The sequence below is a fragment of the Salmo salar genome, chromosome ssa15, assembly GCF_905237065.1.
Source record: "Salmo salar chromosome ssa15, Ssal_v3.1, whole genome shotgun sequence".
Taxonomy (NCBI): Eukaryota; Metazoa; Chordata; class Actinopteri; order Salmoniformes; family Salmonidae; genus Salmo; species Salmo salar.
In genome coordinates this window covers 20,363,230-20,507,408 of record NC_059456.1, presented here as the reverse complement: position 1 = coordinate 20,507,408, position 144,179 = coordinate 20,363,230, and the positions used below count along the sequence as shown (strand labels likewise).

The following is a 144,179-nucleotide window of genomic DNA, read 5'->3' as shown; positions in this document are numbered from 1 at the left end:
GTAGTTGGTGTAGTTGGTGGTTGGTGGTTGTTGGTTGGTATAGTTGGTGGTTGGTGTAGTTGGTGGTTGGTGTAGTTGGTGGTTGGTGTAGTTGGTGGTTGGTATAGTTGGTGGTTGGTGTAGTTGGTGGTTGGTGTAGTTGGTGGTTGGTGGTTGGTGGTTGTTGGTTGGTATAGTTGGTGGTTGGTGTAGTTGGTGGTTGGTATAGTTGGTGGTTGGTATAGTTGGTGGTTGGTGGTTGGTGGTTGGTATAGTTGGTGGTTGGTGTAGTTGGTGGTTGGTGTAATTGGTGGTTGGTGTAGTTGGTGGTTGGTGTTTGGTATAGTTGGTGGTTGGTGTAGTTGGTGGTTGGTGTAGTTGGTGGTTGGTGTAGTTGGTGGTTGGTGTAGTTGGTGGTTGGTATAGTTGGTGGTTGGTATAGTTGGTGGTTGGTGGTTGGTATAGTTGGTGGTTGGTATAGTTGGTGGTTGGTGTAGTTGGTGGTTGGTGTAGTTGGTGGTTGGTGTAGTTGGTGGTTGGTATAGTTGGTGGTTGGTATAGTTGGTGGTTGGTGGTTGGTATAGTTGGTGGTTGGTGTAGTTGGTGGTGGTTATAGTTATAGTTATAGTTGGCAGTGTTCCGGAACTCCAATTTGAGCAGCAGCAGCTGAAAAATGAGCTCCTACAAATATTGAAATTTACATGGTTTTTAGAGTGAAGTACATCGGAAAAAAGCAAAAGAAAACTGCAAGACTGAATAGGAGAAAAAACAAGCAACAAACAAAGAAGATAGGCTTTTGAAAAATAACTATTTTTCATAAAATTGTAGTTATCTTAGCTAGCTGAATTGTTTACCAGTTGCTAAGCAGTTGCTAGGGACTCTTTTGGAAGAAGCTAGCTAGCTAACGAAGAACAACAAAGAATATCTTGTTAACAGAAGAAAAGAAAGAGAAAATCAGGACAGAAGAAAAAGGATATCAAAGTGAAACAGTTCTCTAAAGACACAAGAGACAATAATACAAGAAACAACACTTCTGTAGCTTGTCAACTATGTGTCTGTCTATCCCTGTTCTCTCCCCTCTGCACAGGCCATACAAACGCTTCACACCGCGTGGCCGCTGCCACTCTAACCTGGTGGTCCCAGCGCGCACGACCCACGTGGAGTTCCAGGTCTCCGGCAGCCTCTGGAACTGCCGGTCTGCAGCCAACAAGGCTGAGTTCATCTCAGCCTATGCTACCCTCCAGTCCCTAGACTTCCTGGCGCTGACGGAAACATGGATTAACACAGATAACACTGCTACTCCTACTGCTCTCTCTTCGTCTGCCCATGTGTTCTCGCATACCCCTAGAGCATCGAGCCAGCGGGGTGGTGGCACTGGAATCCTCATCTCTCCCAAGTGGACATTCTCTCTTTCTCCCCTGACCCATCTGTCTATCTCCTCATTTGAATTCCATGCTGTCACAGTTACCAGCCCTTTCAAGCTTAACATCCTTATCATTTATCGCCCTCCAGGTTCTCTTGGAGAGTTCATCAATGAGCTTGACGCCTTGATAAGTTCCTTTCCTGAGGATGGCTCACCTCTCACAGTTCTGGGTGACTTTAACCTCCCCACGTCTACCTTTGACTCATTCCTCTCTGCCTCCTTCTTTCCACTCCTCTCCTCTTTTGACCTCAACCTCTCACCTCCCCCCCTACTCACAAGGCAGGCAATACGCTTGACCTCATCTTTACTAGATGCTGTTCTTCCACTAATCTCATTGCAACTCCCCTCCAAATCTCCGACCACTACCTTGTATCCTTTTCCCTCTTGCTCTCATCCAACACCTCTCACTCTGCCCCTACTCGGATGGTATTGCGCCGTCCCAACCTTCGCTCTCTCTCTCCCGCTACTCTCTCCTCTTCCATCCTATCATCTCTTCCCTCTGCTCAAACCTTCTCCAACCTATCTCCTGATTCTGCCTCCTCAACCCTCCTCTCCTCCCTTTCTGCATCCTTTGATTTTCTCTGTCCCCTATCCTCCAGGCCGGCTCGGTCCTCCCCTCCTGCTCCATGGCTCGACGACTCACTACGAGCTCACAGAACAGGGCTCCGGGCAGCCGAGCGGAAATGGAGGAAAACTCGCCTCCCTGCGGACCTGGCATCCTTTCACTCCCTCCTCTCTACATTCTCCTCTTCTGTCTCTGCTGCTAAAGCCACTTTCTACCACTCTAAATTCCAAGCATCTGCCTCTAACCCTAGGAAGCTCTTTGCTACATTCTCCTCCCTCCTGAATCCTCCTCCCCCTCCCCCCTCCTCCCTCTCTGCGGATGACTTCGTCAACCATTTTGAAAAGAAGGTTGACGATATCCGATCCTCGTTTGCTAAGTCAAACAACACCGCTGGTCCTGCTCACACTGCCCCACCCTGTGCTTTGACCTCTTTCTCCCCTCTCTCTCCAGATGAAATCTCGCGTCTTGTGACGGCCGGCCGCCCAACAACCTGCCCAATTGACCCTATCCCCTCCTCTCTTCTCCAGACCATTTCCGGAGACCTTCTCCCCTACCTCACCTCGCTCATCAACTCATCCTTGACCGCTGGCTACGTCCCTTCCGTCTTCAAGAGAGCGAGAGTTGCACCCCTTCTGAAAAAACCTACACTCGATCCCTCCGATGTCAACAACTACAGACCAGTATCCCTTCTTTCTTTTCTCTCCAAAACTCTTGAACGTGCCGTCCTTGGCCAGCTCTCCTGCTATCTCTCTCAGAATGACCTTCTTGATCCTAATCAGTCAGGTTTCAAGACTGGGCATTCAACTGAGACTGCTCTTCTCTGTGTCACGGAGGCTCTCCGCACTGCTAAAGCTAACTCTCTCTCCTCTGCTCTCATCCTTCTAGACCTATCTGCTGCCTTTGATACTGTGAACCATCAGATCCTCCTCTCCACCCTCTCTGAGTTGGGCATCTCCGGCGCGGCCCACGCTTGGATTGCGTCCTACCTGACAGGTCGCTCCTACTAGGTGGCGTGGCGAGAATCTGTCTCCGCACCATGCGCTCTCACCACTGGTGTCCGCCAGGGCTCTGTTCTAGGCCCTCTCCTATTCTCGCTATACACCAAGTCACTTGGCTCTGTCATATCCTCACATGGTCTCTCCTATCATTGCTACGCAGACGACACACAATTCATCTTCTCCTTTCCCCCTTCTGATAACCAGGCGGCGAATCACATCTCTGCATGTCTGTCAGACATATCAGTGTGGATGACGGATCACCACCTCAAGCTGAACCTCGGCAAGACGGAGCTGCTCTTCCTCCCGGGGAAGGACTGCCCGTTCCATGATCTCGCCATCACGGTTGACAACTCCCTTGTGTCCTCCTCCCAGAGTGCTAAGAACCTTGGCGTGATCCTGGACAACACCCTGTCGTTCTCCACTAACATCAAGGCGGTGACCCGATCCTGTAGGTTCATGCTCTACAACATTCGCAGAGTACGACCCTGCCTCACACAGGAATCGGCGCAGGTCCTAATCCAGGCACTTGTCATCTCCCGTCTAGATTACTGCAACTCGCTGTTGGCTGGGCTCCCTGCCTGTGCCATTAAACCCCTACAACTCATCCAGAACGCCGCAGCCCGTCTGGTGTTCAACCTTCCCAAGTTCTCTCACGTCACCCCGCTCCTCCGCTCTCTCCACTGGCTTCCAGTTGAAGCTCGCATCCGCTACAAGACCATGGTGATTGCCTACAGAGCTGTGAAGGGAACGGCACCTCCATACCTTCAGGCTCTGATCAGGCCCTACACCCAAACAAGGGCACTGCGTTCATCCACCTCTGGCCTGCTGGCCCCCCTACCTCTGAGGAAGCACAGTTCCCGCTCAGCCCAGTCAAAACTGTTCGCTGCTCTGGCACCCCAATGGTGGAACAAGCTCCCTCACGACGCCAGGACAGCGGAGTCAATCACCACCTTCCGGAGACACCTGAAACCCCACCTCTTTAAGGAATACCTAGGATAGGATAAAGTAATCCTTCTAACCCCCCCCTAAAAGATTTAGATGCACTATTGTAAAGTGGTTGTTCCACTGGATATCATAAGGTGAATGCACCAATTTGTAAGTCGCTCTGGATAAGAGCGTCTGCTAAATGACTTAAATGTAATGTAATGTAATGTAATGGTTGGTGTAGTTGGTGGTTGGTGTAGTTGGTGGTTGGTATAGTTGGTGGTTGGTGGTTGGTATAGTTGGTGGTTGGTGGTTGGTATAGTTGGTGGTTGGTGTAGTTGGTGGTTGGTATAGTTGGTGGTTGGTATAGTTGGTGGTTGGTATAGTTGGTGGTTGGTGTAGTTGGTGGTTGGTATAGTTGGTGGTTGGTATAGTTGGTGAAGTTGGTGGTTGGTGTAGTTGGTGGTTGGTATAGTTGGTGGTTGGTGTAGTTGGTGGTTGGTGTAGTTGGTGGTTGGTGGTTGGTATAGTTGGTGGTTGGTGTAGTTGGTGGTTGGTGTAGTTGGTCGTTGGTATAGTTGGTCGTTGGTGAAGTTGGTGGTTGGTGGTTTTTGGTTGGTGGTTGGTATAGTTGGTGGTTGGTATAGTTGGTGGTTGGTGTAGTTGGTGGTTGGCATAGTTGGTGGTTGGTGGTTGGTGGATGGTGGTTGGTATAGTTGGTGGTTGGTGTAGTTGGTGGTTGGTATGGTTGCTGGTTGGTGGTTGTTGGTTGGTATAGTTGGTGGATGGTGTAGTTGGTGGTTGGTGTAGTTGGTGGTTGGTGTAGTTGGTGGTTGGTGTAGTTGGTGGTTGGTATAGTTGGTGGTTGGTATGGTTGGTGGTTGGTGGTTGGTATAGTTGGTGGATGGTGTAGTTGGTGGTTGGTGTAGTTGGTAGTTGGTGGTTTGTGGTTGGTAGTTGTTGGTTGGTGGTTGGTGTAGTTGGTGGTTGGTATAGTTGGTGGTTGGTGGTTGGTGGTTGGTATAGTTGGTGGTTGGTGGATGGTGGTTGTTGGTTGGTGGTTGGTGTAGTTGGTAGTTGGTGTAGTTGGTGGTTGGTATAGTTGGTGGTTGGTGGTTGGTGTAGTTGGTGGTTGGTATAGTTGGTGGTTGGTGGTTGGTATAGTTGGTGGTTGGTGGATGGTGCTTGGTGTAGTTGGTGGTTGGTGTAGTTGGTGGTTGGTGTAGTTGGTGGTTGGTATAGTTGGTGGTTGGTGTAGTTGGTGGTTGGTGTAGTTGGTGGTTGGTATAGTTGGTGGTTGGTGGTTGGTGGTTGTTGGTTGGTGGTTGGTGTAGTTGGTGGTTGGTGTAGTTGGTGGTTGGTATAGTTGGTGGTTGGTGGTTGTTATTTGGTGGTTGGTATAGTTGGTGGTTGGTGTAGTTGGTGGTTGGTGTAGTTGGTGTAGTTGGTGGTTGGTGGTTGTTGGTTGGTGGTTGGTGTAGTTGGTGGTTGGTGTAGTTGGTGGTTGGTATAGTTGGTGGTTGGTGGTTGGAATAGTTGGTGGTTGGTGCATGGTGGTTGGTATAGTTGGTGGTTGGTGTAGTTGGTGGTTGGTGGTTAGTGGTTGGTGGTTGGTGGTTGTTGGTTGGTATAGTTGGTGGTTGGTGGTTGGTGGTTGTTGGTTGGTGGTTGGTATAGTTGGTGGTTGGTGTAGGTGGTTGGTGTAGGTGGTGGTTGGTATAGGTTGGTGGTTGGTATAGTTGGTGGTTGGTGGATGGTGGATGGTGGTTGGTATAGTTGGTGGTTGGTGTAGTTGGTGGTTGGTATAGTTGGTGGTTGGTGTAGTTGGTATAGTTGGTGGTTGGTGTTGTTGGTGGTTGTTGGTTGGTGGTTGGTGTAGTTGGTGGTTGGTATAGTTGGTGGTTGGTGGTTGGTGGTTGTTGGTTGGTGGTTGGTGTAGTTGGTGGTTGGTATAGTTGGTGGTTGGTGTAGTTGGTGGTTGGTGTAGTTGGTGGTTGGTGTAGTTGGTGGTTGGTTGGTAGTTGGTGGTTGGTTGGTATAGTTGGTGGTTGGTGGTTGGTATAGTTGGTGGTTGGTGTAGTTGGTGGTTGGTGTAGTTTGTGGTTGGTATAGTTGGTGTTTGGTGTAGTTGGTGGTTGGTATAGTTGGTGGTTGGTGGTTGGTAGTTGGTGGTTGGTAGTTGGTGGTTGGTTGGTGGTTGGTATAGTTGCTGTTTGGTGCAGTTTGTGGTTGGTGGTTGGTGTAGTTGGTGGTTGGTGTAGTTTGTAGTTGGTGGTTGGTGTAGTTGGTGGTTGGTGTAGTGGTGGTTGGTGTAGTTGGTGGTTGGTGCAGTTTGTGGTTGGTGGTTGGTGTAGTTGGTGGTTGGTGTAGTTGGTGGTTGGTATAGTTGGTGTTGGTGTAGTTGGTGTTGGTGTAGTTGGTGGTTGGTGTAGTTGGTGGTTGGTGCCGTTTGTGGTTGGTGTAGTTGGTGGTTGGTGTAGTTGGTGGTTGGTGCAGTTGGTGGTTGGTGTAGTTGGTGGTTTGTGGTTGGTGTAGTTGGTGTAGTTGGTGGTTGGTGCAGTTTGTAGTTTGTGGTTGGTGTAGTTGGTGTAGTTGGTGGTTGGTGGTTGGTTTAGATGGTGGTTGGTGCAGTTGGTGGTTGGTGTAGTTGGTGATTGGTGTAGTTGGTGGTTGGTGCAGTTTGTGGTTGGTGTAGTTGGTGGTTGGTGTAGTTGGTGGTTGGTATAGTTGGTGGTTGGTGTAGTTGGTGGTTGGTGTAGTTGGTGGTTGGTATAGTTGGTGTTGGTGTAGTTGGTGGTTGGTGCAGTTGGTGGTTGGTGTAGTTGGTGGTTGGTGTGGTTGGTGTAGTTGGTGGTTGGTAAAGTTTGTGTTGGTGTAGTTGGTTTTTGTGTAGTTGGTGGTTGGTGTGGTTGGTGGTTGGTGTAGTTGGTGGTTGGTGTAGTTGGTGAGAACTAATAATAGTCTCTGAGAACAAAGGAAAGTGTCACCGTCAGTCTCGAGTCTGAGGCGACTGCCGAGGAAGCAACATCCCCCTGCCCCATATTGTTATGTTTGATCATAAGTTGAGTTTGCTCTGTTTTCTGTCAAGTACAGTTGTCCTGGTTTCACTCACTGGTTGTCCTGGCTTCACTCACTGGTTGTCCGGGAATCACTCACTCGACAACCGTAGAGACCTTCACCACGTTAATTACAACAATAGAGACCTTCACCATGTTAACAACAACAGTAGAGACCTTCACCATGTTAACAACAACAGTAGAGAGCTTCACCCTGTTAACAACAACAGTAGAGACCTTCACCATGTTAACAACAACAGTAGAGACCTTCACCATGTTAATAACAACAGTAGAGACCTTCACCATGTTAACAACAACAGTAGAGACCTTCACCCTGTGAATAATAACAGTAGATAACTTCACCATGTTAATAACAACAGTAGAGACTTTCACCATGTTAATAACAACAGTAGAGACCTTCACCATGTTAATAACAACAATAGAGACCTTCACCATGTGAATAACAACAGTAGAGACCTTCACCATGTTAATAACAACAGTAGAGAACAACAGTAGAGACCTTCACCATGTTAATAACAACAGTAGAGACCTTCACCATGTTAACAACAACAGTAGAGACCTTCACCATGTTAATAACAACAGTAGAGACCTTCACCATGTTAACAACAACAGTAGAGACCTTCACCCTGTGAATAACAACAGTAGAGACCATCACCATGTTAACAACAGTAGAGACCTTCACCATGTTAATAACAACAGTAGAGACTTTTACCCTGTTAACAACAACAGTAGAGACCTTCACCGTGTTAATAACAACAGTAGAGACTTTCACCCTGTTAACAACAACAGTAGAGACCTTCACCCTGTGAATAACAACAGTAGAGACCTTCACCATGTTAACAACAACAGTAGAGACCTTCACCATGTGAATAACAACAGTAGAGACCTTCACCCTGTGAATAACAACAGTAGAGACCATCACCATGTTAACAACAGTAGAGACCTTCACCATGTTAATAACAACAGTAGAGACTTTTACCCTGTTAACAACAACAGTAGAGACCTTCACCATGTTAATAACAACAGTAGAGACTTTTACCCTGTTAACAACAACAGTAGAGACCTTCACCCTGTGAATAACAACAGTAGAGACTTTCACCCTGTTAACAACAACATTAGAGACCTTCACCCTGTGAATAACAACAGTAGAGATCTTCACCATGTTAATAACAGCAATAGAGACCTTCACCATGTTAATAACAACAGTAGAGACCTTCACCATGTTAAAAACAACAGTAGAGACCTTCACTATGTTAATAACAACAGTAGAGACCTTCACCCTGTTAACAACAACAATAGAGACCTTCACCCTGTGAATAACAACAGTAGAGACCTTCACTATGTTAGTAACAACAGTAGAGACCTTCACTATGTTAACAACAGTAGAGACCTTCACCATGTTAATAACAACAGCAGAGACCTTCACCCTGTTAACAACAACAATAGAGACCTTCACCCTGTGAATAACAACAGTAGAGACCTTCACTATGTTAGTAACAACAGTAGAGACCTTCACTATGTTAACAACAGTAGAGACCTTCACCATGTTAATAACAACAGTAGAGACCTTCACCCTGTTAACAACAACAATAGAGACCTTCACCCTGTGAATAACAACAGTAGAGACCTTCACTATGTTAGTAACAACAGTAGAGACCTTCACTATGTTAACAACAGTAGAGACCTTCACCATGTTAATAACAACAGCAGAGACCTTCACCATGTTAATAACAACAGTAGAGACCTTCACCATGTGAATAACAACAGTAGAGACCTTCACCATGTTAGTAACAACAGTAGAGACCTTCACCCTGTGAATAACAACAGTAGAGACCATCACCATGTTAACAACAGTAGAGACCTTCACCATGTTAATAACAACAGTAGAGACTTTTACCCTGTTAACAACAACAGTAGAGACCTTCACCGTGTTAATAACAACAGTAGAGACTTTCACCCTGTTAACAACAACAGTAGAGACCTTCACCCTGTGAATAACAACAGTAGAGACCTTCACCATGTTAACAACAACAGTAGAGACCTTCACCATGTGAATAACAACAGTAGAGACCTTCACCCTGTGAATAACAACAGTAGAGACCATCACCATGTTAACAACAGTAGAGACCTTCACCATGTTAACAACAACAGTAGAGACCTTCACCATGTTAATAACAACAGTAGAGACTTTTACCCTGTTAACAACAACAGTAGAGACCTTCACCCTGTGAATAACAACAGTAGAGACCTTCACCATGTTAACAACAACATTAGAGACCTTCACCCTGTGAATAACAACAGTAGAGATCTTCACCATGTTAATAACAGCAATAGAGACCTTCACCATGTTAATAACAACAGTAGAGACCTTCACCATGTTAATAACAACAGTAGAGACCTTCACCATGTTAAAAACAACAGTAGAGACCTTCACTATGTTAATAACAACAGTAGAGACCTTCACCATGTTAACAACAACAATAGAGACCTTCACCCTGTGAATAACAACAGTAGAGACCTTCACTATGTTAGTAACAACAGTAGAGACCTTCACTATGTTAACAACAGTAGAGACCTTCACCATGTTAATAACAACAGTAGAGACCTTCACTATGTTAGTAACAACAGTAGAGACCTTCACTATGTTAACAACAATAGAGACCTTCACCCTGTGAATAACAACAGTAGAGACCTTCACTATGTTAGTAACAACAGTAGAGACCTTCACTATGTTAACAACAGTAGAGACCTTCACCATGTTAATAACAACAGCAGAGACCTTCACCCTGTTAACAACAACAATAGAGACCTTCACCCTGTGAATAACAACAGTAGAGACCTTCACTATGTTAGTAACAACAGCAGAGACCTTCACCATGTTAATAACAACAGCAGAGACCTTCACTATGTTAATAACAACAGTAGAGACCTTCACCCTGTGAATAACAACAGTAGAGACCTTCACTATGTTAGTAACAACAGTAGAGACCTTCACCCTGTTAATAACAACAGCAGAGACCTTCACCATGTTAATAACAACAGCAGAGACCTTCACTATGTTAGTAACAACAGTAGAGAGCCTCAGTTACAGAAAATCAACAACATCAAAAAGCAATATATGTAAAAATCATTTAAAAAAAGATTCAATAAACAAAACAAATATATCTAAACTTTCACATCAACCAAAAATGTATTAATAAATATCTTTATCTATACTGCATGCGAGATAAGCTAATATTAAGACAAGCTAATAAAGAATATGAAATTGCAAAGATAAATACATCTTCAAAAACACTATGTACTGTCGTAAATAAACATCACTTGTAAAAACATTTATTACCTATTTTAGTCGATCAATAAACCTACAGACAGTTTGGGAGAAGAACAAGGGGACATTTCTTCAGGACCTGAAGCTCAATACCAGAGGCTTCTGTAGCGCTTCCCACAGTCACATGACCAGAGCGCCCTCTAGTGGCCTCATCTTTGGAACGTTATAAATATTCTTCATTACGTCATAATTAATCAACTTTTTTTTTTTACTCTGAAAATCCGGTGTTTCTATGTTAAATGGTTTTGTTATATTTCAGTCTTCTGTGATGTATATATAGTGTATTATTGAGATGCAAACTCAAAATGTAATACATTTCAACTCTATATCTGATATGGTACAGGTGTCTTCTTTATTTTAAACCCAGAACCATGTGTGTGAGGTGTTTACTTTAGGTTCAAAGTAAATTTGTTTAAGACTACCAAGAAACACTCTGTGTGACCCTGATTCAGCCACACTGCAGTAAAAGGTTAAGTTGTTCTATACAGAGAACCAAACAACAACACACACGTCAGACAACATAACAAACCTTAAAGATTCAATTGTTGAAACGGGGGTTAATATGGACAAGATGATTCATGTCAAAGGACTATTTATAAACTAATTCCATTTCAGTTGACAGATCTGAAGGACAGAATATGTTAATGTAATTTATAGTATGCTCCAATTGGCCTATGGATGGATTGGTGCCCTCATCAATATTATAAATAGATCTATCAAGGATTTTAGATCTGTGAACATTGAAGGTGTGGAAGCTAGGGACATAAATGGAACTAAAAAGGAACCAATCCCTGTGATTCTCACCTGCTGGTGGGCGGTTCTTCCTGGTTTTGTAAATCGTAACTATGGCAACCATGATGGTCTGTGCCACAAAGATAACTATGTCGATGGACAACTGGACACTGTTAGTGGTACCTGGACAATAGGACAGACAGTGATCAAACACAAACCTTAACGTATTAACGCCATGCAAAGTTGATTTTCTGTTTAACAGCTGCTCTCGAGTGGCGCAGCGGTCTAAGGCACTGCGTCTCAGTGAATAGAGGTGTCACTACAGTCCCTGGTTCAAATCCTGGCAGTATCACATCCGGCTGTGATTGGGAGTCCCATAGGGTGGTGCACAATAGCCCCGGGGTAGGCAGTCATTGTAAATAAGAATTTGTTCTTAACTGACTTGTGTAATTAGATTAAGATTACAAAAGTTCACAGTTCTTAAAAAAATGCATACAAAATAATAATAGGAGAAGTAGCAAAGATAATGTCCTTAAGCATCAAGTAAAGAGATACATAACTTCCCCTCAGATTATGGAAACTGAACTGTCTCAGACCCAGCCAGGAGAGGCTTCAAATGATACCATCCCACTTTGGACACCAATAACATCTTGACTATGTTATTAGGTGATTGAACTAAGGTTGCTATAGTATTTTTACTAGCCTGTCACTTTTTTATTTTTTATTTTTTTATTCACTCGATTATCTCACTTTTCCAAAAATGAAGTTTGTTAATGAATTTTGTTTGGCCACAGAAACTATGTTTTAAGTGAGAAGTAGGCAGGTCTGATGACCGAACAAGAAATTATAGTCTATATAAAACAAGGTTTGTAACACAAAGCAGTCTATATAAAACAAGGTTTGTAACACAAAGCAGTCTATATAAAACAAGGTTTATAACACAAAGCAGTCTATATAAAACAAGGTTTATAACACAAAGCAGTCTATATAAAACAAGGTTTGTAACACAAAGCAGTCTATATAAAACAAGGTTTGTAACACACAGCAGTCTATATAAAACAAGGTTTATAACACAAAGCAGTCTATATAAAACAAGGTTTATAACACAAAGCAGTCTATATAAAACAAGGTTTATAACACAAAGCAGTCTATATAAAACAAGGTTTATAACACAAAGCAGTCTATATAAAACAAGGTTTATAACACAAAGCAGTCTATATAAAACAAGGTTTAAAACACAAAGCAGTCTATATAAAACAAGGTTTGTAACACAAAGCAGTCTATATAAAACAAGGTTTATAACACAAAGCAGTCTATATAAAACAAGGTTTGTAACACACAGCAGCCACTAGAGGGCACTGAACACCAACAGTCTTTTCTCATGAGTTGTGCATAAATTAACTCTTTAGTTGTTTAGGCTAAATAACATCTGGAGAAGTGGGATATGGCATCACAGAGAGGGAGCAGGACTTGGGCCTGTTGGCCACGTTATAAAATGGGTGAATATCAGTGGTGGCTGGTGGCACTTAAAATTAGAAGATGGGCTCACAGTAATGGCTGGAACGGAATGAACGGAATGGTATCAAATACATTGAACACGTCGTTTCCATGGTGATGCCATTCCATTTACTCCATTCCAGACATTATGCTCATCTCTGACCATCAGGCTTCTTTCTATCTACAAGCCATCAGACTGCTGAACACATGATACCAACAGGCCCAGAGACAGTTTCTATTTAGTGTACAAGCCATCAGACTGCTGAACACAAGATACCAACAGGCCCAGAGACAGTTTCTATTTACTGTACAAGCCATCAGACTGCTGAACACTTGATACCAACAGGCTCAGAGACAGTTTCTATTTACTGTACAAGCCATCAGACTGCTGAACACAAGATACCAACAGGCCCAGAGACAGTTTCTATTTACTGTACAAGCCATCAGACTGCTGAACACAAGATACCAACAGGCCCAGAGACAGTTTCTATTTACTGTACAAGCCATCAGACTGCTGAACACAAGATACCAACAGGCCCAGAGACAGTTTCTATTTACTGTACAAGCCATCAGACTGCTGAACACAAGATACCAACAGGCCCAGAGACAGTTTATATCTACAAGCCATCAGACTGCTGAACACTTGAACTGCATTGACTCTCTGCACCTTAGCACACATGAACTCACTCATACACACACTGATATACAGTGTATACACACACACACACACACACACACACACACACACACACACACACACACACACACACACACACACACACACACACACACACACACACACACACACACACACACACACACACACACACACACACACACAGGACAGCTTGCCACCCAGTCTGCCACAAACCCAGCCTGCCACCCAGCCTCTTCACAGTCTGCCACAAACCCAGCCTGCCACCCAGCCTCCTCGCAGTCTGCCACAAACCCAGCACCCAGCTGAATTATCCCTCAGGGGTTTTTACAACATAACATGAGTCACACATTGATGCTAGAGTTCATAGGTCACAATGAGAGATGACTGACCGGTATTGTCCTCTGTATCTAAGTCTACTGGGTGGCAGGCTGGGTTTGTCTGATAGTGGTAGTGGGGTGGTAGATGTCTAGTCTACATTATGGCTCTAATCTGATAGTGGTTGATGTCTAGTCTCCCTTATGGCTCTAATCTGATAGTGGTAGTGGGGTGGTAGATGTCTAGTCTCCATTATGGCTCTAATCTGGTAATGGTAGATGTCTAGTCTCCCTTATGGCTCTAATCTGGTAGTGGGGTGGTAGATGTCTAGTCTCCATTACGGCTCTAATCTGGTAGTGGGGTGGTAGATGTCTAGTCTCCATTATGGCTCTAATCTGATAGTGGTAGTGGGGTGGTAGATGTCTAGTCTCCATTATGTCTCTAATCTGGTAGTGGTAGATGTCTAGTCTCCTTTATGGCTCTAATCTGGCAGTGGTGTGCTAGATGTCTAGTCTCCATTATGTCTCTAATCTGATAGTGGTAGTGTGGTGGTGGATGTCTAGTCTCCATTATGGCTCTAATCTGATAGTGGTAGTGGGGTGGTAGATGTCTAGTCTCACTTATGGCTATAGTCTGATAGTGGTACATGCCTAGTCTCCATTATGGCTCTAATCTGGTAGTGGGGTGGTAGATGTCTAGTCTCCATTATGGCTCTAATCTGATAGTGGGGTGGTAGATGTCTAGTCTCCATTATGGCTCTAATCTGATAGTGGTAGTGGGGTGGTAGATGTCTAGTCTCCCTTATGGCTCTAATCTGATAGTGGTAGTGGGGTGGTAGATGTCTCGTCTCCATTATGGCTCTAATCTGATAGTGGTAGATGTCTAGTCTCCATTAAGGCTCAAATCTTATAGTGGTAGTGGGGTGGTAGATGTCTAGTCTCCCTTATGGCTCTAATCTGATAGTGGTAGTGGGGTGGTAGATGTCTAGTCTCCTTTATGGTTCAAATCTGATAGTGGTAGTGGGGTGGTAGATGTCTAGTCTCCTTCATGGCTCTAATCTGATAGTGGTAGTGGGGTGGTAGATGTCTAGTCTCCTTTATGTCTCTAATCTGGTAGTGGTAGTGGGGTGGTAGATGTCTAGTCTCCTTCATGGCTCTAATCTGATAGTGGTAGTGGGGTGGTAGATGTCTAGTCTCCATTATGGCTCTAATCTGGTATTGGTAGATGTCTAGTCTCTCTTATGGCTCTAATCTGGTAGTGGGGTGGTAGATGTCTAGTCTACATTACGGCTCTAATCTGGTAGTGGGGTGGTAGATATCTAGTCTCCATTATGGCTCTAATCTGATAGTGGTAGTGGGGTGGTAGATGTCTAGTCTCCATTATGTCTCTAATCTGGTAGTGGTAGATGTCTAGTCTCCTTTATGGCTCTAATCAGGCAGTGGTGTGGTAGATGTCTAGTCTCCATTATGTCTCTAATCTGGTAGTGGTAGTGGGGTGGTAGATGTCTAGTCTCCATTATGGCTCTAATCTGGTAGTGGTAGTGGGGTGGTAGATGTCTAGTCTCCTTCATGTCTCTAATCTGATAGTGGTAGTGGGGTGGTAGATGTCTAGTCTCCATTATGGCTCTAATCTGGTAGTGGTAGTGGGGAGGTAGATGTCTAGTCTCCATTATGGCTCTAATCTGATAGTGGTAGTGGGGTGGTAGATGTCTAGTCTCCTTTATGGCTCTAATCTGATAGTGGTAGTGGGGTGGTAGATGTCTAGTCTCCTTTATGGCTCTAATCTGACAGTGGTAGATGTCTAGTCTCCCTTATGGCTCTAATCTGGTAGTGGTAGTGGGGTGGTAGATGTCTAGTCTCTATTATGGCTCTAATCTGGTAGTGGTAGTGGGGTGGTAGATGCCTAGTCTCCATTATGGCTCTAATCTGATAGTGGTAGTGGGGTGGTAGATGTCTAGTCTCCATTATGTATCTAATCTGGTAGTGGTAGATGTCTAGTCTCCTTTATGGCTCTAATCTGGTAGTGGGGCGCTAGATGTCTAGTCTCCATTATGGCTCTAATCTGATAGTGGTAGTGGGGTGGTAGATGCCTAGTCTCCATTATGGCTCTAATCTGATAGTTGTAGTGGGGTGGTAGATGTCTAGTCTCCTTTATGGCTCTAATCTGGTAGTGGTAGTGGGGTGGTAGATGTCTAGTCTCCATTATGGCTCTAATCTGATAGTGGTAGTGGGGTGGTAGATGCCTAGTCTCCATTATGGCTCTAATCTGATAGTGGTAGTGGGGTGGTAGATGTCTAGTCTACATTATGGCTCTAATCTGATAGTGGTAGAAGGCTAGTCTCCTTTATGTCTCTAATCTGGTAGTGGTAGTGGGGTGGTAGATGTCTCCATTATGGTTCTAATGTGTTAGTGGTAGTGGGGTGGTAGATGTCTAGTCTCCATTATGGCTCTAATCTGATAGTGGTAGTGGGGTGGTAGATGTCTAGTCTCCTTTATGGCTCTAATCTGGTAGTGGTAGTGAGGTGGTAGATGTCTTGTCTCCATTATGTCTCTAATCTGATAGTGGTAGTGGGGTGGTAGATGTCTAGTCTCCTTTATGTCTCTAATCTGATAGTGGTAGTGGGGTGGTACATGTCTAGTCTCCTTTATGGCTCTAATCTGGTAGTGGTAGTGGGGTGGTATATGTCTAGTCTCCCTTATGGCTCTAATCTGATAGTGGTAGTGGGGTGGTAGATGTCTAGTCTCCCTTATGGCTCTAATCTGATAGTGGTAGTGGGGTGGTAGATGTCTAGTCTCCTTTATGTCTCTAATCTGGTAATGGTAGTGGGGTGGTAGATGTCTAGTCTCCCTTATGGCTCTAATCTGATAGTGGTAGTGGGGTGGTAGATGTCTAGTCTCCTTTATGGCTCTAATCTGGTAGTGGGGTGGTAGATGTCTAGTCTCCTTTATGGCTCTAATCTGGTAGTGGTAGTGGGGTGGTATATGTCTAGTCTCCTTTATGGCTCTAATCTGGTAGTGGGGTGGTAGATGTCTAGTCTCCTTTATGGCTCTAATCTGGTAGTGGTAGTGGGGTGGTAGATGTCTAGTCTCCTTTATGGCTCTAATCTGGTAGTGGTAGTGGGGTGGTAGATGTCTAGTCTCCCTTATGGCTCTAATCTGATAGTGGTAGGTGGGTGGTAGATGTCTAGTCTCCATTATGGCTCTAATCTAATAGTGGTAGTGGGGTGGTAGATGTCTAGTCTCCATTATGTATCTAATCTGGTAGTGGTAGATGTCTAGTCTCCCTTATGGCTCTAATCTGGTAGTGGTAGTGGGGTGGTAGATGTCTAGTCTCCATTATGGCTCTAATCTGATAGTGGTAGTGGGGTGGTAGATGCCTAGTCTCCATTATGGCTCTAATCTGATAGTGGTAGTGGGGTGGTAGATGTCTAGTCTACATTATGGCTCTAATCTGGTAGTGGTAGTGGGGTGGTATATGTCTAGTCTCCCTTATGGCTCTAATCTGATAGTGGTAGTGGGGTGGTAGAAGTCTAGTCTCCTTTATGTCTCTAATCTGGTAGTGGTAGTGGGGTGGTAGATGTCTCCATTATGGTTCTAATGTGGTAGTGGTAGTGGGGTGGTAGATGTCTAGTCTCCATTATGGCTCTAATCTGATAGTGGTAGTGGGGTGGTAGATGTCTAGTCTCCTTTATGGCTCTAATCTGGTAGTGGTAGTGAGGTGGTAGATGTCTAGTCTCCATTATGTCTCTAATCTGATAATGGTAGTGGGGTGGTAGATGTCTAGTCTCCCTTATGTCTCTAATCTGATAGTGGTAGTGGGGTGGTACATGTCTAGTCTCCTTTATGGCTCTAATCTGGTAGTGGTAGTGGGGTGGTATATGTCTAGTCTCCCTTATGGCTCTAATCTGATAGTGGTAGTGGGGTGGTAGATGTCTAGTCTCCCTTATGGCTCTAATCTGATAGTGGTAGTGGGGTGGTAGATGTCTAGTCTCCTTTATGTCTCTAATCTGGTAATGGTAGTGGGGTGGTAGATGTCTAGTCTCCCTTATGGCTCTAATCTGATAGTGGTAGTGGGGTGGTAGATGTGTAGTCTCCTTTATGGCTCTAATCTGGTAGTGGGGTGGTAGATGTCTAGTCTCCTTTATGGCTCTAATCTGGTAGTGGTAGTGGGGTGGTATATGTCTAGTCTCCTTTATGGCTCTAATCTGGTAGTGGGGTGGTAGATGTCTAGTCTCCTTTATGGCTCTAATCTGGTAGTGGTAGTGGGGTGGTAGATGTCTAGTCTCCTTTATGGCTCTAATCTGGTAGTGGTAGTGGGGTGGTAGATGTCTAGTCTCCCTTATGGCTCTAATCTGATAGTGGTAGTGGGGTGGTAGATGTCTAGTCTCCTTTATGGCTCTAATCTGGTAGTGGTAGTGGGGTGGTAGATGTCTAGTCTCCATTATGGCTCTAATCTGGTAGCGTGGTGGTAGATGTCTAGTCTCCTTTATGGCTCTAATCTGATAGTGGCAGTGGGGTGATAGATGTCTAGTCTCCCTTATGGCTCTAATCTGATAGTGCTAGTGGGGTGGTAGATGTCTAGTCTCCATTATGGCTCTAATCTGGTAGTGGGGTGGTAGATGTCTAGTCTCCTTTATGGCTCTAATCTGATAGTGGTAGTGGGGAGGTAGATGTCTAGTCTCCTTGCCTTTAATCAAATCAAATCAAATTGTATTTGTCACATGCACCGAATACAACAGGTGTAGTAGACTTTACAGTGAAATGTTGAATACAACAGGTGTAGTAGACCTTATAGTGAACTGTTACTTACAAGCTGTCACAACGTCCACAGAAGGTGGCGCCTCTCCTCGGTCGGGCGGTGCTCGGCGGTCGTCGTCGCCAGCCTACTAGCTGCCACCGATCTATGTTTCAGTGTCTGTTAGTTATGTTTGTTTTTTGGTTGCACCTGTTTCGTGTTTGTCATTAGTGGGGAGGGTATTTAGTTCTTCTGTGTTTAGGTAGGATTCGTGCGGGATTGTTTTATGTTACGTGTGAGAGGGGTTGGAATTATTTAACGTAGTTGCATTTTGCTACGTATCGTTTAGCCATTAGGGTTGCCGGGCTGCGCCCCGTATGTCTTTTAGAGTGGAGTTTTCCTCTCGTCATGTGACTTCTGTGCACCCTGCCTTCTATGTGGATTTTGCCCCTTGGCAGTATTAAATGACGTTTGTTCAAAAGGACCTCAGTCTCCTGCGCCTGACTCATCCTTCAAGTGTTCTATCTGCCCGTGACACAAGCTCTTAACCAACAATGCAGTTTTAAGAAAATACAACAAAAAAAGTAAGAGATAAGAATAACAAATGATTAAAGAGCAGCAGTAAAATAACAAAAGCAGGGCTATATACAGGGGGTACCGGTACAGAGTCAATGTGGAGGCTATATGCAGGGGGTACCGGTACAGAGTCAATGTGGAGGCTATATACAGGGGGTACCGGTACAGAGTCAATGTGGAGGCTATATACAGGGGGTACCGGTACAGAGTCAATGTGGAGGCTATATGCAGGGGGAACCGGTACAGAGTCAATGTGGAGGCTATATACAGGGGGTACCGGTACAGAGTCAATGTGGAGGCTATATACAGGGGGTACCGGTACAGAGTCAATGTGGAGGCTATATACAGGGGGTACCGGTACAGAGTCAATGTGGAGGCTATATGCAGGGGGTACCGGTACAGAGTCAATGTGGAGGCTATATACAGGGGGTACCGGTACAGAGTCAATGTGGAGGCTATATACAGGGTTACCGGTACAGAGTCAATGTGGAGGCTATATACAGGGGGTACCGGTACAGAGTCAATGTGGAGGCTATATGCAGGGGGTTAGGTACAGAGTCAATGTGGAGGCTATATACAGGGGGTACCGGTACAGAGTCAATGTGGAGGCTATATGCAGGGGGGTACAGGTACAGAGTCAATGTGGAGGCTATATACAGGGGGTACCGGTACAGAGTCAATGTGGAGGCTATATACAGGGGGTACCGGTACAGAGTCAATGTGGAGGCTATATACAGGGGGTACCGGTACAGAGTCAATGTGGAGGCTATATGCAGGGGGAACCGGTACAGAGTCAATGTGGAGGCTATATACAGGGGGTACCGGTACAGAGTCAATGTGGAGGCTATATACAGGGGGTACCGGTACAGAGTCAATGTGGAGGCTATATACAGGGGGTACCGGTACAGAGTCAATGTGGAGGCTATATGCAGGGGGTACCGGTACAGAGTCAATGTGGAGGCTATATACAGGGGGTACCGGTACAGAGTCAATGTGGAGGCTATATACAGGGTTACCGGTACAGAGTCAATGTGGAGGCTATATACAGGGGGTACCGGTACAGAGTCAATGTGGAGGCTATATGCAGGGGGTTAGGTACAGAGTCAATGTGGAGGCTATATACAGGGGGTACCGGTACAGAGTCAATGTGGAGGCTATATGCAGGGGGTACAGGTACAGAGTCAATGTGGAGGCTATATACAGGGGGTACCGGTACAGAGTCAATGTGGAGGCTATATACAGGGTGTTACGGTATAGAGTCAATGTGGAGGCTATATACAGGGGGTACCGGTACAGAGTCAATGTGGAGGCTATATACAGGGGGTACCGGTACAGAGTCAATGTGGAGGCTATATACAGGGGGTACCAGTACAGAGTCAATGTGGAGGCTATATACAGGGGGTACCAGTACAGAGTCAATGTGGAGGCTATATACAGGGGGTACTGGTACAGAGTCAATGTGGAGGCTATATACAGGGGGTACCGGTACAGAGTCAATGTGGAGGCTATATACAGGGTGTTACGGTACAGAGTCAATGTGGAGGCTATATGCAGGGGGTACCGGTACAGAGTCAATGTGGAGGCTATATACAGGGGGTACCGGTACAGAGTCAATGTGGAGGCTATATACAGGGTTACCGGTACAGAGTCAATGTGGAGGCTATATACAGGGGGTACCGGTACAGAGTCAATGTGGAGGCTATATGCAGGGGGTACAGGTACAGAGTCAATGTGGAGGCTATATGCAGGGGGTACCGGTACAGAGTCAATGTGGAGGCTATATACAGGGGGTACCGGTATAGAGTCAATGTGGAGGCTATATACAGGGGGTACCGGTACAGAGTCAATGTGGAGGCTATATACAGGGGGTACCAGTACAGAGTCAATGTGGAGGCTATATACAGGGGGTACAGGTACAGAGTCAATGTGGAGGCTATATACAGGTGGTACCGGTACAGAGTCAATGTGGAGGCTATATACAGGGTGTTACGGTACAGAGTCAATGTGGAGGCTATATGCAGGGGGTACCGGTACAGAGTCAATGTGGAGGCTATATACAGGGGGTACCGGTACAGAGTCAATGTGGAGGCTATATACAGGGTTACCGGTACAGAGTCAATGTGGAGGCTATATACAGGGGGTACCGGTACAGAGTCAATGTGGAGGCTATATGCAGGGGGTACAGGTACAGAGTCAATGTGGAGGCTATATGCAGGGGGTACCGGTACAGAGTCAATGTGGAGGCTATATACAGGGGGTACCGGTACAGAGTCAATGTGAAGGCTATATTCAGGGGGGATGCAAATAGTCCTGGTAGCCATTTTATTAGCTGTTCAGGAGTCTTATGGCTTGGGGGTAGAAGCTATTTAGGAGCCTCTTGGAACTAGAATTGGCGCTCTGGTACCGCTTGCCGTGTGGTAGCAGAGAGAACAGTCTATGACTAGGGTGGCTGGAGTCTTTGACAATTTTCAGGGCCTTCATCTGACACCGCCTGGTATAGAGATCCTGGATGGCAGGAAGCTTGGCCCCAGTGATGTACTGGGCCGTACGCACTACCCTCTGTAGTGCCTTGCGGTCGGAGGCCGAGCAGTTGCCATACCAGGCAGCTCTCGATGGTGCAGCTGTAAAACCTTTTGAGGATCTGAGGACCCATGCCAAGTCTTTTCAGTCTCCTGATGGGGAACGGGTTTTATTGTGCCCTCTTCACGACTGTCTTGGTGTGCTTGGACCATGTTAGTTTGTTGGTGATGTGGACGCCAAGGAACTTGAAGCTCTTAACCAGCTCCACTACAGCCCCGTCGATGAGAATGGGGGTATGCTCAGTCCTCCTTTTCCTGTAGTCCACAATAATTTCCTTTCTCTTGCTCACATTGAGGGAGAAGTTGTTGTCTTGGCACTACACTGCCAGGTCTCTGACCTCCTCCCTATAGGCTGTCTCATCGTTATCGGTGATCAGGCCTACCACTGTTGTGTCATCAGCAAACTTAATGAAGGTGTTGGAGTCGTGCCCGGCTGTGCAGTCATGAGTGAACAGGGAGTACAGGAGGCGACTGAGCACGCACCCCTGAGGGACCAACGTGTTGAGGATCAGCGTGGCGGATGTGTTGTACTCCTCAATAACATTGGAAAAATCCCGGAACATATTCCAGTCTGTGCTAGCAAAGCAGTTATGTAGTTTAGCATCTGCTTCATCTGACCACTTTTTTATTGATCTGGTGCTTCCTGCTTTAATTTCTGCTTGTAAGCAGGAATCAAGAGGATAGAATTATGTTCAGATTTGCCAGATGGAAGGTGAGTGTGAGCTTTGTACGTGTCTCTGTGTGTGTGTAAAGGTGGTCTAGAGTTGTTTTCCCTATGGTTGCACATTTAACATGCTGGTAGAAATGAGGTTAAACTGATTTAAGTTTCCCTGCATTAAAGTCCCCGGCCACTAGGAGCGCCACTTCTGGATGAGCATTTTCCTGTTTGCTTATGGCGGAATACAGCTCATTGAGTGCGTTTTTAGTGTCAGCATCGGTCTGTGGTGATATGAAGACAACTACGAAGAATACAGATGAAAACTCTCTAGGTAGATAGTGTGGTCTACAGCTTACCATGAGATACTCTACCTCAGGCAAGCAAAACCTTGAGACTTCCTTAGATATCATGCACCAGCTGCTGTTTAAATAAATGCATAGGCCCCCGCCCTGTTTCTTACCAGAAGCTGCTGTTATGTCCTGCCAATAGAGAGTATAACCAGCCAGCTGTATGTTGTTAATGTCATCGTTCAGTCACGACTCAGTGAAACACAAGATACAGTGAGGGAAAAAAGTATTTGATCCCCTGCTGATTTTGTACGTTTGTCCACTGACAAAGAAATTATCAGTCTATTATTTTAATGGTAGGTTTATTTGAACAGTGAGAGACAGAATAACAACAAAAAAATCCAGAAAAACGCATGTCAAAAATGTTATAAATTGATTTGCATTTTAATGAGGGAAATAAGTATTTAACCCCCTCTCAATCAGAAAGATTTCTGGCTCCCGGGTGTCAGTTGGCAAACGTACAAAATCAGCAGGGGATGAAATATTTTTTTCCCTCACTGTATTACAGTTTTTAATGTCCCGTTTGTAGGATAAATGTGCTTCCAGTTCGTCCCATTTATTTTCCAGCGATTGAACGTTAGCTAGCAGGATGGAAGGCAAGGGCAGATTTGTCATTCGTCGCCTGATCCTCACAATGCACCCTGATCTCTTTCCGCGAAATCTTCATTTCCTTCTTCAGCTAATAACGGGGATCTTGGCCTGATCAGGTGTCTGTATTATTATTATTATTATTTTATTACTTATTGATTACTTTACATGTATAATAAATTGTATATTTTGGGGGTCAATGAAGGGTGAATAGGAACTTGGTGTGTGGAAAGTTACCGAGTGAGACAAGGGGAAGTACAGAAAGGTCATATTCTGTTCAAACATGTTATTGCTGAATATTAATATTTCTAACGAGGAACAGTCTAGTGTCAGTTCCGGATAAGGCAGGCCGGTTGCTGAGGAACCAGGACAAGGAGGGATGTGGAACTCAAATTGAGATGAGGTCAATAGTTGAAGAGAAAATAAACCTCTGGGAGGGGTGGGGGGCAGAGGGGCCCACCCCAAAGACCATTTAACTACCGTCCTATCTCACACACACTTCCACGCCTATGAATGTTCTAGACTTCGGCAGGGGCCATGACAATACCAGTAGGAGGAACAGACTGTGTTTCTGCCCAGCAACAGAGGAGTGTTAATCTTAGTCATACGAGGAGGGGGTATGTTGTGTCTGCAGTGAAATCACCCAGTGGGCTGAAAAAACTTGGTTTGAACCTAACAAAAGGGAAAACCATTCAAAAAATGACATGGCCTCCTAAAACTGGTTATAACACATGTTCTGTTTGTGATATTAAGATTCTAACGACAGTGTGTTTTATAGACTTACTTAAGAAAAGTCAAGGACGGAGCGGGATTTGACTTTAATTATGACTGCTTAGTGGTTTTAGTGTGGGTTTTATAGTAAAAACATGTAAAAATGTATTACCTTGTCATGTGACATGAACACATCCATTCATGATCAAATCAAATCACATTGTATTTGTCACATGCGCCGAATACAAGTGTAGACCTTACAGTGAAATGCTGACTAACAAGCCTTTAATCAACAATGCAGTTTTAATAAAAATATGTATTAAGAAAGTATTTACTAAATAAACTGAAGCAAAAAAAGAAAGAAAGAAAAACTAAAAATATCAAATAATTATAGAGAAACAATAAAATAACAGTAACGAGACTATATACAGGGAGTACCGGTACAGAGTCAATGTGGAGGCTATATACAGGGGGTACCGGTACAGAGTCAATGTGGAGGCTATATACAGGGGGTACCGGTACAGAGTCAATGTGAGGGGGCACAAGTTAGTCGAGGTAATTAAGGTAATATGTACAGTTGAAGTCGGAAGTTTACATACACCTTAGTCAAATACATTTAAACTCAGTTTTTCACAATTCCTGACATTTAATCCAAGTAAAAATTCCCTGTCTTAGGTCAGTTAGGATCACCAGTCTATTTTAAGAATGTGAAATGTCAGAATAATAGTAGGGAGAATGATTGATTTCAGCTTTTATTTCTTTCATCACATTCCAAGTGGGTCAGAAGTTTACATACACTCAATTAGTATTTGGTAGCATTGCCTTAAACAATTTAAACTTGGGTCAAACGTCAAACCTTCCACAAGCTTCCCACAATAAATTGGGTGAATTTTGGCCCATTCCTTCTGACAGAGCTTGTGTAACAGAGTCAGGTTTGTAGGCCTCCTTGCTCGCACACGCTTTTTCAGTTCTGCCCACAAATTTTCTATGGGATTGAGGTCAGGGCTTTGTGATGGCCAATCCAATACCTTGACTTTATTATCCATAAGCCGTTTTGCCACAACTTTGGAAGTATGCTTGGGGTCTGTGTCTATTTGGAAGACCCATTTGCGACCAAGATTTAACTTCCTGACTGATGTCTTGAGATGCTGCTTCAATATATCTACATAATGTTCCTCCCTCATGATGCCATCTATTTTGTGAAGTGCACCAGTCCCTCCTGCAGCAAAGCACCCCCACAACATGATGCTGCCACCCCCGTGCTTCACGGTTGGGATGGTGTTCTTCGGGTTGCAAGCCTCCCCTTTTTTCCTCCAAACATAACAATGGTCATTATGGCCAAACAGTTCTATTTTTGTTTCATCAGACTAGAGGACATTTCTCCAAAAAGTACAATCTTTGTCCCCATGTGCAGTTGCAAATTATAGTCCGGCAATTTTATGGTGGTGTCACGGTTGTCGTAAGAACGGGACCAAGGCGCAGCGGATGTTGAGTTCCACATATTTATTACAAAGTGAAACTTTAAGCAAAAACAATAAATCAATGAATGAACAACGAAACGTGACTACGGTTCCGTACCGTGGACCGTCACTGGAGGTTCCGGACCATGGACCGTCGCTGGAGGTTCCGGCCCGTGGACCGTCGTAGGAGGTTTTGGTCTGTGGACCATCGTTGGAGGTTCCAGACTGTGGACCGTCACAGGAGGTTCCGGACCATGAACCATCGCCGGAAGCTCTGGACTGGGAAACGTCGCCGGAAGCTCTGGACTGGGAACCGTTTCCGGAAGCTCTGGACTGGGAACCGTCGCCGGAAGCTCTGGACTGGGAACTGTCGCCGGAAGCTCTGGACTGTGAACTGTCGCCGGAAGCTCTGGACTGTGAACTGTCGCCGGAAGCTCTGGACTGTGAATGTGCACTGGAGGCCTAGTGCGTGGAGCCGGTACAGGTGGCACCGGACTGGTGACACGCACTTCAGGGCGAATGCGAGGAGCAGGCATAGGACGTACCGGACTGGGGACGCACTTCAGGGCGAGTGCAAGGAGCAGGCACAGGACGTACCGGACTGGGGAGGCGCACTGAAGGCCTGATGCGTGGAGCCGGCACAGGTGGCACCGGACTGGTGACACGCACTTCAGGGCGAGTGCGAGGAGCAGGCACAGGACGTACCGGACTGGGGAGGCACACTGGAGGCCAGATGTATGGAGCCGACACAGGTTTCACCAGACTGCTAACCGGATCTTCTGTTCGAATGTTGAGCAGAACACACTTGCACAACATCTCTCACCTCTCTCTCTCCCCCAACTTCTCCATTGCCTCCCTGACAGTCTCTGGCTCTTCCCGCGGCTGAGCCGCCTGCTCCATGTGCCCCCCCCCCTAAAAGAAATCTTGGGGTTTCGGTGGCCATGGTCTGACGACACGCTCCTCCAGAGTTTGCCATTCGGGCTCTGGAACTCTCCTTGGCTCGACCGGCCACCCCTTGTGCCCCCCCCCAAAAAAAATGTTGGGGTTGTCCTTGGGCTTTCTGTGGCCACGAACCCTGGCGTCGTCGCTGTCCTCCATTATTACCTTCCGTCTGCCGCCAAGGAAGGGTTTCGCATCCACCCATCACTTCTTCCCATGTCCAAAACTCCTTTACCTGGTGAACACGCTGCTTGGTCCTGGTTTGGTGGGATATTCTGTCACGGTTGTCGTAAGAACGGGACCAAGGCGCAGCAGATGTTGAGTTCCACATATTTATTACAAAGTGAAACTTTAAGCAAAAACAATAAATCAATAAACGAACAACGAAACGTGACTACGTGGTGCACATGCACAAACACAAAACAATATCAAACAAAACACAGGTGGGGAAATGGCTACCTAAATATGATCCCCAATCAGAGGCAACGATAAACAGCTGCCTCTAATTGGGAAACATATTAGCACCAACATAGAAATAAACATACTAGATCACCCCCTTGTAATGCCCTGACCTACTACACCATAGAGAACCAAGGGCTCTCTATGGTCAGGGCGTGACAGGTGGTTTTGGAGCAGTGGCTTCTTCCTTGCTGAGCGGCCTTGCAGGTCTGGGATTGATTTGCGCTTTTCGCACCAAAGTACGTTAATCTCTAGGAGACAGAACGCGTCTCCTTCCTGAGCGGTATGACGGCTGTGTGGTCCCATGGTGTTCATACTTGCGTACTATTATTTGTACAGATGAACATGGTACCTTCAGGTGTTTGGAAATTGCTCCCAAGGATCAACCAGACTTGTGGAGGTCTTTGCTAATTTCTTTGGATTTTCCCATGATGTCAAACAGAGGCACTGAGTTTGAAGGTAGGCCTTGAAATACATCCACAGGTACACCTCCAATTGACTCAAATGTTGTCAATTAGCCTATCAGAAGCTTCTAAAGCCATGACATCATTTTATGGAATTTTCCAAGCTGTTTAAAGGCACAGTCAACTTAGTGCATGTAAACTTCTGACCCACTGGAAATGTGATACAGTGAATTATAAGTGAAATAATCTGTCTACAAACAATTGTTGAAAAAATTACTTGTGTCATGCACAAAGTAGATGTCCTAACCGACTTGCCAAAACCATAGTTTGTTAACAAGAAATATGTGGAGTGGTTGAAAAATGAGTTTTAATGACTCCAACCTAAGTGTATGTAAACTTCCGACTTCAACTGTATGTCAATACATTGCAGTCCATTGAATATATTGACATAGCTCATCTTTTCCCATTGAGTGCAATGTATCGACACAAGCATCAGTTGACAGTTATCTTTTCCCATTGGCAACGGCAAAGCTTGATAGGAGCATGGCCAGTTGACACAAGCATCAATCGGTTGATCCCTAACTGATAATGAGCTTCAATGTATTTCTCTTGTAGGACTTCCTTGCAGATCGAAAAGAGGGCCTAGTAGAGTTGTTCCAGGGATTAGATAAAGAGGGAAGCAGGTCTGTGGAGGAGCACAGGAAGCAGGTCTGTGGAGGAGTTCAGGAAGCAGGTCTGTGGAGGAGTTCAGGAAGCAGGTCTGTGGAGGAGTTCAGGAAGCAGGTCTGTGGAGGAGCTCAGGAAGCAGGTCTGTGGAGGAGTTCAGGAAGCAGGCCTGTGGAGGAGTTCAGGAAGCAGGTCTGTGGATAACAAGGAGTTCAGGAAGGCTGAGCAGGTCTGACACCACGAGCAGTAGACTGACAGAATACTGTCACTCACAATCACAATTGATTGAACATGAGTAGATCAATCAATCAGCCAAACAACCGATAAATCAATCAACCAAACAACAACCAATGAATCAATCGATCAAGATTCTTTTGAATTTAGTGGTTAAAATAAGCATTGTGTTTGTGTATTGCAGCAAGTTAACATACTTATTGTTTCAACTGCAGATTGCCCCTTTAAGGAGATTAGAAAGTCATAGTTTGTACATAGAGTCAAATGTGTTTTGTCCATGTGTCACAACTCCTACCGAAGGTAGCTCCCCTTCCTGCTCGGTTGGTGCTCGGCGGTCGTCGTCACCGGCCTACTAGCTGCCACTGATTCCCTTTTTCCACCTTTCTGTTTATTGTTTGCACCTGTTGTGTGTTGGGCTGATTAGCTGGGTTATTTTAGCCAGTAGGCCCGCCTGCTCTGTGTGCGGGATTGTTTTGTGTATTTTGCGTCTGTGCACGCTCGTGTTTGAGGTGCTTTGAACGTGGGTTTCCTCGGACTGTTTCAGTCCCCAGTGTTTGGGGCATTTTGTTTTTGTGTGCGCCCTGTACCTCCGTGGGGTGGCTTTGTGTTCGCCGTGTGTGACATTAAAAGCACTACCCTGTACTCTCTGCTTCCTGCGCCTGACTTCGCACCCACTACGCCCAGAGCCTTACAGAATCCCGCACCATCTGAATGGAGTCAGCAGGAGCAGCTGCCACCCCCCTTCCCTCGATGGAGGAACACGTCCTCCATCACACCACCGTTCTCCATCGGATCGGATCTGCGATGGATCAGATGATGGAGAGAATGGACCGATGGGAGAGGAGTGGTCTCCTCTCTCCACCTCCGGTTCCTCCGACGTATCCACCTCCTCCTCCCCCTGCGTCCGGCTCCGGCGCGCTTCGTCTTGCGCTCCCGAGGGATTATGATGGAGCGGCGGCTGGGTGCCAGGGATTTCTGCTCCAGCTCGAGCTGTACCTGTCTACCGTGAGACCTACTCCCTCGGGGGAGGAGAGTGTGAGTGTCCTCGTCTCCTGCCTGACGGGCCGAGCTCTGGAGTGGGCCAACGCGGTCTGGAATGGCCCAGACTCGGCGAGGGATCATTATCCAGAGTTCACCCGCCACTTTCGGGCCGTATTCGACCACCCTCCGGAGGGCCGAGCAGCGGGTGAGCAACTATTCCACCTTAGGCAGGAGACGAGGAGCGCGCAGGACTTCGCGTTGGAGTTCCGGACCTTGGCCGCTGGGGCTGGGTAGAACGACAGGGCCCTGATAGACCATTACCGGTGTAGTCTCCGGGCGGACGTCCGCAGGGAGCTAGCGTGTCGGGACACCGCTCTCTCCCTCGATGAACTGATAGACATGTCTATCCGGCTGGACAATCTGCTGGCTGCCCGCGGGCGTTCGTAAAGGGTCCTGTCTGTTCCACCTCCTTGCATTCCCGCCCCTATTCCTATGGAGTTAGGGGGGGGGGCGTGCCGAGGGGTACCGGAGGAGGAGGCTCCTCCTGCACCAGCTGTGGTCGGAGAGGACACACGGCCGACCGGTGCTGGAGGAGCCAGTCTGGGAGTCGAGAGGGCAGGCAGAACACTTCTCGGTCACACCAGGTGAGTCAGCACCAAACTCACCCAGAACCCCCTGTTGGTCACATGTTTGTATTTATTTGTTTTCGTGACTTTTCTCCCTCTTCCCAGCATAAGGCGCTATTCGATTCAGGTGCAGCTGGGAACTTTATGGATCGCGAACTCGCCATCAAGCTGGGAATTCCGCTAGTGCCGATAGATCCCCCCTTCCCCATGCACTCCTTAGATAGCTGGCCATTAGGGTCAGGGTTGGTCAGGGAGGCCACGGTTCCACTGGACATGGTAACGCAGGGGAATCATAAGGAATGGATTAGTCTCTTCCTTATCGATTCGCCTGCGTTTCTGGTGGTGCTGGGGGTTCCCTGGCTGGCTAGTCACAATCCCCGGATTTCGTGGAGACAGGGGGTTCTCCAGGGGTGGTCAGAGGAGTGTTCAGGGAGGTGTATGGGAGTTTCCATCGGTGCCACGTCGGTGGAGAGTCCAGACCAGGTTTCCACTGTGCGCATTCCCCCTGAATATGCCGATTTGGCTATCGCTTTCTGTAAGAAGAGGGCGACCAAATTACCACCTCATCGACAGGGGGATTGTGCGATAAATCTCCAGGTAAACGCTGCCCTTCCCAAGAGTCACGTGTACCCATTGTCACAGGAGGAGACGTTGGCTATGGAGACATATGTCACGGAATCTCTGGGACAGGGGTACATTCAGCCCTCCATTTCACCCGTCTCCTCGAGTTTCTTTTTTGTGAAGAAAAAGGAGGGAGGTCTTTGTCCGTGCATTGATTATAGAGGCCTAAATGCCATCACGGTGGGGTTTAGTTACCCGCTACCTCTCATCGCTACTGCGGTGGAATCATTTCACGGAGCAAGGTTTTTCACAAAACTGGACCTCAGGAGCGCGTATAACCTGGTGCATATTCGGGATGGAGACGAGTGGAAAACCACGTTTAGTACCACATCGGGCCATTATGAGTACCTCGTCATGCCGTGTGGGTTAAAGAATGCTCCAGCCGTCTTTGAATCCTTTGTAGACGAGATTCTCAGGGACCTGCACGGGCAGGACGTGGTTGTGTATATCGATGATATTCTGATATATTCCGCCACCCGCTCCGCGCATGTGTCCCTGGTGCGCAAGGTGCTTGGTAGACTGATGGAGCATGACCTATACGTCAAGGCTGAGAAGTGTGTGTTCTCCAAACGACCCGTCTCCTTCCTGGGTTATCGCATTTCCACCTCGGGGGTGGTGATGGAGTGTGACCGCATTAAGGCTGTGCGTAATTGGCCGACTCCAACCACGGTGAAGGAAGTGCAGCGGTTCTTAGGGTTTGCCAATTACTACCGGAGGTTTATCTGGGGTTTTGGCCAGGTAGCCGCTCCCGTTACCTCACTGCTGAAGGGGGGGGCGGTGCGTTTGCGGTGGTCGACAGAGGCTGACACAGCCTTCAATAGGTTGAAGGCGCTGTTCACCGAGGCACCCGTGTTGGCGCACCCGGACCCCTTTCTAGCAATCATAGTGGAGATGGACGCATCCGAGGCTGGGGTGGGTGCCGTGCTATCACAGCGCTCGGGTACGCCACTGAAACTCCGCCCCTGTGCTTTATTTTCGAAGAAGCTCGGTCCGGCGGAGCGTAACTATGATGTGGGGGACCGGGAGTTGTTAGCGGTGGTAAAGGCCCTGAAGGTGTGGAGACACTGGCTTGAGGGGGCTAGGCACCCTTTTCTCATCTGGACCGACCACCAGAATCTGGAGTATATCCAGGCAGCTAGGAGACTGAATCCGCGTCAGGCAAGGTGGGCCATGTTCTTCACCCGATTCAGGTTCACCATTTCTTATAGACCAGGCTCCCTGAACACGAAGGCCGACGCGCTGTCCCGTCTCTATGACACGGAGGACCGGCCCATCGATCCTACTCCCATCATTCCAGCCTCTAGGCTGGTGGCACCGGTGGTATTGGAGGTGGACTCGGACATCGAGCGGGCGTTATGGGTGGAACCTGCGCCTCCACAGTGTCCCACGGGTCGCAAGTACGTGCCGGTTGGTGTTCGTGATCAATTGATTCGGTTGGCTCACACACTACCCTCTTCGGGTCATCCTGGTGTGGCGAGGACAGTGCGGGGTCTCAGGGGGGAGTACTGGTGGCCCATCTTAGCTAAGGATGTTAGGTTCTACGTCTCTTCCTGTTCGGTATGCGCCCAGAGTAAGGCTCCTAGGCACCTTCTTAGAGGGAAGCTACAGCCCCTCCCTGTTCCACAACGGCCATGGTCTCACCTGTCAGTGGACTTCCTGACTGATCTTCCCCCGTCTCAGGGGTCTCCCTACGGCCCTACAGACTGCGGAGGCGCTATTTACCCACGTCTTCCGGCACTACGGGGTCATCGTCTCTGATCGAGGTTCCCAATTCACGTCCAGGGTATGGAAGGCGTTTATGGAGCGTCTGGGGGTCTCAGTCAGCTTGACCTCCTTTTATCACCCCGAGAGTAATGGGCAGGCGGAGAGAGTGAACCAGGAGGCGGGTAGGTTTCTGCGGTCGTATTGACAGGACCGGCCAGGGGAGTGGTCTAGGTACATTCCATGGGCGGAGTTGGCCCAGAACTCCCTCCATCACTCCTCTACTAACCTATCACCCTTTCAGTGTGTTTTGGGTTACCAGCCGGTCCTGGCACCATGGCACCAGAGTCAGACCGAGGCTCCTGCGGTGGAGGAGTGGGTGCAGCGCTCCAAGGAGACCTGGAGAGCCGTCCAGGAATCCCTCAAGCAAGCCGGTGGACAGCAGAAGAGGAGTGCTGACCGCCACCGCAGTGAGACCCCCGTGTTCGTACCGGGAGACAGGGTCTGGCTTTCGACCCGAAACCTGCCCCTCCGCTTGCCCTGCCGGAAGCTGGGGCCGCAGTGTGTGGGGCCTTTCAAAGTCCTGGGGAGGATAAACGAGGTGTGTTATAGATTACAACTCCCTATCACCGTATTAACCCCTCGTTTCACGTGTCTCTCTTCAGGCCGGTGGTAGCTGGTCCCCTGCAAGAAGGTGAGGTGCCGGAGGTCCCTCCGCCCCCTCTAGACATCGGGGGGTCCCCAGCGTACACTATACGGGCCATTCTGGACTCGAGACGCCTGTTGAGGGGCCTGCAGTACCTCGTGGACTGGGAGGGGTATGGCCCGGAGGAGAGGTGCTGGGTACCGGTGGAGGACGTCTTGGACCCGTCACTGTTGAGGGATTTCCATCGCCTCCACCCGGATTGCCCTGTGCCTCGCCCTCCGGGTCGCCCTCGAGGCCGGTGTCGGCGCGCTGCGGGAGCCGCGCGTCGGGGGGGGGGTACTGTCACGACTCCTACCGAAGGTAGCTCCCCTTCCTGCTCGGGTGGTGCTCGGCGGTCGTCGTCACCGGCCTACTAGCTGCCACTGATTCCCTTTCCCCCCCCTTTCTGTTTATTGTTTGCACCTGTTTTGTGTTGGGCTGATTAGCTGGGTTATTTTAGCCAGTAGGCTCGCCTGCTCTGTGTGCGGGATTGTTTTGTGTATTTTGCGTCTGTGCACGCTCGTGTTTGAGGTGCTTTGTACGTGGGTTTCCTCGGACTGATTCAGTCCCCAGTGTTTGGGGAATTTTGTTTTTGTGTGCGCCCTGTATCTCCGTGGGGTGGTTTTGTGTTTGCCGTGTGTGACATTAAAAGCACTACCCTGTACTCTCTGCTTCCTGCGCCTGACTTCGCACCCACTACGCCCAGAGACTTACACCATGGCACTATTTAATCTACTGTCTTTGTCACTGCTGGATTCATTCCACAGTCAGTTTACTGAGCAGTAATAGGCAACCATTGGTAGTGAGAGAAGCAGAACAGTGACCACTGGTGTAAAGTGAACAAGATGGAGGACAACATAAATAAACATCAGGCTGTGAACCAACGAACAAACAAAACAAAACTGAATATTCAAGGTGGTATTGTAGGGATCTACACTCGTCTTCCCCACTCAAACCCTTCGTGGTGATTGGTGAATATGTTTGACCTTTAACCCCCCCAGCCAGCTGCGACGCAAGGAGGGCACGTCAGTTCAGCCAGGTGTTCCAGAGCCTGATCTCTCCCTCTGTCTCTCTTCCGGGCTCTCCTCATCGCCTCCGGCCCATTCTACAGCCAGCATTAATCTTCTGCTACGACAACAATAGACCCAGAGAGAGATACACAGACTGAGAGGCAGGAGGAGGAAGAATAGAAGGCCTTGGTCCAGGCCCGTATCAAAGGCAGCCAGAGGGAGGCAGGAAGAATAGGGCCAGATGCAGACAGGCGTGTGTCTGCTTTGTGAATGTGAATGTACGCATGGCCTGTAAAGGAGACGAATGGACGGACAAATTCTTGATGAATATGCACGCAGATCATTACTTATGCAGGCACAGCGTTGGGTGGAAATAAGGCTGATTGTGTCTCAAGGTGTGTTTCTTTATGGAGAGATTATGGAGAGATTATGGAGAGACTTTCAGTAGCTGAAAAGGCTTCAGTATAACAGCAGCTGGTGAGTAACGGTGCCTGTGGTTTGGGAGTAACGGTGCCTGTGGTTTCGTGAGTAACGGTGCCTGTGGTTTGATGAGTAACCATGCCCATGGTTTGGGAGTAACGGTGCCTGTGGTTTGGTGAGTAACCGTAACTGTGGTTTGGGAGTAACGGTGCCTGTGGTTTGGGAGTAACGGTGCCTGTGGTTTGGTGAGTAACTGTGCCTGTGGTTTGGGAGTAACCATGCCTGTGGTTTGGTGAATAACGGTGCCTGTGGTCTGTGAGTAACTGTGCCTGTGGTTTGGGAGTAACAGTGCCTGTGGTATGTGAGAAACCATAACTGTGGTTTGGGAGTAACGGTGCCTGTAGTTTGGGAGTAATGGTGCCTGTGGTTTGGTGAGTAACCATAACTGTGGTTTGGGAGTAACAGTGCCTGTGGTATGTGAGTAACCATAACTGTGGTTTGGGAGTAATGGTGCCTGTGATTTGGGAGTAATGGTGCCTGTAGTTTGGTGATTAACCGTGCCTGTGGTTTGGGAGTAACGGTGCCTGTGGTTTGGGAATAACGGTGCCTGTGGTATGTGAGTAACCATGCCTGTGGTTTGGGAGTAACGGTGCCTGTGGTTTGGTGAGTAACCATAACTGTGGTTTGGGAGTAACGGTGCCTGGGGTTTGGTGAGTAACCATGCCTGTGGTTTGGGAGTAACGGTGCCTGTGGTTTGGGAGGAACGGTGCCTGTGGTTTGGGAGTAACGGTGCCTGTGGTTTGGGAGTAACGGTGCCTGTAGTTTGGGAGTAATGGTGCCTGTGGTTTGGTGAGTAACCATGCATGTGGTTTGGTGAGTAACCATAACTGTGGTTTGGGAGTAACAGTGCCTGTGGTATGTGAGTAACCGTAACTGTGGTTTGGGAGTAACGGTGCCTGTGATTTGGGAGTAATGGTGCCTGTAGTTTGGTGATTAACCGTGCCTGTGGTTTGGGAGTAACGGTGCCTGTGGTTTGGTGAGTAACCATAACTGTGGTTTGGGAGTAACGGTGCCTGGGGTTTGGTGAGTAACCATGCCTGTGGTTTGGGAGTAACGGTGCCTGTGGTTTGGTGAGTAACGGTGCCTGTGGTTTGGGAGGAACGGTGCCTGTGGTTTGGGAGTAACGGTGCCTGTGGTTTGGGAGTAACGGTGCCTGTGGTTTGGTGTGTAACGGGGCCTGTGGTTTGGTGAGTAACGGTGCCTGTGGTTTGGTGAGTAACGGTGCCTGTGGTTTGTGAGTAACGGTGCCTGTGGTTTGGTGAGTAACCATGCCTGTGGTTTGGGAGTAACGGTGCCTGTGGTTTGGTGAGTAACGGTGCCTGGGGTTTGCTGAGTAACGGTGCCTGTGGTTTGGGAGTAACAGTGCCTGTGGTTTGGTGAGTAACCGTGACTGTGGTTTGGTGAGTAACAGTGCCTGTAGTTTGGTGAGTAACGGTGCCTGTGGTTTGGTGAGTAACGGTGCCTGTGGTTTGGTGAGTAACCGTGCATGTGGTTTGGGAGTAAAGGTGCCTGTGGTAGGTGAGTAACCATGCCTGTGGTTTGGGAGTAACCATGCCTGTGGTTTGGTGAGTATCCGTGCCTGTGGTTTGGGTGTAACGGTGCCTGTGGTTTGGGAGTAACGGTGCCTGTGGTTTGGTGAGTATCGGTGCCTGTAGTTTGGTGATTAACGGTGCCTGTGGTTTGGGAGTAACGGTGCCTGTGGTATGTAAGTTAACATGCCTGTGGTTTGGGAGTAACGGTGCCTGTGGTTTGGGAGTAACGGTGCCTGTGGTTTGGTGAGTAACGGTGCCTGTGGTTTGGTGAGTAACGGTGCCTGTGGTTTGGGAGTAACTGTGCCTGTGGTTTGGTGAGTAACGGTGCCTGTGGTTTGGTGAGTAACGGTGCCTGTGGTTTGGGAGTAACTGTGCCTGTGGTTTGGTGAGTAACGGTGCCTGTGGTTTGGTGAGTAACGGTGCCTGTGGTTTGGGAGTAACGGTGCCTGTGGTTTGGTGAGTAACAGTGCCTGTGGTTTGGTGAGTAACCATGCCTGTGGTTTGGGAGTAACGGTGCCTGTGGTTTGGTGAGTAACGGTGCCTGTGGTTTGGTGAGTAACCGTGCCTGTGGTTTGGTGAGTAACGGTGCCTGTGGTTTGGTGAGTAACCATGCCTGTGGTTTGGGAGTAACCATGCCTGTGGTTTTGTGAGTAACGGTGCCTGTGGTTTTGTGAGTAACGGTGCCTGTGGTTTGGTGAGTAACCATGCCTGTGGTTTGGGAGTAACCATGCCTGTGGTTTTGTGAGTAACGGTGCCTGTGGTTTGGTGAGTAACCATGCCTGTGGTTTGGGAGTAACCATGCCTGTGGTTTGGTGAGTAACGGTGCCTGTGGTTTGGGAGTAACGGCGCCTGTGGTTTAGTGAGTAACGGTGCCTGTGGTTTGGTGAGTAACGGTGCCTGTGGTTTGGGAGTAACGGCGCCTGTGGTTTGGGAGTAACAGTGCCTGTGGTTTGGTAAGTAAATTTATAAGGTAAACCAAATTCCAAATTTTCCTAATTGAAAATAATTTAAATTGTAATCTTAGAAGGCGTTTAGACAGGCAGCCTATTTCTGATATCTGTTCCAATAATTGGTCTTTTGACCAATCACATCAGATGTTTTCACAAATTATAGTTGTCAGAGCTGATCTGATTGGTCAAAAGACCAATTAGTGAGAGATTTTTATTTTTTTTATCAGAATTGGGCTACCTGTCAAAAACACAGCTTTTGTGTACTATCTGAATTGACTGGAATGAAAATGGAATTGACCCCAACCAGGACCGTCTCTGGTAAAGAGGCATCACAAGTCGTCCGATGATGAGGATGATGTTCTCACCCTTCTCCTGATGTTTTGATGTGACGGATGTGTGTGTTCAGCTCAGATAGTGTGGATGGAACATGACTACAAACACTTGTTTCCTAAAGTGCTTTTAACCCACTGATTTGGTTTTTTGTTTACTGTTGGGACTGTCATGTGAGGTAATATCTGGTAGAAAGGCTTTTGTCTTTTAAAAATAGATTTGATTTGGCACTACGTTTCACAGTGAAAAGATAGATACCTATTATATTGGTAACGACCAAGCCATCTGTAATGCGCTAAATTGACATTTTGTGGATCTGATGCATCTTCTGCTAACCTGATAACTGTTCATTGTGCTCTGTAGTAAAGAGGCCCCCATTGCACCAAGACATAGTGGTTTTGACACCGGATCAATCAGCTTCTTCATGTGATACTGTTAGCCATGGAATAGTGATGGTAATATAGTAGTACTGTATTCAACCAGATACAACAGGAGTATAATACAGCTCTATTCCCTACACTGAAGAAGTTGTATCCATTATAAAATATCCCTTTAGATGCTAATGCAGGGTAAGCTCACCTAAACCCAGAAAAGAGGACTCACCAACAGAGAATAACAAGACTAGTCCAACAGAGAATAACAAGACTACTCACCAACAGAGAATAACAAGACTAGTACAACAGAGAATAACAAGACTAGTCCAACAGTGAATAACAAGACTAGTCCAACAGAGAATAACAAGACTAGTCCAACAGAGAATAACAAGACTAGTCTAACAGAGAATAACAAGAATACTCGCCACAGAGAATAACAAGACTAGTCCAACAGAGAATAACAAGACTAGTCCAACAGAGAATAACAAGACTACTCGCCACAGAGAATAACAAGACTACTCGCCACAGAGAATAACAAGACTAGTCCAACAGAGAATAACAAGACTAGTCCAACAGAGAATAACAAGACTACTCGCCACAGAGAATAACAAGACTAGTCCAACAGAGAATAACAAAACTAGTCCAACAGAGAATAACAAGACTAGTCCAACAGAGAATAACAAGACTAGTCCAACAGAGAATAACAAGACTAGTCCAACAGAGAATAACAAGACTAGTCCAACAGAGAATAACAAGACTAGCCCAACAGAGAATAACAAGACGAGTCCAACAGAGAATAACAAGACTACTCGCCACAGAGAATAACAAGACTAGTCCAACAGAGAATAACAAGACTAGTCCAACACAGATTAACAAGACTAGTCCAACAGAGAATAACAAAACTAGTCCAACACAGAATAACAAGACTAGTCCAACAGAGAATAACAAGACTAGTCCAACAGAGAATAAGACTACTTGCCACAGAGAATAACAAGACTAGTCCAACAGAGAATAACAAGACTACTCGCCACAGAGAATAACAAGACTAGTCCAACAGAGAATAACAAGACTAGTCCAACAGAGAATAACAAGACTAGTCCAACAGAGAATAACAAGACTAGTCCAACAGAGAATAACAAGACTAGTCCAACAGAGAATAACAAGACTAGTCCAACACAGAATAACAAGACTAGTCCAACAGAGAATAACAAGACCAGTCCAACAGAGAATAACAAGACTAGTCGCCACAGAGAATAACGACTAGTCCAACAGAGAATAACAAGACTAGTCCAACAGAGAATAACAAGACTAGTCCAACAGAGAATAACAAGACTAGTCCAACAGAGAATAACAAAACTAGTCCAACAGAGAATAACAAGACTAGTCCAACACAGAATAACAAGACTAGTCCAACAGAGAATAACAAGACTAGTCCAACAGAGAATAACAAGACTAGTCCAACAGAGAATAACAAGACTAGTCCAACAGAGAATAAGACTACTTGCCACAGAGAATAACAAGACCAGTCCAACAGAGAATAACAAGACTACTCGCCACAGAGAATAACAAGACTAGTCCAACAGAGAATAACAAGACTAGTCCAACAGAGAATAACAAAACTAGTCCAACAGGGAATAAGAAGACTAGTCCAACAGAGAATAACAAGACCAGTCCAACAGAGAATAACAAGACCAGTCCAACAGAGAATAACAAGACTAGTCCAACAGAGAATAACAAGACTAGTCCAACAGAGAATATCAAGACTAGTCCAACAGAGAATAACAAGACTAGTCCAACAGGCCTGTTCGGAAAAAAAATGGAAGAAAAACAAAATACTCGAATAATTTAGGTAAATTACCTCTCTGATGTTGGCTTAATGAAAACCAATAGTTATTTCTGCCGTTCCTAATGGTCCATCTGTCATCTGAATTAACACAAAGCCTTTTTGAGGCCTTATTGGACAAGCTTCATTGGATATTCATATGTTGGGGCCAAATTTTCAAGACAAATACAACAAACAAAAAAAACTCCATCACAACCGAATGAATGAATATCTATGCACCTTGCAGTGTAGGCTTGGTCTAACGGAGCATATACAACACATAAAAAAAACTATCTTGATCGGCGCTAAAAGAATCTGGAGTGGCCAATAAAAGTAAATCATTAAATGAAAGACCCCATTGGTGTTATTGATCCCTGTATTCATTAACCATTAATTAAGGCCTCCTGTATTATCATGCTAATCTAACGTTATCAACCTGTTGTTTTTTTTATTTTATTGAAATTTCGAGTGAACGAACTTGTGTGTTTTTTTTTTTTTTTCTCCTTCCAAATGGCGTTGTTCAAACGTTTGTGTACTGTAGGTGCTGGCACAGAAACAAAGACGCAGCCATTAGTAGCCATTGTCCTCAATGATTATTAAAGTAAACAGAGAGTATAGAGGGGAGCGCTCGCCTTACGGAGGCAGCTGCAGGCACTTGAGGGGAGCGTCCGTGAAGAGGAGAGGAAGAGAGGGGAGGAAGGGCCCGGGCCAAGCAACCCACAAGACTCTCTGTTAGAGAGGTGAGCCCATTATTCTGAGGCTTCTAGAGAACAGCAGAGCGCTAAGATAATTAGCTTAGAAGATCATGGTGGTTTTCATTACACACCAAACTGAAGAAAACGGATTAAAACGGAGAGACTATCAGGACTCAATAAAACTGCTTGTTATCCCTTTCTGTTGAAAAAGGTTTTGCTACAGTGTGCCTTAATGAATAGGGCCCCAGATCTATCTCTGGGTTAGGATTCATCTGGGTATAGTTCAGCAGTGTGATGACAGACACGGCAAGGAACAAAACGTTCTGTTCCCACTTCCTATTAAGGGCCAATCTGTCATTGCTACAATCATTTCTGGACTTTTAAATTAATTATATACACTGAGTATTCAAAACAATAAGAACACCTGCTCTTTCCATGACATACAGTGACCAGGTGAATCCAGGTGAAAATGTTGATCCCTTATTGATGTCACTTCAATGTCTCCTCCCCCGAATGGGAGAAGACAGGTTAAAGAAGGATTTTTAAGCCTTGAGACATGGATTCTGTATGTGTGCCATTCAGAGGGTGAATGGGCAAGACAATAGATTTAAGGGCCTTTTTAAATGGGGTATGGTAGTAGGTGCCAGGCGTACCGGTTTGTGTCAAGAACTGCAATGCTGCTGGGTTTTTCACGCTCAACAGTTTCCCGAGTGTATCAAGAATGGTCCACCACCCAAAGGACATCCAGCAAACTTGACACAACTGTGGGAAGCATTGGAGTCAACAAGCATTGGAGCCAGCATCCCTGTGGAAGGCTTTCGACACCTTGTAGAGTCCATGACCCGACGAATTGAGGCTGTTCTGAGGACAAAAGGTGTTCTTAATGTTTGGTATACTCTGTGTGTACCAATTGATTCTTCAAGAATACAACGTATAAATGCCTTGTGAGCATAGTTCAACTGTCATACCCCAACAGAAACCAAACTACACTCTTGTTTGTAAAAATAAAATGGCAGAAAACAACAATTATAGCCTACAAAATATTGTTAAAGACCCCATGCAGTCTTTGTAATTGTATTATTTATTCATCACTGTATGTCTAATAAATCATAAATTTCAGGAACAATAAATGTTAATTTCAGGAACATTTCCCTGAGCCTCCTTTGACCCATGAAATGCTCAGTCTGATTGTGTGTGCGTTAGGAAACAAATTGGAAGATATTTCCATACACAGCCCTAGTTGGCTGATAGGACGGTTTAGAGCCCACCCCCTTTACCCAGATGAACAGTCATTGGTCTATTATAATCAGATCACATTGTGAAGTCATGATGTGGGCCAAAAGTTCCATCCCACCTGAACAGGCTGAAATTCCAGGAACTTTTTTTCCTAACCAGTTCTTAGACAAAAAGGGCATGACCATCATTTTCACAATTTGAGAGTGTAATTTCAACGTCATAGTGAGGAAATATATATATTTTTAAAACAGGTAAATATATATTTTTCACTGCTCTTCCCCTTTAAAAACAATTTGAATATCATCAATGGTGAGTCCTTGCATCCATAGCTCTGTCTATGTATTTGAGTGGGGTTACATTTACACTCTCCTTCCAGACTCACATCAAACATCTCCAATCCAAAATTAAATCTAGAATTGGCTTCCTATTTCGCAACAAAGCATCCTTCACTCATGCTGCCAAACATACCCTCGTAAAACTGACTATCCTACCGATCCTTGACTTCGGCGATGTCATTTACAAAATAGCCTCCAACACTCTACTCAACAAACTGGATGCAGTCCATCACAGTGCCATCCGTTTTGTCACCAAAGCCCCATACACTACCCACCACTGCGACCTGTACGCTCTCGTTGGCTGGCCTTTGCTTCATAATCGTCGCCATACCTACTGGCTCCAGGTCATCTACAAGACCCTGCTAGGTAAATTCCCCCCTTATCTCAGCTCACTGGTCACCATAGCAGCACCCACCTGTAGCACACGCTCCAGCAGGTATATCTCTTTGGTCACACAGAAAGCCAATTCCTACTTTGGCCGCCTTTACTTCCAGTTCTCTGCTGCCAATGACTGGAACGAACTACAAAAATCTCTGAAAGTGGAAACACTTATCTCCCTCACTAGCTTTAAGCACCAGCTGTCAGAGCAGCTCACAGATCACTGCACCTGTACATAGCCCATCTATAATTTAGCCCAAACAAATACCTCTTCCCCTACTGTATTTATTTATTTTGCTCCTTTGCACCCCATTATTTATTTCTACTTTGCACTTTCTTCCACTACAAATCTACCATTCCAGTGTTTTACTTGCTATATTGTATTTACTTTGCCACCATGGCCTTTTTTGCCTTTACCTCCCTTATCTCACCTCATTTGCTCACATCATATATAGACTTATTTTCTACTGTATTATTGACAATATGTTTGTTTTACTCCATGTGTAACGCTGTGTTGTTGTATGTTGTCAAACTGCTTTGCTTTATCTTGGCCAGGTCGCAATTGTAAATGAGAACTTGTTCTCAACTAGCCTACCTGGTTAAATAAAGGTGGAATTTCTCCAGCCTTCTCTGTTGTTTACCGAAATAGTGTTTTTTTTTGGGGGGGGGTTCTGTTCTGTTATTATTTGAACTGCAGATGCCCCTTTAATTACACCCCGTTACCAGTCCACTAAGAGGGTAGTCACGCGGTCTGGTTGACTGGTTCCTCATAAGGTTTCTTCCTTTTCCTTATGAAATAAAGAGTCGACACCAGAACACTGATAAAAGCTCCCACAGTTTAATTGCGCAACGTTTCGACCCATGATGCATCTGTCCTTTATTTCATGGTTATTTTAATGTTTTTTTTTTGTTGTACCCAGCACCTGCATGTTATTGGATGTTTGAAACCAATCTGCCTTTTCCTTGCCACTGTACTTCTGCTTTCTCTACAGGGGGGGGTCTGTGATCCAGGTAGGGAAAACTATAAATACATCAGATAAAATCAGAGAGGAGAAGAAAAACCCAAGACGAGAATCTGTACATAAAACTCTGGGATGTTTTAAATGGGTTTCCTTTCAAATTAGTTACAAGTATTGTATACAGCACATTGAGAATCTGCTTCCTGGGTTCAACGAAGAAGAGCATATCATGAAATACAATTGTGCATGCTGCTAAATTGTGCGACTTGAAGACTGAACCAAAACACTGGCCTGGGTGTTACACTGCATGTTGCCTTGTCATGGACTGACAGAACTATCTCTAGAGGGGGAAGGAAGGGAAGTGGTTTCTCTTCTCTACCAAAAAAAGCTTCAATACAATGTGGATATGTCTGTTTATGAAATGGCACCCTACTCCCTGTATAGGGGCCCTAACCTTGTAGTGTCCTAATATAGTGAATCGGATTCTATGTAGTATGCAAACAATGTTTGCGGTGGTTTGGATGAGAGGAGCAATGACACTCAGTGGACAATCATCCCAAAGAGGCAGGAGAAGTTCCTGCAACGGGGGAAGCCAAGAGACTAGACATGAAGAGGTGACCCTTTAACCCCCAGGAATAGAACTGTCAAAACACAGAGCCATGACATGGGACAGCCATACAGTACAGAGCCATGACATGGGACAGCCATACAGTACAGAGCCATGACATGGGACAGCCATACAGAACAGAGGCATGACATGGGACAGCCATACAGAACAGAGCCATGACATGGGACAGCCATACAGAACAGAGCCATGACATGGGACAGCCATACAGAACAGAGCCATGACATGGGACAGCCATACAGAACAGAGCCATGACATGGGACAGCCATACAGAACAGAGCCATGACATGGGACAGCCATACAGAACAGAGCCATGACATGGGACAGCCATACAGAACAGAGCCATGACATGGGACAGCCATACAGAACAGAGCCATGACATGGGACAGCCATACAGTACAGAGTCATGACATGGGACAGCCATACAGTACAGAGTCATGACATGGGACAGCCATACAGTACAGAGTCATGACATGGGACAGCCATGCAGAACCATGAAATGGGACAGCCATACAGTACAGTCATGACATGGGACAGCCATACAGAACAAAGCCATGACATGGGACAGCCATACAGTACAGAGTCATGACATGGGACAGCCATGCAGAACCATGAAATGGGACAGCCATACAGTACAGTCATGACATGGGACAGCCATACAGTACAGTCATGACATGGGACAGCCATACAGTACAGAGCCATGACATGGGACAGCCATGCAGAACAGAGCCATGACATGGGACAGCCATGCAGAACAGAGCCATGACATGGGACAGCCATACAGTACAGAGCCATGACATGGGACAGCCATACAGAACAGAGCCATGACATGGGACAGCCATACAGTACAGAACCATGACATGGGACAGCCATGCAGAACAGGCGATTTAGAATGGACTTCATCTTGTCCGACTGAGCAATTCTTTAGGCTAGAATGATAAAAACACGTATTTGGCGTTAATAATCGGTAGCATGGATAGACTACATTTACAGCTGATTGACAAGCCCTCTGGGTGCTAAGAGGAACACCGTAAAATCATTACGCTTTTTTGGCATGTGACCATTTCTTGATGTAAGTGCTTTGAATGGAAAAGTCTAATATTGAGACAGATCACACCTGGTCGGTTCATCAGAGAATCAGTCTAATATTGAGACAGATCAAACCTGGTCGGTTCATCAGAGAGTCAGTCTAATATTGAGACAGATCAAACCTGGTCGGTTCATCAGAGAATCAGTCTAATATTGAGACAGATCAAACCTGGTCGGTTCATCAGAGAATCAGTCTAATATTGAGACAGATCAAACCTGGTCGGTTCATCAGAGAGTCAGTCTAATATTGAGACAGATCAAACCTGGTCGGTTCATCAGAGAATCAGTCTAATATTGAGACAGATCAAACCTGGTCGGTTCATCAGAGAGTCAGTCTAATATTGAGACAGATCACACCTGGTCGGTTCATCAGAGAATCAGTCTAATATTGAGACAGATCAAACCTGGTCGGTTCATCAGAGAGTCAGTCTAATATTGAGACAGATCAAACCTGGTCGGTTCATCAGAGAATCAGTCTAATATTGAGACAGATCAAACCTGGTCGGTTCATCAGAGAGTCAGTCTAATATTGAGACAGATCAAACCTGGTCGGTTCATCAGAGAATCAGTGATACATTGTATGATGTTGAATCAATCTGACATTTCAATCTGAGCAAAAACTGCTGAATGAAACCAACTAATAATAAGTGAATAATCTTAACATTAATTTCTCTCTTAGCCTCAGTTCCATATCTGTTTGTGCCTTTCAGCCAACTATAATGTCTTTGTCACAGAAACAGATCGAGGACTCTCTCTTCAATCTAAAGTAAATAACAATGGATTTGGCTGTTGCTTGTTTTTTGGGATGGGTTGGTTTTATACAGATGCTGAGCGATGTTTTAAAATCGCTGGGGGTGAGTTCAGCAGGCCACAACGTTGTGGAGCATGATGTACAACGAGGGAGTCATGACAGTTCTATTCACAACACTGCTATTTGTAATGCTCAACAACGTTAGTGCCTACTGAACGTGGCCCTGCTGCAGTGATGGAAGGTTGGAATCACATGTCGAGCAGAAGAAAGCGGGGATCCTCCACCACAGACTTGATTTTACGTAGGAAGGTGACGGCCTCTCTGCCGTCGACCAGCCGATGGTCGTAGGTCAGAGCCACATACATCATGGGCCGGATCTCCACCTGATGGAGAGAGAGAGAGAGAAATAACTATACAGCAGACATTAGAAACAAACTGTTGATTAAAATGTATAAAATTTGCCTTCGGGTTCAAAATAAAATGTCCAATTCAACTTCTGGATGAAGATGAATTTAACTTGTTGACATACAGATGGGAAATGCACTGCGGGTGAGACCCACCTTGCCGCCGATGGCCACAGGCCTGTCGAAGATACCGTGCATGCCCAGGATGGCAGACTGGGGTGGGTTGATGATGGGCGTGCCGAACATGGAACCGAACACTCCCCCGTTACTGATGGTGAAGGTCCCTCCGTCCATGTCCTCCACAGCCAGCAAATTATTACGAGCCTGGTGGACAAAAACACAGCAGTCAAGCTTGGTCATTATTCAATGCCATTCGTTTCATTGATTTTCTTGAAGAACTTCTTGGCAGCTTTGATCTCAAGGTGATGTCATCATATTGACGTTGTGACAAAACGAATCAAAATCAAACTTTATTAGTTACCTGCGCCGAATACAACAAGTGTAGACCTTACAGTGAAATGTTACTTACAAGCCCCTAACCAACAGTGCAGTTTCAAAAATTACAGATAAGAATAAGAGATCAAAGTAACAAGTCATTAAAGAGTAGCAGCAAACAAATAACAATATATACGGGGGGCGGGGGTGCCGGTAGAGAGTCAATGTGCGGGGGCTCACTGTTACGAGCATGGAGAAAACACAAGGGGGTCAATGGCCATGTCTCAATACTTTAAAATGGCTTTCCATAAATTGGATTGAGTAAATGGCCATGTCTCAATACTTTAAAATGGCTTTCCATAAATTGGATTGAGTAAATGGCCATGTCTCAATACTTTAAAATGGCTTTCCATAAATTGGATTGAGTAAATTGCCATGTCTCTACAGTCTAAAACGGTTCCCTAAATTGGATCACGTTGGCACTTTGGGTTGAATCTTTTTTGTTTTCACGGATCTCCGTTAAACTTCTTGGTGCCGTTTATCACAAGGTCACGCACTCATCCTCTGTGCCAAAGTTGGTATAGCATGGTGCTTGTAAACATCAGGGTTGTGGGTTCGATTCCCGGGACCACCAATCCGTAAAATGTATGTACGCATGACTAAGTTGCTTTGGATAAAAGCGTCTGCTAAATGGCGTATGTTATTATTTTATATAATTATCATTGATGTGACCAAAAGTAAAGCACAACCTCATGAACTGATGTATCATCAGTGGATTATAGTGAGACTCATTCATCCCATTCAGACAAAGCTTTGTTACCTTCTCTCCCAGACCGTTGATGGTTTTCTCAATGTCAGCAAAGTTCATGGTCTCTACGTTGCGAATAACTGGTACAACCAGTCCCTGGTGAAGAGGAGCACATATACAAGTAAAAGACGCAGACCTGTGTGGTCAAAACACCAACAGAACCAACCAGACACAACCAACCAACCAGGCACAACCAACCAACCAATCAAGTCAACACCGGATTTCTGAAGGAGCTCCAGCCCTTCAGAAATACATATATTTTTTTAAACTATTGAATGTATAGATTAGGTCACACCTCCTACCAACAGCCCTAGACCCAGACATGACAAATAGGGGCAATTGCAAAAAAATATATATACCGTAATTTTCAGACTATTAAGCGCACCTGAATATAAGCCGCACCCACTGAATTTTTAAAAATATATTATTTTGAACATAAATAAGCCGCACATGTCTATAAGCCGCAGGTACCTACCGGTACATTGAAACAAATGAACTTTACACAGGCTTTAACGAAACACGGCTTGTAACAAAAATAAATAGGCTTTAACGAAACACGGCTTGTAACAAAAATAAATAGGCTTTAACGAAACACGGCTTGTAACAAAAATAAATAGGCTTTAACGAAACACGGCTTGTAACAAAAATATATAGGCTTTAACGAAACACGGCTTGTAACAAAAATAAATAGGCTTTAACGAAACACGGCTTGTAACAAAAATAAATAGGCTTTAACGAAACACGGCTTGTAACAAAACAAAAAAATAATTTGCAGTAAGCTTTAGTTGTCTTTTTGCACTGAGTCAATTCCTCACGCTGCTGTTTCCAACGTCTTATCATCGACTCATTAAGACCAAGCTCCCGTGCAGCAGCTCTATTTCCTTTTCCAACAGCCAGATCAATCACCTTCAACTTGAAAGCTGCATCATATGCATTTCTCCGTGTCTTTGCCATGATGAGGGTGACAAAATGACTGCCGTAATCAGAATGATGGGAAGTTTGAGAGCGCTCGATTTAATCTAAACAGTAAACAAAAAAGTTGTTTGACCTTAACCCGTTCAGCATTTTCATTGGTCTAATGAAAGCTTCATGCCGCCAAAAAACTGAGCACGTCACAGAATGTGTTTTATTTTTTTGAAAAAAAAATTGAAAGCGGGAAAAATCCATATATCAGCCGCGTCATTGGTTAAGCCGCGAGGTTCAAAGCCTGGGAAAAAAGTTGCGGCTTATAGTCCGGAATTTACGGTAGGTTCATAATTAAGTTAAGAGAAGACAGAATGCATAGGTCACATGTCCTTTGAGCCTTACCTTGGGAGTGGCCACAGCCACACTGATGTCGACATAATCCCTGTAAACAATCTCTTTGGTTGTATCATCGATCACTGGGAAGAGCAAAATAACAAATATCAATCATTCTCACTTTTTACTTCAATAGCATTACCGTTTCAATCCAATCCAATGCATTCTGGGCTCTCTGGCAGACATTTGAGTTAGAAGTCTCAAAGCTATTATGACTTGATGTGTATAAGCTTCCTCCTATAAACAGAAGACCCTAACTTCATCAAAGCCAGTTTACTTTAACATGTAACCATTGAAATAAGTGTCTGTGGTGTTGGAAACAGAGTTAACAATTGGTGAAATTTTCTGTTGTTGTTGTAAATGACATAGTTTCGAGGATTCCAGATTTCCTGCTTATTCCTGGAATTTTCCAACTAGGATTTCTGGAAAACCTTAGTAGGGAGAAAGACAGAGAGAGAGTCTTAACCTCCGTTGACAGAAGGCTGGTCCATGAGAGCGTGGGCTGAAGCCTTAACGAAGGCCGACATGAAGCCAAGCTTGATGTTATGTCTCTTCAAGAAAGCATCTTTATGGAGCTTCCTCATCTCCTGGATGTTGCTACAGGGGGAGGGGAAAGAAGAAGCGTTAAAGCAGGCTGTGTCTGTAGGAAGCATCTTTATGGGGTTTTCCCATCTCCTGGATGTTACTGCGGGAGAAATGACTGTAAGAGGACTGGGTCGGTCTTTGGAAAACATGCCATTTTGAAGTGTCTATGTCTTACGCATCTGTATGGTGGCACGTGCATCCGTGAAACCACTGGGCCTTCTGGGATGAATAAAGTGATATTGTATTGGACATCAACAGCAGCATTGTGTTGCATCGTCTCACCTCATGTCTATCTCGTTGAAGGTGGTGAGCATGGCACAGGTCTGCTGAGCCTCCTTCAGTCGCTGGGCGATCCTCAGCCTCATACGATTCATCTTTACCTGGACGAATAACGAGACAAAATCGGTTGGTTGGTGATTGGACGCATCTGTACATTTCTTTTCAATAAACAAGAGAGACACTTCTCTTGGTTTGAAACCAGCCTAAGGCTTTACCCCTGCTATTTCATCTCGTTCTGTGAGTATGGGAGTGTTGGCCTGAAGCTGGCCTGGTGTAGAGAGGTCGTACCCTGCTCTCTGTCCTGGCCCCGTGGGCTGCTGCTGGTGGTGCTGCTGGTGGTACTGCAGCAGTGGGCTTGACCGCAGAAACTAGAGAGAAAAAAAAAAGAAGACTTTATTAAGCAAAAAAATAAGTTTAAGTGAGACCCCAACCCACTTAAATGTTTTAATCATTCTACTAAAGTTAACATGAATGAAATGTTTGTTTATAACAGCAGCTGACGACGTACCAGGTTTGGCTTGTGCTGCCAAGGAGGGTACGGCGACAGGGACGGCGGCCAGCGTTTGGGGAGGGGCAGCGGCGGATGCTGCAGGGACCTCTGCTACTGGGGCGGCAGTGGCTTTGGCTGCTGCTGCAGCTGACCAGAGAAGAAGAGACATTCAGATCTAGCTACAGATTGCTACACCAGACAATGTGGCAGAACCAGAGATTGTTGATATCCATTATACTGGCCGTTCCAGGTTTGCCTATCTTTGTTCTCCATTCTGGCCAAATATGCATCTACTAAAATCTCTGTGTCCATTTGCAGGCGGTGCGTTTGAATTAATTAAAATAAATACATGTTTTTCCATCTTGTCTAGTTCAAATCTTCCCCCATTGATCGAGAGAGGGGAGTGGGGTGTGGATTCACTTGTCTCAATGACTCAACACGACACACATCAGCTACCGCAGCGACTGAAATGACTGCAACACTTAAAGAGCTGCAGTTAGTTTCAGAGTGGATGACAAAGAATAAGTTAGTCCTAAATATTTCAAAAACTAAAAGCATTGTGTTTGGGACAAATCCTTCACTAAACCTCAACTAAATCTTGTAATAAATAATGTGGAAATTGAGCAAGTTGACGTGACTAAACTGCTTGGAGTAACCCTGGATTGTAAACTGTCATGGTCAAAACATATTGATGCAGTAGTTGGGGAGAAGTCTCTATAATAAAGCGCTTCTCTGCCTTGTTAACAACACTATCAACAAGGCAGGTCCTACAGGCCCTAGTTTCTACCTTCTTAACAACACTATCAACAAGGCAGGTCCTACAGGCCCTAGTTTCTACCTTCTTAACAACACTATCAACAAGGCAGGTCCTACAGGCCCTAGTTTCTACCTTCTTAACAACACTGTCAACAAGGCAGGTGCTACAGGCCCTAGTTTCTACCTTCTTAACAACACTGTCACCAAGGCAGGTCCTACAGGCCCTAGTTTCTACCTTCTTAACAACTGTCACCAAGGCAGGTCCTACAGGCCCTAGTTTCTACCTTCTTAACAACACTGTCAACAAGGCAGGTCCTACAGGCCCTAGTTTTGTCGCACCTGGACTACTGTTCAGCCACAAAGAGGAACTTAGGAAAATTGCAATTGTCTCAGAACAGGGCAGCACGGCTGGCCCTTAAAAGTACACGGAGAACTAACATTAATGATATGAATGTAAATCTCTCCTGGCTCAAAGTGGAGGAGAGATTGACTTCATCACTACTTGTTTTTGTAAGAAGTGTTGACAAGCTGAATGCACCGAGGTGTCTGTTTGAACTACTGGCACACAGCTCGAACACACATGTATACCCCACAAGACATGCCACCAGAGGTCTGGTCACAGTCCCCAAGTCCAGAACAGACTATGGGAGGTGCACTGTACTACATAGAGCCATGACTACATGGAACTCTATTCCACATCAGTTAACTGATGCAAGCAGTAAAATCAGTCTACCTCCTTTTATTGATTCTACAAGGCCATCAGACTGTTAAACAGCCATCACTAGCACAGAGCGGCTGCTGCCAACATACAGACTTGAAATCATTGACCACTTGATGAGAGAGAAAGATGGAGAGGGGGGAGAGAGTGTACCTCCTTTTTTGAGTTTGAAGAGGGGATTCCCGGCCTCTACCCTCCCTCCATCTGGCACCAGGAGCTCCGTGATCACACCGGCCGCCGGAGATGGCACCTGCAACGAGGTCTGAGACAAAACGCATTCTTGTTATCAAGCCGTACACACAGTTAGTCAAATTACAAACAAACTACGGTCCAGTATTTGATAGCTTGACTTTTCTAAATATCTGATCATCATAAGGCTAGGCCCCTTTTTTCTCCACTTCCTGTCTGAATGACGTGCCAAAAAGTAAACTGCCTGTTACTCAGGCCCTGATGTCAGGATATGCATGTAATTGGTACCATTGGAAAGAAAACACTTTGAAGTTTGTAGAAATGTTAAATTAATGTAGGATAATATAACACAATAGATATGGTAGGAGAAAATCCAAAAGAAAAACCAACCCGGGAAATGTTTTAAACAGTTAAAGGCTATATTGTGTATTCCTATATAATGTGACTTCTTAGTGTTTACAGGACCTTGTCAGTCTCGATCTCACACACCACCTCATCCTCTTTCACTGAATCTCCAACAGCTGGAAAAGACCAAAGGAAGGTATTACTGTCCTGCACAAAACCTAGATGGCAACAAGATAGTAAACATGAGCCGAGTGGATTTTCCTGAGACCCCCTCCCCCCTCCAACAAAAAACTACCTTTCTCCCACCTGACATCCCCTTCTGTGATCGACTCAGAGAACGGAGGTGTGTTGACGGTGACAACTTTCTCCCCTGATCAAAAAAAAGAAAAAAAGATGTGAGGCAGATTTGATTTAAAACAGTAACTTGTTTAATACACAGAGAAAGACTAGAGAGATGTTTGAATACATACTACGTGCTGCAGATGTCTTGAAGTATCTGATGTGGAAGACAACAATTGATGACGGAGACTCACGTCTAAAACACAGAGGAAGAAAACATGTTTATTATGTAGCAGCCTATAAACTAGCCTATGAAGTAGCCTCTTGTAAAACAAAGGGGTTTAAAACCAGTGCATCACCCATTAAAAGACTCTCAAACATAATTATTGAAACAAACATTTCCTGTATCAAACAAAAATGCATGTGAAACCTTTGTTCATCAGCCTAAGGCCAAACATACTGAGATAAACTCAGGACCAAGAGAAGACACTTACAACTTAATGTTCCTGTAGACGGCCCTGTTGCCAGTGGAGAGGCCTTCAACGACATAACAGGAGAGAGAGAAAGAGAGGAAAAAATTGAGTGGGAGAGAGAGCAGAAGAGAAAAGAGTGAGAAAGAGAGGAAGAGCGAGGAAAGAGAGTGAAAGAAGGAGAGCGGGGAATTGAGGATATTATTATTAGTATCATCAACAAAGTGATAAACACAGTTGAGTCAGTCTATTCTTGAGAACACTGGCTGTATTGCTACATTAACAGCTGCTTGATGATGGGGATATTTATCTACTTACAGGCCTTACAGTGCTCTTTGATACTTTAATGGACATCACAGTCATCATCCATACAGAGTGTTACGGATACAAGTGTGTATCCTGTGTGTTTTCTTTTCTCTCCTTCTCCCCATCACAGGTGACAATCATCAGTCCCCAATCAGAAGACACCTGTTCCTTCTCCCTCAACCAATCACAGTCCCTTTCCCTTGGTTTAAAAACCCAGTCAGTTGTTTTCTCCCGGAGCTCATTTTTATCTCGCGAGCTCATTCTCACTCTGTGATCAATCTTTGTGCTCATTCGCTCTTGTGTCCACTCTCTATCTCCCCGTGTCTCTCTCTCTCTGTATTGATCTCTTTTGTTTTTGCAAACTACATGTCACATTTGTCCGGTAATCCTGTGAGTATTGTTTTGTTATTTGACTGTTTGTTTGTTTGGTGGGAAAAGGGGGTACCAAGACAAGTCGCCCATGGGCATACATTACCCGTAGGAATACTGTGTCTAAGTACCATAGTTAGAACTGGGCGGACCACCCACTGTATTTTTGGTTAGTTAGCTAGCTGTTGTTGAAATAGGCTAGTCTAGCTTAGGGGTGGTTTTGGATTATTGTTTCGTTGCTTGGGTCCAGCTCAGCCCCTTTTCCCACACCCCTTTACCGTGTGTTTAAAATAAACCTTTTGAGTTTGACGGTAGATTTCAGTTGTCTGTGGTTTTTGGTTCTCACTGTTACATGTCACGATTATAATTTGCATGATTTATGTTACGGGTCTCGTATCCATCCCCCCTAGACCGCTGGGCCAAAGAGGTTCGTAACATAAGTGGGAACTCATCCGGGATCTGTCATTACTGACGCCCATACCGCTCATGCAGATTGTTATTGTGTGGTTAGTCAGTGTTGAGCGTCATAAGCATTAGTGTTTGCTATTTGTTGGCTTTTGTGTTTGGTAGTAGTTCAAGATGGCTACTTTTGAGTTGAAATCCTTTTTGGATAACCCTTTGTGGGAGGTGTTTAATAAATGTCGTAAAATTGATTTAATGACCTTGGCAGAACATTATTCATTGTCTATTTCTCACAATTTAGTTAAGGCGGAGGTTAAGAAACTAGTGTTAAATGTATTGTTGAAAGAGCAGGTGCTTGTGTTACCGCTGCCTGAGCCTACTACCCCTGTAGGGGATGTTGCTGCTCCTGTAAGCCCGTCGGTGTCTGAGACCGAAGGCGAGGCTAAAGCTCCAGCTACATTGCCCCGTTTTGATCCACTCTCCCCACTGTCAACTGGTGATGCCAGAAGGGATGTCCGTTCTATACAGTTTCAACTGGAGGCAGAAGAGAGAGCCCAAATTAGGCGAGAAAATCTCCAGTTAGAAATGTGTAAACTTGAGGCAGAAAAAGAAAGAGAACAGCGGCAGTTGGAAATCTGTAAAATAGAGGCTGAAAAAGAAAGAGAACAGCGGCAGATGGATTTCAAAATGCGCCAAATGGAACTGGAAGCAGAGACAGCGAGGCTAGCCTTCGTTCCTACTGTGCCTGTTAGTGAGTCGTCCTCACCAGCTGTAGCTTCCAACACGTTTGACATTAGTAGGCAGATTGCCTTAGTACCTTTGTTTAGAGAGTCAGAGGTTGACTCCTATTTTTGTGTGTTTGAACGTATAGCTGTAGCCTTGAAATGGCCTGAAGAAGTATGGTGTTTATTGCTACAATGTAAATTAACTGGTAAAGCCCAAGAGGTTTTATCAGCGCTACCTCTGGAAGATAGTTTGAACTATGAAGTGGTCAAAGCTACCGTTCTTCGCGCTTATGAGCTTGTGCCTGAGGCATACCGACAGAGATTTAGGTCTCATAGAAAGTCTTCTAATAAGACTTATGTGGAGTTTGCTAGAGACAAGGGAAATCTGTTTGATAAATGGCATGCTGCTAGTAAGGTAACTGATTTCAACTCTCTCCGGGAGTTAATTTTGTTGGAAGAGTTTAAAAATTGTTTACCCGAACGCATTGTAGTATACCTAAATGAACAGAAAGTATCCTCCCTGTCAGAAGCGTCTGTGTTGGCAGACGAGTTTGTGTTGACGCACAAGAGTGTGTTTTCGGCTCATACTGAGAGTAGAGCTACTGAGTTGCCTACTTTTAGTCCTGGTCGGCCCGCAGTATATCAAGCACGCCAGAAAAATGAGCGTCCCTGTTTCTATTGTCATAAAGTGGGACATATGATTAATGATTGCTTCCTACTAAAACGCAAACAAGGGATGCCTATTCGTGCAAAGCCGCCGACAGGTGTTGGGCTAATTCGTACTGTTGTGAGGTCTGAAACGAAACCAGTGCCTCAGGGTAAATGTAGTTTGAAAGTCTCAGTACCCGACCGCAGTTACGAACCGTTCATTTTCGAGGGGTTTGTGTCCATAGCGAATGACGAAGCATCTCAGCGTCCTGTTAAAATCCTTAGAGATACTGGTGCGGCACAGTCATTTATATTGTCTGATGTGTTGCCCTTATCCGACAATACATACTGTGGTTCCAGTGTGTTAGTTCAGGGTATTGAAATGGGTTTTGTCCCAGTGCCATTGCACTTTGTGAATGTACACTCTGAGTTGATCAGTGGAATATTCAGAGTGGGGGTACGTCCTATGTTGCCAGTAAAAGGTGTGACCTTTATAATGGGTAACGATATTGCTGGAGGAAAGGTAGTACCCGTATTGGAAGTGTTGGATAAAAGTGACCACTCTCTCTCCAATGAGTTGGCACAGAGTTATCCCCATGTGTTCCCCGCTTGTGCTGTCACTCGTGCTCAGGCAAGACAAGTGGGTGACGTGATAGATTTGTCGAACACTGTTCTGTTCAAAGAAGATGATCAAGAGGATGGGTTGTGTACTACCTCTGCGAAGCTGATCACCTCTGACAAACAGACAAGGGAAGAATCGAAGTATGTTGAACTTATTGCTGAGGCAATACAGTTACCAGTCACTCGTGAGCAGCTGATTGCTAACCAGAAGGTTGACAACAAGCTTGCTAAATGTTTTTCTAGTGTTGTCTCATTGGAAGAGGTAAAGAAGAAGAATGTGGCTTACTTTCTTGATGGTAATCTCCTCATGCGTAAATGGACATCCCATGGTGGCGCGGAGGGAGATTGGAATGCTGTTTACCAAATAGTGATTCCTACAGCCTTTCGACACAATGTGTTATCCCTTGCTCATGATCACCAGTGGTCTGGACACTTAGGGATCACGAAGACTTATGATCGGATCCTTCGACATTTCTTTTGGCCAGGTTTAAAACAAGATGTGGCTCAGTTCTGTCGGACATGTCACACATGTCAGGTTACAGGAAAACCAAATCAGGTTATTCCTCCTGCTCCTCTTTGTCCTATACCTGTCATAGGTGAACCATTTGAACATGTGGTGGTTGATTGTGTTGGACCGTTACCGAAGACAAAATCGGGTAACCAGTTTCTGTTAACGATAATGTGTATGGCAACAAGATACCCCGAAGCCATTCCTCTGAGAAGGATTACAGCTCCAGTGGTGAGTAAAGCCTTAATTAAGTTCTTCACGACATTCGGGTTACCTAAGGTGGTACAAACTGATCAAGGTACAAATTTCCTGTCAAAGCTCTTCAAGCAGGTGTTAAAATCCTTGTCAGTTGCGCACCGTGTATCAAGCGCATATCACCCAGAGTCTCAGGGGTGCGCTTGAACGATGGCATCAGACACTGAAGTCTATGCTACGTAAATATTGTTTGGAATCTGAGAAAGATTGGGATGAGGGAGTTCCTCTAGTTTTGTTTGCTGCTCGTGAAACTGTACAGGAGTCCCTAGGGTTCAGCCCAGCTGAACTAGTGTTTGGTCACACAGTGAGAGGACCAATGAAAGTCCTTAAAGAACAGTTTTTGTCCCAAGAGTTGTGTACGGAAGAAGAGAATGTGTTGGACTACGTTAGTCGCTTTCGTGAGCGCCTACACCAAGCCTGTGCTCTCGCTAAGGAAGCTCTGTCTTCCTCACAAACAAGTATGAAAAGACACTATGATAAACAGGCTGTTTCTCGTCCACTACAGCCAGGTGACCAAGTGCTGGTGTTATTGCCTGTTCCAGGATCTTCACTGTCAGCTCGTTTCTCTGGTCCTTATTTGATTGAAAAGAAGTTAAGTGAAACTGATTATGTGCTTCAAACTCCTGATAGAAAACGGCAATCTCGTGTGTGCCACATTAACATGTTGAAAGCATACCAAACCCGACCCATCACCCAGGTAGATGGTTCAACCACAGCGGAAGTTACTGCTATTTCTGCTGCTTCTACGGCTATGATAGTGGACTGTCATATTGATGATGTTGATGGAGATGGATTGGAGTTGCGCAATACTCAGCAGCAGTGTGTTAGATTGCCCAACTCAGAAATGCTGATGTCTCTCCAGTCAGGTCTGGTTCACTTAACGGAAGGACAGGCCGACGATATTGTGAGGCTACTCCACAGTTTTCCATGTCTCTTTAATGACGTTCCTACTCGCACAAATGTGTTGGAACATGACATTAATGTTGGAAATGCTGCCCCTATCAAGCAACACCCATATCGTGTCAATGCTTCTAAGAGGAAGATAATGAGGGATGAAGTGAAATATTTGTTGGAAAATGACCTGGCCACGCCAAGTTCAAGCCCTTGGAGTTCTCCTTGCATTCTGGTTCCTAAACCTGATGGTACGTCCAGGTTATGTACGGATTATCGAAAGGTAAATTCTGTCACATTGCCAGATTCTTTCCCGTTACCCAGACTGGACGACTGTATTGACACTGTTGGTGCTGCTACTTATGTAACTAAGTTGGACCTCTTAAAAGGTTACTGGCAGGTTCCGTTAACCTCACGTGCTTCTGAGATTTCTGCCTTTGTTACCCCAGACAACTTCCTACAATACTCTGTCATGGCTTTTGGGATGCGAAATGCACCAGCCACTTTTCAACGACTGGTTAACACCGTATTAGCTGGCGTTCCTAATTGTAGTGCATATCTAGATGATCTAGTGATTTATTCATCTGAGTGGACAGATCATGTTAACTCTCTAAGGGTAGTATGTGAACGTTTGGCCGCTGCTTCTTTAACCCTGAACTTGGCAAAGTGCGAGTTTGGGAAGGCCACTGTTACCTATCTCGGCAAAGAGGTAGGCCATGGACAGGTGCGCCCTGTTGATGCTAAGGTCTTGGCTATCACTGCATTCCCTGCGCCTACCACCAGACGAGAGCTACGCCGCTTTTTGGGGATGGTTGGCTACTACCGTAGCTTCTGTAAAAACTTCTCTGCGGTAGTTGCTCCATTGACCGATTTGCTCAGTCCGGCAAGATCGTTTGTGTGGTCCCCGGACTGTAAGGTAGCTTTTGAAACTGCTAAAGCACTATTATGTAATACCCCTGTACTTGCAGCTCCGTATTTTGAAAAACCATTTAAACTTGAGGTAGATGCTAGTGCCAGAGGTGCTGGTGCTGTTCTACTTCAGCAGGACAAGAGTGGACTGGATCATCCGGTGTGTTATTTCTCCAGAAAATTTAACAAATGTCAGACAAACTATGCCACCATCGAGCAAGAAGCTCTAGCGTTGTTGTTAGCTCTGCAATATTTTGAGGTGTACATAGGGTCTAGTGCCCTACCTGTGACTGTATATACGGACCATAACCCCTTAGTGTTTCTCCACCGTATGTACAACCAGAACCAGCGCCTTATGCGTTGGGCTCTTATTGTACAAAATTATAATTTGGAGATTTGCCACAAAAAGGGTTCTGAAAATATGTTAGCAGATGCTTTGTCTCGTGTGTAATAATTTTTGTATGTTTCGGAAGATTGACTTTGATTTTGTGAGTATTCATTGTAGATACTTTTGTATAAACTGTGTACATACTTTTAGTCGCAATCCCCTGGGGGTTGCTCTTTTAAGGGTGGGAGTGTTACGGATACAAGTGTGTATCCTGTGTGTTTTCTTTTCTCTCCTTCTCCCCATCACAGGTGACAATCATCAGTCCCCAATCAGAAGACACCTGTTCCTTCTCCCTCAACCAATCACAGTCCCTTTCCCTTGGTTTAAAAACCCAGTCAGTTGTTTTCTCCCGGAGCTCATTTTTATCTCGCGAGCTCATTCTCACTCTGTGATCAATCTTTGTGCTCATTCGCTCTTGTGTCCACTCTCTATCTCCCCGTGTCTCTCTCTCTGTATTGATCTCTTTTGTTTTTGCAAACTACATGTCACATTTGTCCGGTAATCCTGTGAGTATTGTTTTGTTATTTGACTGTTTGTTTGTTTGGTGGGAAAAGGGGGTACCAAGACAAGTCGCCCATGGGCATACATTACCCGTAGGAATACTGTGTCTAAGTACCATAGTTAGAACTGGGCGGACCACCCACTGTATTTTTGGTTAGTTAGCTAGCTGTTGTTGAAATAGGCTAGTCTAGCTTAGGGGTGGTTTTGGATTATTGTTTCGTTGCTTGGGTCCAGCTCAGCCCCTTTTCCCACACCCCTTTACCGTGTGTTTAAAATAAACCTTTTGAGTTTGACGGTAGATTTCAGTTGTCTGTGGTTTTTGGTTCTCACTGTTACATGTCACGATTATAATTTGCATGATTTATGTTACGGGTCTCGTATCCATCCCCCCTAGACCGCTGGGCCAAAGAGGTTCGTAACACAGAGCATGTTTTATCAGATTTATAAACCATAATAAAGGCCCATCATCTTACATTAGTCCTGGGTGGGCCGTGTTGATCAGGCACAAAACAAAACAAAAAAAGGACTGAAAACAGTTAATGGCTTACCTGGACGGGATTACCTGGACTTGTCTAAAGAGGGAAGCTTGTTTTCGTTACGGTGTGCGCTAACAAAGAGGTCCTTGTAACGCTAAACCCTAACGACCTGAACAGAGAAGGAGAGAGAGAGAAAGGCCTACTCACCTGAAGCAGTCCTTCCAGCCAGCACATTATTACCCTGAAAATAAATGTTGAAGGGAGAAAGATAAATATCCTGTTTAATTCTCCACTGGGCTGCTTCAGAATCAATAGTCCTACATATTAATTCTATATGTGTGCTTCCATGAAGTTTCCTTTGAATCTGTAGCAGTTGAGGCAAATAGCATACAGCGCCGTTGTGTTTATATCCTATAACGCCCTCCCACAGGACTATAACTGTCTCCCCACACCACCTCCTACAGGCCCCAACACCACCTCCTAACACCACCTCCTACAGGCCCCAACACCACCTCCTAACACCACCTCCTACAGGCCCCGCACCACCTCCTACAGGCCCCAACACCACCTCCTAACACCACCTCCTACAGGCCCCAACACCACCTCCTAACACCACCTCCTACAGGCCCCAACACCGTCTCCCCACACCACCTCCTACAGGCCCCAACACCACCTCCTAACACCACCTCCTACAGGCCCCAACACCGTCTCCCCACACCACCTCCTACAGGCCCCAACACCACCTCCTAACACCACCTCCTACAGGCCCCAACACCACCTCCTAACACCACCTCCTACAGGCGCCGCACCACCTCCTATAGACCCAACACCACCTCCTACAGGACTATAACTGTCTCCCCACACCTCCTACAGGCCCCGCACCACCTCCTACAGGCCCCGCACCACCTCCTACAGGCCCCGCACCACCTCCTACAGGCCCCGCACCACCTCCTATAGACCCAACACCACCTCCCACAGGACTATAACTGTCTCCCCACACCACCTCCTACAGGCCCCAACACCACCTCCTAACACCACCTCCTACAGGCCCCGCACCACCTCCTATAGACCCAACACCACCTCCTACAGGACTATAACTGTCTCCCCACACCTCCTACAGGCCCCGCACCACCTCCTACAGGCCCCGCACCACCTCCTACAGGCCCCGCACCACCTCCTACAGGCCCCGCACCACCTCCTACAGGCCCCGCACCACCTCCTACAGGCCCCGCACCACCTCCTACAGGCCCCGCACCACCCCCTACAGACCCAACACCACCCCCTATAGACCCCACACCACCTCCTATAGACCCCACACCACCTCCTATAGTTATAGGTGGCAGGTAGACTACCGGTTAGAGTGTTGGGCCGATAACCGAAAGGTTGCTGGCTCACTACCTGAGCCGGCAAGGTGAAATGTCTGTATTGTGTCCTTGAGCAAGGCACTTAACCCTACTTTGCTCCAGGGGCGCCGTACTACTATGGCTGACATATCCGGTGTATGTGACAACAAAAACATATTTCTTTAATAGGACTATAAATATCTCCTATAGGCCACAAACAGCTTTGACGTCAAAGGGTAAAGTTCAAAACCACAAAAGAACTGGGGTGCGTTCAGTTCAACGGTTCACTTTTCCACAAAACGGTGCAAATTGCACATCATGTAGCGAGGCTACATACAGTAGAGAGGCTACATACAGTAGAGAGGCTACATACAGTAGAGAGGCTATATACAGTAGAGAGGCTACATACAGACACTGGTTAGTCAGGCTGATTGAGGTAGTATGTACATGTAGATATGGTTAAAGTGACTATGCATATATGATGAACAGAGAGTAGCAGTAGCGTTAAAGTGGGTTTGGCGGGTGGTGGGTGGCGGGACACAATGCAGATAGCCCGGTTAGCCAATGTGCGGGAGCACTGGTTGGTCGGGCCAATTGAGGTAGTATGTACATGAATGTATAGTTAAAGTGACTATGCATATATGATAAACAGAGAGTAGCAACAGCATAAAAAGAGGGGTTGGGTGGCACACATTGCAAATAGTTAATGGTCACTCTGCATCTCAGTAATGAGTCCCTACATGTTCCAATAACATTTACACGTTAGTCACTTAGCAGACGCTCTTATCCAGAGAGACTTACGTTAGTCACTTAGCAGACGCTCTTATCCAGAGAGACTTACGTTAGTCACTTAGCTGACGCTCTTATCCAGAGAGACTTACGTTAGTCACTTAGCAGACGCTCTTATACAGAGAGACTTACACGTTAGTCACTTAGCAGACGCTCTTATCCAGAGAGACTTACGTTAGTCACTTAGCAGACGCTCTTATACAGAGAGACTTACGTTAGTCACTTAGCGGACGCTCTTATCCAGAGAGACTTACGTTAGTCACTTAGCGGACGCTCTTATACAGAGAGACTTACACGTTAGTCACTTAGCAGACGCTCTTATCCAGAGAGACTTACGTTAGTCACTTAGCAGACGCTCTTATCCAGAGAGACTTACGTTAGTCACTTAGCAGACGCTCTTATACAGAGAGACTTACGTTAGTCACTTAGCAGACGCTCTTATACAGAGAGACTTACGTTAGTCACTTAGCAGACGCTCTTATCCAGAGAGACTTACGTTAGTCACTTAGCAGACGCTCTTATACAGAGAGACTTACGTTAGTCACTTAGCAGACGCTCTTATACAGAGAGACTTACACGTTAGTCACTTAGCAGACGCTCTTATCCAGAGAGACTTACGTTAGTCACTTAGCAGACGCTCTTATCCAGAGAGACTTACACGTTAGTCACTTAGCAGACGCTCTTATCCAGAGAGACTTACCGGAGCAATTAGGGTTAAGTGCCTTGCTCATGGACACAGATTTGTCACCTAGTTGGCTTAGGGATTCGAACCAGCAACCTTTTGGTTACGGGCCCAATGCTCTTAACCGTTAGGCTACCCGTAATAACATGCAGGAGTTCAATGCCACAGAACTGACAGATAATCAGTGAGTCACCTCCGATACGCTCTCCCCCTCTTTCCTCCCCCTCCGATACACGCTCTCCCCCTCTTTCCTCCCCCTCCGATACACGCTCTCCCCCTCTTTCCTCCCCCCCGATACACGCTCTCCCCCTCTTTCCTTCCCCGCCGATACACGTTCTCCCCCTCTTTCCTTCCCCGCCGATACACGTTCTCCCCCTCTTTCCTTCCCCGCCGATACACGTTCTCCCCCTCTTTCCTTCCCCGCCGATACACGTTCTCCCCCTCTTTCCTTCCCCTCCGATACACGTTCTCCCCCTCTTTCCTTCCCCTCCGATACACGTTCTGCCCCTCTTTCCTTCCCCATTGATACACGTTAACCCCCTCTTTCTTGTTATGTATTGGCCTTAGGCTTAGCTCTGATCAGGCCATTGACAACAAACTAGTTTGGCAATGTGTGTTTACTCAAACGGGGAGCTAGAATAAACCCTCTTCGGGAAAGTAATGTGTGTGTCATAGTGTTTAACACAAACACCTCAATCAAGTAGCTAATGATTTGTCATAGGCATAGAAATCTGACTCTTCTCTTAGCTATCTGGTAGTGGGTCAGTGTGAAATATTCAAAGAATAGCTAGCTATAGTTATGCTTACACTGGCCAAGGCATAGGTTAGGTTGTGTAAGTTGGTGTAGGTGAAAATAGGGGTTGCAGAGACACCTGAAGACTCGCTAAACTACACACAAGGCTAGTTCATGCATGGCATGACAAGGGCTATTTCTAGCATAGGTTTCAAACAGAGGTCAAGCTGTAAAAATGGACGAGAAAGTAAAATACTGCTAGCTGGGTAATAACTCGCTTCAATCTGTGCATGAGCGTTGTGGCTCGACAATGATGTGAATGTGTATAGCTAGCTAGCTAACGTTGCTACCTAAGGCAGTGGTTCCCAACCAGGGGTACTTGAGAAAACTCATGAGACCATAGGCTTACTACAGTAAAATGCATATGAGGGGGTAGGCTACCTCAGGGGTACCACCCGGGCAGAGCACAATTCAGTTGGTGGTACAACAACCGAAAAGGCTTGGGAACCACTGACCTAAGGCATTAGATCCGTGTTACATGCCTGACAAGTCACACTCACATCCGTAACGTTAGTTAGCTAATAACATAGTTAATTTGGCTAGTTTGTTAGCTAGCAATCTCATGGTAGCTAGGCTAGCTAACTAACTAGTTAACCGGCAAAGCCATGCTAACGAACAAACTTGACCCCAGAGTTAGAAAACCAATAATGTTAGCAATACTAGCTAATTAGTTAGCAAATACGCTCAGAATCGCTAGCTAGCAAGCTAACGTTAGCGTCACCGATTGAGCTAACATTAGTTCTCTGTTCGATCTTCAAATAATTCACTTAGCTAGCTAAGTGAATTGTACTAGTGATATTCCTACCAACTATGCACAGCTAGCTATGCAAATATGTATATTTCATAAATATAGTTTATTAAGAGGGAAACGCAAGCCATTTCCTTAGCAGTTTAGCTAGATACGGGACAAGTGGTAATCTGTCCTTGGGTTGGGCTAAGGCCTATTCCCTGGTAGCTAACGTTACGGCCTTGGGAAAAAACCTTTCCCGAACCCAACTATTCGGTACACGTGGAAATTGAATTGGTATTTCTCTCCTACCTGACTTAGAGCAGACAGAGAGCGCCCAAGTATCCTGCAAAGACATCTGGAATGCGATAACATAGCGTCAACAGCGGTGGCTAAACCGACCAAGGAAGTAGAACGGAAGTTCAGAAAACCTGGACCTTGGGTCATGGCTAGAAAGGATACATCTTTTGTCAAATGAACGTCAGATTTTACTTTTCGTAGCAGCAGATTAGGAGCATTTACGCAGTGTGTTAATAAGATAATTAACGTGGCAAGTTTAGGATCATTAGGTTAGGGTTAGATAAAACGGTCTATTTTTGACGTTCATTTGACAAAAGATGGATCTCATCTAGCTATGACTGCTGCCGACTGCCCCGACAGGAAAGAACGAGGGACAAACCAATGTCGTTTTTATGATAGGGGAGATAGCTCATCCCAAATAAATGATGTACAACTAGACAGTCCACAAGTCCAGAAGGCCAGTCCAGTCCAGAAAGCTGCCTTTTGTTGTCTAAAATATTTAACAAACCTTTAAATAAGGGTTTAATTTACTGTATTATTGACTGTATATTTGTTTTACTCCATGTGTAACTCTGTGTTTTTGTATGTTGTCTAACTGCTTTGCTTTATCTTGGCCAGGTTGCAGTTGTAAATGAGAACTTGTTCTCAACTTGCCTACCTGGTTAAATAAAGGTGAAATAAAATTGCTTTAGAGGCGTATTAATTCAATCGTCTTGGGGTTTTATGTGACCAATGTATGAAAAGAAAATGCGTGTGTGTAAAACGGTGTGGGGGGGGGGGACAAAAATAAGAACCTCACTTACATACTTTCTAGATGCAAAATTGACATAACATTTTCCAAGAAATGTCGGATGTTCTTGTCTTTCATCCAGTTCCCACAGAGGCAGTAATGGTACGTGCTAATTTATATGAGGTTGATATAATTATAAGGTGCCACGCCCCCTCCTCATGTGGATTGATTGTGGATGAAATACAGTAACCCTGTTTATAATAACCCTTCTCCCCTGTGGCAAGCATCGTCTCTGGACAGCTACTGGACGCCTACATTCACTCAGAGCAACTGGTAGGCAGGCATCCTTTTTTTGTTTGTTGTTGTCGGTGTTTGTGGAGTCTTTGGAAGTAGACACGTGAAAAGTAGGCACTAGGCTGCAACAAAAAAAATCTCAACATGCTCATTTAAAGTAAGTGCGCAGATATTCATGTTCTTTTTTAAAATTAAAATAAATAGTGTGATTAGATTTGATCAAATTAATAACAGATATTCTCGTTTGTGTCTTAACTTGTCTGCTGCTACTTTGATATATTGAGCGTTTATATATATATATAAAAAGAAAATGCTCGTGCCAGTCATTTCAGTGAACAGTTTTCTTTAAAAAAAAATGTGATTTTTAATTGTGCTTCTACAGGATGCATATTTGCATAATTCTAGCATTGACATTACCTTAACAATCTTTTGAGGTAAAATGTGAGTAATATTGTTTGTTTCTGCATCATTGCTGCACATTACGAACACCATACAAATATTATTGTCTAGTAAATGACTTCACAAAACTTATAACTTTCAAACTGCCAGTAAAATACAGTATTTCATAGTTATTACCAATGGCAAAATTATAGTTTTAATCACAAATACACTATTTTAGATAATCTGTTTTAAATATAGTTTTGTTTTGTCATTAAAATTATATGTTGTTTTCTGGGGAACATTTTTGCAGTTTTGATGATTTTCCACGAACAATATTGTTTTCCTTTAAAGATTTTATTACAACAGTTTCTAATGTTAAATGCTTTCTAAAGACCTGTTTTTTCTTATAAACTATATTTGTGGTTATGTATGTTTATTTTGCATGAAGCATGGAGCCAAGCCTTTTGGACCACAGCATGCATCATTCCTCCAGCAGCACCTACCCAGAGGACAGGACAGAGAATCCTCCCTCCTTTCTACACAACAACGCATACAAATCCTCTCCCCCTCAGTCAAATGGTGGATCCCTTATTTCTACGCTCCTACGGACAACCATAGAGAGTAAAAGAACCCTGCAGGAGAGCACCACTGCATATTACCTCCCAGACGCTCCCATGTCCAGCTCTGCCTTGACAAACCTTAACCAGGTGGACCACCACAGCAGCAGTACCACCATGGCACCTCTGTCTCCAGCCAGCCAGGCATCCACCGGGGCCAGTCCCACTAGATTCAGACCCAATGAGGCCGGGTTGACCCAGGACTGGATGCTGGAGCTGGTTGACAGACACCGGGCGAAGCGTGCCAGAGTGGAGAACATCATCAGAGGAATGGCAGGCTCTCCTCTCAGTGTTTATTTCACAGGTGAAGGGTTTGGTGAAGGGGAGACCACTCCAACCAGTCACCTTCAGAGTGAGATGTTGGAAAACAAGAGGAAACAGAGGGTGCCACAGCACCAGGACCTCCCCAGGACGGAGGGCGTTAGCGGGAAGAGTACGGACGAGGGACATACACTGAGGAAGCAGCTTCAGACCATGCAGAGGCTCCTGGGTCAACTCCAAGCCAGGTTTATCCAGGTCTACGAGAATCAGACTAACGAGTCTGAAGAGGAGGACCACCATAGTACTTGGAACAAAGAATATGTGGAGACAGAGATATCTCCTGGTGAGGTGTTCTTGGACCCTTACAGTGAGTTTAACAATAAGATGCCTTTAGATAGAGGTCATCTGGGGTGGAAGAATAACAAGCTAACTGACTACCTTCACTCAAACCCAGACAACGAAGACAAACTCCTAGCAGACATTCTCAAGTATGAACTCTCCAGAGCTGTAAACTCGAGCGTTGACTCAATTTTCAAAAACATATCACATACTTTCATCAAGTCACCACAACTACACGCCGAGGACGGTGGAATGGTGGAAACAGACGACGAGACCGTGTTCCTCAGCTCTCGCGAGCCAGCGTCAACATCCACCCATGTAGACAGCATGTCACGACTCCCCCCATGTTCCGAGAGTGGTATGGCCCAACAATTACAAGAGATTCAAACCGAGGCTCTATCTCTGGTGGTTCAAAAGCCTAAATCAATGACTCGCCCATGTTCTCTAAACCTAACAGTGACAAGGCCTCTCCATTTCTACCAGCCTCCATTCCTACACAACCACCCCACTGCTCTACAGGAAAACCACCAAGTACTGGACAACGTGAAACACAACAGCTCCCATCACGATACCTTCGGAGAGCTTCAGTGTAGACCTAGTACCATGGGTCTGCCTACCCCAGAGATAGTTGACTTACCGTGGGATCCGGTCATTGTGAGGTCCAAGGTGACCTCCAGGCCACCCGGGAGTCCTCAGGCTCACAAACCCATGACCACAGGGCATCATGTGCTTCTGGACAGTCTCGGTCTCCCTCACATCAAGATGGACTGTGGTAGCTTTCAGAGTATGGTGAAGAGGACCTCGTATGTGCTGAATGTATCCTTTACAAGAGTGTTCTATTCTTTTCTGATTCAAGGGCTTTTCCCACTTTATTCAGACAGGAAATGAGGTGGGGTGACAGGCAAGTGGGAGAAACGGTGTTTAACTATAGAATACTACTATATACTTTGAGTGAAGTCAGTGAATCTGTGATATTATAGTTAGTCAGTGAAATCAGTAATTTATTAACCGTAATTTTACCAGGTAAGATGACTGAAAACATATTCTCTTTTACAGTAATAACCTGGGGAAGAGTTACAGGGGGATGAATGAGACCATTGGAAGCTGGGAATGATTAGGTGGCCATGATGGTATGAGGGCCAGATTGGGTATTTAGCCAGGACACCGGGGTTAACACCCCTACTCTTACGATAAGTGATGAACCAACATTTACAGAATGGTTACATGGAGGAAAATGGAGAGGGTCATGCTTTTTCAATTTCAGTCAAGGGGAGGGTTTAGTATTTTTTAAATGTAGTCTAGGGGAGGGTTTAGTATTTTTTTAATGTAGTCTAGGGGAGGGTTTAGTATTTTTTTTTAATGTAGTCAAGGGGAGGGTTTAGTATTTTTTTAATGTAGTGGAGGATTTAGTCTTTTTATGTAGTGGAGGGTTTAGTATTTTTTTAATGTAGTCAAGGGGAGGGTTTCGTGGTTTTTAAATGTAGTCAATGGGAGGGTTTAGTATTAATGTAGTCTAGGGGAGGGTTTAGTATTTTAATGTAGTCAAGGGGAGGGTTTAGTATTTTAATGTAGTCTAGGGGAGGGTTTAGTAGTTTTTAAATGTAGTCTAGGGGAGGGTTTAGTCTTTTTTATGTAGTGGAGGGTTTAGTGTTTTTTTTTCATTTATCCTTAGCCTATAGGCTAGTTAGAGTGGTCTCAATCACATGATCCTTAGCCTATAGGCTAGTTAGTGTGGTGTTTTTATGCAGCTTAACCAGTGGCTGTGCTGTGTAGGGCTACGGCGGCAGTTCAGGAGGAGAGTCAAAGGCATCTGCCTGAAAATAATGTTTGATGACTTGCCTAGTTAAAAAAAAGGTTAGTCCTAGTCCAAATAAAAACTTGCGCATGGACTAACCTATGTTCTGTTCAGCTTGAGAAGGAGAGCGCGAAGACGAAAAGGAGGACCGGAGGTTAACTTTGATTAGCTTGCTACTACTATAATCTATTTTATTAACAACAATATGTTTCTTGCTCATTATGTATTTATCAGAGTTAAGTCATATATCAGGGAACGGCAGGGAGCCTAGTGGTTAGAGTGTTGGGACAGTAACCGGAAGGTTGCTACATTGAATCCCCGAGCTGACAAGGTAAAAATCTGTTGTTCTGCCCTTGACCAAGGCAGTTAACCCACTGTTCCTAGGCCGTCATTATAAATAAGAATTTGTCCTTAACTGACTTGCCAAGTTAAATACAGATAAAATTAAATAAATCAAAAAATATATATAAGTGTTTTGGTCCGTGATGCTTTATGCTAGAAACAAGCTGTAAAATTCCCGGGAGAGACGTGACTCCGATGCAAATGGGGATATCATTGTTTCATTGCTTTGACATTCAGAGGCTGAGCTACAACCTTCTATAGCCAAGAAGACAAAAAATGTACTTTGCTTGGGAAGTAATCTAATTCTGTCACTATCAACTGATTAAGCTAATCACTTTCTGTGTAATAGAAGATGTATAAACTCAGACAGCTTTAAGGGAAACACTTGTGACCTCCTCTCGTTGGGTTAAGCCACAGAAGAAGAGTAGCCAGCAGGGGTGGAAAGGTAGGCCCTACTCTGTCTGGGGTGGAAAGGTAGGCCCTACTCTGTCTGGGGTGGAAAGGTAGGCCCTACTCTGTCTGGGGTGGAAAGGTAGGCCCTACTCTGTCTGGGGTGGAAAGGTAGGCCCTACTCTGTCTGGGGTGGAAAGGTAGTCCCTACTCTGTCTGGGGTAGAAAGGTAGGCCCTACTCTGTCTGGGGTGGAAAGGTAGGCCCTACTCTGTCTGGGGTGGAAAGGTAGGCCCTACTCTGTCTGGGGTGGAAAGGTAGGCCCTACTCTGTCTGGGGTGGAAAGGTAGGCCTACTCTGTCTGGGGTGGAAAGGTAGGCCCCACTCTGTCTGGGGTGGAAAGGTGGGCCTAACTTTTGAAAGTACCTTGCTTAGATTTCTAATGACATTGCAGATTTAATCATTTGCAAACAGGGACAGTTTCATTGCAAACAACACACACTGATGGGCACACAATGCAAATAGTCCGGGTAGCCACCTATTCAGGAGTCTTATGGCATGGGGGTAAAAACTGTTGAGAAGCCTTTTTGTCCTAGACTGGGCACTCCGGACCGCTTGCCATGCGGTAGTAGAGAGAACAGTCTATGTCTGGGGTGGCTGGGATCTTTGACAATTTTTGGGGCCTTTCTCTGACACCGCCTGGTGTAGAGGTCCTGGGTGGCAGGCAGCTTACCCCCAGTGATGTACTGGGCCGTACGCACTACCCTCTGTAGTGCCTTGCGTTCAGAGGCCGAGCCGTTGCCGTACCAGGCAGTGACGCAACCAGTCAGGATGCTCTCGATGTTGCAGCTGTTGAACCTTTTGAGGATCTCAGGACCCATGCCAAATCTTTTTAGTTTCTTGAGGGGGAATAGGCTTTGTCGTGCCCTCTTCACAACTGTCTTGGTGTGTTTGGACCATTCTAGTTTGTTGGTGATGTGGACACGAAGGAACTTCAAGCTCTCAACCTGCTCCACTATAGCCCCGTCGATGAGAATGGGGGCGTGCTCGGTCCTCCTTTTCCTGTAGTCCACAATAATCTCATTAGTCTTGGTTACGTTGAGGGATAGGTTGTTATTCTGGCACCACCTGGCCAGGTCTCTGACTTCCTCCCTATTGGCTGTCTCGTTGTTGTCGGTGATTAGGCCTACCACTGTTGTTGTCTGCAAACTTAATGATGGTGTTGGAGTCATGCCTGGCCGTGCAGTCGTGGGTGAACAAGGAGTACAGGAGGGGACATAGCATGCACCCCTGGGGAGCTCCAGTGTTGAGGATCAGCGTGGCAGATGTGTTGCTACCGTCAGGAAGTCCAGGATCCAGTTGCAGAGGGAGGTGTTTAGTCCCAGGATCCTTAGCTTAGTGATGAGCTTTGAGGGTACTATGGTGTTGAACGCTGAGCTGTAGTCAGTGAATAGCATTCTCACATAAGTGTTCCTTTTGTCCAGGTGGGAAAGGGCAGTGTGGAGTGCAATAGAGATTGCATCATCTGTGGATTTGTTTGGACGGTATGCAAATTGGAGTGGGTCTAGGGTTTCTGGGATAATGGTGTTGATGTGAGCCATTACCAACTTTTCAAAGCACTTCATGGCTACAGACGTGAGTGCTACGGGTCTGTAGTCATTTAGGCAGGTTGCCTTTGTGCTCTTGGGCACAGGGACTATGTGGTCTGCTTGAAACATGTTGGTATTACAGACTCAATCAGGGACAGGTTGAAAATGTCAGTGACGACACCTGCCAGTTGGTCAGCACATGCCCGGAGCACACGTCCTGGTAATCTGTCTGGCCCCGCAGCCTTGTGTATGTTGACCTGTTTAAAGGTCTTACTCACTTTGGCTATGGAGAGCGTGATCACACAGTTGTCTGGAACAGCTGATGCTCTCATGCATGCCTCAGTGTTGCTTGCCTCGAAGCGAGCATAGAAGTGATTTAGCTCGTCTGGTAGGCTGTGTCACTGGGCAGCTCGCAGCTGTGCTTCCCTTTGTAGTCTGTAATAGTTTGCAAGCCCTGCCACATAAGACGAGCGTCGGAGCCGGTGCAGTATGATTCAGTCTTAGCCCGGTATTGACGCTTTGCCTGTTTGATGTTTCGTCGCAGGGTATTGCAGGTTTTCTTGTAAGCTTCCGGGTTAGAGTCCCGCACCTTGAAAGCGGCAGCTCTACCCTTTAGCTCAGTGCGAATGTTGCCTGTAATCAATGGCTTCTGGTTGTGGTATGTACGTACAGTCACTGTGGGGACGACGTCCTCGATGCATTTATTGATAAAGCCAGTCACTGATGTGGTGTACTCCTCAAAGCCATCGGAAGAATCCCGGAACATGTTCCAGTCTGTGATAGCAAAACAGTCCTGTAGTTTAGCATCTGCTTTATCTGACCACTTTGTTTATAGAACGAGTCACTGGTGCTTCCTGCTTTAATTTTTGCTTGTAATCAGGAATCAGGAGGATAGAATTATGGTCGAATGTATAAAATGGAGGGCGAGGGAGAGCTTTGTACGCGTCTCTGTGTGTGGAGTACAGGTGATCTAGAATTTTTTTTTCCCTCTGGTTGCACATTTAACATGTTGATGGAAATTTTGTAGAACTGATTTAAGTTTCCCTGCATTAAAGTCTCCGGGCCACTAGGAGCGCCGCCTCTGGGTGAGTGGTTTCCTGTTTGCTTATTTCCTTATACAGCTGACTGAGTGCGATCTTAGTGCCAGCATCTGTCTTTGGTGGTAAATAAACAGCCACAAAAAGTATAGCTGAAAACTCTCTAGGCAAGTAGTGTGGCCTGCAATTTATCACAATATACTCTAGAGACTTCCTTAGATTTCGTGCACCAGCTGTTTACAAATATGCAAAGACAGCCACCCCTCGTCTTACCGGAGTGTGCTGTTCTATCTTGCCGGTGCAGCGTATATCCCGCTAGCTGAATATCCATGTCGTCATTCAGCCACAATTCCGTGAAAACATAGGATATTAGTTTTTGATGTCCCGTTGGTAGGATATTCGTGATCGTACCTTGTCTAGTTTATTGTCCAATGATTGCACGTTGGCGAGTAGTATTGACGGTAACGGCAGCTTTCCCACTCGCCTTTTCCAGGTCCTGACCAGGCATCCGGCTCTTTGTCCTCTGTACCTGCGTCGCTTCCTCTTGCAAATAACGTGGATGTCGGCCCTGCCGGGTGTTTGGAGAATGTCTTGTGCGTTGTCTTTGTTGTAGAAAAAATCTTTGTCTAATCTGAGGTGAGTGATCGCTGACCTGATATCCAGAAGCACTTTTTTGCCGTAAGATACGGTTGCAGAAACATTATGTACAAAATAAGTTACAAATAATGAAAAAAAACCCACATAGCACAATTGGTTAGGCGCCGTAAAACTGCTGCCATTTTTTTCCAGCGCCATTTTGTAAAATGACTATCATGAAATGTTTATAAAAGGCTATTTCTTCCTCGGACCTGCAAATACGATGATAGATTAATTATTTTAGATTCATTCAATGCTTTTACTATGAAAGGAGATCTTTCCACCCCATGCTCTTGTCCACGGTGATCTGTGAACCCACAACCTTCTGGCCCGCAATCAAAATTCCTGTGTTGCCATGTAATGCTGACAGGACGAAGAACAGTTTCTAAAACTGCATATCTAAGTCTCTGGTCTGTCAAAGAGGTGAGGGTAAAGGGTAGACATGTTCTCTGCTATCCACATTGTTTTAATTGTTATTTTGGGTATAGGGCGGGTCACTTTTTTTTTAAGCATTCATGGAGGGTTTTGGTCAGATATATTTTGCTGAAGGGAAGGCCATTCATTTTCATTTCACGGAGGTCCATTCACTCCCTAATTGCAATGGGATCTGTAGTGACCACAGAGAGTCAGGACAGCCGTTTTAACGTCCCATCCGAAAGACGGCACCCTACACAGGGCAATGTCCCCCGCACTGCCCTGGGGTATTGGGATCTCCTTAGACCAGAGGGAAGAGTTCCCCCTACTGGACCTCCAACACCACTTCCAGCAGCATCTGGTCTCCCATCCAGGGACTGACCAGGACCAACCCTGTGGGATGCAGGGTGGTATGCTGCTGGTGTAGAATATTAGAGTTAGTCAGTAATATTAGTCAGTAATATTACAGATAGTCAGTGAATCAGTAGAATGAGTGTTTATATGTTGTGGTCCTGAACTGTGTTTTTCAAATGCATGGCATTTCCACCAAGAGATTATTTGGTAGGCTTTCTTTAGTGAGCCAATTGTCTTCTGATATAGTACAACTCATATCAATAATACTGTGTCTAAGAAAGCTTCTGCGATGTCTTTGAGGTTTAGCTAAGTGTCTCATAATAATAATAATAATAACCTTCCTCTGCCCAAGGATAGTCCATAAACAAATATCCAATGTTCTTCTCTCTTTCCAGGAGAACAATATCTATGAGGCTTGGGGAAGCATTAGTAGCTGTAGGATGCATTTCAAGGAGAATTTGCCCTTTGATCTTGTGATCTCTACTCCTAAGGAAATTGCTTCTACTATCCGAGTGTAGTCTAATGATTGCAGAACAGAGAAAAACATTGATTTAAAAAGAATACCCGTCTTAAGAATTGTCAGGATTCAGGAACCAAAGCTTGTTTTCAAAGGAAGTCTATGCTTAGGGTATAATGAAGTGTACCAATATAGTGAAAACCTATTTTGTGATGAAAACAATCAAAGGGTGCAGGACATGATTCACTCTAGGAATACAATATATTTTTTTCATCCGTTCATATTCTGATGTATGCATGGTTCGAGTACATTGTGTTAGCTACGTAACCTGACATGGTCTGACCACACAGCACCTGAATGTGTTAGCTTCATTCCCCCCCCATTTTTTAAATTGAACCTTTATTTAACTAGGCAAGCCAGTTAACAACATATTCTTATTTACAATGATGGCCTACCCCAGGCGTTCCCGGACGACGCTGGGCCAATTGTGCGCCGCCCTATGGGACTCCCAATCACGGCCTGATGTGATGCAGCCTGGATTTGAACCAGGGACTGCAGTGATGCGTCTTAGCACTGAGATGCAGTGCCTTAAACCACTGTGCAACTCGGGAGCCCCAAATTCATAACCTGTCATGTAGGAGAGTCTGACCACACAACACCTGAATGTTTGCTCCATAACCTGACATGTAGGAGGGTCTGACCACACAGCACCTGAAGAAAGCCAAGTTGATGTTCTTCTACACTCGCTACCCTAGTTCCAACGTACTCAAAACCTTTTTCTCCGATGTCCAGGTATTTAAAAAGTATCTTGATAATGAATGACCTATCCTATGGCGCGTTCTACTGGTAGAGTGAATGCCTGAATGGGCAAACCAACGTTGAGATAAAATCCCCTCATTGAAAACAATCACTGAACACATAACTGTGGGCAATTTGCTTTTATTCAAATAGTTCATACATGATTTATTGACAAAGACAGTCGAAACAGTGGGATGACCAACACACACACACAAATCAACTAAATAAAACGCTACAAAATGAAATGACAAAAAGCATCAATAACTTAGAATGTACTTACCCAAACTGTTTCTTTTGTGTCCCCGTATAGCTCACTCGGTGCATCACGTCCCAGCTGATTAAATGGTTCAGTAACTTCAGAGAGTTCTACTATATTCAGATGGAGAAGTTTGCCCGTCAGGCCCGAGTGGAAGGTGTTAACAGTGTGAAGGACGTAGCAGTGAGCAGAGACTCGGAGCTCTTCAGAGCACTCAACATGCACTACAACAAGGCTAATGACTTTCAGGTAGGCTAAAACATCTCGCTTGTGTAGTCATTTAGCCTCATATGACCATCCTGATCTAGAGAGTTTACATTCGGTTTTGCTAAGTGGATTCACACCGATTTAAAAAAATATATATATATATATAATTTTTTAAAATCTGTATAGCGGATGGTCGTAAGAGGCTAGTATTCATTGTGCTGCTCATGTCTTCACCTCATGTATTTTTATAATGCATATCTTCACCAATAAATACACTTGAAGTTTGCTCAGGTGGATCAGACAGTCAATCTGATCAAAGGATAAAATGGCATAATGCATTGTTTATGGGTGGTTGGCATGTACAAAAGGTATGTTAGTGGAAGTCTGCATGTACAACAGGTATGTTAGTGGAAGTCTATACGTACAACAGATACACAGCACTATGTGGACAGATCTTCAAATTAGTGGATTCGGTTATTTCAGCCATACCCGTTGCTGACAGGTGTATACAATAGAGCACACAGCCATGCAATCTCCATAGACAAACATTGGCAGTAGAATGGCCTTATTGAAGAGCTCAGTGAATTTCAAAGTGGCACCGTCATAGGATGCCATCTTTCCAACAAGTAATTTCATCAAATTTCTGCCCTGCTAGAGCTGCCCCTGGTCAACTGTAAGTGCTGTTATTGTGAAGTTGAAACGTCTAGGAGCAACAACGGCTCAGCTGCAAAGTGGTAGGCCACCAAAGCTCACAGAAAGGGACCGCAGAGTGCTGACGTGCGTAGAAATCATCTGTCCTCGGTTGCAACACTCACTACCGAGTTTCATGAAATGGGTTTCCATGGCCGAGCAGCCGCACACAAGCCTAAGATCACCATGCGCAATGCCAAGCGTCGGCTGGAGTGGTGTAAAGCTCGTTGCTATTGAACTCTGGAGCAGTGGAAAAGTGTTCTCTGGAGTGATGAATCACACTTCACCATCTGGCAGTCTGACGGACAAATCTGGGTTTGGCGGATGCCAGGAGAACGTTACCTGCCCGACTGCATAGTGCCAACTGTAAAGTTTGGTGGAGGAGGAATACTGGTCTGGGGCTGTTTTTCATGGTTCAGGCTCCTTAGTTCCAGTGAAGGTAAATCTTAACACTACAGCATACAATGACATTCTAGATGATTCTGTGCTTCCAACTTTATGGTAACAGTTTGTGGAAGGTCCTTTCCTGTTTCAGCATGACAATTCCCCCGTGTATAAAGCGAGGTCCAGAAAGAAATGGTTTGTCAAGATCGGTGTGGAAGAACTTGACTAGCCTGCAAAGAGCCCTGACCTCAAGCCCGTTGAACACCTTTGGGATGAATTGGAACGCCGACTGCAAGCCAGGCCTAATCGCCAAACCGCAGTCCCTGACCTCACCAATACTCTTGTGGCTGAATGGAAGCAAGTCTCTGCAGGAATGTTCCAACATCTAGTGGAAAGCCTTCCCAGAAGAGTGGAGGCTGTTATAGCAGTAAAGGGGAGACCAACTCCATATTAATGCCCATGATTTCGGAATATGTTCGACGAGCAGGTGTCCACATACTTTTGGTCATGTAGTGTAGTGTACTGTATTTTAGTGGAAGTCTAAACACACAGATTTTTGTTTGAGCGTTATCTGTACACATCTACAAAGATCAATGCTGTATGGTGAGTTGGTGAACACACACAAATAAACAAACAAAAAAAACCCACTTGTTTTGTTTATAAAGATGCGTTATAAAGGTTTTGTTTTGAAAGTCACAAGCCAAAAACAGGTCCCCGACTCAAAATAGCCCCATAATATCAAAGATCCACCACCATACTTACATACAAAATACTACAGTTTACTATAGAATACTCTTGTACTTACTATAGAATTATATTGTATACTGTAGAATACTATACTACTCTAGTATCCCTTGATCATGTAGTGCTTACTGTATAATTGTGTAGTATACTGTAAAATATTATACTCCACGCTGTAGTATACCTCGGTCATGTAGTGCTTACTATATATAGCATTTGGTAGTATACTGTACGCCAAATTGTATCGATATGCTAATATTAATTTGCATATGCCTTGCCCCTTCCCCTCCCCCATATCCCAATTTGTGCCACCCAAGAGTGAGAAACCTGCATGCCAAGTATAGTCTATATATTGTGTTCCCTACAGGTTAGAGAAAAGAGTACAAGCTATGAACCGAGCTGTTCAGACCCCAGTCCAATTTACAGGTTTTGGACAATTTGCTTTTAATATTTGTCCAGTAGATTTCCTCAAGGAGAAAGCCTTATAAAAACTAGAAAAATAAGATAAAACATAAATACCATGGTAAATACTACAGTCTACTGCAGTAGTTCACAAAAATACTACAGTGAATACTACAATCATATCAACAAAAACACCATAGAGTAAATACTACAGTATTCACTGTAGTGTTTTTTTTGCACAAACATAAACAGTAGTACTTTTTTCTCTATGGGTATTTTACAGTAGTCATGGGGTTATTTTCTTCAAATGGATCATTCTTTCAACAACAACCAACCACTGATGTGCTTGGCCAAAGAGCTCTATTGTTATCTGACCATAACACTGGTTCCAATCCAAGTGCCAATGCTGTTTAGCTAACTCCAGGTATTTTTTACATTTGTTGGATGATATTACACTAGAATGATGCAGAAAATAACCTCACATTTGATGGTGGATCTTTGAAGTTACGGGGCTATTTTGCTTCCAATGGTCCTGGGTCCTTTTGTTTAGGTCAACAGCATCATTAACTTTACTTTCATCATTAACTTTAATAATTTAGCCTAAAACCTGGTTGCCTCTGCTAGAAGACTGAAACTTTGCTGCAAGTGGATATTCCAGCAAGACAACAAACCCAAGCACACATCAAAATCCACCAAGAAATGGTTCATTGACCACAAAAATCTAAATTTTGCAACGGCCATCTCAGTCTCCGGACTTGAACCCCATTGAAAACCGGTGATTTGAATCAGAGGACAGTTCATAAGCGCAGACTAAGAAAATCAAGGGTCTGGATGGAGGAATGATCTCAGATGTGTTCTAGAATCTCATAAAAACATTGTAGAAAAACGCTCAGCACCATTATCCTCACAAGGTGAGGTATTGAAAACAGGGGTACCAATATAGATCCCCCCCATATTTTAGATAATTTGTTGTAAATCTCTTTCTCTGTGCTAAAATATATCCACATTTTTATTGTACAATCGCTCAGCATTTGTATTATTTATTTGCAATTTTGTTGTTGTTGCTAATCTTTATCTCGGGTGCCAATAATTTTGGGCCTGATGTACAGAGGGGTAAGAGTTGGAGAGTGGTCATTACTTTTTGTTGTTGTTGCTAATCTTTATCTCGGGTGCCAATAATTTTGGGCCTGATGTACAGAGGGGTAAGAGTTGGAGAGTGGTCATTACTTTTTGTTGTTGTTGCTTATTCTGTCAGATGTCTTGCTTGCTAAAGCTGGTTGGAGACTAGAAGTTTTCATTAGTCCATCAATAGAGATTGAAATGTTTATTGTGCTCTGTCCCCCCCCCCCTTTCAAACAAGCCTGCTGCCGGCCTGTTTACTTACCCAAGCATTGTGATCTCCTCTCACAGGCCACTGAGCACATGACACTACAAGTCATTTAGAACAACAGATGGTGCCAATGATCCACAGAAAGGAATACATTTCCCGCTGAAGAAATATCCATGTATTTTGGCATAAAAAGCATGTATAACTTACCTTACCATCAATGTCTGACAAAAGTACATTGTATATCAGAAAATGTTCCATATCCTAATCAGATGTCATCATACAGTCCTTGGTCTGTATAGGTTAGTTTTAATGGAAGGTCAGTCCTTGGTCTGTATAGGTTAGTTTTAATGGAAGGTCAGTCCTTGGTCTGTATAGGTTAGTTATAATGTTGACCTCAGGGATGGTCAGTCTTTGCATCTATAGCTCTGTTTATACATTTGCAAGTGGTTACATTTCTCCAGCCCCATCTTTTTATCGAAAATGGTGGCGGCTTTGTTTGAATTGCAGATTTCCCTTTTGAAATCTAACCGATTGTGCCTTTTATCCACAGGTCCCTGACAGGTTCCTTGAGGTGGCTGAGATCACACTACAGGAGTTTTACATAGCCATCACTCTGGCCAGAGACTCAGACCCATCCTGGAAGAAAGCCATCTATAAGGTTATCTGTAAACTGGACAGTGATGTACCGGCTGAATTCAAAGCCCGCTTCATAACATAGAAAGAGCCAGACAGAGAGGAGTTTAACCCAGGATGATTGGCGCTGTATTAAAACAAAACTATTTTCCTGCATGTCCCACTGAATTTAAGCATCCTTCAAAAGCTCACCTCACAACATAGACCTTTTCGCAATTTGATTTCCACAATTCCTCTCCTCCTTTAAAAAAAACCCCAAAACAAATGAGGGAAGAGGAAACTTGTAAACAAATGCACGGGTAAGAAAAGACTCCTATAGTCAGAGGTGTGTTTAATCCTTTATGTATAAATATTTTCCCTCATGGGACTGACTTTGTGCCAGAGGCCTCTACTGAATATGTGTGTCACTACCAATGTTGACAGTTCTGGATAAAAGCATCTGCAAAATACCATATTAACTGCAGTAGCCCAACAGCTAAAATACCATATTAACTGCAGTAGCCCTACAGCTAAAATACCATATTAACTGCAGTAGCCCAACAGCTAAAATACCATATTAACTGCAGTAGCCCTACAGCTAAAATAGCATATTAACTGCAGTAGACCTACAGCATCTGCTAAAGACCATATTAACTGCAGTAGGGAAATTCCATATTAACTGCAGTCAGCTTACAGTTAAAAGACCATTTTAACTGCAGTAGACCTACAGCTAAAATACCATATTAACTGCAGTAGACCTACAGCTAAAATACCATATTAACTGCAGTCTAGTCTTCAGCAGCCTACTATCTATGCCACAAACAGAAAGATCTGCCATGTGCGAGTGGCTGTAGTTGTGTGAATCTCTGGGCAAATTACATTTCTGTTCGACAGACAAGTGAATCGAAATGGAATTGGCCTGTCGAGCAGACAGCCTTATCGAACCAGTATGTCATTTTAAAACAGGCATAATGAATTGTACAATGTGTATTTTTTTTCTGTTATATCAACACAATTAACAATAATACAAGAGGCCTTGGTTCATGTTTTTTTTTTTAATACATACATCAATTGAAGCAGGCATATTAAGTACCTGCAGTATGCTAGGATTATTTCATTAGATAAATCAAAATATCTGTTCTCCAACTCTCAAGAGGACAGAAGGCAGACTGTGGCAAAGGAAAAGACACAGAGACAACAAAAAAGCCACAAGAACAATATTATTTAATATTAAAACACGTATGGTCTTAAGGAAACAAGTGTGCATGTTTTTTCTTCTACTCAAGACAATTTAGGTTTTTACAAAATTGCAATTGATGTGACATGTATAGAGTAACAATATTCAAAAAATACACTGTAGAAAAATCCCATTTCACTTCATACAGCTGAAACGAAAGACAGTTGAATGACACTGAACAAAAAAATATAAAAACGCAACATGTGAAGTGTTGGTCCCATGTTTCATGAGCTGAAATAAAAGATCCCAGAAATGCTCCATACGCACAAAAAGCTTATTTCTATAAAATGTTGTCCACACAGTTGTTTACATCTCTGTTAGTGAGCGTTTCTCCTTTGCCAAGATAATCCATCCACCTGACAGGTGTGGCATATCAAGAAGCTGATTAAACAGCATGATCATTACACAGGTGCACCTGTGTGCCGTTGTCACAAAACACAATGCCACAGATGTCTCAAGTTTTGAGGGAGCGTGTAATTGGCATGCCGACTGCAGGAATGTCCACATGAGCTGTTGTCAGATAATGTAATGTTCATTTCTCTACCATAAGCCGCTTCCAACGTCATTTTAGATCATTTGTGAGTACGTCCACCCATGTATGGTTTGCTGATGCCAACGTTGTGGATAGAGTGCCCCATGGTGGGGTTATGGTATGGGCAGGCATAAGCTACGGACAACGAACACAATTTAATTTTATTGTTGGCAATTTGAATGCACAGATACCATGACGAGATCCTGAGGTCCATTGTGAGGCCCATTTTTTTTAAAGGTATCTGTATTCCCAATAATGTGAAATCCATAGATCAGAGCCAAATGTATTTATTTAAATTGACTGATTTCCTTATATAATCTAAGTAAAATCTTTGAAATTGTTGCATGTTGCATTTATATTTTTGTTCAGTCTAAATATCCATTAGCTACTACATATTGATTGGTAGAAATGTGCTTTATTAGGTATTTTAGTTTTTAGAAACATTCTGTAACTAACCACATTTTTTAATTCAATATTACTCACCTTGACGTCTCTCTGCTGAAAGTTCCAGTCATTGCCCAGGAAACGTCTAAGCTCCATATAAGGTCTTCAACAGGTGTTCCGGTGATATCTTCATAGCCAGCAACATCTGTTGATTGTCACTTAAAAGCAGATGCTTCAGAGGCATGTAGTCTAGGTCTTGTGTATCTTAAGTAAAATCGCATCACACAGCAATAGGACAATAGCTATATTCCTGGGGCAAAGAAGATGTATAGAGAACGCAACGTTGTATTTGTCCCATTTATGGCGTCTGTGAGCGCACAGGCAGCGACCATTGGAGGCCATCTCCATTTTAAAAGTTGTACCTTGATCTTCTACCACTTCTATGAGTAGATAAACAAACTGAAAGGGTCCATACTGCCATCTGGAGTGTATTGTTTGTACAGATATAAAAAGACAAGGTTGGTGAAGTACTGCCACCTACAGTTATGGAACATTTCCTCACAAGTATAATTATTTGGCTGATCCCACCTGATGACCAGGATTAAATTGTGTGATCCTTCCTGAACCTAGAGGTAGTCTCACCCAGTTGACTACTTCAAAATGGTGAAAGTCCTCAATGGACGCTGCCCATGCTAAAACGTTTTTTTTTTTTGGGGGGCACTAGAGTATAGACCAGTTGTTTAAATTTAAAAAAGGAAGTGTGCCCTTCTATACAGTGAAACAGGTGGCACCGCAGAGACAGCCCCTATGTGCTCTGGTCAAAAGTAGTGCACTATAAATGGGAATATGGAGTCATTTGGGATGCAGCCTTTGAGCTATAGTACAGAACATTTGGTACAGTATGCCATTCAACAACTATTTACAACTACAGGATACAGTGTATTCCTCTCAGATAATCATAATTGACAATATTCACTCAATATGATCATATAACCACTGCTTGATAATCTCAGATTGACAGGTCAGAAACAGTCTGGATTATATCTGTGTAGTCAGAATTTATTTCAGTCAATTAGCAATAGGAATAAAAGTCATGTGACGAGAATACAGAAGGAAAAAGTCCCTTAGTGGAGTTAGGGCCGGTAATGCTTGATATTGCTGACGAGAGCCTACTGTAAAAAAGTGACCATTGATGGCTTAGTTTTCTTTTTTGGCTCGATACCAATTAGGGAATCTTCACAAAATATTAGGAACACGGCCTTTGCTTCAGTTAAGAAGTTGATAGTGTAGAATTTACCATTATCAGAAACTTTATATTTTTGGTTGTGTTTCACATGCAAGGTGATTCTGTGTGACTGTCACGTTATAACATGGATTGTTTATTTGTAAGATCATGTAACGGCATAAAATATATACTGGACTTTCAATTCAGTATTTTATTTGTTGCAAGAAACAGTGAGTGTGAACTTTCTTATGTTAAAGTTTAGGAGATTAAGTTATGTGAAATGCAATGGGGGGGGGAAACAGATTTTGAATTAAAATCAAATTAAAGATAAAGTGATACTATGTGGTTTGATTGAGTACTGAAAACTCATTTCATTTTGCGTTACCCAACCCCCCCCACCCCCACTGAGAGGCAATGAGTAAGACACAGTGCAGCCTCCCTGTAGCAGTTTGAGAGTTCCTTGCTCATGGGCACAATGGCAGCCAGTGGCTCAGACACCAACAGTCCAGTTTCCACTTCATCGCCTGGCTCAGGGCTTGAACCAAGAACCTTCCTGATCCACCACTCTAACCTAGGCTACATACTTCCTGTAACACAGTAGGACCTTAGAGATACGAACACACCGGGAAATGGAGGATGTTTTGAAATACTGTAATGTTCGTAACTTTGAAAAAGAGACCAAAAAAAATATCACCATAAAAATGAGGTTTGTATCTTTGAGGTTCTACTGAATGTGGTTCACATGAAACAGACATCACAGAAGACTCTCCATGACGTAGCCCACATGACCACTCACATGAGACTCTCCTGGTTGTTTTGTGTGTGAAACCTTTATTGTTTCTTCGGTTTATTTCTTAAAATAAGCAACAGTGCTAACATACATGTAGACATTACAGCTTGTACAGTATAAAATGAGAAGCACACTGGTGCAAGAACTTGCCAATCGAAAGCATAGGAGGAAAGAAAATTAAAAAACTACAAATATTCTAAATGAACATCAAGAATGTCTAACGCAACAGAAAGCTATATCCTGTATTCTAATAATGGAATAAACAGCTATGGATTTCCTAAACGTCGGCTTGTAGTCCTGATGACTTCTGATATTCAGTCTGCAGACCTAGAGGGAAAAAAATGAAAACTGATTGAAAAATATGCAACATATATAAAAAAAAAACTAAAAAAAGGGGTAATCTGCAATTGCTACATCCATCCAAATGGACTTTTTCAATTAATGATCTTACAATAACAATACATCTTCCAAAATTAGGAAAACATAATATAGACAACGGCTGGAAAAAAGCGGTGTTTTGTTATGTGTAATAAAATTGTGACAATTTAATAACTACACTGAGTAAAAATAAACGCAACATGTAAAAGTATGAAATAAAAGATCCCAGAAAAGGATCCATTTGCACAAAATGCTTATTCCTCTCAAATCTTGTGCACAAATTTGTTTTACATTCCTGTTAGTGAGCATTTCTCCTTTGCCAAAATAATCCATCCCACCTGACCAGGTGGCATATCAAGAAACTGATTAAACAGTATGATCATTACTCAGGTGCTGGGGACTAACGACCACTATAATGTGCAGTTTTGTCACAACACGATGCCTCAAGTTTTGTGGGATTGTGCAATTGGCATGCTGACTGCAGGAAGGTCCACCAGAGCTGTTGCCAGAGAATTTAATGTTAATTTCTCTACCATAAGCCGCCTCTCCAATGTTGTTTTAGAGAATTTGGCAGTACGTCCAAACGGCCTCAACCACAGACCATGTGTAACCATGCCAGCTTCTTCACTTGCGGGATTGTCTGAAACCAGCCACTCGGACAGCTGATGAAACTGTCGGTTTGCACAAACGAAGTTCTACAAAAACAGTCAGAAACCGTCTCAGGGAAACTCATCTGCGTGCTTGTCATCCTCACCAGGGTCTTGATCTGATCGGCGTCATAACCGACTTCAGTGCAAATGCTCACCTTCGATGGCACACTGGAGAAGTGTGCTCTTCACAGATGAATTCCGGGTTTCAACTGTACCGGGCAGATGACATGGCGTCGCGTGGGCGAGTGGTTTGCCGATGTCAACGTTGTGAACAGAGTGCCCCATGGTGGCGGTGGGGTTATCGTATGGGCAAGCATAAGCTACGGACAATGAATACAATTGCATTTTATTGATGGCAATTTGAATGCAGAGATACTGCGATGACATCTTGAGGCCCATTGTCGTGCCATTCATCCACTGCCATGTTTCAACACACAGCCCAATGTTGCAATCTGTACACATTCCACAGGCCACAATCAACAGCCTGATCAACTCTATGTGAAGGAGATGTGTAACGCTGCATGAGGCAAATGGTGGTCGCACCAGATACTGACTGGTTTTCTGATCCACGCCCCTACTTTAAAAAAAATATATTTTTTTTAAGGTATCCGTGACCAACAGATGCTTTTGTGCATTCCCTAGTCATGTGAAATCCATAGATTGGGGCCTAATTAATTTATTTAAATTGACTCGAGTTCCTTATATGAACTGTAACTCAGTCAAACCTTTGAAATTGTTGCATGTTGCGTTTATATTTTTGTTCAGTGTAGATGCATTCTCTCAGTCAAGATTTAAGTCACTGCTTTTCGACCAAAAAATAGTAGTTACTTGAAATCAAATCACATTTTATTGGGTGCTTTCACATAGAACATATGTTTCATAACTCCCAAATGAAGTCAAAGTAACTACTAGCCCTCTCTCCTAACTGTAATAAACGAAGACACGTCATTACGTCAATGCACCTCCAAAAAACACAACGATACTGTATCAAATTAGATTATTAATAGAATGTAATGGACATACCTATAAACCAAGAAGCAGGGGATGAGGGCAATGATCTTCTGTTACTAGAAATACTTAGTGCGGTTCAGAGCTCTCTGAGCTATCTGTCCGCTCTGGTCGGTGATTTTCTCCCAGTCTGTTTGACCCACCACAAAGCCGATATCGCGCTTGCGTTCGGCGTCCTTCTGCTCTTCGAGGTCAGCCCAGCGAACCTAGAGGAGAGGAAGGAAAAACATCCAGCGGGGTCATGAGCAGGAAATGAACGAAGTGTAGGCATGCTATGTTCATGCTAGCTAGCTGGTCTGACATTGCATTTCAAGTTAAATATTCTAGTAATTTTGCGAAACAGTATTTAGGGAGCACACCAAACCACGATCAAAACCACATTTTTCACCAATAGATAATCCAGATTTTGTGATGAAATTCTCCAGGCGCCTTGGATTATAGAGATGTTGTGACTGGTCAAACGATCACATTTTATGGTCTGCAAACCATGATCTCTATAGTCAGTCAGGCTGTCATTGTAAATAAGAAAGAGTTGCCTAAATAAATAAAGGTTATATAAAACAATATAATAAATAAGACGCCACATGATGGAGATGTTTTGGGAAATGTCAAACAATCAATATATCATGGTTTGTTAAAGAGAAACAAGTAAGACAAGAATATAATATGGTATGCCGCTTTACCCTCTTCTTGCCAGGCTCAGAGTGGCGTGTGGCGTAGTCGTCTGTTAGCTGAAAGTCGTCTCCCTCCCTTTTCCTCTTCCCCCCCATCACCAGGCCGTCCAGCTTGTCTGTAAGGAGAAGAGCGCTCGCCACGTCACCTCACGACTCAGCAAAATAATAAACACTATGCTACTTCACCGATATCACGGTCACCGTGACGACGATGACCCACCGATATCACGGTCACCGTGACGACGATGACCGTGCTCCTTAGATTCTGTATTTTGACATTTCTTTTTCTGTCTATAAATATTTAGAATGTTCTTAAGAAAGTTTACATGTTGTCCGGTTTTATTACCAAGGATCCCTTCAAATCAAAGTCGCTTCCTCTCATTTTGATATTGAAGCAAGGAGAACAGGATATTGAAGCACTTTTTTTTTGCCCTTCAAACTGTGTACACAGTTTAAAGCAAGCGCAAATGGTAATTGTAAATATGAGTTGATGTTATTTATTTGAAATGTACTATTGTGATCACACCTGTGTGTTTTGATCAGATCATTTTGTATTCAGCATGTCTGCCTATAATAAAAGGAGACTGGAAACTGTTTAGACAACAGGTGTCAAAACCTCTCCTAGGGGATCCCCAGCCGTTCCACGTATTTGAACCATTCCAGAGCTAACACACCTGATTCAACTTCTTAAAATCAGGTGAGCTAGTTTAGGGCTACAACAAAATTGTGAAACGTCTTTGGGGGTGGTGCGGGGGGGGGGTCCCCCGACGAGAGGTTTGAAAACCAATGGCTTAGATCATGAAGTTGAAGATCATATCACTGTGGCGTAACAGGAACATTACTGGAAGCTAGAGTTGTTAGTGAACATCATGTACATTAGTAAGAGGGAATACCTACCTAGTTTCGCATCAGAAGTGTCCATCTCCCATTTGCTTTGTGGAATGTAACCCTAAATTATACAGAGAAGAGACTGCACCGGTTAGGCCTCTGAACGGCAAGGAGCTAGGGGGTCAGGAGGAGAGAGAGAGAGAGGGTGTGGGAAGGGTTTCGGTGACGGGAGAGAAGGCGTTCAAATAGTTAGGTTAAATCAAACAATACCAGCACAATCACGACAAAAATCGCAAGAATGACACGACATGAAATAAGCTTTAAAAAAAGATGTTGACATGCAAACAATGTCAGATGTTATTACGACACCTCAGTTGAGAGGATGTGCCTTTGGTATAAAGCCACGATCAAAGCATTTTAGAGACAGTTATGACTTCAGAAGCCAGCTAGTTGATACACAAGCTAGCCTCTACTGCAAAAGCAACAACTATATTTCATCAACACCTTGTGTGTTCATCGTGGTTCCACTTTGGTAGGACACCAAGTTGAAACAACTAATTTCATTATATTGCCTAGTTGCCCTACTAAAGAAAAATAGAAGAGACTACTAGTTAGGGATTAACACACTGGTATACACAAGTTGGACCTTAGTCTTTGATTCTGACGTATTTTCTAAATAAATGAAGCAATAAGTGAATTCTGACTAAAAACTCTAACGCATGTTAGAAAAGGTCAAAATCCGGCTAGTTATTTAACCTTCCCAACCATTTCCTTAATAACAGATACCTGTAGTACATATAGCCATTTCCTTAATAACAGATACCTGTAGTACATATAGCCATTTCCTTAATAACAGATACCCGTAGTGGATATAGCCATTTCCTTAATAACATACCTGTAGTACATATAGCCATTTCCTTAATAACAGATACCCGTAGTGGATATAGCCATTTCCTTAATAACAGATACCCGTAGTGGATATAGCCATTTCCTTAATAACAGATACCTGTAGTGGATATAGCCATTTCCTTAATAACAGATACCTGTAGTGGATATAGCCATTTCCTTAATAAGATACCTGTAGTGGATATAGCCATTTCCTTAATAAGATACCTGTAGTGGATATAGCCATTGCCTTAATAACAGATACCTGTAGTGGATATAGCCATTTCCTTAATAACAGATACCTGTAGTGGATATAGCCATTTCCTTAATAACAGATACCTGTAGTGGATATAGCCATTTCCTTAATAAGATACCTGTAGTGGATATAGCCATTTCCTTAATAACAGATACCTGTAGTGGATATAGCCATTTCCTTAATACCAGATACATGTAGTGAATTATAGCCATTTCCTTAATACCAGATACCTGTAGTGAATTATAGCCATTTCCTTAATACCAGATACCTGTAGTACATATAGCCATTTCCTTAATACCAGATACCTATAGTTCATATAGCCATTTCCTTATAACAGATACCTGTAGTGAATTACAGCCATTTCCTTAATACCAGATACCTGTAGTGAATTATAGCCATTTCCTTAATACCAGATACCTGTAGTGAATTATAGCCATTTCCTTAATAACAGATACCTGTAGTACATATAGCCATTTCCTTAATAACAGATACCTGTAGTACATATAGCCATTTCCTTAATAACAGATACCTGTAGGAGATATAGCCATTTCCTTAATAACAGATACCTGTAGTGAATTATAGTAATTTCCTTAATAACAGGTACCTGTAGGAGATATAGCCATTTCCTTAATAACAGATACCTGTAGGAGATATAGCCACTTCCTTAATAACAGATACCTGTAGGAGATATAGCCATTTCCTTAATAACAGGTACCTTTAGTAGGTATAGCCATTTCCTTAATAACAGGTACCTGTAGTGGATATAGCCATTTCCTTAATAAGATCCCTGTAGTACATATAGCCATTTCCTTAAGAACAGATACCTTTAGTAGATATAGCCATTTCCTTAACAGGTACCTGTAGTGGATATAGCCATTTCCTTAATAACAGGTACCTGTAGGAGATATAGCCATTTCCTTAATAACAGATACCTGTAGTACATATTGCCATTTCCTTAATAACAGGTACCTGTAGTACATATTGCCATTTCCTTAATAACAGGTACCTGTAGTACATATTGCCATTTCCTTAATAACAGGTACCTGTAGTACATATAGCCATTTCGTTAATAACAGATACCTTTAGTAGATATAGCCATTTCCTTAATAACAGATACCTGTAGTGGATATAGCCATTTCCTTAATAACTGATACCTGTAGTGGATATAGCCATTTCCTTAATAACAGATGCCTGTAGTGGATATAGCCATTTCCTTAATAACTGATACCTGTAGTGAATTATAGCCACTTCCTTAATAAAAGATACCTGTAGTACATATAGCTATTTCCTTAATAACAGATACCTGTAGTACATATTGCCATTTCCTTAATAACAGGTACCTGTAGTACATATAGCCATTTCCTTAATAACAGATACCTGTAGTAGATATAGCCATTTCCTTAATAACAGATACCTGTAGTAGATATAGCCATTTCCTTAATAACAGATACCTGTAGTGGATATAGCCATTTCCTTAATAACAGGTACCTGTAGTGAATTATAGCAATTTCCTTAAAAACTGGTATGTAGAAACTTGCTCTAACTATAGTATGTTTCAAAACATGAAGCGTTTTAATCTTAAAAATAGTACCATTGTGATAAGTCAAACTTTTCCATTTTGTGTTTAGGTCGTTAAATCACGTCAAATGCTCCAAAAACTATGCATAAAAAAAAAATATATATATGAATTTAGTCAATTTATCTAAGCATTTTTTGTCATAATCCCATTTATTTACAGCTAGTAGTATAGCACAGCTACAGCCCAGTTAAACAAGTTGGAAAGTACAACTTAAAATATATATAGTAAAAGTAGCAAACTGAAGTGAAGCCTTCTTACACTTTTTATATGCTACATTTTGAAATCCTTAAAATGTTAGCCTCTGATACGGCTTAATAAATACTACTTTAATATGCTTCAAAGATTTTGATATTCAAAAATCACACTTACACAAAGCTACTTTCTGGCATATTTGCTGGAAACTACATGGTGTGCCACAAAATGTAGACAGATATTTTTGCCACTAGTGGTGAAATTGTGGCAAACCTTTGGCAACAATAATATTTATTGCCACGAGTGGCAAAAGGTTTGCCAGAGGTTGTTTTCTGGCCAAAAATTCTCAATATTGTACTGGTGTCTGTTGCAAACCTGTGGCAACAATATCTATTGCCAATAGTGGCAAATAGTTTACCAGAAGCCGTTTCTGGTGAACACGAGTTCCAACACCAGTAACCATTGATGACCAATCAGGGGGATTAGAAAATTATGTTGGAAAATGGAAACCAAGCTATCTAGCTAGCTAGCTACCTACCTAAGTTGTCCAGTGAGTGTCTAACTTAATTAAACTTCCTAATATACTTAAATTATGTTAGCTAATTGATGCTTGGCTAGCAATGTCATGTTTTATAGGATAGAGTGAAACATTTTGTAGATCCCAGTTTCAAATCAGTCAGCGCCACCGATTGGCTAGCGCTAAACTAGCTAACTTCAGCGATCATATTTTTGCACAATTAATGTGAAAGCTTCCTAGCTAACGATTTTCCTAAACACTTTTTAGGTGAATACGTTTCCTGTCTTTTAAAAATCAATATGAATGTCAATATGCTAGAGTCATTGTGCAGTAGCATGTTAGCTAGCACAACAGCTAAGGTAGCAACAATATGAGCTGACTTGACATCAAAGCATAGACTTCACTTGTGCAGATGGATACCCTCTCCCTACCCGTAATGTGGTCAGAGGCTGTATTGGGAGAAGGATGCATCGAAACCCTGGAAAGATGTTTGGGATGCACTCAATCATACTCATTTATAAAAAATTTAAAAATTAAAATAAAAAAAACATGGTCTTCAAGCTTGATAAAGTTAAGTAAATGCATGTACTATTCTCAGAAATGTAGTCCATACGTTCATTCTTTGTAACAATTAAATATTTAATTGCTTTAAACTAGTAGGTAGCTCATCTTTATCACGCGTTGTTCCTCATCTCTTTCTATTAAGCTATCAGTTACAAGGCAAAAATACAGACTGAGGCCTTCAATCAAACTGAAGACAGAAATGTGTGTTCACACCAGGTCAAGGCTTCTTACATGCATGGCTTTGAGATGTAAGTTAACAATTCATTTAGGAAATATTATATGAATTGCCATATTAGGCATAGCTCAATTTTATGTTGCTTTACTTCCATCCAAGCCATATACACTTGAGTCAGGAAGAAGAGACAACTACAGTAGTAGACAACTACTGGCTCTTAACGATGAAGTCCCCAGTCGAGATTGAATATCATAATTAGTTGATTAGTTGTGTTGAGGCTTGGCTAGAGACAAATATTGTACTCTAGGAACAATTGGCCACATATTTAAAAAAGGTAAATTTAGAAGGCCTAAGTCCATCGTTTGTTTATATAGCATTTAGACAAGGCAGAAACATTGTTTCCTTGCTGAAAGAAATATAGAGAATGACAGTTTCGGTAAGAAGCATAGCATCATCATCCACTGATGATATTGATCTGTTACGACATTGAATACACATTGAATGTTGAGTATATTTACTACATTTAATATGTTTAGTTCTCTGTGAGAAGCAAGTTCATTTAAAATTGTGTGCGATTTGGTTTTGTAGATGCATTTCAATGTTGTTAACACACAGTAACCAAAAACCTGAATTAACTTACATATTCATACTGAGTTTGCAGCAAATTTGCTGCAAACAGTAGAATGTTAGCCATAAGTTTCCCAGAATTGTTTACCAGAAGTTCACAAGTCGCAAATTTACCGCAACAGTTTGCCACAAAACTCATTTGCATGGGAAAATGAGCAAATTGGTCAAAAGTTTGCCACAACTGTTTGCCAGAAGCCTGCTTTTCGGTAAGGGCAGTCACTTCCCCTACCGATTTAGTGTTGACGAAACTACCACGGCATGCCGAAAGGCACTCTGACAGCCAATCCCTTTGCACCTAACCTCGTCCACCAGACTGCACTCTGCCTATATTCTGTATCAATAGCCTGGGGATGAGGATACCTTGTTACTAACAGCACAAAGCTAATGGAGGACTGAGTTCCAGCAGGTTTGAGGTAAATTCTATTTCAATTCAGAAAGTACACTGAAATTCCAATTCTCTTCATTGCTGTTCAATGAGGGAAATGTGGAATTTGGTTTACTTTCGTAAATTGAAATGGAATTGACCCAAAGCCTGTATCATGATATTTCCTAATGTCCAATCCCATTCAACTTCTGAGTGAGAGTTGTTTCCTGGTGTACTGTAGCTGTAACAATTTCTAATACACTGAATAAAAATAGAAACAACATGTAAAGCGTTGGTCTCATGTTTCATGAGCTTAAATAAAAAGATCCCAGAAATGTTCCATACATACAAAAAGCTTATTTCTCTCAAATTTTGTGCACACATTTGTTTATATCCCTGTTAGTGAGCATTTCTTCTTTGCCAAGATAATCCATCCACCTGACAGGTGTGGCATATCAAGAAGCTGATTAAACAGCATGATCATTACACAGGTGCACCTTGGGCTGGGGACAATAAAAAGCCACTAAAATGTGCAGTTTTATCACACAATAATGCCACAGATGTCTGTGTAGTTGCAGGAGCGTAGTTGAGCGTGCAATTAGCATTCTGACTGCAGGAATGTTCACCAGAGCTGTTGCCAGAGAATTTAATGTTAATTTCTCTACCATGAGCCGCCTTCAACATCATTTTAGAGAATTTGTCAGTACGTTCAACCGGCCTCACAAAACGCAGACCACGTGTAACCACACCAGCTCAGGACCTCCACATTCAGCTTTTTCACCTGGTCTGAGACCAGCCACCCGGACAGCTGATTAAACTGTGGGTTTGAACAACTAAAGAATTTCTGCACAAACTGTTAGAAACCATATCAGGGAAGCTCATGTGTGTGCTCGTCGTCTTCACCAGGGTCTTGACCTGACTGCAGTTCGGCATCGTAACCGACTTCAGTGGGCAAATGCTGACCTTCCGATGGCCGCTGGCACACTGGAGAAGTGTGCTCATTGTCGTGCCATTCATCTACCACCATCTCCTCCTGTTCCAGGTAATAATTCACGGCCCCATGTCGCAAGGATCTGTACAGAATGCCTGGAAACGTCCCAGTTCTTCCATGGCCTGCATACTCAGCAGACATGTCACTCATTGACCCTGTTGGGATGCTCTGGATCGGCATGTATGAAAGCGTGTTCCAGTTCCCGCCAATATCCAGTAACTTCGCACAGCCATTAAAGAGGAGTGGGACAACATTCCACAGGTAACAATCAACAGCCTGATCAACTTTATGCGTAGAAGATGTGTCGCTGCATGAGGTAAATGGTGGTCACACCAGATACTGACTGGTTTTCTGATCCATGATCCCACTTTTGTTTTTATAAAGATACTGTATCAGTGACCAACAAATGCATATCTGTATTCCCAGTCATGTGAAATCCATAGATTAGGGCCTAATGAATTTATTTCAATTGACTGATTTCCTTATATGAACTGTAACTCTGTAAAATATTTACAAATTGTTGAGTTAGTCTATTTACAAAAATATTATCTAACGAATCATCTTAATAATAATAGTTTGGAAGCCCTCCCCCGTTTCAGCTGTGATTCTGGTGCTGGTTGAGATTAATTATATACTAAGAGATTGATTCAATTAAAAGACATGGAAAATTAAACCCAAAGAATCAGACCAGTTATAAAGGAGTAGGGCTGGATTGAAAAGGGTTTCAGGAGGAACATTTTGTTTCTTTATTTTCTAAACACATGACAAAAACATTATACAGCAAAACTTTTAACATGGTGCTGTTTGTAAAAAATAGCTTCACAAATTGTTATCACCTGGACTGTGGAAGTGCATATTATCAAGTCATATCCGTTATTTGCATCAGAAATTAGAGAACGAATGATAAAATCGGCCGAGCCGATATAAAATCGGGATGATATTGTCCTTTTCTAGATTAAATCGTCCATTCTCTATCGGTTTTGCAGATAGTCCCTCTACATAGCAAAACTGCTGCTATGCCAGCCGCCATTCACCGCCTGAGCATTACACAATGCTGAGGAATGTCAGCAGCAAGCTATCTTATTCTCCAACAGAAAGGTGCAGTATTGAGAAATGGTTGACCTGACAGTGACCAAAATCCAAATATTAAATTTAGTTAATTCACTAATAATAAGGCTTGTGTCTATGTGCTCGGACATGCATGCAATAAGCAAGCTAGCTAGCTAAGCAGATAGCGATGAGACCTGTTAGCAAAGATTACGATAACTAACCCTTTCATCTGTGGTGTTAGCTAGCTAACTATATTAGCTACTATGCTAGCTAGCTAGCTGGCTAGATAAACAGTGCTAAGATATCAGCTAGAAGCTAATAGCTAACGTAGCTAGCTAACATTAGCGTAAATTGACAGTCGGATTAGATGATTGTCGTAATAGGGAAAGAAGGAAGTGTTTTAAAATGCCTAAATAAAAAAAATAAAAAAGGTTGGCCATAGGTTTAGCTACCTAAGAATATTCCTGTATGTTTATGGACCAAGAAAATTGTAGATCAGTGTGTGCATTCTCACTTATCAAACTACGGACAGATTGGAGTAATTTCAGACAGAACGAGCATCGTTGTTTCATCTTTTTCCCCACCCTCGCTCTCCTTGTTAGACATTATGCACATTTATGGCTTGGTAGCAAATGTCATTGTCATTGAGCAAGTTGTCATCGTAGCAGTAAACAGCAGTAAGTGATACTGGAGGGAGATGTGAAAGGGAGCAGAGTTATAGCCTTGTAGTAGTAGGATCAAGTTACAATCCGCCAATTTCCTTGACAGATATCTGAACAAGGCAATTGAGTCGTTTCTAATTTCATCATGGCAGCTGAGTTATTAAGAGAGGAAGAAATGATTTCCAGATAACGGAAAAATGACTAAAAATACATAAGCTTCCGTGATCACAGAATTATGACGTTACGTTAGACCCATTTGCATTGAATAGATGTAATTTTATATTGTCAAACTAACAGCAATACCTACATGATGTCCTTACATACAGGCGTGCCATGCTGGAGTGATGCCTCTACGCAAAGGTTGTTGATCAGTAGGCTAATATGAATCCCAAAATGGAGGGATCAGCCAAATCAAGCTCAACAACTCAATGCATGAAACACTCCTATTGAATATGCATTCACCGGTATTGAGAGTAGGCCTATGCCATCTTAAAATGTACCCAGTTTAAAATTACCATTATGTTGGTAAAAAACAAAGTCACATTTATTGTTTTGATTGATGCCACACATGGCTGATCTTGTCATCACATTTTTCAAATTGAACCATACTGAATATCAGTCTGAAAACATCGGCAGAGTGCTACCAGTAGGGTGACCATACGTCCTCTTTTTCCCGGACATGTCCTCTTTTTGGACCAAAAAAAAAATGCGTCCGGCCGGGATTTCTAAATCGCCCAAAATGTCCGGGATTCGGCTTTTGCGTGCGTTTTTGGGGTTTTACATTGCTTTGACCTTTCTCTTTAGGTCCCGCCTTCTCACACGCCACCATTGGTGGGTCATGTAGGGCCTACGCAAACATTGGTCAAACTGCATCTCAATCATTACCCTCACCATGGCAACAGCCAAGAGACAGAGCATCAGCTTGCTTGTCAACAGTGGCACATGGCTCCAGAACAGCGTAAAAATGCCCAAATGGAAATGTAAATTCACAGTCGATTTACAGAGACAATTCCCGTGTTTTCGTCTTGGTCGGGATCCGTGTGAAGCAGAATGCATGACCTGTAAAGCTGGCACGTACGTGTGTCAGTGTCAAATAAAGGTGCTAGCGACCTAGAAGCCCACATAAGCTCCGCAAAACACAAAATTGCAGCTAAAGGAGCGAGTTCGTCAGGTAAATTAACTAGGGTGACCATACGTCCTCTTTTTCCCCAGACATGTCCTCTTTTTTGAAAACTAAAATATGGTGACCCTAGCTAGTAGGCTAGTCGTTTTCAAGAAGTCAAGTTTGATGAAAGACTCGTGTGAAACCTCTCATATGCTTCAGGAGGAGTTTCACATCTTTTTCATTCCATTTGATTACCTACCATTTGAAAGTTTGACCTGCACACCACAATAAGAGTTTTACACGGGTCTCCTATGTACCACACCACAATAGAGTTTTACATGGGTCTCCTATGTACCACACCACATTAGAGTTTTCCATGGGTCTCCTATGTACCACACCACAATAGAGTTTTACATGGGTCTCCTATGTACCACACCACAATAGAGTTTTACATGGGTCTCCTATGTACCACACCACAATAGAGTTTTACATGGGTCTCCTATGTACCACACCACAATAGAGTTTTACATGGGTCTCCTATGTACCACACCACAATAGAGTTTTACATGGGTCTCCTATGTACCACACCACAATAGAGTTTTACATGGGTCTCCTATGTACCACACCACAATAGAGTTTTAGATGGTTCTCCTATGTACCACACCACAATAAGAGTTTTACATGGGTCTCCTATGTACCACACCACAATAGAGTTTTACATGGGTCTCCTATGTACCACACCACAATAGAGTTTTACATGGGTCTCCTATGTACCACACCACAATAGAGTTTTACATGGGTCTCCTATGTACCACACCACAATAACTGTAGAAATTAATTTGGATATAGGATGTGTTAATCACAGACTTTCAAGATTATCACCCTTTGGCCAAAAAAAAAAAAACTGAATGGAAATCTCTGAATCTTAATTCTAAAAGCTATGCTTATACTTACCATTTAATAAGGAACTAACACCATATTTGATGGCATATTTTGTCTTACTAGAAGTAGAGTTCGATTACAGAAGAAATCCAGAACTAATTTAGGCTTATTTGATTAACAATCAAAAAATATCTAGGATATTTCAAATCACTTACAACCATTATCCTCAGAACCAATCCACATTACCTTGACAAAGGTTATCACGAAATGTTTCATCTATTTATTTGGAAATATATATATATATATATATATATATATATATATATATATATATATATATATATATATTTTAAATGGGTGGAAAATCCACTCCTTTAGTTATTCGGGGTTTTACTTGAACAGAAGAAAAAATAAAATAATTGGTGACGAGACAACAGGAAAGTTCAGAGTCAGAAGGGTTATGGGTTGGATTCGAACCTGACTCCGGTAAGTATGTGTGTGTGTGTGTGTGTGTGTGTGTGTGTGTGTGTGTGTGTGTGTGTGTGTGTGTGTGTGTGTGTGTGTATGTATGTGTGTGTGTGTGTTGGGGTCAGTCAGGGGCACTAACCATTAGCCCACACTGCTTTCTCAATTTTGATTTCAGAATCTCATGATCTTCCTCTGGTACACTTGCCTTATGTATCACTGTATAGGATGTTCGACTTGGCAAAAGTTTCTGTGAAGTTATCAAGTTTTTTTTTTTATAAATATGATTAAATCTCAGGACACAAAGAATACTAAAATCGACCAAACAAGACCAAAATAAAAACAAACCAGAGACATTCAGCTTCTTGACGTAAACCTATTTATTGCCATAGCTGCAGTTCATTCGTTAACAGCCTATGGTCTTTAAAAGAGCCAAGGGCTTAAGTCATCAAGTCACTCACTGTACCTGCAAACTACCTAGCATGTCGGTCCACCGTACCTGCAAACTACCTAGCATGTCTGTCCACCACATGTCTGTCCACTAACCTACAAACTACCGAGCATGTCTGTCCACCGTACCTGCAAACTACCTAGCATGTCTGTCCACCGTACCTGCAAACTACCTAGCCTGTCGGTCCACCGTACCTGCAAACTACCTAGCCTGTCGGTCCACCGTACCTGCAAACTACCTAGCCTGTCGGTCCACCGTACCTGCAAACTACCTAGCCTGTCGGTCCACCGTACCTGCAAACTACCTAGCCTGTCGGTCCACCGTACCTGCAAACTACCTAGCATGTCTGTCCACCGTACCTGCAAACTACCTAGCATGTCTGTCCACCGTACCTGCAAACTACCTAGCCTGTCGGTCCACCGTACCTGCAAACTACGTCAGTCCTGGAGAGCCTAATCTCCTGTAGGTTAACACCAGGGCTCTCCAACCCTGTTCCTGGAGAGCTAATCTCCTGTAGGTTTACACCAGGGCTCTCCAACCCTGTTCCTGGAGAGCTAATCTCCTGTAGGTTTACACCAGGGCTCTCCAACCCTGTTCCCGGAGAACTAACATCCTGTAGGTTTACACCAGGGCTTTCCAACCATGTTCCTGGAGAACTAACATCCTGTAGGTTTACACCAGGTTTCTCCAACCCTGTTCCTGGAGAGCTACTGTCCTGTAGGTTTTCACTTCAACCCTAATCTAGCACACCTGATTCTAATAATTAGCTGGTTGATAAGATGTGAAAACCTACAGGAGGTTAGCTGTAAGGGCATGTTTAGGAACATTGACCACCACCTATAAGAGCATGCTGACTGGGTCCTACCTTAATGTCTTCTTCCTCCTCCTCCTTCTTCTTCTTGGGTTTCTTCAGCGACTCATCATCAGGATTGAAGTCTTCCATCTCAACCTTCAAATACAAAATGTTTCTATTGAATTTGATGTGGGTCCTCCTGTAGCTCAGTTGGTAGATTACTGCGCTTGTAAACGCCAGGGTAAAACGCACGTACAGTGCCTTGCGAAAGTATTCGGCCCCCTTGAACTTTGACCTTTTGCCACATTTCAGGCTTCAAACAAAGATATAAAACTGTCATTTTTTGTGAAGAATCAACAACAAGTGGGACACAATCATGAAGTGGAACGAAATTTATTGGATATTTCAAACTTTTTTAACAAATAAAAAACTGAAAAATTGGGCGTGCAAAATTATTCAGCCCGCTTAAGTTAATACTTTGTAGCGCCACCTTTTGCTGCGATTACAGCTGTAAGTCGCTTGGGGTATGTCTCTATCAGTTTTGCACATCGAGAGACTGACATTTTTGCCCATTCCTCCTTGCAAAACAGCTCGAGCTCAGTGAGGTTGGATGGAGAGCATTTGTGAACAGCAGTTTTCAGTTCTTTCCACAGATTCTCTATTGGATTCAGGTCTGGACTTTGACTTGGCCATTCTAACACCTGGATATGTTTATTTGTGAACCATTCCATTGTAGATTTTGCTTTATGTTTTGGATCATTGTCTTGTTGGAAGACAAATCTCCGTCCCAGTCTCAGGTCTTTTGCAAACTCCATCAGGTTTTCTTCCAGAATGGTCCTGTATTTGGCTCCATCCATCTTCCCATCAATTTGAACCATCTTCCCTGCCCCTGCTGAAGAAAAGCAGGCCCAAACCATGATGCTGCCACCACCATGTTTGACAGTGGGGATGGTGTGTTCAGGGTGATGAGCTGTGTTGCTTTTACGCCAAACATAACGATTTGCATTGTTGCCAACAAGTTCGATTTTGGTTTCATTTGACCAGAGCACCTTCTTCCACATGTTTGGTGTGTCTCCCAGGTGGCTAGTGGCAAACTTTAAACAACACTTTTTATGGATATCTTTAAGAAATGGCTTTCTTCTTGCCACTCTTCCATAAAGGCCAGATTTGTGCAGTATATGACTGATTGTTGTCCTATGGACAGAGTCTCCCACCTCAGCTGTAGATCTCTGCAGTTCATCCAGAGTGATCATGGGCCTCTTGGCTGCATCTCTGATCAGTCTTCTCCTTGTATGAGCTGAAAGTTTAGAGGGACGGCCGGGTCTTCGTGAGATTTGCAGTGGTCTGATACTCCTTCCATTTCAATATTATCGCTTGCACAGTGCTCCTTGGGATGTTTAAAGCTTGGGAAATCTTTCTGTATCCAAATCCGGCTTTAAACTTCTCCACAACAGTATCTCGGACCTGCCTGGTGTGTTCCTTGTTCTTCATGATGCTCTCTGCGCTTTAAACGGACCTCTGAGACTATCACAGAGCAGGTGCATTTATACGGAGACTTGATTACACACAGGTGGATTCTATTTATCATCATTAGTCATTTAGGTCAACATTGGATCATTCAGAGATCCTCACTGAACTTCTGGAGAGAGTTTGCTGCACTGAAAGTAAAGGGGCTGAATAATTTTGCACGGCCAATTTTTCAGTTTTTTATTTGTTAAAAAAGTTTGAAATATCCAATAAATGTCGTTCCACTTCATAATTGTGTCCCACTTGTTGTTGATTCTTCACAAAAAATTACAGTTTTATATCTTTATGTTTGAAGCCTGAAATGTGGCAAAAGGTCGAAAAGTTCAAGGGGGCCGAATACTTTCGCAAGGCACTGTACGTACGACTAAGTCGCTTTGGATAAAAGCGTCCCCTAAAATGGCTTCTAGAATTCTAGAACACAATTACAGCCACACAAGAGGATAAAGTGCATCTAAAATCATGGAGGACCGACAGGTAGTACACACCTCGTTCCCTGGTCCTCTGCCATAGAGAGGACTAAGGTTCACTCTTAAAAACAGGAACCCAGAACCTAGCTGTATTTCATTAAGTCTCAATTAATAGAAAACCATTAGCCCGACATATTGATAAAATACATAAAAAAATATAAAAAAAATGTATGTTTCCATTCTACATACCTCCTCAATAGCAGCATCCTGAAGCAGGGAGCGGACATCCAGCCGCATCATGTGACGTGGAGACGACTCCCAGTTACTGGACATCTATATAGACAACAGATAATAAATTATTAATACAAATATAAAAACAGAAAATGAATAGATATACTTATGGACTGTCCCTGTTGTATACAGAGTACAGAAAATGAATAAACACAATATGTATGGTCTATCACTGTCATTATCAATGAAAATGTATGAGAGCTCTGCGCTTGTGGATTTCAAGGACACTCAGTACGGTACCTTTTGGATATCCTTTATCTTCCGCCCGTGGGCATTTCTTTTAGCGCAAATTTGATAGTCTGCTGAGATTTCAGCCAAGTACACCTAAGAAAATAAACATTTACACGTTTATAATATACAGTTCCTTGCAAAAGTATTCAGATCCCTTGGATTTCTTCACATTTTATTGTGTTACGAAGTGGGATTAAAATAGATTACTGTATTTTATATATATTTATAAAACCAATTTTTTAAATCTAAAACAAAATAAAGTCAAAGTGGAAGAAAAACTAAAACTAAAATAGTCGTTGAATAAGTATTTCGGCCCCTTTGGTTACGCAAGCCTAAATTAGTCCAAGAATAAAATTTGGCTTAACATATCACATGAGTTACATGGACTCACTGTGTTAAATAATAGGAGTTGCCATGATTTTTGAATGACTAACCCTTCCTTTGTCACCCATACAACATCTGTAAAGTCCCTCAGTCAAACATCGAATATCAAGCACAGCTGCAACTATGAAGACCAGCGAGATTTTCGAAAGCCTCAAAGGGCAGTGATTGATAGAAGGGTGGCAACAAATCAGATATTTAATATATCTTTAAGCATGGTCAAGTTAATCATTATTACATATTAAACCACCCAGACACGTCGAACTGAGCTGCAGGACAGGAAGGAAACTGCTCAGGGATTTCACCATGAGGCCATTGGTGATTTTAAAACAGCTACAGTGTTCAATGTCTAATGGTAGAAAACTGAGGATGGATCAACAACATAGTCCACAATAATGACCTAAATGACAGAGTGAATAGAATACAAATATACAGAATCAAAATATTCCAAAACAAGGCATTAAAGTAATACTGCAAAAAAACACAGGAATAAACTTTTTGGCCTAAATGCAAAGCCTTATGTTTGGGGGTAAATCCAAACAACACATCACTGATTAACTGTCTTGTTATTTTCAGGCATGATGGTGGCTGGACCACGGTATGTGTATACTTGACATCAGAAAAGACGGAGGGTTTTCAGAGTAAAAAGAAACAGGATGGAGCTAAGCACAGGCAAAATCCTAGAGGAAAACCTGCTTCAGTCTGCTTTACACCAAACACTGGGAGACAAATTCACCTTTCAGCAGGACAATAGCCTAAAACACAAGGCCAAATCTACACTGGAGTTGCTTACCAAGAAGACAGTGAATGTTCCTGAGTGGCCGAGTTACAGTGTTTGACTTAAATCTGCTTGAAAATCTATGGCAAGACATCAAAATTGCTGTCTAGCCATGATACCCAACATCTTGACAGAGCTTGAAGAATTTTTTAGAAATATTGTACAATCCAGGTGTGCAAACCTCTTAGAGACTTAGGTGTTTCTAACATGTATTGACTCTGGGAGCTGAAAAATTTGCAACGACTATATTTTAGTTATTTCATTTCTATTAATCTTTAAAGAAATGTGAATTTTTCGTCCACTTTGACAAGAGTATTTTGTGTAGATTGTCGACATGAAAATACAATATCTGTTCCAATATCAACACTAGGACACTACTTAAAATGAAGTCATTTTACTATAATTTTTTTTACACCCCTTTTTCTCCCCAATTTCGTGATATTCAATTGGTAGTTACGATCTGTCTCATCGCTGCAACTCCCCTACGGACTCGGGAGAGGCAAAGGTCGAGAGCCATGTGTCCCCCGAAACACGACCCTGCCAAGCCGCACTGCTTCTTGACACACTGCTCGTTTAACCCGGAAGCCAGCCGCACCAATGTGTCGGAGGAAACACCGTCCAACTGACGACCGGTGTCAGCTTGCAGGTGCCTGGCCCGCCACAAGGAGGTACTCGAGCACGATGAGACAAGGAAATCCCAGCCGGTCAAACCCTCCCGGATAACGTTGGCCCAATTGTGCGCCGCCCCATTGGTCTCCCGAACCCGAGGCTATAGTGGCGCCTCAGCACTGCGATGTCTTAGACCGCTGCGCCACTCGGGAGGCTTGGGCATGTATTCTAAACGGTATGCTAGTTTGCAAATTGGAAGGTAGACTTGCATCTCTTTTGATATTTCAAGATATTAAAAACAAACATTAACTCACCTCAAAGCCTTTAGTCTTGGCAGCACTCCAGAACTGATCAAAGTATTTAACCCTGTCATTAATTGCGTCGATGATGATGAAGGGGAAGAAGCCGTCGTCCAGTGTTTTCCTGAATGTTTTTAGCATACTGTTCCTGTACGTGTCTTCCATCTCGGCTTCATACTCATATTCCAGACACTGACAAAAGGAAAATGTTATGAATTGATATTACAAATAAATAAAGTAAAAAAAATATATATTTTTTTTAAATCACCTGGCAAAGATTGCGTAAACTACATTGAGCAAATGTAGCTTCAGTGAGCCATTATGTAATACATGCGTAGGTGTCTTTAGGCTTTCTTTGGCTGCATTTACACAGGCAGCCCAATACTGATCATCTGCCCAATTATTGGGTAAAGAGCTGATCTGACTTGCCAAAAGACCAATTAGTGGAAAAATATCAGAATTAGGCTGCCTGTGTAAATGTAGCCTTTTAGGCCATCTATCTACAGAGCGATAGTATCTGACTAAACTAGATAGTAGTGGTGTTCTCTAGTGATTGGCTTGGACTGAAATAGGTGCTGGAACTCATTTTGAGTGGCGGTACGGTTTATACATTTCTGGTGCAGGAACTCTTCAATACGTTTCATCTCACATTCTATAAGAGATACAGGAACTCAACATACAGTAGGAACAGAGAGGATTAAAATGGCTTCACAAAGGAACAGAGAGGATTAAAATGGCTCCACATAGGAACAGAGAGGATTAAAATGGCTTCACAAAGGAACAGAGAGGATTAAAATGGCTCCACATAGGAACAGAGGATTAAAATGTCTCCACATAGGAACAGAGAGGATTAAAATGGCTCCACATAGGAACAGAGAGGATTAAAATGGCTCCACATAGGAACAGAGTGGATTAAAATGGCTCCACATAGGAACAGAGTGGATTAAAATGGCTTCACAAAGGAACAGAGAGGATTAAAATGTCTCCACAAAGGAACAGAGTGGATTAAAATGTCTCCACAAAGGAACAGAGTGGATTAAAATGGCTTCACAAAGGAACAGAGTGGATTAAAATGGCTCCACATAGGAACAGAGAGGATTAAAATGGCTCCACATAGGAACAGAGAGGATTAAAATGTCTTCACAAAGGAACAGAATGGATTAAGTAAGTAGGTCAGAGGGAAAGTAGGAAGGACCGACCTTGAGTTTGACTCGTTTCCCTGTATCTTGGTCCTTCTCCATCTTCTCCACCTCCGTCATGAAGTAGTCATCTAATCCCAGCACTCTGGGTGGAGCCCCTCCACACTCTACCTCCTTGTCCTTAACCGTGCAACAACATTTAACATTTTAGTCATTTAGCAGATGTTCTTATCCAGAGAGATTTACAGTTAGTGCATTCAACTTAAGATAGCTAGGTGGGACAACCATACATCACAGTAAGTCAAACTTTTTTTTCTATAAAGCTGCTATCAGCAAGGTCAGAGCTAGTAACGACAAGGTATTTCAGTGAGAGAAGTTTCAGGAAGTGATGTGTTTTGGGCACAGGATGAAGACAACTATGTTGGGTTTGTTTACAACGTGAGGGGCAGGTATTTGTTATCCTGACTGCTGTGCTCTCGTAAACTCGTGAGATACGGACAATTAAACAAGGTTATGGACAGTATTGTCTGAAAATATTGACACCCTTGATAAAAATGAGGAATAATGACAGTAAAAAATAAATAATTCAAATAGTGAGCTCAAAAACATTTGGTAAATTATATTATTTTATACTAATACAAATGCTCAGAGAAATACATTTTGTTTAACTAGTAATAATTGTTTTCCTCAAAAAAAGGTAGGGGTGAAAAATTATTGACACTAAGAAATACTTTTATTTTATATGCAAAGTAGTAAAAAGTGTAGTATTTGGTCCCATATTCATAGCACGCAATGTCTACATCAAGCCTGTGACACTACAAACGTGTTGGATGCATGTACAGTTAATTTGGGTTGTTTCAGATTATTTTGTATTATTTTGGAGTCACTTTTATTTGAAATAAGAATAGAATATAAATAATGATGAGTGAGAAAGTTACAGATTGTCAAATATCATACCACCAAAACAACCTCTCACCATTACCAATAACAGGGGAGGTTAGCATGTCTTGAGGGTATGATATAAAATGCTAACGTCCCCTGTTATTGTAATGGTGAGAGGTTAGCATGTCTTGGGGGTATGATATACAATGCTAACATCCCCTGTTATTGTAATGGTGAGAGGTTAGCATGTCTTGTGGGTATGATATACAATGCTAACATCCCCTGTTATTGTAATGGTGAGAGGTTAGCATGTCTTGTGGGTATGATATAAAATGCTAACCTCCCCTGTTATTGGTAGAGGTTAGCATGTCTTGGTGGTATGATATAAAATGCTAACATCCCCTGTTATTGTAATGGTGAGAGGTTAGCATGTCTTGGGGGTATGATATAAAATGCTAACCTCCCCTGTTATTGTAATGGTGAGAGGTTAGCATGTCTTGGTGGTATGATATAAAATGCTAACCTCCCCTGTTATTGTAATGGTGAGAGGTTAGCATGTCTTGGTGGTGTGATATAAAATGCTAACATCCCCTGTTATTGTAATGGTGAGAGGTTAGCATGTCTTGAGGGTATGATATTTGACACTCTGTAACTTTCTTACTCATCATTATTACTGCCGATTCAGTCAGGATGTTTAGAAACAATTCTATTCTTATTTACAACAAAAGTGACTCCAAAATGACACAATACACAATTAAATTCTATTGGGGAAAAATAATCTGAAACACAACCAAAACAAATTTGTTGAGTCACAAGCTTGATGTAGTCATTGCGTGGTAGGGATATGGGACCAAATACTAAAAACGTTTGACTCCTTTATTTCTAAGAATCTTTATTGGTGTCAATCATTTTGACTCCTACCTTTGACCTTTTTTTTCATTTTCTTGTTAAACAAAATCTTTTCCCCTGAACAATTGTATTAACATAAAATAATTGTATTTACCCCCCATTTTTTGTTGCACACAATATAGCTCAGTATTTGAATAATTGTATACAGTAATTTCAGACCCCAATGTATTTTAACATTATGAAATAATGCTGGTATAGGCCTCTACGGTCATTGTAGCCATTCTATTCCCCATTCAGTGTTAATGGGGTTCTAACATGGCTGCTATAGAATGTTGTAGTGTTAATGGGTTTCTAATGTAACAGTGTAGTAACAGTGTAACAGTGTAGTAAAATGCTGTTTTTATATATAAATATGAACTTTATCGAACAAAAGAATGCATGTATTGTGTAACATGATGTCCTAGGTGTGTCATCTGATGAAGATTGTCAAAGGTTAGTGCTGCATTTAGCTGTTTCTTGGTTATTTGTGATGCATGTGGTTGGTCGGAAAATGGCTGTGGCTACTGCCACAGTGACCCCAAACTATTGAACGGTAGTGTACATTACACTGTGACCTGCTGCGTGGTGGGGAGGACCGGAGGGTGGGGAGGACCAGAGGGGTGTGTCTGTGTTGAGAGAGCACTACAGCTATTGGCTGAGTTACGTGAGCGAGAGGCGAAGGAGCAGCACGTCCTGACAACTTTTTTACCAGTTGTAGGTAGGCTATTTAACTTATCCTTACGGAGACACCCTTTTCCGTAAAACATTAATTACCGTAATTTCCGGACTATTAAGCGCACCTGAATATAAGCCGCACCCACTGAATTAAAAAAATATATATTATTTTGAACATAAATAAGCCACACGTCTATAAGCCGCAGGTGCCTACCGGTACATTGAAACAAATGAACTTGACACAGGCTTTAACGAAACACGGCTTGTAACAAAAAAATAATAATTAGCAGTAAGCTTTAGTTGTCTTTTTGCACTGAGTCAATTCCTCACGCTGCTGTTTCCAACGTCTTATCATCGACTCATTAAGACCAAGCTCCCGTGCAGCAGCTCTATTTCCTTTTCCAACAGCCAGATCAATCGCCTTCAACTTGAAAGCTGCATCATATGGATTTCTCCGTGTCTTTGCCATGATGAGGGTGACAAAATGACTACTGTAATCAGAATGATGGGAAGTTTGAGAGCGCTCGATTTAATCTAAACAGTAAACAAAAAAGTTGTTTGATCTTAACCCGTTCGGCAATTTCTTTGGTATAATGAAAGCTTCATGCTGCCAAAAAACTGAGCACGTCACAGAATGTGTTTTTTTGGAAGAAAAAAAATTGAAAGCGGGAAAAATCCATATATTAGCCGCGTCATTGTTTAAGCCGCGATGTTCAAAGCGTGCGAAAAAAGTTGCGGCTTATAGTCCGGAATTTACGGTATGCTGGAACTGACACACTTTCAAGAAATAATGGAGACAAAGCACTGGAAAATGACTTTAGGCGCATTACATACATTTGCCCGGAGGTGGTTTAAATTGCATTCTAATTCTAATGACTTTACTTAAAGAAAACGGAATCAAGCGAAGTCCTTTATGCATGCTCAGTTAAATCTAGGGGACTGCCTGAGTAGAAATTTGAAATGGAAGTCACGGATCTTCCTCGCGGGCTTCTTTTTTTAATGGGGAAAAGTCCTCAATGTAACTGACATTAAAATGTGGAGAACGATACATTTGCCACTGTTGGCCATCGAGTAGCCTATTCATTTATATATGCCGTTGTAGGCTACCATTTGAAACAATAAATGTTGAAATGAAGATAAATTGATTTGCAATAACTCGTGTTATGCTACTTGTGTAGGCTACCTGGAGCTGGCAAACCAATTTAATAAATAGCCTATAAATTCAGTTTATTATTGTAGCCTAATTATGCAATTATTATTAATTAACATGTTTAGTTAATTAAATTGGAAGTTATCAAAGCTTTATCGCAATTGCCGATAAATTGAACGCATTAGATTAACGGTAACACGCATTAGATTAACGGTAACATGCATTAGATTAACGGTAACACGCATTAGATTAACGGTAACACGCATTAGATTAACGGTAACACGCATTAGATTAACGGTAACACGCACTAGATTAACGGTAACACGCATTAGATTAACGGTAACACGCATTAGATTAACGGTAACACGCATTAGATTAACGGTAACACGCATTAGATTAATGGTAACTAGTCAGATGTGGCTACAGGTAAACTAAAATAAATAAAACACTGGCTGTTGTTGACAAGCATATTCAGTTCATACACCTATTATTAATATTGAAATTCAGTGATTGAAATTGTGACCCCATCCTCAGTAGCCTATTCCAGCAGGCTATTGGGAAACAAGCACTTCTTACCTCAAATCGCCTCGCTATTCATGTTGGACTTTAATAATGGAACACTAGTCACTTTAATAATGTTTACATACTGCTTTACTCATCTCATATGTAAATACTGTATTTTAGCCAATGCCACTCCGACATTGCTCGTCTTAATATTTATATTACTTATTTTTATTCTTTTACTTTAGATTTGTGTTTATTGTTGTGAATTGTTAGATATTACTGCACTGTTGGAGCTAGGAACACAATACCAATAACATTTTATTTCATTTGAATAGATTTGTTAATTTGAACTAAGCAAGCTGCTAAATCGTTTAGTTTACATATTACCTACATCTTGTCTAGGCTACTGTAGACTATATGAAATGAGCTGTAGGCCAATCAAGGGCTATTTTATCAGCTACCTGCCTTTATCTAAGCAAACTATGGCAAAATTCAGCTAGAATCACAAATCCAGATTTTAGTCTGAAATGACAAGTCAATCTGGCAAATAGACAATTTCGAACTGTTTGTAGTCTTAACACCTGGCACATAGTAACGGCACAATTGCTAGAAAATCGTTTAAGCTCGTCCAAGTGTTTCTTGCTCAGAGATTGAGATCCTCTGTCCAACTTTCCATCACTGAAACTCTTCCTGTCAGGATTTATTTACAATTATAAACCTGGTTCGAGCCCTGAATGCTGATTGGCTGAAAGCCGTGCTATATCAGACTATATACCAGTGGTATGAAAAAAATAAAATAATTATGTTTACTTTTCTAATTACATTGGTAACCAGTTTATAACAGCAATAAGGCACCTCAGGGGTTTTTGGTCTATGGTCAATATACCACAGCTAACGGCTGTATCCAGGCACTTTGTGTTGCGTCATGGTTAAGAACAGCCCTTAGCCGTGGTATATTGGCCATATACCATACCAGTTGTGCCTTGTGCTTAATCATAGCAGTCAAACGAGTTAAATTGACATCCATTGATGGAAAATGATCTGGAGAGTTTAATCAGTGTGAATTATCTTTTCTCTCTTGACACATTTTAATTTCCTTTATTATGTCATGTCATAGCTCGGAATGGAAAACCAACATTTTTTGGTTACTATGTTACTACTATGATATTCATTCTTAAAAATTGGCTCTATAACTTTATGGAAAAAGGGTTTATTGTCTAAACATGGAAACTCGTCTTTTGCTGCAAAAAACAACAACATTGGGCTAGTTTTCAGGCCTTTTGGGCGGGTTTTGAGTGTTCATTGGGCAAACCTTTTTAGCTCGTCCTGGCAACCCTATGATTTATAAGTCTGATGCACTGAAGACTGTTGGTCAAATAACAGTGTGCCGTAGGATCGATGACATGGGCGTCAATATTATTGATCAATTGGTAAAAATAAAATAAACATTTTTTTACAGGGGATGTTGAAAGAGGTCCTATGATGCAAATAGTAAGCTCACATTTATCCAAACTCAGCAGTGAATTCAACTCCTACTTCCCTGACATAGAAAACAAGTCTGCCAAACTTGACTGGGTGCATAAACCAATTTTTTTTGTAAAATTTACACATAATTTAGGAATCATGCCGGTCGCACATGCATGAGGGGGTACTTCAAGCAGGTCAAAGTGTATTAGGGGTACAGAATCCCAAAAAAGGTTGGGAACCACTGATTTAGAGCAATACTCTTCCCTTCCAGTTGTGCTACTGGTCAACAGGAAACGCATGACAGAAAATACCATTTAATCCCAGATGAGGCAACACTAACACAACAGAAAAAGCAAAGCTCAGACGATAGTAACTTTAGGTTCTACTCACCCGTATCAGCTTGGCTACATGACTTTTACCACTTCCTGGTAGGCCTCTCATTATGATGACAATCTGAGAAAACACCATTATAGAAGTTATGGAACTCAGTCATACAGCAGACAAGTATCTGGGAATATACTGAGGGATATGTGATATTTGTGTACTCCTGTTGTACTTGTATTGTCCTACAGGTTGAGAATGTTATTATCCTGGCAACACATTTCTTATTTGTCCCTGAGAGGGACAGGTAGCCTAGCAGTTAAGAGCATTTTTTGGTTCAAATCCCCGAGGTGACAAGGTGAAAAATCTATCGATGTGCCCATGAGCAAAACACTTAAACCTAATTGAATCTGGAAAATATGTATTCAATTGAATGGGAAAATAAGTGAATGAAGTGTAAATAAAGTTGTATTGAATAAGGAAGTTGGTGAATTAAGTCAGGGGACACACTATAAGTCAAAGTGGGCGGCGCTATACAGCAAGGTGGGTCGGCGATACAGGGGCAAGGTGGGTCGGCGATACAGGGGCAAGGTGGGTCGGCGCTACACGGCAAGGTGGGTCGGCGCTACACGGCAAGGTGGGTCGGCGCTACACGGCAAGGTGGGTCGGCGCTACACGGCAAGGTGGGTCGGCGCTACACGGCAAGGTGGGTCGGCGCTACACGGCAAGGTGGGTCGGCGCTACACGGCAAGGTGGGCGGTGGTTTCAAAAAGAGAATGATACGAGGCCTCTAGTGGCCAAAACGACATTAGCATGGACACCGCCATTCAGGGCTTCCACCATTTCAATATAGTCAACTGGGTGGGACTTCCAAGTTCATTGGCTGAACCCTCCTGATGAACCTGTTGGGTGTCATGTCCAACCGGGTCATCAGGAGGGATCAGCCAATCGGGAAGAAGAAAATTGACTCAATGGTTGTCAAATATAACAGATACAAAGATGAGTCGAATCATCTCTATGGGTTCAATGTGCAAGAACTGTCCGATGCGCGTCCACATTCAACCCAGAACAGCCCGCCTGCAGTCTGGGTACCAGTCGTTTTAACTAACATTCCGCTCCTGTCATTTGTCAATATCATTCCTGTTCATTTCCCAAGTCTTTGGCAGATGTAAACTATAAAGTATAAACCCACCAGCTTAATTTATGAATGGAGGTTCCATCATTTGTATTTGTCAAACGGCAGCCAAGCATCGTGTCCCCAGAATAAGACCCTCGATTGGAAAGAAGCATCAAGCTCATCACCTTGCACATTCACTACCCTGTGAAGTTCATCACAACTTATATGGGTATTGTGTATAGAATGATGAGGATTTTTTATTTTATGTAATCCATTTTAGAATAAGGCCGTAATGTAACAAAACATGGAAAAAGTGAAAGGGGTCTGAATAATTTCCGAACGCTGCCCCCCAAAAGATACCTGGGGCCAAATCTGCAGGTGAAGATGTTTTTCTTCTTTCTGCTCACCAAGCGAGGTGGTCAACGAGAGTGTCGAAACAAAATGTAATGACTTATTTGCTACATCATCGAATAGACGTTTCGTAATGCTTAGGTTGTTACGAGTGTAATTATATAAAAGTAGGGGACATGACATCGGAGTTGTGCCCATTGTTCAAATGGTTATCTGCCCTATCATTGGCTACAACGGTCCCACCTGATCTAGCCTCCACCCGACTACCCTCCATGTTTGAAGACATTCTTTCATTGTTAGTGGCCACTACAGTATTATCATATAATGATCTGGCCACTACATTATTATCATATAATGATCTGGTCACTACAGTATTATCATATAATGATCTGGTCACTACAGTATTATCATATAATGATCTAGTCACTACATTATTATCATATAATGATCTGGTCACTACAGTATTATCATATAATGATCTGGCCACTACATTATTATCATATAATGATCTGGTCACTACATTATTATCATATAATGATCTGGTCACTACAGTATTATCATATAATGATCTAGTCACTACATTATTATCATATAATGATCTGGTCACTACAGTATTATCATATAATGGATCATTTATGGTGAAGTGTAAAGTGATTACGAGTGAGTGAGCGAGAAGCCATTTATTTTCACCCTTTCTGGACGAGTGTCTCGGCCTGGTAGTTTGAGAAGATCCTCCACGTTCTTGGTCTCTGGTTTCTTCTCCATCCTGGAAGGAGGAGCAGTCGGTGGGGGGGGAGGAGGGTGGGACGACGTGGGGCCTCCTCCTCCTCTCTCTTCTGGGTAACTCCTCCGTTCACCTGGACCACAGGACAGGACAGTCGGTACAAAAAGGAACAGATAATACTGGTCTCTCCATTACTTCACAACCAAGTGGCATGAAAAGACAAAGACAATGGAAGATGCCTTAAATACCATTTTGATTGTTTTCTGCATTTATAAAGTATTCACACCCCTTGAATACAACATTTTGTTGTGTTACAGCCTGAATTTAAAATGGCTTAAATTTAGATTTTTTTTGGTCACTGGCCTAAACACAATATTTTTACAAAGAAACAAAAAATTACAAGCTGAAATGTCTTGAGACAATAAGTATTCAACCCCTTTCTTATGGCAAGCCTAAATAAGTAAATACATTTGCTTAATAATTTGCATAATAAGTTGCATGGACTCACTCTGTGTGCAACAATAGTGTTTAACATGATTTTTGTAATGACTACCTCATCTCTGTACCCCAACACATACAGATAATTGAAAAGTCCCTCAGTCGAGCAGTGAATTTCAAACACAGATTCAACCAAAAAGACCAGGGAAGTTTTTCCAATGCCTAGCGAAGGGCAACCTTTTGGCAGATGGGTAAAAATACAAAAGCAGACATTGAACTTTGGACGGTGTATCAATACACCCAGTCACTACAAAGATACAGGCATCCTTCCTAACTCAGTTGCTGGAGAGGAAGGAAACCGCTCAGGGATTTCACCATGATGCCAACAGCTACTTTAAAACAGTTACAGAGTTTAATGGCTGTGATAGGAGAACACTGAGGATGGATCAACAACATTGTAGTTACTCCACAATACTAACCTAAATGACAGAGTGAAAAGAAGGAAACCTGTAAAGAATACAAATATTCCAAAACATTCATCCTGTTTGTAACAAGGCACTAAAGTAATACTGCAAAAAAATGTGGCAAAGCAATTCACTTTTTAACACTTGATATTTTCAAGCATAGTGATGGCTGCATCATGTTATGCGTATGCATGTAATCATTAAGGACTGGGGAGTTTCTCATGATCAAAAATGAATGTAATGGAGCAGGCAAAATCCTAGAGGAAAACCTGGTTTTGTCTGCTTTCCACCAGACACTGGGAGATGAATTCACCTTTCAGCAGGACAATAACCTAAACCACAAGGCCAAATCTACACTGGAGTTGCTTATCAAGAAGACAGGGAATGTTCCTGAGTGGCCGAGTAACAGTTTTGACTTGAACATTATTGGCAAGACCTGAAAATGGTTGTCTAGCAATGATCAACAACCAATCGATAGAGTTTGAATCATTTTGAAAATAACAAAATGGGAAAATGTTCCACATTCCAGGTATGGAAATCTCTTAGAGACTTTCCAAGAAAAGACTCAACTGTAATGGCTGCCAAAGGCGCTTCTACAAAGTATTGACTCAGGGATGTGAATACTTAAGTAAATGAGATATTTCTAGTTTTCATTTTCAATAAATTAGCAACATTTTATAAAAACTTGTTTTCATTTTATCATTATGTGGTATTGTGTGTAGAAGGGTGAGAACTTGTTTTAATATAATTTTGAATTCAGGCTGTAACAACAAAATGTGGAATAAGTCAAGGGGTATGAATACTTTATGAAGGCATGGTAGCTTCAGAGACTTCTTTCTTTTGGACAGTGTAAAAAAAAATGTTTAGGTACAAATTAGCCTCACTCACATACCGAGACGTTTGCATTGCACCAAGTCTGTTTGTTTGAGACTGTCTTACCGTATGGTGAGGGACCATGGTCGTAGCGCTCAGGCCCACGCTCAGGCCCACGCTCGTACGGAGGTCTGTCATAACCCCCAGGCCTTCCATAAGGATCCTCTCCATCTCTACTGGTCCGGCTGCCCTCCCTCATGTCCCTCTCCCTGTAGCCCGGGCGAGGTGGAGGATGGCCGGGGGGTGGTCTGGAGAGATAGACAGGATCAGAACACTGCATATCTGGACACCTATTTATAAAGAGTTTTAGATTATAATAAATATGATTAAATGCACAGGGAGGACCTGATCCTAGATCAGCACTCAGTTTTATGAATCCGGGCCCTGGAGCAGGCAATATTCACAAGGCTACACAGACCAGCTGGACTAGTCACAGTAACACAGTGTGATATAATACCAGCTGGACTAGTCACAGTAACACAGTGTGATATAATACCAGCTGGACTAGTCACAGGGTGATATAATACCAGCTGGACTAGACACAGGGTGATATAATACCAGCTGGACTAGTCACATGGTGATATAATACCAGCTGGACTAGTCACAGTAACACAGCGTGATATAATACCAGCTGGACTAGTCACAGTAACACAGGGTGATATAATACCAGCTGGACTAGTCACAGTAACAGTGTGATATAATACCAGCTGGACTAGTCACAGGGTGATATAATACCAGCTGGACTAGTCACAGGGTGATATAATACCAGCTGGACTAGTCACGGGGTGATATAATACCAGCTGGACTAGTCACGGGGTGATATAATACCAGCTGGACTAGTCACAGCGTGATATAATACCAGCTGGACTAGTCACAGTAACACAGCGTGATATAATACCAGCTGGACTAGTCACAGTAACACAGGGTGATATAATACCAGCTGGACTAGTCACAGTAACAGTGTGATATAATACCAGCTGGACTAGTCACAGGGTGATATAATACCAGCTGGACTAGACACAGGGTGATATAATACCAGCTGGACTAGTCACAGGGTGATATAATACCAGCTGGACTAGTCACATGGTGATATAATACCAGCTGGACTAGTCACAGTAACACAGCGTGATATAATACCAGCTGGACTAGTCACAGTAACACAGGGTGATATAATACCAGCTGGACTAGTCACAGTAACAGTGTGATATAATACCAGCTGGACTTGTCACAGGGTGATATAATACCAGCTGGACTTGTCACAGGGTGATATAATACCAGCTGGACTAGACACAGGGTGATATAATACCAGCTGGACTAGACACAGGGTGATATAATACCAGCTGGACTAGTCACATGGTGATATAATACCAGCTGGACTAGTCACAGTAACACAGCGTGATATAATACCAGCTGGACTAGTCACAGTAACACAGGGTGATATAATACCAGCTGGACTAGTCACAGTAACAGTGTGATATAATACCAGCTGGACTAGTCACAGGGTGATATAATACCAGCTGGACTAGTCACAGTAACACAGTGTGATATAATACCAGCTGGACTAGTCACAGTGTGATATAATACCAGCTGGACTAGTCATAGGGTGATATAACACCAGCTGGACTAGACAAAGTAAAACAGGGTGATATAATACCAGCTGGACTAGTCACATGGTGATATAATACCAGCTGGACTAGTCACATGGTGATATAATACCAGCTGGACTAGTCACAGTAACACAGGGTGATATAATACCAGCTGGACTAGTCACATGGTGATATAATACCAGCCGGACTAGTCACAGTAACACAGGGTGAGATATTACCAGCTGGACTAGTCACAGGGTGATATAATACCAGCTGGACTAGTCACAGTGTGATATAATACCAGCTGGACTAGTCACAGGGTGATGTAATACCAGCTGGACTAGTCACAGGGTGATGTAATACCAGCTGGACTAGTCACAGGGTGATGTAATACCAGCTGGACTAGTCACAGGGTGATGTAATACCAGCTGGACTAGTCACAGGGTGATAAAATACCAGCTGGACTAGTCACAGTGTGATAATACGTTTTATCAACACGCATGGAATGTTTGCTTGAAGAAGTAAGAACAGAACACAAAAACAAAATGTTTCACATTTACTGTGGCTTGGTAGTTTCACTTAGTATTCTGTAAAAGCACTCCAACTTCTGAGGAAAAAGGGCTTTATGAAAATATTTGATAGAACAACTAGATCTCAAACCCTCCTAAAAACAGAACCAGATATCTCAAACCCTCCTAAAAACGGAACCAGATATCTCAAACCCTCCTAAAAACGGAACCAGATATCTCAAACCCTCCTAAAAACGGAACCAGATATCTCAAACCCTCCTAAAAACGGAACCAGATATCTCAAACCCTCCTAAAAACGGAACCAGATATCTCAAACCCTCCTAAAAACGGAACCAGATATCTCAAACCCTCCTAAAAACGGAACCAGATATCTCAAACCCTCCTAAAACGGAACCAGATATCTCAAACCCTCCTAAAACGGAACCAGATATCTCAAACCCTCCTAAAACGGAACCAGATATCTCAAACCCTCCTAAAACGGAACCAGATATCTCAAACCCTCCTAAAATAGCTCAAACCCTCCTAAAATAGCTCAAACCCTCCTAAATGGAACCAGATAGCTCAAACCCTCCTAAATGGAACCAGATAGCTCAAACCCTACTAAATGGAACCAGATAGCTCAAACCCTCCTAAAATAGCTCAAACCCTCCTAAAATAGCTCAAACCCTCCTAAAACGGAACCAGATATCTCAAACCCTCCTAAAATAGCTCAAACCCTCCTAAAATAGCTCAAACCCTACTAAATGGAACCAGATAGCTCAAACCCTACTAAATGGAACCAGATAGCTCAAACCCTACTAAATGGAACCAGATATCTCAAACCCTACTAAATGGAACCAGATAGCTCAAACCCTCCTAAATGGAACCAGATATCTCAAACCCTCCTAAAACGGAACCAGATATACCTGTCATCTCGAGGCGGATAGCGTTCCCTCTCGAATGGTTCTCTTTCAAAGTCCATGGGAGCTTTTTCTCTGTACATCTCCCTCTCTCTGCTGTACTCCCTGCGCTCTATGTAGGGGTCTACTGGTCGTCTGTCGTAGTACAGGTCTCTGTGGTAGGGGTCTCTCAGGGGGCCCAGGGGTTCTACAGGGGAAAGGAGGATATCGTTATAACAACAATAATATCTACCATTTAGCAGAGCTTTTTTTCCCCTTTCTTCCAAAACCAACATTTTTACATATTGGTGGTCCCAGCGGGAATCGCACCCTTGACGTTGCAAGAGTCAACAACTGATCTACAGATTGGCTCAGGAAAAAAAATATATGAACCCTCCTTATGTCACTGTTGATAGTAACGCGTAACATTTACATTTTAGTGATCTAGCAGACCTTATTCAGATGGACAGTGTGTTCAGATGGACAGTGTGTTCAGCTTATTCAGATGGACAGTGTGTTCAGCTTATTCAGATGGACAGTGTGTTCTACTAAAGTACGTAAAAACAAACCAAGTATAAGCTGCTACGGAGTCTCAAAATGATCACCATCCAAGAATAAATATCAACTCACCTTTTTCATAGCTCCTCTCTCGTTCTCTGTCAGGTAAGGGATCGGGTCTCAACACAATCCTCTCGCCGTAAGAGATCCTCTCCACTGTGGAAGCACCGAGGTCTGAGAGAGCGAGAGAGAAAAATAAAAAAATTCCAGTCAATTCAGGAAGTACACTGAAATTCCAATTCTCTTCATTGCTTTTAAAAAAATTAGGAACATCTGAATTTGGATCTGGAATTTAGTTCACTTTCTGAATTGACTGGAATTAAAAAATGGAAAATGACCCCACCAACCCTACTCTTCATTTCCATGTTTCTCTCCCTACCATGTCCATGTCCATAGTCCACAGTCTTGGAGATGACTGGAGGAGCCGTGGACAAGTAACCAGTATCTGGAGGCTTGGTGTCACCCCAGGTCACTGTTTTATTAGGAGCAGTGCTGGACATGAGGTTGGTCGCCTGGGGTGGACAAAACAGTGCAGTGGGTTAACAGACGTAAAAAAATAAACAAAAAAAAGAATAAAATAAAAAACAAAGGGGTAAAAATTTATATTTTTTAACTGCCAAAAAAAAAAATCAACAATGGACAATAATTAGTCTCCTTCAAATATATTGTTGGACGATGACTAGCAACTGATAATTTAAAATACACTAATTACTTGAATATACAGCTTGGAAACAAACACATTTCTAATTTTACCTGCAGCTATATTATACATGTAATGTCCAACAGTTACATTATACACTGCTCAGAAAAATAAAGGGAACACTAAAATAACACATCCTAGATCTGAATGAATGAAATAATCTTATTAAATACTTGTTTCTTTACATAGTTGAATGTGCTGACAACAAAATCACACAAAAATAAATCTATGGAAATCCAATTTATCAACCCATGGAGGTCTGGATTTGGCGTCACACTCAAAATTAAAGTGGAAAACCACACTACAGGCTGATCCAACTTTGATGTAATGTCCTTAAAACAAGTCAAAATGAGCCTCAGTAGTGTGTGTGGCCTCCACGTGCCTGTATGACCTCCCTACAACGCCTGGGCATGCTCCTGATGAGGTGGCGGATGGTCTCCTGAGGGATCTCCTCCCAGACCTGGACTAAAGCATCCGCCAACTCCTGGACAGTCTGTGGTGCAACGTGGCGTTGGTGGATGGAGCGAGACATGATGTCCCAGATGTGCTCAATTGGATTCAGGTCTGGGGAACGGGCGGGCCAGTCCATAGCATCAATGCCTTCCTCTTGCAGGAACTGCTGACACACTCCAGCCACATGAGGTCTAGCATTGTCTTGCATTAGGAGGAACCCAGGGCCAACCGCACCAGCATATGGTCTCACAAGGGGTTTGAGGATCTCATCTCGGGACCTAATGGCAGTCAGGCTACCTCTGGCGAGCACATGGAGGGCTGTGCGGCCCCCCCACACCATGACTGACCCACCGCCAAACCGGTCATGCTGGAGGATGTTGCAGGCAGCAGAACGTTCTCCACGGCGTCTCCAGACTCTGTCACGTCTGTCACATGTGCTCAGTGCGAACCTGCTTTCATCTGTGAAGAGCACAGGGCGCCAGTGGCGAATTTGCCAATCTTGGTGTTCTCTGGCAAATGCCAAACGTCCTGCACAGTGTTGGGCTGTAAGCACAACCCCCACCTGTGGACGTCGGGCCCTCATGGAGTCTGTTTCTGACCGTTTGAGCAGACACATGCACATTTGTGGCCTGCTGGAGGTCATTTTGCAGGGCTCTGGCAGTGCTCCTCCTGCTCCTCCTTGCACAAAGGCGGAGGTAGCGGTCCTGCTGCTGGGTTGTTGCCCTCCTACGGCCTCCTCCACGTCTCCTGATGTACTGGCCTGTCTCCTGGTAGCGCCTCCATGCTCTGGACACTACGCTGACAGACACAGCAAACCTTCTTGCCACAGCTCGCATTGATGTGCCATCCTGGATGAGCTGCACTACCTGAGCCACTTGTGTGGGTTGTAGACTCCGTCTCATGCTACCACTAGAGTGAAAGCACCGCCAGCATTCAAAAGTGACCAAAACATCAGCCAGGAAGCATAGGAACTGAGAAGTGGTCTGTGGTCCCCACCTGCAGAACCACTCCTTTATTGGGGGTGTCTTGCTAATTGCCTATAATTTCCACCTGTTGTCTATTCCATTTGCACAACAGCATGTGAAATTTATTGTCAATCAGTGTTGCTTCCTAAGTGGACAGTTTGATTTCACAGAAGTGTGATTGACTTGGAGTTACATTGTGTTGTTTAAGTGTTCCCTTTATTTCTTTGGGCAGTGTATATACATACACATACAGCTATATTATACATGTAATGTCCAACAGTCAGTCAGTCAGTCAGTCAGTCAGTCACACGATATAGACCTTATGTCTTGTCAAAAGAAGTGCACTATACAGAGAATAGGGACACACTGAGTTGTAGTTTAGCCTACCTGGAGGGCACTCCGGACCTCGGGGGGGATCTCCAACCCCAGTAGCCCAGCAGGGAGCTCCGTCTTGGGGTCAGACATGATGGGTAGGGCCTCTCCCTCAGTCTTATTCTCCTGCATTTCTCTGTTCAGTACCAGAGAAACAGACCTACATTGTATTAGAAATTACATGTGATACATTTGCTAATATGCATACACGTAGCCTGGAATCCATAACCTATTTTGTGTTAACATTCCACACCTTGTACTCCGCGCATTTGCCAAATATGGCATGACAAGGAGTGGAATTATAGCACAAATAGACTAGTACCCAGGCTAAGTATAGAGGTCTCTCACAAAAACAGTTGTGAAAAACATTACTGAATATATATATATATATATATATATATATATATATATATATATATATATATATATACGTACACACACACACACCTAGTGTACAAAACATTAAGAACACCTGCATAGACTGACCAGGTGAAAGCTATGATCCCTTATTGATGTCACTTGTTAAACCCACTTCAATCAATCAGTGTAGATGAAGGGGAGGATGACAGGTCAGAAGGATTTCTAAGCCTTGAGACAATTGAGACATGGATGGTGTGTTTGTGCCATTCAGAGGGTGAACGGGCAAGACAAAACATGTACGTACCTTTAAACGGGATTTAGTAGTAGGTGCCAGGCGCACCGGTTTGAGAGTCAAGAATTGTAACACTGCTGGGTTTTTCACACTCAACAGTTTCCTGTGTGTATCAAGAATGGTCCACCACCCAAAAAACATCCAGCCAACTTGACACAACTGTGGGAAGCATTGGAGTCAACATGGGCCAGCATCCCTGTGGAACGCTTTCGACACCTTGTAGAGTCCATGTGCCGACGAATTGAGGCTGTTCTGAGGACAAAAGGGGGTGGTTCAACTCAATATTTTGTTCCCGAGTGACGCAGCGGTCTAAGGCACAGCATTGCAGTGCTAGAAGACTCACTACAGACCCGGGTTTGATCCCAGGCTGTATCACAAACGGCCGTGATCGGAGTCCCATAGGGTCGCACACAATTGGCCCAGCGTCATCTGGGTTAGGAGAGGGTTTGGCCAGGTTTTTTTTTTTAAATTGTTTTCTTAACCGAAATATATATACATACATACACACTACCGTTCAAAGGTTTGGGGTCACTTAGAAATGTCCGTGTTTTTGAAAGAAAAGCTAATTTTGTCGATTAAAATAACATCAAATTGATCAGAAATACAGTGTTGACATTGTTAATGTTGTAAATGACTATTGTAGCTGGAAACCGCTGATTTTTAATGGAATATCTACATAGCCGTACAGAGGCCCATTATCAGCAACCATCACTCCTGTGTTCCAATGGCACGTTGTGTTAGCTAATCCAAGTTTATAATTTTAAAAGGCTAATTCCCGGAGTTGCCTCTTCACTGTTGACATTGAGACTGGTGTTTTGCGGGTACTATTTAAGAAAGCTGCCAGTTGAGGACTTGTGAGGTGTCGGTTTCTCAAACTAGACACTAATGTACTTGTCCTCTTGCTCAGTTGTGCACCGGGGCCTCCCACTCCTCTTTCCATTCTGGTTAGAGCCAGTTTGCGCTGTTCTGTGAAGGGAGTAGTACACAGCGTTGTACGAGATCTTCCAGTTTCTTGTCAATTTCTCACATGGAATAGCCTTAATTTCTCAGAACAAGAATAGACTGACAAGTTTCGAAAAAAAAGGTCCTTTGTTTCTGGCCATTTTGAGCCTGTAATCAAACCCACAAATGCTGATGCTCCAGACACTCAACTAGTCTAAAGAAGGACAGTTTTATTGCTTCTTTAAATCAGCACAACAGTTTCCAGCTGTGCTAACATAATTGCAAAAGGGTTTTCTAATGATAAACTTGGATTAGCTAATACAACGTGCCATTGGAACACAGGAGTGATGGTTGCTGATAATGGGCCTCTGTGTGCCTATGTAGAGATTACATTAAAAATCAGCTACAATAGTCCAGCTACAATAGCCATTTACAACATTAACAAATGTCTACACTGTATTTCTGATCAATTTGATGTTATTTTAAAACATTTACAAAAAAAAGTGCTCTTCTTTCAAAAACGAGGACATTTCTGTGACCCCAAACTTGTGAACGGTAGTGTATGCACATACATACATACACAGTACCAGTTAAAAGTTTGAACACCTACTCATCCAAGGGTTTTTCTTTATTTTTACTATTTTCTACATTGTAGAATAATAGTGAAGACAAACTATGAAATAACACATACGGAATGATGTAGTAAGCAAAAAAGTGTTAAACAAATCAACATATATTTTATATTTGAGATTCTTCATAGTAACCACACTTGGCCTTGATGACAGCTTTGCACACTCTTGGTATTCTCTCAACCAGCTTCACCTGGAATGCTTTTCCAACAGTCTTAGAAGGGGTTTCAACATATGTTGAGCACCTGTTGGCTGTTTTTCTTCACTCTGCAGTCCAACTCATCCCAAACCATCTCAATTGGGTTGAGGTCAGGTGATTGTGGAGGCCAGGTCATCTGATGCAGCACTCAATCACTCTCCTTCTTGGTCAAATAGCCCTTACACAGCCTGGAGGTGCGTTTTGGGTCATTGTCCTGTGGAAAAACAAATGATAGTCCCACTAAGCGCAAACCAGATGGGATGGCGTATCGCTGCAGAATGCTGTGGTAGCCATGCTGGTTAAGTGTGCCTTGAATTCTAAATAAATCACAGAGTGTCACCAGCAAAGCATCCCCACACCATTACACCTCCTCCATGCTTCACGGTGGGAAATAAACATGCAGAGACTATCCGTTCACCTACTCTTCGTCTCACGAAGACACGGCGGTTGGAATCAAAAATCTGAAATTTGGACCAAGACAGATTTCCACTGGTCTAATGTCCATTGCTCGTGTTTCTTGGCCCAAGCAAGTATCTTTTTGTTGTTGTCCTTTAGTAGTGGTTTCTTTGCAGCAAGAAGGCCTGATTCACGTAGTCTTCTCTGAACAGTTGATGTTGAGATGCGTCTGTTACTTGAACTCTGAAGCATTTATTTGGGCTGCAATCTGAGGCTGGTAACTAATGAACCTATCCTCTGCAGCAGAGGTAACTCTGGGTCTTCCTTTCCTGTGGTGGTCCTCATGAGAGCCAGTTTCATCATAGCGCTTAATGTTCTTTGCTACTGCACTTGAAGAAACTTTCAAAGTTCATGAAATATTCCAGATTGACTGACCTTCATGTCTTAAAGTAATGATCGACTGTCATTTCTCTTTGATAATTTGAGCTGTTCTTGCCATAATATGGACTTGGTATTTTACCAAATAGGACTATCCTTTACTATACCACCCCTACCTTGTCACTACACAACTGATTTGCTGAAACGCATTAAGACGGAAAGAAATTCCACAAATTAACTTTTAACAAGGCACACCTGTTAATTGAAATGCATTCCAGTTGACGACCTCATGAAGCTACCACTTTCAAGGAGCCCGGACACTAATCCGGATGCTTATAAGAAAACCCGCTATGCCCTCAGACGAACCATCAAATAGGCAAAGCATCAATACAGGACTAATAAGATTAAATTCTACTACACCGGCTCAGACGCTCATCGGATGTGACAGGGCTTGAAAAAATATTACGGATAACAGAAGGAAACCCAGCCGCGAGCTGCCCAATGACACGAGCCTACCAGACAAGCTAAATGCCTTTCACGCTAGCGTCAAGGCAAGCAACACTGAAGCATGCATGAGAGCACCAGCTGTTCCAGATGACTGTGTGATCACACTCTCCGTAGACGATGTGAACAAGACCTTTAAAAAGACGAATTACCAGGACGTGTACTCAAAGCATGCGCGGACCAACTGTCAAGTGTCTTCACTGACATTGTTTTTAAGAATGCGAAAGTAACCTGGCTAAATGATTACCGTCCCATAGCACTCACATCGGTAGCCATGTAGTGCTTTGAAAGGCTGGTCATGGCTCACAACATCATCATCCCGGAAACCCTAGACCCACTCCAATTCACAAACTGCCACAAACAAATCCAGAGATGACACAATCTCAATCGCACTCCACACTGCCCTTTCCCACCTGGACAAAAGGAACACCTATGTGAGAATGCTGTTCATTGACTACAGCTCAACATTCAACACCATAGTTCCCACAAAGCTCATCACTAAGCTAAGGACCCTGGGACTAAACCCCTCCCTCTGCAACTGGATCCTGAACTTCCTGACGGGCCGCCCCCAGGTGGTAAGGGTAGGCAACAACACTGGGGCCCCCAAGGGATGCGTGCTTAGTCCCCTCCTGTACTCCCTGTTCACCCACGACTCCAACACCATTATTTTGCAGACGACAACAGTGGTAGACCTGATCTCTGAGAACGATGAGACAGCCTATAGGAAGGAGGTCAGAGACCTGGCAGTGTGGTGCCAGGACAACAACTTCTCCCTCAATGTGAACAAGACAAAGGAGCTGATCGTGGACTATAGGAAAAGGAGGGCCGAACAGGCCCCCATTAACATCGACGGGGCTGAAGTGGAGCGGGTCGAGAGTTTCAAGTTCCTTGGTGTGTACATCACCAACGAACTTTCATGGTCCAAACACACCAAGACAGTTGTGGAGTACACGACAACACATTTTCCCCCCCTCGGGAGACTGAAAAGATTTGGCATGGGTCCCCAGATCCTCAAAAAGTTCTATAGCTGCACCATCGAGAGCATCCTGACCAGTTGAATCACCGCCTGGTATGGCAACTGCTCGGCAACTGACCGTAAGGCGCTACAGAGGGTAGTGTGTACGGCCTAGTACATCACTGGAGCCAAGCTTCCTGCCATCCAGGACCTATATAATAGGTGGTGTCAAGAGGAAGGCCCTAAAAATTGTCAGACTCCAGTCCTCCAAGTCATAGACTGTTCTCTCTGCTACCGCACGGCAAGCAGTACCGGGACGCCAAGTCTAGGACCCAAAGGTTCCTTAACAGCTTCTACCTACAAGCCATAAGACTGCTGAAGAATTAATCAAATGGCCACAGACTATTTACATTGACACCCCCCTTTGTTTTTACACTGCTGCTACTCAGTCAATTGACTCAGTACCGGTACCCCCTGTATATAGCCTCGCTATTGTTATGTAATTTTCTTGTTACTTTTTCTTTCTTACTTTAGTTTATTTAGTAATTATTTTCTTAACTCCATTTCTTGAACTGCATTAAGTGCTTGTAAGTAAGCATTTCACGGTAAGGTCTGCACCTGTTGTATTCGGCGCATGTGACAAATACAATTTGATTTGAAGCTGGTTGAGAGAATGCCAAGAGTGTGCAAAGCTGTCATCAAGGCAAAGGGTGGCTACTTTGAAGAATCTCAAATATAAAATATATTTTGATTTGTTTAACACTTTTTTGGGGTTTCTACATGATTCCGTATGTGTTATTTCATAGTTTTGATGTCTTCACTATTATTCTACAATGTAGAAAAGAGTAAAAATATAGAAAAACCCTGGAATGAGTAGGTGTGTCCAAACTTTTAACTGGCACTGTGTATATATACATATGTAGTGGCCATACAAAATTTTACAGGTATACGGAAAGACCCAAAGATAGTTTCTATCTTAGGGGGGAAAAACACGATAAGACCAAAGACAGTTTCTATCTTAGGGGGGAAAAACACGATAAGACCAAAGACAGTTTCTATCTTTGGGGGAAAAACCCGATAAGACCAAAGACAGTTTCTATCTTTGGGGGAAAAACCCGATAAGACCAAAGACAGTTTCTATCTTAGGGGGGAAAACACGATAAGACCAAAGACAGTTTTCCATCTTAGGGGGAAAAACAGTGAGCCTCTATAATTTACCGGATGAGCTTCAGCTCCTGGGCAGCTTTCAGGATGATCTCATGTTGTCGTTGTGACAGAGCCAGTATGCCCGGTCCAGTTCCCTGTGAGGCTGGTTCCGAGGAACTGTCTGGTCCAGTACTGGGAGGAGCAGGGGCCTGGGAAGTTGTGGATGGAGGGATACCTAGATCTGATCTAGGGGGCTCGGGTCGCCCGTCGTAATGGGGCCTATGGTCCTCAAAGTCTGGCGGGTAGTTTCTCTCTGGAAGGGGTGGTCTGGGTCTCTCCCATTCCGCAGGGGGTGGGTAGGGGGGTTCATCGTGCCTGTACAAAGGGTCGTCCGGGAAGTCACGACTTCGGAGCTCTCCTCCTCTTCCACGCTCTTCTCCCTCGTAGGGGTATGGAGGACGGTCTCGGTCTCTCTCATCGGCCCACTCGTCGTCTCTGAAACGGTCCGGGGGAGGACCGCGGGGAGGGTAGGGAGGGTAGTCCCTCTCTGGTAGTGGTCCTCCTCTCTCCCTATCCCACTCCCCAACACGAGGAGGCGGCTCACGGGGATAATACTCATCCTCACAGTCGTACTCATGTGGGGGGTGGTCCGGCCAGTCACGTGGCGGCAGCTTTCTTCCATACCCGTCATCACCGGGACCACCAAACTCCTCCCCATACCCCTCATGGGGGTACCCCTCCAAGTCCTCGAGTGAGCGAGGTGGGTGCCGCATCATGCCCCGGCCCATTGGGGCGCCCCGAGGGCCCAGCGGACGCCTCCTCATCCCTCCCCGCCCCATCATCTCATGGGGAGGCGGAGGGGGACCTCTTGGCCCGTCTCTGCCGAGGTGGGGGGGTCGTCCAGGGCCCGTGGTCCAGCCAGAGTCCCTCTCCATGTCGTGGTATGGAGGATGACCACCAGGCCCCCTCATGTCTCTCTCCATAATATCGTGGTGCATGGTCGGCCCTCGGGGGTTGTAATCCCGATGCAGTGGGGGTCCCAGAGGGTCCATGTCATCGTCAGGCCCCATGGGGGATCCGAGAGGTTCATGGAGGTCCATGGCTCCGTGAGGAGGAGGAAGGGGGCGTCTGGGACCCCCCTGGTGCATGAAGCCAGGCCTGCCTCGTGGGGGGCGACCACGCCCAGGGGGAAAGGGGGCTCGGGGGCCTCCTCTCATGCCATGAGGGGGCCTCCGGTCCATCCAGTAGGGATCTCCTTCCTCTCCCCAGTACTCTGGAGGTGGGGGGTCTGCTTCCTCCCAGTGGTGCCCGTCTAGAGGCTCTCCTCTCCCCATAGGGGGACCTCCTCTCCCTGGGTCTTCGTAGTAGTCTTCTGGAGGGTAGTAGTGTTCTTCAGGGACCCACATCTCCTCTTCAGGCAGAGGAGGATCTTCAGGTTTCTCCAGTGAAGGGTCCTGTTGCCACTCCTGCTGCTGCCAGTCCTCCTCTGGTCCTCCATGTTGTGATCTCATCTCTTCATGTGGAGGTCTGTAGTCGTAAGGAACCCCCTCCATGTCGTCCTCCGTCCTCCCACCTCCCAGAGGGATAGTGTTGGGACTGAAGTCTGGGATACCCGACTGTTTCCCTCCACGTCCCCACAGACCACCTCGCCCTCTCATCCCTCCGTCCGCTTCCCCTCGGCCTCTCCCTCCCCTCATCCCTCCGTCCGCCTCCCCTCGTCCTCTCCCTCCCCTCATCTCTCCGTCCGCCTCCCCTCGCCCTCCCCTCATCCCTCCGTCCGCCTCCCCTCGTCCTCTCCCTCCCCTCATCCCTCCGTCCGCCTCCCCTCGTCCTCTCCCTCCCCTCATCCCTCCGTCCGCCTCCCCTCGTCCTCTCCCTCCCCTCATCCCTCCGTCCGCCTCCCCTCGTCCTCTCCCTCCCCACATCCCTCCGTCCGTCTCCCCTCGCCCTCTCCCTCCCCTCATCCCTCCGTCCGCCTCCCCTCGTCCTCTCCCTCCCCTCATCCCTCCGTCCGCCTCCCTCGCCCTCTCCCTCCCCTCATCCCTCCGTCCGTCTCCCCTCGCCCTCTCCCTCCCCTCATCCCTCCGTCCGCCTCCCCTCGCCCTCTCCCTCCCCACATCCCTCCGTCCGCCTCCCCTCGCCCTCTCCCTCCCCACATCCCTCCGTCCGCCTCCCCTCGTCCTCTCCCCCCCCTCATCCCTCTGTGCGCCTCCCCTCGTCCTCTCCCTCCCCTCATACCTCCGTCCTCCTCCCCTCTTACAGGCCCTAGAGGCTGGCCACGTCCCCCTCTACCACGGCCCATGTGCCCCAGAAGGCCAGGTGGTTGGTTGGTCATTGAGTCGGTCTTTGGCGGCTCCGGTCCGTGAGGCTTAGGCCCCTGTGGTCCCCGAAGCCCGTTGTTGTTATTGACGTTGGTCTTCAACGGCCCAGCCGGTCCACCTGGGTTGAGAGCGTTCTTGGCAGGGGAAGCGGTTTTCGGGGATACAGAACTGGTGATGGACACGGGGTGCTTGGCACCGGCAGCAGCAAGGGGGCTCACCTCTTCCTTTTTGGCAGTGGAGTCCTTACTAGCAGCAGCAGCAGCATCAGCCTCTGCTTTCGTCTGAGGGATAGGGTCGTTTTGGACGAAGAAGCCCTCGAGGGACTCCAACATGTCCTCTGGCATATCCCCTGGTTCTGCCAATTCACCTTGCTTAGTTGTACTGTCTGCTACTGGTTTAGCTGGCCCAGTAGATTTAATACCAGGAGGCTTGGAGCCTGCTGGCATCTCAGTCTTAGCCTGAAATAGTTTGGTGTCTTTGCCAGTGTCTGGTTTAGGCTGTGGGCCTATATAGGGTGCTGAGGGACCTGGGGGTCTTTCAAAGCGGGCTGGTGGGCTCTGTCTTGGGGGGTGGTCGAAGTGGGGCCCCTGCTGTCCGAACCGAGGCCCTGGTCCTCTGGGGCCAAGCTGATCAAACCTTGGGTGCTGCTGGTTGAACCTGGGACCTGGTGGAGCGTTGAACCTCTGCTGTTGAACGGACTGCTGCTGCTGGTCAAACCGCGGGCCGTTCCCTCTCGGACCATCAAACCTGGGTGGAAAGAAAACACATTAATGTTTGAACAGCCTGTAAGTAGAAATGTTTTATTTAACCTATTTTTTTAAATCCAAGTTCAGGTACAAACAAAATCTCTCCCAAAGGGAGATCTGGTCAAGAGGGTAGGGGGGTTTGAATATCATTATGTCGTGAATACACAAGTTACCTTGATCCTCTGGGGCCTTGGTAGGATGGAGGCTGTCCTCCTTGTGGACCTGGTGGTCTGGCCAACCCTCTCCCTCCTGGGCCTGTCCCTCTACCAGGGGGTCCAGATAGGTTGTATTGCTCTGACTGAGGGCCCTGGTGCCCGGGTGGAGGGCCCTGGTGCCCGGGTGGAGGGCCCTGGTGCCCGGGTGGAGGGCCCTGGTGCCCGGGTGGAGGGCCCTGGTGTGGTTCTCCTGTGGGGGTTCCCATGCGTTGGGCGTTGGAGGGGCCCTGGTGCCCTGGTGGAGGGCCCTGGTGCCCTGGTGGAGGGCCCTGGTGCCCTGGTGGAGGGACGTGCTGCCCTGGTGGAGGGCCCTGGTGTGGTTCTCCTGTGGGGGTTCCCATGCGTTGGGCGTTGGAGGGGCCCTGGTGCCCTGGTGGAGGGCCCTGGTGCCCTGGTGGAGGGCCCTGGTGCCCTGGTGGAGGGCCCTGGTGCCCTGGTGGAGGGCCCTGGTGCCCTGGTGGAGGGCCCTGGTGCCCTGGTGGAGGGCCCTGGTGCCCTGGTGGAGGGCCCTGGTGCCCTGGTGGAGGGCCCTGGTGTGGTTCTCCTGTTGGGGTTCCCACGCGTTGGGCGCTGGAGGGGCTGTGCTGCCCTGGTAGAGGGCCCTGGGACATGGGTCCAGACGTGGACGAGGGCTGGCTACCTGGCTGGGACGGCATGGACGGGCTCACCATGTGACCTTGTTGAATCTGCGAGTCCGATCCAGAGTGTGGGTACTGACCATATTGGCTGTACTGGTCCCCGTACCCTCCACTACCATACCGGTCACTACTACTGTATTGGTCAGCGCCGTACTGACCACTGCTGTCGCTACCTCCGTACTGTTGCTGCATGGCTCGCAGGGTGGTGACCCTCTCCTGCAATCAAATCACATTTAAGGAGCCCATTAAAATAAATAAATATATATATTTTACATCAAGTGTTATCACATTAAGCTGGCTAGGGTGTATTCAGCAATGTGAAACATTCAGAACTGAAAAAATTGAAATACAATAACTAGAGTGAACACAGTTGTCTATTGTATATGACAGATGTCACCTTCATCAGGGATCATCAACTAGATTCAGCTTCGGGCACATTTTTTCTTGAGCAAGTGGTCAGGGGGGGGCGGAACATGATTACTAATAATTTATAGACCGCAAATTGACTGCAAGAAGCCCCCCCAAAAAATAACAGATGACTAAACAATCACTTCAAACCTTGCTTACATTTATATACAATCACATTATATTCCTCTTTCAGGTGAGGTAATACTTCGGGACGGATTTCCAAAATTAAAATCAATTGGAGCTCATTTGTTGGTATTTTATGTCTAACGATATAAATATATTAGAACAAAAAAATATTTAAGTTTTTGGTTTGTTTTTTCAGAACAATTGGGGGATCCAAATAAAAATCACCTGCGGCCCAAACTCGTCCCGCAGAGGAACCCCGTTCTACTCTACATCCTACTGAACAAGTCGGGGGAACCCCGTTCTACTCTACATCCTACTGAACAAGTCGGGGGAACCCCGTTCTACTCTACATCCTACTGAACAAGTCGGGGGAACCCCGTTCTACTCTACATCCTACTGAACAAGTCGGGGGAACCCCGTTCTACTCTACATCCTACTGAACAAGTCGGGGGAACCCCGTTCTACTCTACATCCTACTGAACAAGTCGGGGGAACCCCGTTCTACTCTGCATCCTACTGAACAAGTCGGGGGAACCCCGTTCTACTCTACATCCTACTGAACAAGTCGGGGGAACCCTGTTCTACTCTGCATCCTACTGAACAAGTCGGGGGAACCCCGTTCTACTCTACATCCTACTGAACAAGTCGGGGGAACCCTGTTCTACTCTGCATCCTACTGAACAAGTCGGGGGAACCCCGTTCTACTCTACATCCTACTGAACAAGTCGGGGAACCCTGTTCTACTCTACATCCTACTGAACAAGTCGGGGGAACCCTGTTCTACTCTACATCCTACTGAACAAGTCGGGGGAACCCCGTTCTACTCTGCATCCTACTGAACAAGTCGGGGGAACCCCGTTCTACTCTACATCCTACTGAACAAGTCGGGGGAACCCCGTTCTACTCTGCATCCTACTGAACAAGTCGGGGGAACCCTGTTCTACTCTACATCCTACTGAACAAGTCGGGGGAACCCTGTTCTACACTACATTCTATAACACTACATCCTACTGAAAAGGTCATAGATGCAAAGGGGAGGTACACACAAATAGAGGTGGAGTTTGTCTGGTTGTACTGTACCTGTAGGTGTGTTGAGGTGGAGTTCATCTGTTCCTGCCACTGTTTCCACTGTAACTCATAGTCCTGTAGCTGGTCTTTATGTGGGTAGGACTGGAACTGCTCTTGCCACAGGCTGAAGGTGCGGCCCCAGTCTGCAAACACCGGGCCAAACTTCTGCTGCTGCGTCTCATAGTGGCTCAGCTGCATGGCAATAGACATTGTCTACACAGGGAGGAATTTGAGAAAAACTGTTGTCCAAAACAATGTGGAAATTTGCCTTGGGCATAGGCCTCATAAAGAAGAGGACATCTCAGAGAATAGAATAGGTTTAATTAATTGTCCATCTTTCGAAGGAAATTAGAATTTTGCTTTCATAATATCAGCAAACAGACAACACCACATGCTAGAATAACATGCTCTTCAATCACGCAAACTGTATTTTATCCATGCAAGATGTTGCGCAATTAAAGTTAATTACTATAATAATAAAACGGACTGAAATAGGCACAGAACTGATACAACTTCAGCTATATTGTAAAAAAATAATAAAAAATAATTACATTTAAAAAAAGAGGGGAAGAATCTTGAATCTTTAACATTTTCAGTGTGTAAAAAAATACATTTAAAAATAAAAAAAAAGTCTCAAAACAAATGTCATAGAGATACCTCTAGCTGTGCAGGTTGTTGGATACACTGCTGGTACTGGTTGAGGATGGCCTGAAGCTGAGCATGGTGCTGCATCAGGGCTTGGTACTGGTAGCTCGCTCTCTGCTGCTGGGCCTGCTGCCACTGGGCCGCTGCGCTCTGGAGCTGCTGCAGGCGGGCCACCTCTACTGGGTCCTGGGTCGTGGGGGCAGGCTGCAGGAGGAGGAGAGGACACTAGATTTGTATAGCCCTTTTCAGTACAACAGGAATCTCAAAGACACTCGTAAATACAAAACATTTGAGTTAGCCTATTGGCTAAATTCTTAGGCTGGAAGATCTTCCACAGGTCACATCTTTCTGTCTCCACGCTGCACTTCAAGGACAGAGGTGGAAGTTCACCCAACATATTCATTTACTTGTCTTCCCCCCCCCAATGACATTGGGAAACCTATATGTGAATACCTACCATATCATTGAATTGTTACAGCACATCATCGGAGTACGTTCTGACGATATTGCAAAGGAATGTTTGAAAACTTCTCATTCACAGGAGATCCTGTAAATTTTAACAATGTCTATAATAGACCGAGATGCTCACCTACAATACCAATCACAGTCTATCCTCAGACATGTGAAACAGTCAGGTTTCTCCTTACCGTTTCGTCATCAGGTGGAGGTGGTGGTGGGGGCTGCTCTTTGGGTGGGGGTGGTGGAGGGGCGTTCTTGGGTGGTTCCGATGGAGGGGGAGGGGCGGCTGACGCCGAGTGAGGCTGGGGTTTGGGAGGTGCTGGGCCATCGCCCTGGCCCTGTTTAGCCTTCTCCGCTTTCAGCCTCTGCAAGTTCTGGAGATGCTGCTTGTACCAATACTGCTGCTGCTCCTGGATGACAAAACATACATCATATCAACATGACAATATCAGACGTTCTGGTTAGCATGGTGTTCTAGCTACACAGCGCTTCTCTGAGACGCAATGACAGCTTGTGCAGGTAGACGAGGTCTCATCACAACACTATGAGAAACTAGCTTGGCCCCAGATAGATCTTTATGCTGTTCCGTCAACTCTGTCCCCGACAACAACAAAAATCTTAGTCGACCAATAGCCCGTCTGTTCTTTCGACCAATCGATGTTAAACGTGTATTTTTCCATCTATATACACATCCGGTGTGTTTAAATCAAATCAACTATATCCACTGAGCTTGTCTGATGCTTTAAGCAAACTGTTTGATTATATAATTAAGACATACAAATGGCTAGAGGGAGTCCGACCAGCAATTGATTGGATTGTGCCGGGCCGGCCTCAGACTATCTGCGCCGTGTCATTTTTTATTTTAAAGACAGCGAGTGACTGAGAAGCACTCGTTGTCTCTCCCTCCCTCTTCCCTGCTGCAGCGACCACCACAGAATATCAAAGTGTTTATCACGCTGTCCGTGTTACTGAAGCTGTAACATAATTGCAGCCATTTCTGACTGAAAAGTTCTGTTACTGAAATCCCTCTTTTGTTTAGGAAAAACATTCCCTATTCCCTCAAGCCGTGCTCTCTTTATGTGACACATGTACGCGCCGCATGCACGTGACCAAAGACCTATTCACAATGGACTAGTATTACCAGGGAACGTTGGTGATGTAATTATTGCTCCAGAATGTCCGTTATTCCAGAAGACGATTTTAGTCCCCCCCAAACGGCCCCCATGTAATTCTTATTTCCAATAAATTGACAGTTATGACAGAAGCCTGCAGGTTTTTATTCTAGGTGTGAAGATACAGTATTTCAACATGTCAAGGTGATGGGGCCACACTGATAACTCCAGCTTGGTTCCCAAGTTTCTAAACCATACCAAACCATTGTTCCTACAGTGTCGCCATAATATTTGAATTGAGGAAGTATGATCATAATCATTAGGACATTTTAGCGATCCGCAGTACGTCCTAAATGTCCCTCAGCCTTCAGATGTGAGCTAGACAGTGCAACTGCACTTGAGATGCATTTTAGTTAACTTATCATTTCAAAATGTTTAGGTACAGTTGAATGCTGCTGTTTTGCAATCTATTAACAGCAAGGGTTGCATTAAACAGGCTCAATGTTTTTTTACTGATGCATTTGGTAATATTCAGTTCATACACACAAAACATATGAACAAAAGCATTCACTGATAGTTGATTGACTACATGCAGCCTATTCATATATAGTTAATGCGCAGCACTTAGTTCAATTTATCCAATCAGTTATCGTTTTCTTGTGCAAACCGCAAGCAACAGCTGTCAAACTGAGACATTTCTCTCAAAAACACAGGGATGTCGATTCACACAGGGCTAGTATTATCAGAGGGCTTTTGGAGTTCTCCCCCCCACCCAAAAAAATAGTAGGTTATTCTGTCTGGAATTGTTACTCTACTGCCATGTATAAAATACTGACAAGGCAGATTCGGATGTGACTAATTGTGGAAAATACTGGAGATCAAGAAAAAGAAGGTAAGGATTAAGTGCTGTGTGTATATTATGTGCGCCAAACAGGTGGTGTATAGACTACGCGATAAATTGTTCTGACCGTTTGGAACAATGTAAACACTAAATAAATTATAAGCATACCACAGTCTGTTGTAATGTTTTTTTTGTTTTTTTGTTTTTTTGTTTTTTGTTTTTTGTTTTTTTGTTTATTACAGCAAAGAATACGAACGATCGTATTCATTTGTGGACGCAATTTCTAAAATGGAACGATTGATTGATTTATTGTTTAAGCTAATTATTCAAGGCTCGCTTTATTTTATTTTAATACTAAAATGCTCGATTACATTTCAAATCACGAATGACTCGTCTGCTGTGTGATGACATGAACAAATGAATGATTGATACAGTAGCCTACATAAGTATTGAAATATAGTCAGTTACGCTATTAAGATTAAACAGGATGTGCTCTTAGGCCTAGAGCTCAATGGTGGTTATACGAGGCTGCTATACTAAGTCTACTAATGATAATGACATTACTTATTATTATAATAATGATCATGATAATAGTAATAATAACAACAACAAGGAGATCAAGGAAAAGGAGCTTTATTATAATAAATAATCCACATTATTGTAATCAACATTAAATAAATTATAAACAATTTAGTTGTCTATACTAAATTATTATTTCATTCCAAGTCATCGTCTCATCTCTTTAGAGCACGCTGTCTGACAAAAAAAAAAAAAAACACTATTTAGTAGTTTTTCAAAGTAAATAAGGCATACTTTTATGACTACTGAATGCAAACTATGAATCACTGATCATGTATTTTCAGGTAGAGATACCTAGCAAAGCAACAGCTGCTTTCTATATCCCCTCAAGATCGCGTATTCCTGTCTCTGCATAAAAGAAACACAGACCGGACAAGTATACGTGCAATGGATTATGGTCATTGCAGTTAATTAAAAAGTTCTATACACTAAACTATGTAAAACATTGTCTTGTTGGAAACTACAACTCCCTGCTACGTCGCACAGTTAAGGCTGGATCCTTATAGAGCTAATAAATAAATAAAATAAATAAACGGAAAAAAAGAATAATAATTGTAATCGAAGTTGGTCGATTAGATGTTTTAAAACCGAAAAATAACCGATATTTTGGTTAATTGCTCAGCACTAATGGAGACATAACATCCCTAGTTTAAAAGCCGACCGGGCTATAGCAGGTTGCCATTAGCAACTACATTTTACAACTTATTTTGTTTGTAATTTTACAATAATCGGTTCAAGGACATAACATCTAGTGTATTAGAAACAAGTATTGGTAACCATGATTGTCTTCGAAATTGGTATTATTATTATTATAATACATGTTTTTTTTTGTTTACACGACCACGAAGATCGCCATTTTTCTATTTAATTACAATGGGATCGTGTTTTCTGTTATCAATGCCTGCAGTACCGCGGTCGCCCTTGAACCTCCGTGGCTTCAATGAGAGGGGGGGCCAGTCATTCTCCCTGATCCGACTTTCCAATGTCGGGAAATTTAAGTATTTTGGGGTCAAATATTCTTTCTATGTTTACCTCTTTAGTCGTGGGTGTACCATTGTTCTGAGTGGGTACCTGTGGGTTCGCCTCTGATGGGGGTGGGTTCGCCTCTGATGGGGGAAGCTGGGTCTCTTTGGGCTGCGGTGGCTGAAGTTGTGGGCTGGTCGCCCCGGTTTCCATGGACTGATACTCATCTTGATAAGGAGAAGGGCCTTGCGTGGACTGATACTCATCTTGGTAAGAGGAAGGGGCACCGGCCCCCGTTGAACCATACCCATATCCCGAGTTGCCTTGCCACAACTCGGCTGTAGGACCACCGCCACCTCCACCATAGGGGTTTTCATTTACGTTCCTGTCGTGGTGCAGCACAGATTGAAGCTGTTTTTGGTGGAGCTGTTGCAGTTGCTGCATCTGCTGGAGATGCTGTTCCCGCAGGCTGTTGAACGTTGACCCGGGTGTAGCTGCGGGTGTAACAGCTCCATAACCCCCGAATCCTCCCCCGAAACCTTCGCCTTGAGGAGACTGACCCCTCGGCGCACCGAAGTGCTGCTGCGAAGGTGGTTGATGGCCGCCACCACCACCATAGTTACTACCCCAAGAGGGATACATGCGTTGGAAGCAGCGAGTAATGTGTAGGCCTTTGTCCTCACATAAAGCTGGTGCAGTTAAAAAAAAAATTATAATATTAAAGCTACGTTATCCTCGATAGAGGTACGTTACCACGCGTGTTATCCGTAAACAAAACGTTGATTATTGATGTCGTTTGATGTATCAATAAATACTAACAAATGAAATAAAAACGCGTTGTTTCGTGGTGGGTTTTCGGGTTCCGTATCATTTAGCTACAAAACTAGCTGGTTGTGGAGGGAAACGTAAACGCTGATTGGTTGGCATGTAGTCTTACACACATCATTTCCGGTTCGCCCAAATATTTTTTTTTTTCTTCCATTCCACAAGAGGGTGACATTTCTTTATAAATATACAAGCCTCATACGCCACAGCCAAATTTCAGTAGTCCAGCCAAGGATTGTCTATTATATTGACAAGATAGTCAAGTGACCGAACTGACAATGGACAATATGTCCTCAAAGATGGAAGGCGAGATCAGATGGGACCATTCTAGCCAGTGAGAGGGCAGATAACCGTGAACAACAGGCCGTAGAGATAGGCAGGGGACTCATCTTTGTATCTGTGCCTTTGTAGCATCTGTGACGGCATAAAATACAATTGTATTTGTCACCTTGAAATGCTTACTGATGAGCCCTTTCCCAACAATGCAGAGTTAAAAAGTAAGAAAACATTTGCAAAACAAAAATAATTAAAAGACAGCACCATTGTGGCTATATCCGTTTTAAAGCCTCAGTTATCTTCTTCATTGGCTGATTGCACCAAACGCATAGGAATCCCCATCCAGTTGACTACTTTAAAATGGTGGAAAGCCTCTGGCAATATCCATATCCACCATGAGTCCTCAATCTATGACAACAGGCACAACTATATGCCTCCTCCCCCGACCGTAAATTGGAGAATTGTTGTATTTTTCAAACACCTGAAACCTATTTTTCCTGCAATCTAGAGCCATAATCATTTGCCTAATTCTATGTAAAAATAAAATAAATAACATTTTTATTTTTCTGTATATCTAAGTATACATCTTGAGCTGTCTGATTCCTCCTAACTGGTGTTTTTTTGTTTTTGTTTAGAAACTAAATATGCTTTCCTGCATCTCTGCTAAAATCTGGGTAAAAACAACTTCATAAAATTGTTAAGTGGCTATTAGTATTACAAAGAAACGACAACAAAACATTTAACAGGACAAATCTGAGGGGGCACACCAATGGGCATGACGCCTGAATTTCTTTATAATAGGCCTATTTTTTTTTATGACCATCACAAAAGTCTGAACCGTGAACAAATTATAGGAGCGTTGTGACGGTTTTGGAATCCTTTTGGTTTTTCCCCTTGAGCCTTTCAAGTTCAGCTGAGATAGAGGGAAGGACGGCGGGGGGCTCATGGCCACAGACTTTCACCCTACCCTTCACCCAGTGTTACTGTTTTGCCCTCAGTTAGAATTAGCTCCACCAGTAAATCTGTATTAATTTTAAGCAGAACCACTTAAAAAGAATCGTTAAAGCGGATTAATCAACCGCCGCCCCGTTTAATGTCTCACGTTAATGAGTTTGTCAGCAGTGTTTTAATATCTCCTAATGACCTCGTATTTTAGTGATGACATTAAAAGGGTGTTGGAGAAGAAATGTCCCATTCAGGATCCAAAGAAGCCCCTCAATGACACCCTATTCCCCTATATAGGGCACTACTGTTGACCAGCCCTGTGTGGGACTATTCCCCTATATAGTGCACTACTGTTGACCAGCCATGTGGGGGACTATTCCCCTATATAGTGCACTACTTTTGACCAGCCCTGTGGGGGACTATTCCCCTATATAGTGCACTACTTTTGACCAGCCCTGTGGGGGACTATTCCCCTATATAGTGCACTACTGTTGACCAGCCCTGTGGGGGACTATTCCCCTATATAGTGCACTACTGTTGACCAGCCCTGTGGGGGACTATTCCCCTATATAGTGCACTACTTTTGACCATCCCTGTGGGGAACAATGCACAATAGAAGGACTAGGGTTCTATTTGGGATGCAGCTTTTTCTACTCTCTAGACGGGACGACCTTCCCGACGCAAGGACAAGGTCACACTACGAGCTCTGGCCTTCAGGGAGAGATGCAGATACATTATCAAGGGATGTGAGAGGAGGGTGGAGGAGTCCCTATGGAGGAGCTCTGCGCTCTCTCCTTTTATAAAGCATGATTGGCACAATGTGACACAACAGCCTGGACTCAGAGCCATACAAAACATACTTTATGTATTTCTGAGCACCTCCAAGACTTATGATACTTACTGGTCTAGTTACTTGAGACAGAAATAAAGAAGGGAGGATGGTTGGGCGTAATCCGCGACAGTCTAGCAATACAAAGGTTGCGTGTTCGAGTCACGTCATGGAAAACTTTATAATTTTTCAGCTAACCCTTATTCTGAACTTAACCAAAATTCACCTAACCTGCTACGTAAATTCACCTAACCTGCTACGTAAATTCACCTAACCTGCTACGTAAATTCACTTAACCTGCTACGTAAATTCACCTAACCTGCTACGTAAATTCACCTAACCTGCTACGTAAATTCACCTAACCTGCTACGTAAATTCACTTAACCTGCTACGTAAATTCACCTAACCTACTACGTAAATTCACATAACCTGCTACGTAAATTCACCTAACCTGCTACGTAAATTCACCTAACCTGCTACGTAAATTCACCTAACCTGCTGAAAACTGCTACGTAAATTCACCTAACCTACTACGTAAATTCACTTAACCTGCTACGTAAATTCACCTAACCTACTACGTAAATTCACCTAACCTGCTACGTAAATTCACCTAACCTGCTACGTAAATTCACCTAACCTGCTACATAAATTCACTTAACCTGCTACGTAAATTCACCTAACCTGCTACGTAAATTCACCTAACCTGCTACGTAAATTCACCAAACCTGCTACGTAAATTCACTTAACCTGCTACGTAAATTCACCTAACCTACTACATAAATTCACTTAACCTGCTACGTAAATTCACTTAACCTGCTACGTAAATTCACCTAACCTGCTACGTAAATTCACATAACCTGCTACGTAAATTCACCTAACCTGCTACGTAAATTCACCTAACCTGCTACGTAAATTCACCTAACCTGCTACGTAAATTCACCTAACCTGCTACGTAAATTCACCTAACCTGCTACGTAAATTCACCAAACCTGCTACGTAAATTCACTTAACCTGCTACGTAAATTCACAAATTGATATAGGGAAGACAGATGGATATCTGTGGATTAGGTGAAGGAGGGGTTGAGATCAGGGTTTCCATCCAGCCATTTCATGCGGATGAATAACCTGACGCATTTTTTAAAAAAAGAGGCTGACGGAAACAGCATAATGCCGGTACAATTTTATAAATGCCGACAGATATTTTGTTCGTTCGACATGGTGTGATCTTTTTTGTGTCTGTAAAATTAATTATGCAAGAAATGGCATTGGAAACACTTTTATGCACAAATATTGAAATAATAACCATCGTATCGAAAGTTAACTTGGGAGACTTAAAGATAATATAATGTGTGGTCCTCTGACTACGACTCAGGAAACCATGCAGTAAGCTACAGATTAAATACATTTTGATGAACTTCACAGGCTGGTGAATGTGCACTCGGTGAGCTTGATGCTCCTTTAAATATCGAGGGTTTTATTCTGGTGACATGATAATCGATGCTTGGCTACACGTTTGACAAATACAATTAATATCTCTCTTATCCATAATGGTGTAATCACATAGGTAGCCTACCCACACTGTATCTGCAAGCTGTTGGCTACAGCGCACGTACCTAGACCAGAGTGGGCACGTTTAGTGTAACATGTTTGTAATAACTTCCTTTCCTGAGGATGGCTCACCTCTCACAGTTCTGGGTGACTTTAACCTCCCCACGTCTACCTTCGACTCATTCCTCTCTGCCTCCTTCTTTCCACTCCTCTCCTCTTTCGACCTCACCCTCTCACCTTCCCCCCCTACTCACAAGGCAGGCAATACGCTTGACCTCATCTTTACTAGATGCTGTTCTTCCACTAATCTCATTGCAACTCCCCTCCAAGTCTCCGACCACTACCTTGTATCCTTTTCCCTCTCGCTCTCATCCAACACTTCTCACTCTGCCCCTACTCGGATGGTATTGCGCCGTCCCAACCTTCGCTCTCTCTCTCCCGCTACTCTCTCCTCTTCCATCCTATCATCTCTTCCCTCTGCTCAAACCTTCTCCAACCTATCTCCTGATTCTGCCTCCTCAACCCTCCTCTCCTCCCTCTCTGCATCCTTTGATTTCCTCTGTCCCCTATCCTCCAGGCCGGCTCGGTCCTCCCCTCCTGCTCCGTGGCTCGACGACTCACTGCGAGCTCACAGAACAGGGCTCCGGGCAGCCGAGCGGAAATGGAGGAAAACTCGCCTCCCTGCGGACCTGGCATCCTTTCACTCCCTCCTCTCTACATTTTCCTCTTCTGTCTCTGCTGCTAAAGCCACTTTCTACCACTCTAAACTCCAAGCATCTGCCTCTAACCCTAGGAAGCTCTTTGCTACCTTCTCCTCCCTCCTGAATCCTCCTCCCCCCCCCCCCCTCCTCCCTCTCTGCGGATGACTTCGTCAACCATTTTGAAAAGAAGGTTGACGACATCCGATCCTCGTTTGCTAAGTCAAACGACACTGCTGGTCCTGCTCACACTGCCCTACCCTGTGCTTTGACCTCTTTCTCCCCTCGCTCTCCAGATGAAATCTCGCGTCTTGTGACGGCCGGCCGCCCAACAACCTGCCCACTTGACCCTATCCCCTCCTCTCTTCTCCAGACCATTTCCTGAGACCTTCTCCCCTACCTCACCTCGCTCATCAACTCATCCTTGACCGCTGGCTACGTCCCCTCCGTCTTCAAGAGAGCGAGAGTTGCACCCCTTCTGAAAAAACCTACACTCGATCCCTCCGATGTCAACAACTACAGACCAGTATCCCTTCTTTCCTTTCTCTCCAAAACTCTTGAACGTGCCGTCCTTGGCCAGCTCTCTTGCTATCTCTCTCAGAATGACCTTCTTGATCCTAATCAGTCAGGTTTCAAGACTGGGCATTCAACTGAGACTGCTCTTCTCTGTGTCACGGAGGCTCTCCGCACTGCTAAAGCTAACTCTCTCTCCTCTGCTCTCATCCTTCTAGACCTATCTGCTGCCTTTGATACCGTGAACCATCAGATCCTCCTCTCCACCCTCTCCGAGCTGGGCATCTCCGGCGCCGCCCACGCTTGGATTGCGTCCTACCTGACAGGTCGCTCCTACCAGGTGGCGTGGCGAGAATCTGTCTCCGCACCACGTGCTCTCACCACTGGTGTCCCCCAGGGCTCTGTTCTTGGCCCACTCCTATTCTCGCTATACACCAAGTCACTTGGCTCTGTCATATCCTCACATGGTCTCTCATATCATTGCTATGCAGATGACACACAATTAATCTTCTCCTTTCCCCCTTCTGACAACCAGGTGGCGAATCGCATCTCTGCATGTCTGGCAGACATATCAGTGTGGATGACGGATCACCACCTCAAGCTGAACCTCGGCAAGCTTGAACCTCGGCGGAGCTGCTCTTCCTCCCGGGGAAGGACTGCCCGTTCCATGATCTCGCCATCACGGTTGACAACTCCCTTGTGTCCTCCTCCCAGAGTGCTAAGAGCCTTGGCGTGACCCTGGACAACACCCTGTCGTTCTCCACCAACATCAAGGCGGTGACCCGATCCTGTAGGTTCATGCTCTACAACATTCGCAGAGTACGACCCTGCCTCACACAGGAAGCGGCGCAGGTCCTAATCCAGGCACTTGTCATCTCCCGTCTGGATTATTGCAACTCGCTGTTGGCTGGGCTCCCTGCCTGTGCCATTAAACCCCTACAACTCATCCAGAACGCCGCAGCCCGTCTGGTGTTCAACCTTCCCAAGTTCTCTCACGCCACCCCGCTCCTCCGCACACTCCACTGGCTTCCAGTTGAAGCTCGCATCCGCTACAAGACCATGGTGCTTGCCTACGGAGCTGTGAGGGGAACGGCACCTCCGTACCTTCAGGCTCTGATCAGGCCCTACACCCAAACAAGGGCACTCCGTTCATCCACCTCTGGCCTGCTCGCCTCCCTACCAGAGGAGGAGGCGAGCAGTTCCCGCTCAGCCCAGTCAAAACTGTTCGCTGCTCTGGCACCCCAATGGTGGAACAAGCTCCCTCACGACGCCAGGACAGCGGAGTCAATCACCACCTTCCGGAGACACCTGAAACCCCACCTCTTCAAGGAATACCTGGGATAGGATAAAGTAATCCTTCTAACCCCCCCCTTAAAAGATTTAGATGCACTATTGTAAAGTGGTTGTTCCACTGGATATTATAAGGTGAATGCACCAATTTGTAAGTCGCTCTGGATAAGAGCGTCTGCTAAATGACTTAAATGTAAATGTAAATGTTTGCTATATACTGTAACATGTTTGCTATACACTGTAACATGTTTGCTATATACTGTAACATGTTTGCTATACACTGTAACATGTTTGCTATACACTGTAACACGTTTGCTATATACTGTAACACGTTTGCTATACACTGTAACACGTTTGCTATATAATGTAACATGTTTGCTATACACTGTAACACGTTTGCTATATACTGTAACACGTTTGCTATACACTGTAACACGTTTGCTATATACTGTAACATGTTTGCTATATACTGTAACACGTTTGCTATATACTGTAACACGTTTGCTATACACTGTAACATGTTTGCTATATACTGTAACACGTTTGCTATATACTGTAACACGTTTGCTATACACTGTAACACGTTTGCTATACACTGTAACATGTAACACGTTTGATATACACTGTAACACGTTTGCTATATAATGTAACATGTTTGCTATATACTGTAACACGTTTGCTATATACTGTAACACGTTTGCTATACACTGTAACACGTTTGCTATATACTGTAACACGTTTGCGATATACTGTAACATGTTTGCTATATAATGTAACACGTTTGCTATACACTGTAACATGTTTGCTATATACTGTAACACGTTTGCTATATACTGTAACACGTTTGCTATACACTGTAACACATTTGCTAAATACTGTAACACGTTTGCTATACACTGTAACATGTTTGCTATATACTGTAACACGTTTGCTATATACTGTAACACGTTTGCTATATTATGTAACACGTTTGCTATATACTGTAACACGTTTGCTATATAATGTAACACGTTTGCTATACACTGTAATACGTTTGCTATACACTGTAACACGTTTGCTATACACTGTAACACGTTTGCTATATACTGTAACACGTTTGCTATATAATGTAACACGTTTGCTATATACTGTAACACGTTTGCTATATAACACTTTTGATTTATGTGACAAAACCATCAGTAACATTGAAAATGCGATGGGAACCCATTTAACTTATTTTTTATTTAGTATATGGGGATTTAACCGCAAAGTAATTTTCATGTGCACCTCATCATCACTTACAGACTGTTATCCACAATTAGTCATTTTGATGGAAACATTGGCCTATTATTTTATTGCAGATTTTTAAGAATATTCGCATGAAAATCTGTGGTAACTTAGCAACTTGCAAACTTTCTTCTTATATTTTGAACTTCAACAATCCCACCGTGAAGTCAGCGGGTTTTCAATTTCTAACCACTTTTAATAAAACATCTGGGTGTTTACACGTGGATTGATCTATTTATTCCGCATCCAACGATACCAACCATTGGTCATGTGTGATTAACAAGGGCTGAGCTAGAGCTGTGTCTGGGAGACAAAGGATGGATCCTGAAGGGACCCGGGGACAGGTCTTTTTTTAAAACCATAAACATATGTAGAGTCCGAATGGTTTGAGCTACAAACTATTAAAAGCCATCTGTGAAAAGTTGAGACTCACAAACACACACACGCTTTGCTCTATGACCCTCACAAG

At 43.9% G+C, this 144,179-nt stretch overlaps 3 protein-coding genes across 4 annotated transcripts; 1 reads left to right on the top strand and 2 right to left on the bottom strand.

Annotated features, from left to right (window-relative positions):
• Positions 1 to 42,431: 42,431 nt before the first annotated feature.
• LOC106571041 (dihydrolipoyllysine-residue succinyltransferase component of 2-oxoglutarate dehydrogenase complex, mitochondrial) lies at positions 42,432 to 64,077 on the bottom strand. 2 transcript variants are annotated; one of them, XM_014143684.2, is made up of 15 exons: positions 63,734 to 64,077; positions 59,295 to 59,328; positions 52,113 to 52,155; positions 51,810 to 51,874; positions 51,635 to 51,709; positions 51,460 to 51,515; positions 50,959 to 51,067; positions 49,350 to 49,478; positions 49,130 to 49,209; positions 48,845 to 48,942; positions 48,444 to 48,574; positions 47,987 to 48,060; positions 46,691 to 46,774; positions 45,592 to 45,759; positions 42,432 to 45,414 (listed from the first exon to the last, which is right to left on the bottom strand). In XM_014143684.2, exons 1-15 carry the CDS (start codon positions 63,866 to 63,868, stop codon positions 45,280 to 45,282), a joined length of 1,416 nt encoding a protein of 471 aa, XP_013999159.2. In that variant the 5' UTR covers positions 63,869 to 64,077; the 3' UTR covers positions 42,432 to 45,279. The 2 variants fall into 2 exon arrangements, with proteins under 2 accessions (XP_013999159.2, XP_013999160.2); XM_014143685.2 differs by having other exon boundaries at positions 51,646 to 51,709; positions 63,734 to 64,037.
• A 485-nt stretch (positions 64,078 to 64,562) lies between these two features.
• LOC106571040 (prospero homeobox protein 1) lies at positions 64,563 to 80,204 on the top strand. The gene is made up of 5 exons (XM_014143679.2): positions 64,563 to 64,784; positions 65,575 to 67,159; positions 74,047 to 74,148; positions 74,465 to 74,659; positions 78,715 to 80,204. The coding sequence occupies exons 1-5, from the start codon at positions 64,687 to 64,689 to the stop codon at positions 78,880 to 78,882; spliced, it is 2,148 nt and encodes a 715-aa protein (XP_013999154.2). The 5' UTR covers positions 64,563 to 64,686; the 3' UTR covers positions 78,883 to 80,204.
• Positions 80,205 to 82,784: 2,580 nt separating this feature from the next.
• Positions 82,785 to 136,446, bottom strand: LOC106571050 (YLP motif-containing protein 1). The gene is made up of 23 exons (XM_045695268.1): positions 135,590 to 136,446; positions 132,214 to 132,435; positions 131,579 to 131,770; positions 130,934 to 131,134; positions 128,640 to 129,535; positions 127,424 to 128,467; positions 125,472 to 127,310; positions 119,614 to 119,758; positions 117,488 to 117,620; positions 117,181 to 117,282; positions 116,578 to 116,758; positions 113,623 to 113,804; positions 111,748 to 111,914; positions 109,659 to 109,721; positions 103,763 to 103,882; positions 102,579 to 102,755; positions 100,506 to 100,589; positions 100,224 to 100,307; positions 98,113 to 98,196; positions 86,552 to 86,603; positions 85,664 to 85,770; positions 84,996 to 85,186; positions 82,785 to 83,271 (listed from the first exon to the last, which is right to left on the bottom strand). Exons 1-22 carry the CDS (start codon positions 136,160 to 136,162, stop codon positions 85,040 to 85,042), a joined length of 6,795 nt encoding a protein of 2,264 aa, XP_045551224.1. The 5' UTR covers positions 136,163 to 136,446; the 3' UTR covers positions 82,785 to 83,271; positions 84,996 to 85,039.
• Positions 136,447 to 144,179: the final 7,733 nt, after the last annotated feature.

Coding starts and splice junctions, on each gene's coding strand:
- LOC106571041 (XM_014143684.2), bottom strand. CDS start 63,868: ATGACCCAAGGTCCAGGTTTTCTGAACTTCCGTTCTACTTCCTTGGTC. Junction 46,775..47,986: donor TGGCTGTGGCCACTCCCAAG/GTAAGGCTCAAA, acceptor CCTCTTCACCAG/GGACTGGTTGTACCAGTTAT. Junction 45,415..45,591: donor CTGTGGCCATCGGCGGCAAG/GTGGGTCTCACC, acceptor TCTCTCCATCAG/GTGGAGATCCGGCCCATGAT.
- LOC106571040 (XM_014143679.2), top strand. CDS start 64,687: ATGAAATACAGTAACCCTGTTTATAATAACCCTTCTCCCCTGTGGCAA. Junction 64,785..65,574: donor ACATTCACTCAGAGCAACTG/GTAGGCAGGCAT, acceptor TTTTGCATGAAG/CATGGAGCCAAGCCTTTTGG. Junction 74,149..74,464: donor CCTTTTTCTCCGATGTCCAG/GTATTTAAAAAG, acceptor GTCCCCGTATAG/CTCACTCGGTGCATCACGTC.
- LOC106571050 (XM_045695268.1), bottom strand. CDS start 136,162: ATGTATCCCTCTTGGGGTAGTAACTATGGTGGTGGTGGCGGCCATCAA. Junction 129,536..130,933: donor CCACCTCAACACACCTACAG/GTACAGTACAAC, acceptor ATTTGATTGCAG/GAGAGGGTCACCACCCTGCG. Junction 85,771..86,551: donor CACTTCTGATGCGAAACTAG/GTAGGTATTCCC, acceptor TTCTCCTTACAG/ACAAGCTGGACGGCCTGGTG.